We start from the raw sequence: 144,179 nt of genomic DNA, 5'->3' as shown, positions 1-144,179 counted from the left end.
AGTTTTGTTCTAGTAGATTTGGACAGTTTTCTCTTATAGTTATATACATGATGGTTTCCAGGTTCTTTTGTTGGTCCAGGATTTCTGGTAGTCTGATGAGTCGCAGATTGTCTCTTCTAAATCTATTTTCCAGGTTGTTCATTTTTCCTAAAAGGTACTTTACATTTTCTTCAATTTTTTTATCTTTTTTATTTTGTTTGATGGAATCTTGTAGTCTTGTAGATTCATTCATTCTAATTTTTAGAACTTTATTTTCTTCAGTTAGTTTCTGTGTTTCCTTTTCTACTTCATTATTTGTATTGTTAAGGGTGTTGATTTCTTTGGTCAACTTTTCATAATTTTCCTGCATGACTTTCATTTTTTTTTCCATTTTTCTTCTTCCTCTATTCTTTGGTTTTTTAAAATTTTTTAAAGCTCTTCAATGAGCTTTTATATTTGAGTACAATTTACAAGTGTATTTTGGTACTTCCCCTGTGAGTGATTTTTCACTGCTTTCTTCTTCAGACATGGCATTTCTGTCATCTTTGTAAAGTTGTTTTCTATAGTGAGTGCTCTCTTAGCTCTTTTGTTTATCTTTGTTATTTTAGTTATGTTCCTGGGGTATAGGGAGTAAAGATTCAAGTTTTTATTTTGCTTGGGTTGGGGTCTAATTCCTTGCTTGTTGTTGGCCAAGATGTGGCATCTGCTGTCCAGGTCTTGCCTTTGCAGAGGTTTTTTTTTTTTTTTCCTCCTTTATGTCCAGGTTCTGACTCAACATTGGTTTGTTCCTGACCCAGTCCTGTCTTTTGCCCCATTGTTTTCATGGTTCAGACTTTGTTTGGGATTGGGATCTTCCCTGCTGGCTTGCTATTTAGTTGCTGGAATTTCTGCTATTGTTAAACTTTTGGGACCTGGATTGCACCTTCTGGCTTTCCCTCCTCTTCCACACCCTGGAATTTACTTACACTTTCCCCCCAAAGAGACAGACCTTCACTGAAGATCCTCCACAATGTTTCCTGTTTTAAACTTCTTTAAATCTTATCTTTTTTCTTGGTTGTATCTAAAGTGTTAATGTCAGAGTAGAGATTACATTTTTCTTTTTAGTAGGGGAATGCTCTGGGACTATGTTAAATTTGAGCTGTCATCTTGGCTCCACCCCAGAAGTTCATATTTCCCTTCAGAATTGATGAATTAGTTCATACATATACCAACAATTCATTAATGTCCTAATCTTCCCAATCTCTCCAACACTGATCATTTTCCCTTTTTGTCCTTTTAGGCAATATGTTAGGGGTGATGTTTTAATAATCAATAATGATTTGAAACATTTGTCCATGTGATCATTTATAGCTTTAATTCCTTCATTTGAAAACTACTTGTTCATATCTTTTGACCATTTGTTAATTGGGGAATGACTTGTAACCTCATAAATTTCATTAAACTCTCTATATTTTAAAAATGAGACTTTTGACAATACCTACTTGAGAAAATTGTTTTCCAGCTTTCAATTTTCATTCTAATCTTAAGAGCATTGATTTTGGTAGTGCAAAAGCTTTTTATTTTAAAATAGTCAAAAGAATTCATTTTACAATTTTTAATATTCTCTCTTCCTTATTTGTTCATACATTTCTCCTCTTTCCATGGTTCTGACAGAGTATTTCTTGATCTATGATGTTGTCTTTTCTACCTAAATTCAATACCCAGTTTTATCTAATTTTAACATAAGGAATGAGATGAGTGTCTAGTTTATGATCATACTATTTTCTAGTTTTCCCAGCAGTTTTTATCAAATAGTGAGTTCTTTTCCTAAATGGTAATGATTTGGGGTTGTCAAAAATAGATTACTATTGTCATTTACTACTGTTTCTTTTGTACCTATTCTAATTCAATGGTCTATGACTCTATTTCTTAACCAGTACCAGACAGCATATATATATATATATATATGTATGTATATGTATATGTATATACATGTATATATGTATATGTGTATGCATGCATATATAACATGTATGTATGTATGTATGTATGTCAGTACTGTATATGTGTGTGTAGTTTTTTTCAAGGCAATGGAGTTACATGACTTGCCCAAGGTCACACAGCTAGGTAATTCATAAATGGCTGAGTCTGGATTTGAACTCAGGTTCAACTGACTCCAGGGCCAGTGCTCTTTCCACTGTTCCACCTAACTACCCTGGTAATCCTAGAATAATCTTTCTTTTAATATAGATCATAAGTGAAAGATGAAATATTCTGAGGAAGTGGTCTTTCAGTCCTGCTGGTCTTGATTTGTGAAAAGTTAATGACATAGGTCAGTAATTATTCTGAAAGTGGAGGATATGTTTGGATATTTTTGATCACTATTCATTGGCTCAGAGAATGATTCATGAACTGTCTATTGAATGCACCTCATCAATTAAAAGCTTGTACTAGAGACAGAGACATTAAATGAACCACTTAACAAAATCTGAATTTTGTTACATGGCTCAGGGGTAAATAGTCCTCTCTCTCCTTTTTGGTTTCAGAGTTATGTTCCTAAATTTCCTTAGTTTCTTAGAACACATGCCAACATTTGTTTTCTTGAAAGTTTTTATTCATCTTTTTTTTTTTTTGGTGGAATGTGAACAGGAGAATAATACTGTATGGTTAATAAGTACTATTATGGTTGTAATTTCAGTTTTATCAAATTCCCACTATTTTCAAATAGCAAATCTGAGTAATTTCTTGAGTCCAAATAGCCTGAGAACTACTCATGTCAGATGGATATGTAATAGCTTAAGTAATTATAGAGAAATAACCAGAGTTTTTCTTGCCTGAATTGGTATGAGATTGAAAAACTAGTTCACCCTGGCAGAATCAAGGTCTTCCTCATTAGTCAGTGACAATTCTATCAAATATGTGCCAGGTAATGTCTTTAAAAGTTCACCATTTTTTTTCTTTTAAGTCACAAAAATATATTCTAGAATTCAGGTCTTGTATAGGGATAATTTTAGACAAAATATTTCTTTGTTGTATCTACTTCTAGTCAGTTTTCTTCCTATGAATATTGTACTATACTTCTCTGAACACCTTAAGCTGTTTCATCATTTTCAGGTACACCAATTTTGCTTCTTAGTTTAATGATAACTGAATGTTACACAGGTTTAAAAGGAAATCTTCAAATCCCAATAACAGACTTAGGACAACCCACAAATCCTAAGGTGTAAAAAACTTCTTTTTATACCCACTTTGAAAAGTAAATCCTGTTACTTGTAAGTACTGAGAGCAGTCCTTGAAATCTATAAAGAATGTATGCCTAATACATGCCTTATATCATTTAGTTCATTGATAAATATTTCTAAAAATATTATCTAAATCAAACTAGGGGATTTTGTTGTTTAGAGGAATAACAATTATTAAAAATGTAAACTTCAATAATCACACAAACATTAAATGTTGTCCTGCTTACCATTTGACTGTTAGACAATTTTCAGAACTGATTGAGTTTTATGTAAAAGGAGCAGAAGAGTAGGAAATTACAAGCTATGGTTTTAGAAAGATGTTTCTACTAAAGAAAAATGAAAAGCAAAGGAGCAGGAAGTTTTAGAGTTTAAAGGAAAGGTTATTAGTAAGAATTGTGTAAAGTGTTAAACATATTATGATATCTCAAATAATCCAATAATAAAGAAAAATTTAAGTAACAAATCAAAGATAATTTCCCTCTTTTTTTTCTTTAGATTTTTCAAGGCAATGGGGTTAAGTGGCTTGTCCAAGGCCACATGGCTAGGTAATTATTAAACGTCTGAGGCCAGATTTGAACTCAGGTACTCCTGACTTCAAGGCCAGTGCTCTATCCACTGTGCCAACTAGCTGCCCAATTTCCTTCTTTTAAAATAAAAAGTTCCTAAGAAAGAACATAAGTGAGAAAATACCACTCCTGCAACATCTATCCAGCAGTAGAGTTCTTCCTGTTAAAAGTTCACTGGGGAAATTTTCCATTGTCTCTTTTTTGACCATGCCATATAAAACCAATTGGTTCAACACAAAAATTTAAAGGATGAAATTTCCTGATAAGGATTTAAAGTCAAGAGAAAATTATAACTATTGCACTTAAACTTAAATTGAATATATACATATATATATATACATATATATTCTTCAATTGTAATTTTTAAATTTATGATCCTATTATTCTAAATGATTAGTATCAAGAATATTTTACCTTTTTTCCTTGCCCTTTGTTACTCTTGCTATAAACATCTCAAAAAATCATAACAGTGAATAAATGATTGCATTTCCTGAAAGGCATCACAAAGTCTCCTAATTTTTCTATAAATTCTACACAAGACCACTTCTCATACAACATTCCTTGGAGTCAGAAGCAATGTGAATTGTCCCCTAATGATTCTAACTGGGAAATTCCATTATACAGAGAGAGCAACTGTACTAAAATCAAATCCAAAATGCTCTGGAAAAATGGAGAATACATTTAGTAGGTTTAAAAAAACATTGGCTTATCCTATTCTCTTCCCTTCCAAATTTCAAAAGATACCACAAGGATCATTTTGAGAACTGCTTCACTGGAGGCACTTTACAAATGTGGGGGGAAATTTTATTTCATTTCAATAATGGTAAGAAAAATTATCACAACTAAATGGCTCAAGGGTACTGCCAATGATATGCAAATGATTTGCTGACAAAGTAAATTGCTTCCCAAAGGGTCCATGAAGACAAAGTCAGCAAGATTTTATTTTCTTCAAAAAGACTATATTTGTATATTTGCAAACTCTTCCTTTATATTACAAGACATAAATTGGTAAGGGTAATTTGAAAATCATCCAAAAGATAAGTATTTTATAAAACCTTGCCAAAGAGGAAATGAAACTGGCCCAAGTTCTGTTAAATTCACCTAAAATAAACTTATCTTGCTTTGCATCTAGTAGGGCTATTTTTTTGCTGAATTGAAAATTGGACCAAATTGGCGGAAGGGGAGGGGTGGGGAGGGCAGGGGAGGGAAGGAGTTATCATCATAATTCTAGAGGTGAAAGATTATAGATTTAAAGATAAAAAGGTCTTGGGATGTCACCTCCTTCAAATAGCTTATTTTATAGAGACAGAGTTCTCAGATCCCTTGCAATCAAAACTCAAGCTCAGTTATCTCTCCTCTATGCCATCTGTAGAAAGAAGGCAACTAGGAACAAAGAAGGCTTATACTGTATTAAGAGTGTGTGTTGTGTGTGTGTGTGTATGTGTGTGTGTGTGTGTGTGTGTGAGAGAGAGAGGGGGGGGAGACAGAGACAGAGACAGAGAGTCAGAGACAGACACAGAGACAGAAAGATAGAGACAGAGATAGAGAAAGAGAGAGATAGAAACAGAAAGATTTTTTTAAAATTGTGCTGTAAACCGCTAGTCACCTCCTATCAGTGCCCAGATTTTGAGAAAGCAAGGAATTGATATTAATTCATATCAATTTACACATTTGAAGTCATGGAAGAAATTTTCCATGTTAGACATGCAAAACCAAAGCAAACCAAGAAAACCAGAAAAATTAAGAAAGGCAAAAATTGTTGCATGGCATCTTCCATCATAGGTACTTTGGAATTCTCTTCACCAAGAGAGCTAATTCTCTCATATTTTTTTTTTATCCTAACACTGTTGCTATTACTGTGTATGATGTTTTCCCTGCTTCTCATCATTTTAATTTGCATAGATTCCTATAAGTCTTTTCAGATTTTTCTCAAACTATATTACTTATCTTTTCTTATTGTACAATGATATTACTTTACAATAATATACCATAAGTTTTTCTTTACCATTTACCTATGAAGAAAATTCCCTCAATTTGCAATTATTTACAACCAAAACAAGACCTGCTATAAATATTTTTGTACAAATATATTCTTTTCTATTTCTTGCTTCTTTTTGTGATATAAACCTAATGGTGGTATTATTGAGTTTAAGGGTTTACAGAGTTATATATTCCTTTGGGTAAAATTCTGAATCACTGTCCAAAATGGTCAAATCACTTCACAACTCCAACAATTGTGAATTGGTGTCACAATTATTCTGTAACCCCTTCCAATATTTTCCATTCTTCTTTTCTGTTATGTTATCTAATCTGATTGGTACAAACTAATGTCTCAGTTTTATTTTAATTTGTATTTCTTGAATTGGCAGTGATCTGGAACATTTTTTCATGTGACCATGATATCATTGATTTCTTCTTTGGAAAATTGTCATTTTATATTCTTTGATAATATGACATTTTTGAATGTCTTATTTTTTAAAATAAATTAGGATCCATTCCCTACATATTTGGGAAATAAGGCATTTATCAGAATAATTTGATATAACTTTCCCCTTTTTTTCTTATTTTCATTTTAATTTTGGCTGTATGCAAAATAATTAATTTCATACAATTCAGATTATCTATTTTTGCTCTATGAGGCATTCTTTTTCTTATTCAGTAATAAACTCTTCCTTTATGCATAGATCAGACAGGTATATTTTCCATGCTTCCCTGATTTGTTTACAATATTATCTTTTATGTCTAAATCATTTATCTATTTTGAACTTACCTTGCTATATAGTAAGAGATAATGGACTACGTCTCATTTCTTTTGAATTACTTTCCAGTTTTCTGAACAATTGTTCCTAAAGTTGAGTTTTTTTTCATTAAAGCTTTCTGAAAATTAATGTTTGATCCTGATCTTATATTTGCTTTTGCCCTGCAATTGATTTTATTTTGTAACAATGTTTTGATTATTTTTAATGTGTATTGTGTACTAATCTTATTCCTCTGATCCACTACTCTACTGCTTAACTAGTACCAGGCCATTTTACTGATTACCTCTTTCTAATGGAATTTGAATTTAAGAATGACAGGTTGTCTCCTTTACATTTCTATTTTGTTGATACCCTTGCTAATCTTGTCCATTGCTCCTTCTGAATTTTTTTTGATATTTTATCTAGTTCTAAAATGATTCTTGATATTCTGATTAGTATGGCATTAGTGTATTATTGAGATTATTGTCAAACTTATTAGGTTGTCTAATAAATTTCTCCAATTGTTTATATCTTTAATTTTCTGTAATAATTTTTTTCATAGTTGTATTCATATAATCCTTGGTTTGACTAAGTTAGAGACATTCTACCAAGTATTTTATGTTGTGCAAAGTTAATTTAAATTAAATTTAACTTTAAATCTTTTGCTGCTATTTTTACCATAATATATAGGAAATGCTTTTAAATTATGTGTGTTTTTTTTGTCTTCTATAACTTTACAGAAATTAGCTTTTCGATCAGTTTTGTAATTGATTCTTTAGGGTTCTTTTATGAATTCCATCTTATCATCTACAAAATGAAATAGCTTGGTTTCCTTATTGCCTATTTTTTATTCTTTTGACTTATTTTTTTTAATCTTAATAGTATGTCTCGCAATTTTAGCATGCTATTTAATAATATTTATTAAGATGGGCATTCCAGATCTTATTAGCATGAATAAAGTTTATTCCAGTTTTAAATAGTGTTTATATTTGGAACACATATTATTTAACATTTTAAGAAAGGTTTCATTGATTTTTTTAAAAAATTACTTTCTAGTGTTGTTTTTAAAATAAGTATATATATATATATATATACATATATTATCAGTGATTTTTTTTCTCTATCTGCAGAGATAATTATATGATTTGGGGTTAAATTTTTATTGCTAAATGTTCACTGATACTGATAGTTTTCCTAATATTGAATGAGCCCCACATTCCTATTTAAATTCCAACTTGTAACGTTGTATGACCTTTATATTTTACTGAAATCTTCATTCTAATTTTTTTTAATTTTTTATCACTATCCCTTGATGCAATTTAGGTATCAAAAACATAAAATACCATAGAATTAGGATTATTATTTGCTAAAAGTTTGGTAGAATTCACTTCTGAATAATCTATTTCTACAATTTCTTTTTACTGAATTCATTGATGACTTTTCAATTTCTTTTTCTACGTAGTATTATGTAATAATACTATTTTTGATTCACTTCATCTGGGAAGTTTTTTGTAAATATTCATCTATGGCACTTAGATTATCTTTCATATGATTAAGCAAAATAACCTACTAATTACTATAATTTTATCTTCATTGGTCTTACATATCTTTTTAAATTTTTGATACGAGAAATTTGATTTCTTTTTTTCCTAAACAAAATTAATCTGGAACATACCATTTATATATATATATATATATATATATATATATATATATATATATATATATATTTTTATATAAAGTCAGATCCTAATTTAATTTGTTAGATAAGTAGTTTTTTTTTAAATTCAATGTTATTTATATGTCATTTGAGTTTCAGGATTTTCATTTTGTTGTTTAATTGAGACTTTTTAGTTGGTTCTTTTTGTTTTGATTTTTCTATTTTCTTTTTTTATAGGTGCATGACCAAAGTGTGAATCTACTCTTTCTGTCTTTTATATACGTACACATTTGGAGATAAAAAATTTCCCCCACATATTGTTTTGGCTGAATCCTACAAATTTTAGAATGCTTTCTCATGGTCATTTTCTCTCATGAAATTATAAATTATTTCAATGATTTAGTTTTTGATTCACTTAGTTTAGGATTAGATTATTTAATCTCCAATTAACTTTTACTCTATGATTGCACATTCCTTTTTAAAAATTTTTTGATCATATTTTAATCTGAAAGTGATGTATTTGACATATCTGCTTTTCTTCATTTAATTTTTTGGTTTCTATGCCCTAATACATCATCAATTTTAGTAAAGTTGTCATGTATATGTGAGTAAAAAATGTAGATTTATTTCTATTGTTCATTTTTCTCCAAAGTCTATCATATTTATCCTACCATCCCATTCATTTCCTTGTTTGTTTTTCTCATTTATATTCTGGTTACACTTATAAAGATCAAAAATGGTAATGTTGAGGTAACCAATTCAAATAGTTTTATTATCTTCTTATAATTCATTTGTCATTTACTTTAAGATTTTGAATCCTGCACCATTCACTGCATTTATATCTGTATTGATATAAAGTTATTTTCTTGATTCCTTATAGAAATACATAGCATTATTTCCAATTCCTGTTAATTTTATATATTTTTAATTTACTTTATCTGAGATCAGGATTTCTGCCCCAAGAATTTTTACTTCAGCTGAAGCATAATTAATTTTGCTACAGCCCCTTATTCTATATCACTCTCAGCTTAAAGGGTATATCTTAAAAAGATCATTTTGTTCTTGTTTCTTGTCCATTCTACTATCTAAATCCAGTTTCTGGGTCAGTTTATTGTATTCAAATTCATAGGTCTTATTGCAATCTATGTATTTTCTTTCGCAATATTTTCTTCCATTTATCCATCTCACTTTTTATCTTCAAAATTCCTCCCTTAAATTCTGTTTTTCTTCTGATCACTGCTGTCTGTTATCTGAACTCATTTTTATCACTTCCTTTTTTATCTTCTATATTATTCCTCACCTACTTTTCTGTGGGCAATACAAATGTCCAGTTTCAATTTGTTTATTTATTGTGTTTGTGTGTATTTCATGTGTGTATGTGTATATGAGTGTATATATAAATACATGTATGTGTATGTAGATAAAGCTCTAGATATTCTGAACAAGGGTGAATGTGATTTAACCATTGCACTATCCCAACCATCACAATTTTCTCCTCCACTGTTAAAGCTCTTCCCTGTGCATTTCTTTTATGTAAGATGATTTTTTTCATTTTGCCTCTCCCTTCTCCCACAGTATCCCTTTTTCTTACCTATCAATATTTTTAACATAATCCCAATCTAATCAAATCACTGGTGCAAAACCTTTCAATGCAGAATCTTTGTAGCTGCCTTGTTAATGAAAAAATTCCTAGAACATATATGTTCATCTTCTCATGTAAAAATTAAAAGTGTAACCTTATTGAATCCCAAATAATTTCTCTATCCTGAATACCGTTTTAATTCTAATCTTGAATCTTATGATTGAAGATCAAATTTTCTTTTCTTTTCAGCCCTGGTTTTTTATCATTTATTCTGGGTATTTTTTTTTTAGTTTTTTCAAGGCAATGGGGTTAACTGGCTTGCCCAAGGCCACACAGCTAGGTAATTCTTAAGTGTCTGAGGCTGGATTTGAACTCAGGTACTCCTGACTCCAGGGCCGGTGCTCTATCCACTACATCACCTAGCCGCCCCTGGGTATTTTATTTGATTAAATGCTCATTTTTCACAGGAAGGGTTATACCCATTTTTATTTGATAAATCATTGTCATTTGTAATTGCAGCTCTTTAGTCTATCATATTCCAAGCTCTCTGCTTCTTTAGAATGGTAGCTGTTAAATCTTGCATGATACTTTATGGTATTTGCTTTTTTTTTTTTTTGACGTTGACTACTTGAAGTATTTACTTTTTGCCTTGGAAGCTCTTGAATTTGCTGCAATATTTCTCAGTATTTTCATTTGGGGTTCTCATCCATTTGATTATCCGTTCATCATTTTTTCATCCTAATTCTTGATTTGGAACTTAATGTTCATTTTGGTAAGTTTTCCCAGTGTGAGGATTGGAGGGGTACTGTATCAAATTTAAAGTTTTGGGATTTTTTTAAACACTGATATTTTCAGAGTTATTTCCTGGGGTTTGAAAATTTTGAGGGCTTCCAATGTAGTACAATCACATATGGCTTGAAAGTTTACAAAGAGACTGTTCTTTCTGTAATCACCACCTGGTCTCATCACTGCTATTCCCTCCACAAGGGTTTCAGTCTTACATTCGTTCCATTCTCATATGTTATCTTAGTCTGAAAGAATTTTTTATTATGACTGTTTGATGGCTCCTACACTCCAGAATATTACTTGAGGCATTATTTTCCAATTCTGTTTAGAGGAATGGGGGGAGAATTCATTGTACTCTGTTATCTTGGCTTCTTCCTGAGAAGTTTGTCAAGAGCATTCTTGATGAGAAATAATTCAACAGAGATTAAAAGTGATTAAATTATTGCACTGATTTAAGGTTATAATAAATCAGCATCTAGTTATCTTTATCTGATAGTTAAATATATATGAAAGTATGTATGTATATATATATATATATATATATATATATATATATATAATTTTTAATTGTCTAAAATTGTGTGCAGCTAGGTTGCATAGTGGATAGTGCACCAGCCCTGGAGTCAGGAGTACCTGGGTTCAAATCCAGTCTCAGACATTTAAGAATTACCTAGCTGTGTGGCCTTGGGCAAGCCACTTAACCCCGTTTGCCTTACAGAAACCTAAAAAAAATTGTCTAAAATTCCAGCACGTTATCTTGACACAAAGCTAGATACATTAATTTTTTGAAATAAGATGGCTATAACACTTTCAGAAGTTCCTTTCCTCCAAATATTATTATATATACATGCAAGTTGAGCAACATAACTATTCAGAAATCAGAGGGAAAGGAATTTGTAGCATTGACCAAAAGGGAAGAAGGTTTGGTTTCAAGTTATACATTATGTGAAACTGGAATTTAATACTTAATTATTAGCATAAAATTAACTTCTATGTTTGTGCATGAAATAAAAACTCTCCAATAACATGAATGCTTCTTCATGTAAATTAAGCCATTTCAATTAACTAGTTGAGCTAGTTAAGGCAAGATGGACCCATTCACACTTATTGCAAAATAATATTCTTAAATATAAATAGAAAATTATTTTAATATAGCTAACTGATTCAACCTTCCCCAAAAATTATTGACCTACTATTAATATCATTAGGTTAAAAGCAAAACTCAAATTGTTTGCCCAGAATCACAAAACTATTCCCTCAAAGGAGTGTTCCTGCAATTGCAGACATACAATTATCTGCTGAGAGTAATCAAACATTAACCCACTTCCCTTTTAGGAATTAATAGAGAGATGGTTTTAATTTTGTTGATATTCAATTTATAGAAAAATTTATAGAAAAATATAACTTTTAATTGTCTGGGAGTTAGATGACACAGTGGTTAAAGCAGCAGGTCAAGTGTCAATAAAATTTAACTTCCTGAGCTCAAATTTGTCTTAAGATGCATGCTACCTGAATTATACTAGGTATTTTGCAGCACCATTTACCACAGTTTCCTCATTTTTAAAGTGAACAAGAAACTAGAATACCATAGTCTTATCTGAAATTATTAAATAACAACAAATATAATTATATATTCATATATATATTCAAATCCAATTTTATATATATAAAGTGTATAAAGTATATATATGAAGTAGTTGTTTTTGTTAATGAACACATATTTCTCTTCTGATCTATATAGCAATGAATCATCAACAATTTTTTGGCAACATTTATCAGAGTAGTATGCTACATGGCATTTGCTTCTTCTTTCACATTCTATTTTCCCTTTCATTTAGGGATAGGAATTTACCCAATGGTATCCTTTTATTCATCTTTCTGACTCTACTTTTGATTGATTACATATTTTGAGAAGTGTCCTATGCCCATACAAAGCCAGAATAAATAAGTAATGCACATACTCTAACTATTATAGACTTCATAGAAAAAAAGTGATGTAAACTGCTGCTTTGCCGGAACTGAATTGAATGAATAAGTGAGAGAAATTGAATAGATTTTTCAAATGGTAAAGTCACTTCAAATCAATTTGCTACTACACCAAAAGAGCATAGTAACTTAATTTTGTTAAGGATAAAATGAGAGTAAACTAAATAATTTCTAAGTTTTCCTTCAAATAAATTCCCTCTGATCATGATTGCAAAGGTTACCCTTATTCATATTTTGGGTAAAGATATTATTAATGTATTTTCTGAGAAACATAAATAGAAAAAATAATTTTTAATTAAGTAGAGAGATGAATGAGATTAAAGCAGAAAAACTTCAGTCATGACATTCCTTCCTTAAGAATGTGGGTATATCTTCTGCAATTTTCTTTCAGTATGAGATCAGTATGTTCTACCACAGATTGGGCACAAATTGTACAGTGGAACACCTGGGCTGTTTACTCTAAACATGTATTTCATTTTTCCTAGAGCTACATTAATTCTGCTTTTCTCATAACGTTTAGTACTTTCTTTAATGTGGGTACCCTATTCTGATTGGTCCTATGCAATTACATCCCATTCCTTTCAATCAGTTCCCCAGTTCTTAATAAAGACTTTCAGGGTGTCCCATTTCTTAATCTACCTAGAAACTCTCTCCATAATTAAATCCAGAGTTTATTTTTCTAGATACTTAGAGGTTTATAGTATAATAGGGGTAGAGGGTGGAATAGTATCATAGTTGGAATATTACAAGGATAGTGGGAGAGAGTGTACTTCATATGTTAGGGAAAGCTGTAGGGTTATGTTTGGAGAATTAATTAAGAAGAGGATATACTTAGAGGAACTGGACATAAAAACATCATAAAGAGATTTGCATTTCTTGATACTTTGGCTAAAATTGGAGGGAATTGACTTGGTATAAATGGATAATGAATTGATGTGGCTTTGCATGATGCTTTGATTCATGAGGATTGTGTTTCCATGGAGGGCATATGAAAAGGACATAAGAATTAATGTTATTATAATTTGATGAGATTCATGATTTTTGAGAATTGTATTTCTAATGAGATAGAGAAGTGGAGTGTATTTAGTGGCTTTGAGACATTGCTGTGTATCATCAATAAAACAATCAATTAATCATCCTTTGAGAATAGTATTTCTATCTGGTCAGATAAAAGGGGTATATTTTGACAATGAGGATATAAGTACAAAAAAGTGTGAAGAGGCAAAATGACCTACTCTAGTAGAGGGAAAGAAGGGAGCACATAAACCCTAAATCAATCTTGCTTAACAGATTTGGACCAGAGAAGGAAGGAACAGTCTATATTCCAATCCCTACTGTATTATCCTTCAGGGAAGTAGACAGGGAAGGGAAAGAAATGGGAAAAGGGGACTGATTAAAAGGAAGGCACCAGCTCCTAGGTGGCACAGTGGATACAGCACTAGCCCTGGAGTCAGGAGTACCTGAGTTCAAATCCAACCTCAGACACTTAATAATTACTTAGCTGTGTGGGCTTGGGTAAGCCACTTAACCCCATTTGCAAAAAAAGGAAAGCAAAGGTATAAATGAAAGTAAAGTTAAAATATAAAAAGTTAAAGAGGACAGGGAGTAAAACATGGGTGAGGAGGAAGAAGAGGAAAGGAAAGAGAAAAGTACAAATAAGGAAATCATGGAGGGAAATAAAGAATTAATCATCTTAAGTGTAAATGTGAATGGGGTTAACTCTTACCTATAAAGGAAGCAGAAAGGAGAAAGGGTTAAAGACAAAACTCCTACATATATTGCTTAAAGTATGCTATTTGAAGCAGAGAAATATACAAAGGGTAATGCTTCAAGAGAAGTGAAGAAAAATCAGGGATAGCAATCCTGATCTTAAACAAAGCAAAAGAATAAATATTATATTAGAAGGGATAATGAAGGCAATTACATTTTCTTAAAAAGCACCATAAGTAATGAATCTATATCATTATTAAACATATATGCACCTAATGGTATAGCATCTAAATTCCTAGACGAAAAGAAAAATAAATTCCAAGGAGACAGAGACAGCAGACCTATAATAGCAGGGAACTTTAACTTCCCTCTCTCAGAGCTAGATAAATCTAACCACAAAATAAACAAGAAGAAAGTTAAGAAGTTGAATAAAATCTCAGAAAACTTAGATATGGTAGACCTTTGGAGAAAAGTAAACGGGGAAAAAAAGATATAAACCCTTTTCTCAGCAGTACATGCCATCTATACCAAATTTGAACATTTACTAAGGCATAAAATCTTTCCATTAAAATGCAGAAAAGCAGAAATAATCAATGCATACATTTTTTGACCATGGTGCAATAAAAATTACGTGTAATAAAGGGAAATGGAACACTAAATCCAAATTAAATTGGAAAATGAAGTAATTTTAAAGAACACATGGTTCAAATAACAAATAATAGAAATATTCAATAATTTCATCATTCCAAAATTTATGAGGTGCAGCCAACTAGTTTTAGGGGAAATTTCATATCTCTAAAGACTTATATAAATTAAAAAGAGAAAGAGGAGATCAATGAATTGGATATGCAAGTAAAAAATTAGAACATTTTTTAAAACGTAAATTAAAGTTACCAAATTAAATAATCAAATTAGAAATTCTGAAAATCAAAGGAGAAATTAATAAAATTGAAAGTAAGAAAATCATTGCTCTAATAAATAAATCCATCAGTTGGCTTTATGAAAAAAACAGTAAATTAGATTATCCTTCAGTTAATCAGATTCAAAATAAAAGAAATGTCAAATTACCAGTATCAAAAATGGAAAGGGTGAACTCACTACCAATGAAGAAGAAACTAAAGACATAATTCAGTGTTATTTTGCCCAAGTGTATGCCAATAAAAATTTTACAATCTTAGTGAAAATGGATAGTTACAAAAATACAAACTACCCAGATTAACAGACAAGGAAATGAAATACTTAAATGACCCCATTTCAGAGAAAGATATTGAGGAAACAATCAATATACACTCTAAGGAAAAATCTCCAGGTGCAGATGAATTTACAAGCAAATTATACCCAAGTTTAAGAAACAATTAAATCTAATTCAACATAAACATTAAAAAATAGGAGATGAAATAGTTCTGCAAAATACCCTGTATGACAAAATTAAGGTGCTAATACCTAAAGCACGAAGACTTAAAAAATATAAAAATATTATAGATCAATCTCCCTTCATGAATATTAATGTAAAAATCTTGAATAAAATTTTAGAAAAGAGATTTTAGCAAGTTTTCACTATAATATTACACTAAATTCTGATCATATTTATACCATGTAGGCACTGGTGGTACAATATAAGGATAGCACTGTATATAATTTAACGTATCAGTAACAAAATCCACAGAAATCAAATGATTACCTCAATAAATGCTGAAAAGGTCATTGACAAAATACAACACCCATTCCTATTAATAATACTAAATAGCATAGGAATAAATGGAGTTTTCCTTAAAATAATAAGCAGGATCTATCTAAAGGTATCAACAATTATTTTAAATATATATATATATATGTATATATATATATATATATATATATATATATAAAATTATGAGCATTTTCAATATAATCAGTGGTGAAACAAGGATGCCCATTATCAATGTCATTCTTCAACATAGTATTAGAAATGTAAACTTTAATAATAAGAGAAGAAAATAAATTAAAGGAATTAGAACTGAGACTGAGGAAGCAAAACTTTAACTCTTTGCAGATGATATGCTGACATACTTAAAGAACCCTGGAAAATCATTTAGAAAACCACTTGAAGCAATTAACAAGTTCAGTAAAATTGCGGGATATAAAATAAAGCCACAGAAATCATTAGAATTTCTATAAATGAACAACAAAGCCCAAGGACAAAAGAAAGAAAGAGAAATTGCATTTAAAATAAGTTTAACCAACCTAAAAAACTTGTGAATTTACCTCCCAAAACAAACCCAAAAACTGTTTGAACAGAATTACAAAGGCTTTTTTCCTACAAATAAAATCAGATCTCAAAACTGGGAAAACATTAATTGCTCATAATTAGGTAAAGCTGATATAGCAAAAATGAAAGTTTTACCCAAAGTAGATTACATTTTCAGTGCTAGACCAAACAACTACCAAGTAACTATTTTACTGAACTAAAAAAAATATTAACAAAATTCATTGGTGCAACAAAAATCAAGGATATCAAGTTAATTGATGGGAAAAAATGTAAGTGAAGTTGACCTTGCTCTACTTGATCTAAAACTATACAAAAAATTGACAGTCATCAAAACTGCCTGTTATTAAGAAATAGAATAATGGACTAGTGTCTTAGGATAAGATCAAAAGAAGTAGTAGTAAATGACTACAATAATGTACAGTTTGACAAAATCAAAGACATTAGTTTCTGGGATTAAAAACTCACTAATCAACAAAAATTGTTGAGAAAATTGGAAAATAGTATGGCAAAACATACTCAAAGACCCATATCTCACAGCCTATATCAAAAATGGTCATAATAGGAACAGGATTTAGTTGTAAAGGATGATATCCATAGACTAACACCTCATTTTTGATTAGAGAAATGTATGTTAAAATAATTATGAGACACCATCTCATACCTATCAAATTAGCTAAAATTCCAATAATATGAAACTATTAATTTTTTTTTAGTTTTTTTTCAAAACAAATAGGGTTGAGTGGCTTGCCCAAGGCCACACAGCTAGGTAATTATTAAATGTCTGAGGCCAGATTTGAACTCAGGTACTCCTGACTCCAGGGCTGGTGCTCTATCTACTGTGCCACCCAGGTGCCCCCAGAAACTATTAATGTTGAAGAGATTGTTGGAGAATTGAGACATTAATTCTTTGGTAGTAGACTTGTGAACTAATCCAACCATACTGGATTGCAATATGTAACTTTATCTAGAGAGCAATAAAACTGATTAGTCCCTTTGATCCAGTCATACCAATACCAGGTCTATATTCAGAAGAAATTATTAAAAATAAGAAAATCCTACATGTTTCAAAATATTCATAGCAACACTTTTTGTTGTGGAAAAGAATTAGAAATTGAGGGCATTCCCATTAATTGAGGGATGGCTATATAAGTTACAGTTTATGAATTTTATAGAGAACTTTAGTTCTATAAGAAATCATGATAAGTTGAACTCTAGAGAAGTATTGAATGAATTACAAGAACTGATACTGAGTGAAGGTAACAGAACCAAGAGAACTTTATACACATTAAGAACAATTGATCAAGGCTTGATGGATTCAACTCCTCTCAGAAGTTCAGAGAGCTAGGATAGTCCTGGAGAACTTCTATGGACAGCTAGTGCTCTCCACATTCAGAGAAAACAAAATAAAATAAAAAATACCTACATGGGTAGCTAGGTTGTGTAGTGGATAGAGCACCAGCCCTAGAGTCTGGAGGTCATGAGTTCAAATGTGGCTCAGACACTTAATAATTACCTAGGTGTGACCTTTCGCAAGTCACTTAACCCCATTGCCTTGCAAAAAGGAAAAAAAAAACCTTATAAAATCTTAATGAATATTCCACTCATTTCAAATTTTTTTTCCTAAAGCATGATTTTCATTCTTTTCTTTTAGTCCTAATTTATTATACAAAAAAAGATTTATCTGTAAACATGTGGAACACAATTGTATATGTGCAATATTCATCAGACTGTTCACTGCTGAAGGTAGGGGGATGGAAGGGACGATGGAGGGAAAATATGTATCATAAATATTCATATGCTTTTGGATCAATGTTGAAGTTTTCATAATATGTAACTGGAAAAATAAAACAAAATGTCAATTGTATAAAAAAAGAAAAGAAAAGAATTGTCCTGGAAAATAGATCCAAAAGAGATAATTTAAAAATTGTTTGACTACTTGAAAGTCATCATTAAAAAAAATAAGAAAGCCTAGATAAACAGCCTTCAAAAATTATTAAAGAAAACTGCTCTGATATTCTAGAAATAGAGAATAAAATATAAATTGAAAGAATACACAATCACCTCCTGAATAAGATCCCAAAATGAAAATTTCCAAGTCTATTATGGTCAAATTCCAGTGCTCCCAGGTCAAGGAGAAAACTTTGCAAGTAAGCCGAAAGAAACAATTTAAACATCATGGAGCCACAGTCAGAGAAACACCAAATTTAGCAGCTTCATTAAGAATCAGAGGACTTGGGATTTGATAGTTAGAAGGCAAAAGAACTTAAATTACAATCAAGAATCAAATACCTCTCAAAATTGGGCAAACTATATCAAGGAAAAAGACGAATATGCAATGAAATAGAGGATTTCAAACTTTGCTGATGAAAAGACTAGAACTGAATAGGAAATTTTATCTTCAAATTGAAGATTCAATAGACATATAGAAATGTAAACAGAAAAAGGGGAACCCTGAGGGGCTTAATAAGGTTAAACTGCTTGCAATAGAATGACAAATTGTTTCTGGAAAACTCATCAGAACTTCAGAACTCTCATTATTAGAGCAATTAGAAGGAGTATATATACATACATATATACATATATACATATATATATATATATATATATACACACACACACACACACACACACACAGAGAGAGAGAGAGAGAGAGAGAGAGACAAAGGTTACAGATGTGAATTGAATATTAAGGGATGATATCTAAAAGTACACTTATGAGATGAAAGATGAAAGTTCTTGGAGAAAGGGAAAGGGAGAGATAGAATGGAGTAAATTGTCTCACATTAAACAGACAAAAATATAATTTTACAGTGGAAGGGAAGAGGAGGGAAGAGAGGGATCGTGAATGAACCTTACTCTCACCATTACTGGCTAAAGAGAGAATCACATTCACAATAAATTGGATGTAGAAATATATCTTAGCCTACAAGAAAGTAGGAGGACAAGGAGATAAGAGAAGGGAAAGAAGGTGATAGAAAGGAGGGAAGATTGTTTGAAGGAGTAGTCAGAAATAAAACACTTTTGAGGAAAGATTTGGTATAGGTTTATAAAATATAGAATAAACAGGGAGAGAAATTGGATGAAGGGAAATTCAGTTAGCAGTAGTATCTGTGAAAACAAATTTAAAGCATCTTTTTTCTGATAAAAGTATTATTTCACAAATATATAAAGAACTAACTCAAATTTATGAAAAAGAGCCATTCTGTAATTGATAAGTTAACAAAAGATATGAATAGTTTTCAGATGAAATAAACAAATCTGTCTATAATTATATGAAAAATGCTCTAACTGAAAATTTTTAGGAAAAAATGAAAATTAAAATATTTCTTAGCAATTATCTCATACCTATTAGATTGACTAACTTGGCAGAAAAGTTAAAAGGCAAATATTGGAAAGGATGTAGGAAAAATGAAACATTAAAGCATTTCAAGTAGAGTTGTGAAATCTGTAGGACATTTTGGAACTATTGAGGAAGAGCTATGAAACCATGCCTACTCTATCATTTACCAAGCATTTTGACTGAAAGGTCTGTATTCTAAAAGAAATGAAACACACACACACATACATATAACATCAAATTGCTTGCCTTCTCAACAGGGGCAGATAGAAGAAAAATTGAAATTAAAAGCATGACAAATGGATTTTAAAATTATTTTTACATGTAATTGAATAAAATAAAACACTAAGAAAGTTTTAAAAAACTGCTAAATCTTGAGTTTTCTGACTGTGTTTCCACCATATTTAAACCAGTTCTTTCTGGCTATTTACAATATTTTTTTCCCTTGATGTTGGCTATACTCCCTGAATTTCACTGTAATATCAATAGGAGAAATGAAAGTTGTGTCATGATTACTAATGCCCAGTTGGGCAATACAACTTCTTGCCCATTTCCTCCGTCTCCACTTGCCTTCCCTCTCCTCTCATTTTTTCTCCTATCTTCCTGTCTGTTGACATAAGGTATAGCACTCCTTTTTTTTAGGTTTTTGCAAGGCAAATGTGGTTAAGTGGCTCGCCCAAGGCCACACAGCTAGGCAATTATTAAGTGTCTGACACTGGATTTGAGCCTAGGTACTCCTGACTCCAAGACCGGTGCTCTATCCACTACACCACCTAGCCACCCGGTTTAACACTCTTAAATGCTGTTACTCTGCCCAAAGGGATATAAATTTTTATTGGCAAAATATGATCAAAATACCTTGGGGGTTTACAAGCCTCAAATCTCTCTGGCTTTCATGGATTAGTCAAAAATCTGTCTCAGGTCAAGTCCTACATGGATCCTGATTGCCTTTGAGTGGATGAAATATTTCTGTTTTGGTCAAAAATCCTGTGAATCTTCCCCCCAATACTGATTAGCAAGCAAACCTTGGCCTCATTTCTTTCTTTCCTCTCCTTAGTAACTGTAAGGGCATAAATGTAGTTAAAGTAAGTATTGAAAACCCTAGCTTATAAATACAATGCTTTCCTATGCAAACCAGGGTCAACTCCAGGCATTCTGATTCACATCTGGTCACTCCACTCAGATGACTCAAGAGATGAAAAGGGGACTGGTGACTTTTGCACAGTACTCCCTCAATTAAATCCAATTCACTTGCAAGTCATGGCCTCAAACCCCTGAAATTTTGGTGAATGTCAAGAATGAAGGTCAACCAATGACAATATTCCTGGTAACCTTCATTTTAGGATCTCTTTCAGAATCTTTTTTCAGGAGGCAATCAGTGGATTATTTAAATTGTTATTATAATCTCTGGATCCAGAACATCAGTCAGTTTTCCTTGATAATTTCTTGAAATATGAGTCTGGACCATTTTTTTTTTTAATTATAGCTTTCAGGTAGTCCAATAATTCTTAAATTACGTCTACTCATGGTCTGGATGTCCCAAATCTGAAATTATATTATAAAAAATATAGTCATCAAAATTTTTTGATACTGTCTAAGAAATGGAGTAGTAAACCAATGGAATAACTTTTATAATGAACAGTAGCAATTGACTATATTAAGCTACAGTTTGATAATTCCAAAGACTCTAACTTCTGGCATGAGAACTCGTTATTTGAAAAAAGTTGCTAAGGATGCCACAAACTAGGCATAAGCCAATAAATTACACGCTATGTTGAGGTCTAAATTATTTAGACATAAGGGATGATAACATGACCAAATTAGGAGAAAAGTAAGATTTTATTTTTAAATATTTTTTGTTATTTAAAATAAATATTTGATTTAAAATATAATGCAATATAATATAGCACAATATCATTTTATAATAAAAAGTAAAATTTAAACTTGAATGCAACAGTTTCTGAAACTACAGAGGTCACAAGAAGGTTCAACAACCTCCTGAAAGAGTATTTACTTTCGGGATGGTGAACAGTACTAGACAAGAATATTTATCCTACATTTGACTAGAACGCTCTTTCTTATTTTATTTAGGTGATTAATAAATCATTTATTTTCTATGCCCTCTCATTAAGGGAGATAGCATGCATATATTTAAGTATGTACAATTTTAAAATTTACATCTTTTATTCATTCACACATTACTAAAATAATCTTGTTGTAAGATTAAACAGAATCCCCCCTTCCCCCATAAAAATAAAAAAAAAAAAACTAAAGAGAAATAAAATAAAAGAAGGAGAAAAAAATGTGCTTCAGTCTGTTTTCCAATACCATCAGCTCTCTCTCTGGAGTGCATTGCATTTTTTATCATAAATCCATCAGAGAAGTCACTACCTCCATTCCTCCCCAATATCATTTATTGTATTTTCTCTCTCCTTTTGCTCTGTCCCTCTTTAAAAGTGTGCTGTGGGATATCTGAGTGGCACAACAGACAGACCACCAGCCCTGGAGCCAAGGGACCCTGAGCCTACATCCCACCACAGAGACCCAGACATCACCTAGCCACATGGTTCCAGACAGGCCCCTTAATCCCACCACCTTGTAAAAAGTAAAAAAAGAAATTGTGTTATATCTAACTATGCTCTGCCATGATCTACCCTCTCCTCTATCACATACATCCCTCCTCCCCTCCCCGCCCCAGTCGCCTTTCCTCCATCCCTTTTCTCTTCTTTTTCTTCAAGATTTCTATATTCTCTTAAGTATGAATATTTTAATGGAAAGCAAGAATATGAAAAAGAAGAGACAAAGAGGGGTGGCTAGGTGGCCCAGTGGATAAAGCACTGGCCTTGGAGTCAGGAGTACCTGGGTTCAAATCTGGTATCAGACACTTAATAATTACCTAGCTGTGTGGCCTTGGGCAAGCCACTTAACCCTATTTGCCTTGCAAAAACAAAAACAAACAAACAAAAAAAAGAAGAGACAAAGAGGTCTTTATGGCTATTTCTTGTATTGGATTAAAGAATGCAGCATTTAAAAAGATTGGAAACCAGGGGCTAAACTCTACAGAGTTTTTGCATGCCAATCAGAGGAGTTAGTGCCTGTTCCTAATGTTAATAGAGAATCACTAGAATTTACCAAGTAATGGAAATAACATGATGAAATTTGTACTTTAGGGAATCTCTTTAGTGGGTTTGTAGGAGATGGATTTGGAGTGAAGGAAGATTGAGCCTAAGCCATGAAACAGAAAACATTGTAGCAGATCAGGAGATAAGTGATGACTGGAAATGTAGTAGTCCTTTCATTAATCACAGAAGGGTTTGGAAGAAGAAATAATTCTATTTTAAAAATATTGAGATTGCAAAACCAACATGATGTCGATTTTGAAACATCTAAAAGTCAGTTTTGCATAATTAGAAATCATATTAAAGTCCATGTCTGACTAAAAAGAATGATCTGTTAGAAGATATTATGAAAGCTAATTAGATCACCAATGTTGTGAAATGCAAAAAAAAAAAAAAAAATAGATGGACCTGGGCAGAATCTGGAAGGGCTGCTCACATGTAATGTGATGGTACTTGATTGTAAATATGCAAACACATAAGATTAATTTCTTGGGAGTGGGTTTTGCAAGGTAATGGTCACACAGTTAAGAAAGTATTAAATATTTAAGATCAGATTTGAACTCAGGTCCTCCTGACTCCAGATCCAGAGCTCTGTCCATTGTGCCACCTAAAAATGCCCCAGAAATTTATTTTAGTAGCATTATAGTGACATATAGAAATCTCCTGCCACACATATTCAGCTGAAAAGGCATTCATGATAGATTTTTTTTTAGATTCAGTGAATGTTTTAAATAAATGCTTCTGTTTCTTGTCTCCCCTCCAAATTTCTAAAGTAACAAACAATGCATTAATAAAAAATATCTTCGAATAAATTAATTTATGTTTGCATTCTTAAGTCCTCTATAGAATACCAATAATGTATGTTCTGTTCCTGAATTTCATACCTTGCACATCAATATTAAACTTAACAGGATATTCTATGAAAAATGATGCATCCAACAGCATCCCATTGAATTCATCATAAGATGCTAAGTAGAAATTAGTGATTCCTAATAAAATTTTAACTGAAATCCACTTAATTGGTTCTAAAACTTCATGTCTCTAAATGATTCTTGGATAATGGTAACTTGGCAATGCTAACAAAAACTACTCCTGATCACAAAAAAAAGATGATCTCTTGAATTTGTGACATACTACTCCAGTAAATATGTACTTATTTCATGGTGATGATTCTATGAATATTGTTAATGAAATTATAATTGCATGTGACTGTTGTAATTATTTAAGTTGAAAAACCCAAGTTATATTCAAAAATAATATGAATACATATATTAATATCTTAAGGGGGAGAAAAGACCTCTATGTTGTTAATCTTATTTTCCCTAAATGCAGTTCATTATTTGACATTTTTTATGCCCAATAAGTTTAAAAAGGTACCCAAGGTAAAACAATTAAAAGAAATTTAAACCTGAATCCCATAACTTTAAATTCATTTTTCTTTACACTTGATTACACTGGCTCTTTCTCCCTTGACAATTTTGGATGTAGATTCCAAAGTCTATATTACCAACTTCCACTGCTGGATAGTTATTTACATTTAAATTCTATGTCAAGACTTCAAACTTATATACATATATTTATATATATATAAATATATATATATATATATATATACACATATATACGTATATGTATATGAAATTTAGCATGTATAGGACTTCTAGGAAAAGAATATTTTGGTAATCCTGAAAGCAATGAATGGGTGATGACATGAGGTGACATTAGATACTAGGGCAGGTTGCATGCAAGATGTCTCTTAGCTATTTCAATTCATAGGATACAGATCTGTGATTGTAATTATGTGTCAGAATCAAGATATCAGAGTGAGACTAGGAAGCTTACAGACCTTTTTCTGAAACAACTTTAAAGAAAGCCTCTACACAGGCAAAAAAGAGGGATCTCACAAAAAAAAGAGTTCTTAACTAAGTATATTTTGGAGCAATTTCAACAAAAGTCTCACCTGGGTAAAAGGAAAGTATAGCCTAGTGTAGGTGAGAGAATTGGAAAATCATTATGAATTAGTCACAGCACAGCTCAGGTAAAAAGTTCAGCAAGTAAGCATTACAGCAGGTCTGCAATGAAGTTCTCAATGAATAGACAACACTCTATGAAAGTGATAAACCAGAGACAATATTGTAGCCCTAGCACAAAAATCTTGGTAATATACTCCCTGTTTCCCAGGACCAGGGATCAACTATCATAATGAGAAATAAAAGCCATGCAGGAGAACTATGAAAAATTGACTGAATAAATCAATTCCTTTAAAAGTAAAAATTGACCAAATGGAAAAGTAAAACTATTCTTCTAAAAATTAAAAAAATGATTAAATGGAAAAAGAGCTCTTCAAAATGTAAAATTGCCAACTGTAAAAGGAAAACAACTTATGTTGAAGTGAAATTAACCAACCAGAAAAAGAAACAGAAAAGCTAACTGAAGAAAATAAAAACACTAGAAGTTAGGATTAGAGAAATAAACACCAATGATTCTATGAGACACCAAGTTGCCGTCAAATAAAATCAAAAGACCCAAAAAAAAGAAATAAATGATGAAACTGGAAAATGATCCAGGAGATAAAGTATATCAATTATTACTCTATTTTCAAGAAACTAACATGGACAACTGTCTTACTATTTTCGAACAAGATAAAATAATCCTTTACTGAATCCACTGATCACATCCAGAAAGAGATCCCAAAATAAAAATTCCAAAGAATATTGGAGCCAAATTTCAGAATTGTCAGTCAAAGAAAAAATATTGCAAGCAGCCAAAATGAAGCAATTTAAGTACCAAGAAACCAAATTCAGGATTACAAAGGAATTATCAGCTTCAGCATTAATAGAAGGAGGACCTAGAATATGATATTCCAGAGGACAAAGGAGCTTGGATTACAATCAAGGATCAACTACCCTGAAAAATTCAGCATATTTTTTTGAGGGAGAAAAAGATGAATTTTAAACAAAATAGAAGACTTTACAAAATATCTTAATATAAAAAATTTGAAGAGATGCATGAGAAGGAAAATAGAAAGGAGGAAATGTTAGTCAATCTCATTAACCTGTATAAATTCTAGCATGAGAAGACAAGACTTGTAACTCTTGAGAATTGTACATCTCTTAGGATATTGAAAAGGATAGAGAGAGTGTATGGGTATAGATTGATCATGAAAGTGATAACACTTTGACTTAAACTCATGAGGGAATTAGAAGGAGTGTGTTTAGAGGGTGTGAATCATAAAATGATTTTGCTTTCCAGGATACTTTAGGTCCTCAGGATTATATTATGATAGAGGGTACTTGGGAAGAGGGTGTGTTATAAAGTGGTTATAATTTGATAATACTTAAGGCTCTAGAGAATTGTTTCTAATGGTATAGTTAAGAGGAGTATACTTGGAAAGGAGCTGTGGGTATGAAGTGACTATGAGAAAATAATGTTTATTAATCAATCAACCTGTGAGAATTTTACTTCTATCATGATATTTGTGTGAATCTGGATTTTCTTCATGTACTTCAAACAAAATAACAGATTGAAACACATTGAATACAGAAGCAGATGTTAGACAGTAACAGTTCTCCATTAAGTTGAACATTAAAGGAATTTCCAAATATATGTGAAACAATCCTACAATTTTCTCATTGTTTTGTAGATTTATAATTTTAATTTATTATTTTTTCAGTTTTGGTCATCTTCTTTGTTTCCTTTTTTATTAAAGATTTTATTTATTTTGAGTTTTACAATTTTTCCCCTAATCTTACATCCTTCCCCCTACCTCCCAACCCCACAGAAGGCAGTTTGTCAGTCTTTACATTGTTTCCATGGTAAACATTGATCCAAAATGAGTGTGATGAGAGAGAAATGATATCCTTAAGGAAGAAACATATAAGTATAAGAGATACCAAGATCAGACAACAAGATATCAGGGTTTTTTCCTAAATTTAAGGTAATAGTCCTTGGCCTTTTTCAAAATCAGCAGTTCTTTCTCTGGATATAGATGGTATTCTCCATTGCAGACAGCCCCAAATTGTCCCTGATTATTGCACTGATGGAATGAGTGAGTCCTTCAAGGTTGATCATTGCCCCCATGTTGTTGTTTGGGTGTATAGTGTTTTTCTGGTTCTGCTCATCTCACTCAGCATCAGTTAATGCAAATCTCTCTAGGCTGCCCTGAATTCCCATCCCTCCTGGTTTCTAATAGAACAACAGTGTTCCATACATATACCACAATTTCCTAAGCCGTTCCCCAAGTGAAGGACATTTACTTGATTTCCAATTCTTTGCCATCACAAACAGTCCTGCTATGAATATTTTTGTACAAGTGATGTTTTTACCCATTTTCATCATCTCTTCAGGGTATAGACAAAGGAGTGGTATGCTGGATCAAAAGGTATGCACAATTTTTTTGCAAAAAATATTTTTCATACATTAATAAAATATTCTTGTTTAAGAGTAACCAAAATACCCCCTCCCCCCAAAAAATATAGACTCACTTGACTGATAAAGGGGAGAGAAAAAATTTTAAATTAAATAAAAAATAATAGTAATAATTGTAGGTATGGCCAGGTTGCGTGATGGACGGAGCACCAGCCCTGGATCCAAGAGCACCTGAGCCCATATCCGGCCCCATACACCCAACAATCAGCCAGCCATGTGACATGAAAGCCACGCCAACCCCACTGCCCTGTAAAAAAACAAAAAAGAAAAAGAAAAAAAGACCCAAAATAAAATAAAATAGTAATAATAGTAGGGGTGGCTGGGTGGCAGACAGAGCAATGGCCCTTGAGCCAGGAGCACCCGGGTCCAAATCCAGCCTCAGATACCTAATTATCACCCTGCTATGAGGCCCCAGGCAGGCCACAGAGCCCCATTTGCCCTGTACCCCAAAAGAATAATAATAGAAAAATGTGCTTCAGTCTTTGTTCCAACACCAACAACTCTGTCATGGGTGGATCATATTCTTTATGATAAGTCCATCGCAAAAGTTACTTCCATATTTTTCCACCATTGCCATTGCTGATCACAACTCCCTCCTTTCCTATTTCTCCACTACCATGTACTATATTTTCTCTCTCCTTTCACTCTGATTCTGCTGTAGGGTAGCTGAGTGGCTCAGCAGACAGATCCCTGGTCTTGGGGCCAAGAGGCTCCGAGCCGCCCACCCCAACCCCTTAGGCCCAGCATCCACCCGGCCCCATGGTCCCAGACAAGCCATCCAATCTCAGCCCGTTGCAAAAAGCAAAAAAGAAAACGCGTTATATCTGACCACTTTCCCCCCCCATGGTCCATCTTCTCCATCACTCATTTCCCCCTTCCCCCTGTCCCCCCACTTTCTTACTCCACATGCCTATACCCCATTGAGTATATATGCTGTTTCCTCTCCTAGCCACCTCTGATGAGAGCAAAGACTCCCTCATTCTCCCTTCTCTTGCCCCCCTCCATATCACTGCAATAGCCCATTGTAATAAAGAAAAATCTTATTATATGAAATATCTTGGCCTATTCCCCCCTCTCCTTTTTCTTTCTCCCATTACATTTCCCTTTTTTTCTATTGACTCCATTTTTACACCATATTTTATCTTCAAATTCAGCTTTCTCTTGTGCTTCAACTGTCAAAGCTCCTTCTACCTACTCTATTAACTGAGAAGGTTCATATGAGTATTATCAGTGTCATTGTTCTATGCAGGAATACATGCAGTTCATCATCATTAAGCCCCTCACATTTTTCCCTTCTGCAATCTCTATGCTTCACCTGAGTCCTGTGTTTGAAGATCAAACCTTCTGTTCAGCTCTGGCCATCCCAAGAGGAAGATTTGAAATTTCCCTGGTTCATTGAAAATTCATCTTTTTCCCTGGAAGAGGACATTGATTTTTTCTGGGTATTTGATTCTCAGTTGTATTCCAAGCTCTTTTGCCTTCCAGCAGATTCCATCCCAAGTCCTATAAGCTTTCAATGTAGTTGCTGCTAAGTCCTGTGTGATCCCAACTGCAGCTCCACGATATTTGAATTGTGTCCTTCTGGCTACTTGTAATATTTTCTCTTTGACTTGGGAGTTCTGGAACTTGGCTATAATATTCCTAAGCATTGTTTTTTTGGGGTCTCTTTCTTGGGGGGATCGGTGGACTCTCTCCATTTCTATTTTGCCCTCTGCTTCTAGGATATCAGGACAATTTTCCTGTACTAATTCTTTGAAAATGGTGTCAAGGCTCTTTTCCTGATCATGACTTTCAGGTATTCCAATCATCCTTAAATTATCTTTCCTAAGTCTGTTTTCCTTATCAGTTGTTTTTTTTTTAATGAGATGTTTCACATTTTCTTCTAATCTCTCATTTTTTTTTTGGTTTTGAAGTAATGAATCATGATTTCTCATAAATTCATCAATCTCCCTGAGTTCTATTCTTTGTCTGAAGGATTTGTTTTCCTCAGAGAGTCCTCTTATCTCTTTTTCCATCTAGCCAATTTTGCTTTTTAAAGCTTCAATCTCCTCAATAGCTTTTTGAACTCTTTTATCCATCTGACTAAAGCTGGTTTTTAGCATGCTATTTTCTTCAGCATTTTTTTGGATTTCCTTGACTAGGCTGCTGACTTCATTTTCATGTTTTTTCCTGAATCTCTCTCATTTCTTTTCCCAGTTTTCCTTCTAACTCCCAAATTCGATTTTCAAAGTCTTTTTTTGAGGTCTGTCATAGCCTGATCCCAATTTCTGTTTTTCTTGGAGTCCCTAGATGCAGGAGCCTGTTTCCTCATCTTCAGACTCAGTATATTGATCCTTCTTGGGATCATAGATAATGTATTTCTCAATGGTGTTCCTCTTTTTTCTCTGCTTGCTTTTCCCAGCCTAAGCCTGTTTTGGGGGTGCTTCTTGAGCTTTTGGGACACTCCCATAAGGGTCTCAGTGTGTGAGTCTCTGTCTTCCCTCTTGGTCTGTAAATGACCATATGTGCCCCCCTCTGCTACAGGGCTGAGGTGGAGGGGGTCCCTGCTGTTCTTTGGGGGTGCCTAGAGTGCGATCAGGATCTGAATGTGTTCAGAGCCCCAGCATCCTGCTCTAGGGGCAGAAGACAGAGGTCAGCAGTCTCTCTTCACTCCCCTCCCCCAGCTCAATGGGCTCATGCCCTGGGGGCTCCCACCTACTGGCTCCACCTCCTTATGTTTCCTGGATCTGGAATGCAGTGGCCATGCTGCTTGCCATGTGCTCTGAGGGCTGGACCTCATGCGCTCCCTCTGGCAGAGGTTCCCCCCACTCCCCCCAACCCTGCTGCACCCCAACCAGTGCCCAGTGCTCCCCAGGGCGCAACTTAGGAAACTCCCCTACCTCTGTGAGTCGCAGCTCCCAGCACCCGGGGCCACCCCTGGGAGGCCGAAGTTCTCTGGCTCTGGTGGATGACCCTCCAACCCCGGGGAGCAGAACCCCTCTGCTCTCCTCCAGGTCACCTCGAGTAGGAGAACTGCCTCACTGGGTCCCAGCCCTCAAAAACCCAGTCAAAGTCCCTAGTTCCAAAAACTCATGAGAGAGCGCCTAAGACACGATTTGCTCCCAAGACATGATTCACTCCCAAGACATGATTCACTCCCGTTGCCATCTTAGCTCCACCCCTATAATTTTAATTTAATTAATAAATATTTACACATTTAATTAATCTCTCACATAGTAAATATTGATACCTACAGCTCTTCTCATTTCTGTGAAAATATTAAAAGTAATAGATATTAGTAATGTTGAGAACCCTTGCTCTAAATTTGTCTTCCTTCTATGTTTCTCTCTATATTAATGTACATATCATCTCCCCCATTCTTATGTAAGCTCTATGATCTTAAGGATTGTTTGTGTGTTTTTACCTTTCTTTGTATACTAAGCATATACACACATAGTTAAGTACTAATAAATGCTTATTGATTGATTGATTGGCTGAAAATAGGATGTTAAATTTATTGTCCAGTCATTTCAGACTCTCATCAATCTATCTCCAATTTATCATCCCAGGTTTGGGACATAACAGGGCTTTATTCTTTCAGTGTTTCAGTTAAGATAGATTATTTCTTATTCCTATATCTTGTCCTGCCCTTTGCTGCTTCTGTAACTTTACTATTTCACTTATCTAGAATCTCATCATCCCTAACGCATTCCTATATATATATATATATATATATATATATATATATATATATATATGGTTTTTCCTTACCTCTATTATCCTCTTTTTCATTAACTTTTCTGTATAAACTCTTTAACTTATCTCCTACAGTTAACTAGAGGATATCCTGAATATCTTGGGGAATATCCAAAACAACTTCTGTGGATGTTGATCTTCACTTGATTTTTTTAACAAGATCTTTAATTTCATTAGTTTATCTTGTCATCAATTCTTCTAATATAAATAGGCACAATGTGGTCTTAGTGGCTTGAGCCACTGAATGGATCATATAGAGAGTGATGCAGTTCAAACTTTAACCCAAATTTTTGTGACTGAGTAGATAGGTCTCTACCAATTCTATAACATCACTTTTCTAGTATTCATTATTATTATTATTATCTATTTTCAATTTATTCTCCCAGAATAGATTATAAAGTTTTTGAAGACAGGATTTTTATTTTTTTCCAATATAATTAACAATGCCATATACATATATACATTTTAATTTATTTGAAATTAAAACACTTCATGAACAGAAAATATATAAATATGAAATATTTTACTTTTCCTATCTTCTATCCCTCCTCATTGTGTATCCCAAACGATCCTGTATTCTTAAAATCAATGCCAGCAGAGCAGAGCATAAGTTTTAATGGATCCTGAGAATCTGGAAAGGGCCATATGTCTCTCTCTGTAGGGTTAGCTTATTTAAAAATAATGATCAATCACAGTCTTCTAACGTTTAGAGGCTTTGCCTTCTGTATCAGTGGAGGGGACCACAGACAAAATCTTGCATTTTTCAAGAATCAAATCATATGTTAATATATCAGTCCATCCACATAAGATAACCGTAATTTGTGTCAATTCTCTTTTCTATTTGCATCATACTGACTTCTTTTATGTTCTTCAGTTTGTATCACATACAGTTAGAGGTTTGGAGTATAAAAAAATTGCATGTATATAACAAATAGTATGACATTTTGAAATATGTGTTAACTATTGTTATTCATACTATTATTCTTTATCTCATTCATAAAATTAAACCTTTGAATGTAAGAATCATCTCATATCTATGAGCCATGTGATATTTGTTTTTCTGGATCCCTGATTTAATCAGAACAGGGAGTTCCTTGTAAGGAGCTTCACTTTGCTTGTCTCTCACTGCTTTGCCTGCCAAAGAGTCTTAAAGAATTTCTGTGGTGGGGTATACTGAAAGGTTAAATAATGTAACCACACTCACATTCAGAATGTGTGAAAGACCAAACTTGAACTCAAACATCCTGACTTTCATGTTGAAACATTGTTCATTACCCCATGCTCTCATATACTTTATGTTACATACCTGACATACCTGCAATATTTAGAATAATGTGAAGCTCTATACTCATTTACTAAAATGCATGATCACTCTCAGAAAAAAAAAATAGAATAAAGATAAGAAAAACTTTCTCTTCTCTTTATTCCTACTTCTACTTCCCAGTCACAACTATCTTTCACTCTTCCCACTCTTAGTTTGCTTGGAGTGTTCATTTCCTTATCCTCCCATTTCCCTTCTCCTGTGCCTTCAGGTCCTACTTATGAATTGCTCACCCAAAAAATTTCTTGGAAAATTCTAAATGCTGTGTGTCTTTCCTCTTACTTTGAGAAAAGAAAATAGTGTCTGTAAGTATATTAGTCAATATACTAAATATCAAGCTTAAATATAATAATCAGAGCATTTGTTTTATTAAGTAATTAGAAAACTATATGATTCATGTCTACTTGTGTTTAGAATAGTATTTAGCTGAAAGACCTCAAAAATCAAAAAGCACAAGAAGTGAATTAGAGTTTCAGAGACATTTATAAAATGTTGTGAATCAAATTAAGCTATGGTAAATATGAGAAACATTATATGCATATATGTATATATGTATGTATGTTGCTTTATACAATATCTTATACAAAAATAAGTAGCTTGAAAATCTTTTGAGATCTGGGAGGTAAACATTCATTGTGAAGAACTATGTATTTATGTCTGAGATAATTAGCCCAAACTAGATTGAAAGAGTGAAGATTTTTCCCCTCAATTTGGGGTGAAAATGTGTCATTGAAAATATTAATGGAGTATATTCTTCCCTGACCCTCAGGACTCATTTTCAAGAGATCAGTTGTAAACTTTTCTTCTAATTGAGATTTGACTTTGCCCTACCAAATTAGCCTGTTGTGCATGATTTTAAATGCTCCAGTGAACACATTTTCAAATTTTAAATGAGTTCACCTAGTGCATTACAATGAGTATACCTTGCTGCAGCTGAATAGTATAACAAGAGTAGGACTTAGTGATACATTAAAAATAGTTTAGGAAAGAAAATAAAAGTTTTTTTTTTCCCAAACTATCAACTCATTGTAACAAATCACTATTTTTGAAACATTTAATATGTATGATTGTGACTTTATAATGTTAATCTCTATAAAAATTATGAATGCAGATAGTAAGATCACATCTGGCAGAAGTTAGTATTTCAGAAGACATTCTAAGACTTGGACTTAAAATCAGAAATAATTCCACTATTGTCTTATTCCTGACCAACATTGGGTTTGTCCCCCTGGGTATGGACATAACCATTTCTTCTGTGCTCAACTGATAGTCCCTTCCCCAAAAAAGATTACTTACTTTTCTACTCCTTTTTATATGTACCTTCTTACATATATAATTTTTGGCTCAATAAAATGCTACTCCCTAAAGGGCATGACTTATTTTTATCATTCTTCCTCATTGCCCTAGAACAGGAACAGACGCATGTAATAAAATTTTACCTGCCTCTTACTGCCCCCTAGTGTAGAAGTTTCAAAATTTTTTCCATCTTCTTTTGTTAACAGGAAGGTTCTAAGAGCAAAGAACCTGCAGGTATAACTTCATTAAAAAGAAACCTCTAATGGCACAATTGAGCAATTTTAGAATTCACCACTCTCAGTTATTAAGACAGTGTCACCAGCTCATCATTTCATTGAAGAAAGTAATAATATTACATAGTTTTATGTTGTTGATGATAGTGAGGAAACAAATAATGATAATGATAATTCTTACAAATAAATGATTTAAGTTTTCTAAATAATTTACTTCCCAAAAGACTTATTAATTTAAAAGTGTAAGAATTATTATTCCCATTTTGCAGCCATGAAATTTCATTATGAGAGACTATATGAAATCAGTGTCTGGGTATGAGGACAACCGAGGATTGAAATCTAAAGTGTTTGTTGTGCTAGAAAAAGAAATTCTATATAGACAGAAAGGATAACTTATATAATTAGGGACTAAAGGGATGAAAAATGGAACCCTGCATGCATCATACAAATATTACTTTCAATGGATGCCAATGGGTACTACTGCCTTAACAGCAAAATAAATTTGTTTTGGTAGGATTATTCAGTCCCTTGGACAATAAAATATATAGTATTCAAAGGTAATTAAAAATATGCTTGTTAAATATTAATTTATTCATTCATCTAACAAAGATTTATTATCCACAATATGAATTACAATGTGTCAGGGACAGAGTAGGCCAGAAAAGACATATATTACATAGAACTTAATCTCTAGGATCTTTTACTATCCTTAGGGAGGGAGAAATACCTACATATAATAATTAGTAGGAAATAAATACAAATGGACTAAAATTACCCAAATAAATCAGGGATGACTTTGATGTGGATATCAAATTCAGTGATGCAATTCTCATATCAGTAATACTTCCTGTGCATATAGTAGAACTTTTATACATTTCATAGCATAAGTTCACTGAAGGAAACCATTACATCTTCTCAAAAACGCCATTCCTTTGTCTTGTTATCTTATGGATTACACTAGAATTTACAGGTTATCCACCAGTTTTAACTTGTTCTCATAATAAGACGAATTCATCTTGTGTTTTGATCATACATCTCTGGATTTTTTTGTGTGTAAGGCAAATGGGGTTAAGTGGCTTGCCCAAGGCCACACAGCTAGGTAATTATTAAGTGTCTGAGATCAGATTTGAACTCTGGTACTCCTGACTACAGGGCCGGTGCTCTATCCATTGTGCCACCTGGCTGAGCCTTTGGAATTTTTAATCTGGTCCTATATTAGTTCCCTTCTTTCAATATGTTACACATAATTCATGTGTTTTTCCATTGCCTTCTAAATATTTTAAATCCCTCAAAAATTATAATTTCATGAGTGATACAAAGACATAGGCATTAAACTGGTTTTAAATAATTGTGATGGTCTTTTTTTCAGGTAGAAATTTGAATTCATCAACTTTTTTCTAGCTCCTTAATATCTTATGATTATATTCTGTGGTTCTAGGTATATATTCACTTAGAGGTGCTCACAAGGTGAATAGGGGAGTGTGATATTTCATCCCTTAATTATGCAAGATAAACATATTGTTGCAACAAAATTTTCAGTGTAGTATTTTTCTCTCTTAAAGTGAATATTTTATACCTATCATAAAATAATGAGCAGGATTTTATATTTTGTATATTTTAGGTCAATTATTTTTTGGCAAAGTAATGGAAATAAGTGAATTGGCCAAGATCACATAGCTAGATAATTATTAACAGTCCTAGGCCAGACTTGGTTCCTCTTGACTCCAGGGTCAGTAATCTATTTACTGCACCACTCAGTTGGCTTGATTTTAGGTCAATTTTACAATGATAAATTTATCTAACATCACATATAATAGCTGACTTTTTCCAGCTTAATACCCTTATGAATGTTGCTATCCATTTACAGATAAATAATTCCGAAAACAGTAAATCTGGAATATTTCAAGAGCTAAGAGTTATTTTATTCCATAATGGCACTTCAGAGCAGGCAGGTAGGTAACCATAATACAGTCTAAGAGTAGGAAACATGAGCATCTTAATTCAAATCCTATTCCAGACATTTACTACCTTATACTCTCCAATTTACTTATGCTCTCTATACCTCAGATTCCTCATTTATAAAATATGGGGGATTGCATTTCATAACTTTATAATCCTATGACTTTCTTGAATAACATGACATTAAATTGACAAAGAAGAATTTGGCATTAATGGTCAAAATTAATTTTATCTTAATAAATATCAGTTTATCAAATAACTACTATGTTTAGAGTGCTGTGCTAGAAATAAGGGAATTAGCGAACATTATATACAGCGTGATCCCTGTCATTATAAATAAAGGGCTTAACAGTATAGTGAGTATATGTGGTACATACACAAAGACATTAATACAAAATAATATCTAAATACATAAAGAGTGATTTTAAAAGATATTGAAAGCAAAATAACTATGTGTGGATGTTTAGAAAAACTTCATATAGGAGACAATATTTGAGCTACGTTATTAAACAGACATTCTACAGAAAATGATTAGGAAAGTATTTCAAGAATAGGAAAGAGAATGAGTTCAAGAATAGGAAAGAGAGGGAGCAAAGCACAGAAGTCAAAAACATTGTGGGCAAATACAAAAAATTCAGATGATAGTTCTAGATCTGAATTGTAGATGAGTCAACCTCTATTGTAAAGAACATGAAGAATCATATGAAATAGAGACAAAAAGTCTAAATGGTGTCTGATTCTGGGTGACTTTGAATGTCAATTCAATGATTCAATTCAAGAAAAAATATATCAAGTGGGTATAATGTATAAGGCACTCTAACTGTGACGCAAAGATAAAAAATGAATCCATATATAGCTCAAGGAATATTCATTTCTAGGGAGGGGAAACTATAATAAAATAAGTATACAAGTAAGTAAGCACAAAGTAATGTGGAAGAGGGTATACAATTGAATTATTTTATACAGTGAACAGCATTGCCAAGATCTTATCAATAAATAATACAAGGGGCGGCTAGGTGGGCGCAGTGGATAGAGCACCAGCCCTGAAGTCAGGAGTACCTGAGTTCAAATATGGCCTCAGACACTTAATAAGTACCTAGCTGTGTGGCCTTGGGCAAGTCACTTAACCCCATTGCCTTGCAAAAACACTAAATAAATAAATAATACAGACAGTATTCTATAAGGTGCTATAAGGGTCCAGAAAAAAAAGAGATCAATTTGGAATGGAAATATTAGATGTAAACTTTGAACAGAACACGAAAATCAGGCATATATAGAAAGACTGAGAGGAGGAATAATGGTCTTGCAGATGAGGAAATAGCACGAAAAAAGTAAAAATACAGCCATGAGAGCAATGGAATGACTGGGGTTTGGATACATAGGCTAGGATAAAATGTTTAAGCTTTGAATGCCAAGTTGTGGAGTTTGTACTTTACCTTATAAGTAATGACTAACTATTAAAGTTGTAATGACATGATTCAGTATATTCATTGGAAAGATTAAGTCAATTTATATTTAGTTGGGATGGGATGTAAGAAAAATTTGGTTAGAGAGAGAACAAGTCCTTTTGCATAACATTATTTTGCATGGGAATATCCTCATTCTAAATTCTATATGTATAAATAATATCCATATTATAAATCACATTGCCAATTTCACTTTTTATATTAAGCCTACCATGATAGCTTAGTTGGAGGTAATCTTATCCCCATTTGGAACTCCTAAAAATACTTTTATCCATTCATTTTTATTACTGAAATATTTATAGCATTCCATTTTATCTTATGCTTACTTTTAGATCTTAACTCCACTATTTGATTGGATGTTCTATAAAGAAAAGATAATGTTTTTACAAATCACTGAATCTATCACCTAGGAATGCTATGTAGTGGTTGAGCACTTAAAAAATATGTTAGATGAATGAATAATTAAATGAATCAATGGGTGAATTAATGCTTAATGATGTTTTTATCCCCTGGTAAAACCATAGATTTCAAATTTTATCAAATTTCATTGTCTTTAAATTAAACCCTTATTGTTATTAATCCAAAATAATATAATGTTGAGAACTACTCAAGTGAGTTTGTATTAGAAAGTCAGTTATGACTAAATGACCTAAGCTCTGGTGACCCTCAAGCTGAAGGCTTTCCACGGAACTCTGGTTTGATAACACAATTGCTACATTCATGGCCTCATTTGTTGATAACCCTGTTCCCAAACTTGACCTGAGTTACATACTGCTAGATTACATCCTGCACAAGTTGGAGTTACATCATTGTTTTTATCCTATATTCTAATTTTGTGGTTTTCTGCTATAAAAACTGTTTTATATTTACAATAAACAGCTCTGCTAGTTGTCCTACAATCACCCCTGAGTGTACACCTGTGTCTTTTTCTCTCCTGAGGTGAATGAATCCCCTAGTGGACAGGGGATCTCAAAAATATAAAGTTACACATATATGACCCCGGGAAAATTGCTTACCTTCTATAAGCCTCAGGTTTCTCACCTGTAAAATGGAAATGATAATAGATCTACATTGTGGTTCTGAATAAAACATGAGAAAATATTTGTAAAATATCTTGCAAACCTCATAATATCATATAAGTACTTACTCTAATACAAAAATTTTCCTAAACTTATACCTGATTAAAATCTTTTCCACACACAAACATGTTAACCCTTCTTAGAAACAATCTAGTATTCCTTTTTTTCTTTGTTGATGCTGTATGCTCCCCTATTAGAAGTCTAGAGACAGACTTTTCTTGTTTTTAAACTTTTTTTATAGATTCTTGTTTTTGATAATACTGAGTACCATGTATAATTGGTCACACATGATTTCCTTTGATTTTCCTATTTACTTTCTCACTTTTCACACATTGATTATTCCTTTGTTACTTCTCAGTTTCTATTCTACTTTTGTACTCTTCATTCCCTCAAAAATTCATGTTGCCACAGCCTTTTCTTTCTCTTTTGTTACAAGATCATAATAAACAAAGTTCTTTTTCTTTTCCTCAGTTAGAACTCCCTTAAAAATTTAGAAGTAGAAGATATCTAAGAGATTATTCAGTCTAGGTGTCTGACAACAAGAAAGGGGAAAATGTCTAACAGTTGAGTAATATGAATGCTAACCAATCAGAGCTCAGAGTCCAGGAGATTCAAATTTCATTTCCACTTAGGAGGTAGAGGTTGAAAAGCAATTATTATGACTTGGAAAAAGTTTTGTAGTAGTGTTCTTTGATTATTCATGAAACCAGTCTTGAAATTCTAACTCTTCTTTTTGCAAGCTTTGTAATTTGCAGAGAAAGAACAAGCATTAAAAATAGGCATTTCCTTATCTGTAATAGTCAGAGGTTATATTAGTAAGAATGAATCTAGGTATAATTCCTTTGTTTCTATTATATGAAACTTTGTTGATATAACGTAGTGTTGTTGGGTTTTGTTTTCTGTTTGTTAATTTTTTTTATTATACCCAGTGTTCTCCTTTTCCTCTTTCCTTTCCTTAACCATTTTGTGTCCCCTTGTCATTGGAGGCACTTAATCTCATTCTCTTCTAACTTAAAATGATTCAGGATCAATTTAGAGCAATGTGTCCTCTCTTATAAAAATAGTTATCTGCTTTGTATTGGAATGTTCTTGCTGTCACTATATAGAATTCATTTTTATAATCACAAAATTTCCAGAAATTAAAGGGAAGTGACTTTATTACTCACCTAGTCTATCTTGCACCTGAATATGAATTTACTGTCTGCTAATCCCTTCCAGGGGCTATCCAATTTCCATTTAAAGACTATTAGTGAAGAGAAATCTATCCTATATTAAAATATTGCTCTATATTTTAAATAATTATAATTATTAATTAGAAATTATTTTGTTTTATTTATTTTTCACTTTGTATTCCATCTACATATACCCCTCTGCAGCTCTCATTCATCATTCAGAGTTGGTCCTCTGAAGTCAAGAAGAACGTGATTACTTTGTTATCTGTATACTTCAGTCCTTCAAATATTCGAAGATAGTTACAGAACATGAAGCAATCCTAATTTCTGATCTAATTCTATATATTTAACCTTTTATTCCCAGTTGCCTCATTCTCCTGGCTGACGTATGTATGAACTTCAAAAATGATATACCCATAAGCAAGCAATATACACTAGAAATAATTTGACCAGGGCAAATAACTGGAATTTCATTAATGCCTAATTTTAAAAAATTGTTTTTCAATGCAAATATAATTACGTTGGGGTTTTTTTTGTCATGTTGTTAATTAATATTTATTGAGCTTGTAAGTAAATGAAACTTCTTCCCAAATATATTGAATTTTTTTAATTCATGAATTCAAGTCTATAAATATCAAGTGTAAAATGTGACTGATTTCATATACTACATATTTCTATGATGTTAAGATCTTTTTGAGTCCTCTGTCACTTCAAATGCGTTAGTTCAATATTCAAATTATAGAAGCAGTTTTCTTAAAGTTTTTATTCAAGATATTATTTATTTTAAAATATTGAGTCACAAAAGGCAAAGAGCAGTTAATGGTAGTCTCTGAAGGATATATATATATATATATATATATATATATATATATATATATATATATATATACACACATATACTCCTACCCCTTTGGTCTGACCTTAGTTCCATAATCAGGACTTATTGAATTTGTACTCATCTAACTCTCTAACTCTGTAACTTTTGTTTTCCTTATTTTTTCAGAGAATGTTTCTAAACTTAATAATCCTCATCGACATAAATTCTTTATTATTCAATTGAACGCCTAAGCCTGAGAAGTTTTGAGAGGATAGGAGTTCACTGTTAATGCCTTAGAAAGAGAAACCCTCTTGACAGGGACATTTTAAAAATAGAATTTTGTAAAATGAAGATGATGTCTTTGATGAGGATGAGAATGATAATAGTAGAGCAGGATAATGGAACATTATACACAAAGCATATGCCAAGCATGTGCTAAGCAACTTATAAATATTTCATTTAATCCTCATTTATCTGGAAGGTAGGAGCTATTACTATCCTCATTTAATAATTGAAAAAATGGAGATAGGCAGAGCTTATCAATAGCAAAAGCATCACCAACAAGGATTTAACTATTCAGAGTAATTTAAGCATCAAGTTCTAAACATACAACAATACCAAGATTTCAGCTTAAGGGCAAAAGAAAAAGTTACTATTCTTGATAAACACATGAAATGGAACAGGAGAACTGATCTCATGCACACTTATTTTTTTTAAACCCTGGACATTATTTCTGTATCAAATTCCTAAACTCTTCCCCTTTTTAGACATGATCATAAACTCATGGAACTCATTGAAAGTTTTGTAAATAATGGAGAAAAGTTAGAAAGAGAATGTTAAAGAGTAAGTAAACTTGAGTCTGAGAAAAGAGACTGTCGAAACAGTACCATGCTAGTGAAAAACAAAGTTTTTTACCCTCCATCTACTTTGACACAGCTGTAAAAAGCTAGGCATCTACAGTCATTGGAGAAAATGACTCCAGACTTATACTTGATTAGCATCTAAATGACAGAGATATAGTGAAATGTGTGTACCAATACCATGAGCAAAAAGGGAACTGGAGATTCAGATAGAACTACAATTTCCTGAAACAATATCAATGACTGGTACCATTTTCAGAAGAGATTAAGATAGACTCTTGGTTACTTGAAGTAAAACAGTGATAAGCAATGAATGAAAGTTTCTTCCTTGACTTTGATAGATAGGGTCCAACTGGACTTCTGGAATTTTGCACTGCCTTCCACTTAAGTGATTAGTATGGGTTATGTGCAGGGAGCAGACTAGAGAGAATGTTATTAAACTGTTACAATTTATTTCTACCATTACATTTTAAAGTGTTTGTAATGCATCTCCTTGTAATTGACTGTAAATAAAATATTGAGGAACAAATAAAAGTAATCAGTGAAATGGTGACAGAAACCATAAGTACTACTTTTACTTTATAGAGACCCAATACTGAACACAATGTCTGAAAAATAATGAGTATTTCATTAAGTTTAGTGATTCATTTATTCATTTCATTAGATTACACAGAGTTCTAGACTTATATAAGAACACCAATATCCATTATGAAAGAGCAGAGTCAAAGAGAGACCAAACAGGTTCTTATATTTGTCTTCAATGTTTTCACATCAATCTCTCAAAGGGAAGACAGAAAAAGCTCATAGTTTTTAATCCTCACCTAAAATTGGCCAGGGATTTCCTTCAAAATCTGTTATTGTATATTATAAGATTATAGATTTAGAGCTGGAGGGACTTTGGTGACCAGTTAGTAAAGTCCCTTCATTATACAGATTGAGAAACCAAGGAATAAGGAATTTATTTCCCACAATGACACAAAAGTAGCTTATTAGCAGTGCCAGTAATTGAACCAATGTCCTCTGATTCTAAATTCACAATTGAATCCCTTTTTTTGTTTTCCTTTAAAGTGGCACCAAAAACTGACCTCACTTCCAGGCAACTTTTGATTCTTCTCCCAGTCTATGACTATCTTTGTTACTATTAGGTGCAATTATATCACCAATCATTATATGGTTGATTTTTGGAGCTTTTATATTTTAAGCTACATGAAGTCACAAGAAAGATATTTAAGGGGGAATGAGGAGCTGGACTAAATAGGCTACCATTTCCCTAAGCCCTTTATATTTAAATATTTCTTTAAACTCCACCCCCATCCAGTGTTATCTATCACACTTAGTGGGCCCAAATCTATTGATAGAATAATATACCACTACTTATCTGATTTTTATTATCCATGTTCCTTGTAAATTAATCCTGAGGGAGGGGGGAACATGTGATATGCTTGTGTGTATCATTATGAAAGCATAAATGTAGGAGTTGCAATCAAATTACCTAGTGGAAGAATGGAAGTAGATTCATAGAAATCTGGTTTGGCAGATCTTCAAATGTAGGATTTAGAGAAACTTTCTCAGGGACATGAAGAAACAAAACCCTTATATGTACCTTAAACCAAGGTTTAGAGGTTAGTGAAGTTTAGATTTTTTTCCTTGCATCAAAAGAATATTGCTTCTGAAAGCTATGTTTGTCTCTTCTACTTCTATCCTCTCTCTCTCTCTCTCTCTCTCTCTCTCTCTCTCTCTCTCTCTCTCTCTCTCTTGTGTTTTCTCTATCTCTAGCTATCTTACACACACACACACACACACACACACACACACACACACACACACACACAAACCAAACAACCCTATATTTTAGAAACCATACTGGATCTTTAGTGGCACTCTGCACTAACCAAATTCTTATAATCTTTATTAGATGAATAAACTCACAACTCAAAAATGCTTCTCTTTTTGCGTCTGTACTCAGCAAGGAGTTACTCTTGCTTGACACTCTTCTTTGTTTTTTCAGGGTTCCCTACCACCAATAGTAACTAATAATTTGACAAGAATCTCGATCACTTCTGAGATTCAGAGCATTTCCATTCCACTCTTTAAGAAAACACAATTTAAACTTTTATCTAGAGTCTTCTTTTTCCCTTTTTTTTTTTTTGTTCTCACATCCTGAAGGCAAAATACTTGAAGTATAAGACTCGGTATTGTTGGTATAATTTCTAAAGTGCATAAGATTTCACACCTCTGTACACTAACCTGTAGTTAATTTTATTTTCCTGCTTCATTTACAAGGGGAAAAAGCAATATAGTGAAGGTTACATAATCATGTAACCTGTTCTTAATTTTTATCCGCCACTATAAAATCACTCAGGATATAAATGCATCTTGCATGCAATATTTATAATGAGATATAAATGATAATTATTGGTTTATATTCTCTCCAGTTAAAGTGGAATACTGCAGTTTTTTTGGTCATTGCACAATTGTATGAGAGGACTGCATGGATTGAAAACAGGCACATTTACTGCCAAACTTAATGTATAAACTTCAGGAATTTGCTTTGTTGAATTTTGTCAAATATTTGTGAGCTCCTATAACCCTCTGGAACCAAGTAAAATTAAAAGGAATTTAATTAGTGTGCTGGGAATGTAAAGGGATACATGAAATTTTTATTAAGGAAACTATTTCTGAGTCACCATATTATAAGTTGTGAAATTTTCCTTCTGGATAAACACAATATGTATACATGTGTAATGCAGAGAGAGGTAAATGTGAAGGAAAATTGCTGAACTGAAACTTTATTTGAAACATAACAAGTAATGTAGATTATGTATATTTTAATAGAAATGAATAGATTTATTATAGTGTGTGAGATAAAGAGAAAATTTCTTACTTTTCAATTTTCATTTTAGGCTACTGTACAAATGCTTAATTCCATGCCCATTTTAGTCATCAGAATTCAGTGTGGCTATGATTAATTTCAAAGGCACATTGGTCCAGGATTATTATTAGGTTAGTTTGTTAATGCACAATCTGTCATGAAAGCCTTGAAGTGGAAATAGAGCAGGTGCATAGCAAGTGCTAATTGAAAATAGCTTAAATCATAAGGATGGGAATATTTTCATCTTATTTCAGGTAGGGCAACACAAAATTAAAGCATTTCACAAATATGTAAATTAACTTTGTCTAGTTTTCCACAGAGTAGACTTATAAAATAGTGACTTGGCCTCTAACATTTACCCATGACTTTCAAAATAATTGAGGAGCAACAAGCTTAATGAATGAAATTTAAAATTATTTTATACTATTCCAAGTAGTATATATATATATATATATATATATATATATATATATATATGCAGTTTAATAATTGAAAGAGAAATATTCTAATTTTTTATTCCCTCATGTTAATAATAAAAATCTTATTTTCTTGTCATTAGCATGTTTGGCATTTTTTTTTTTTAGGTTTTGCAAGGCAAACAGGATTAAGTGGCTTGCCCAAGGCCGCACAGCTAAGTAATTATTAAGTGTCTGAGATGGGATTTGAACCCAGGTACTCCTGACTCCAGGGCCAGTGCTTTATCCACTACGCCACCTAGCTGACCCTATGTTTGGCAAATTTGTAAATCTTCTTTGACTGTGAAAATGGTTGAAATCAAATAATACAATAGGAAGTGTAAGTGTAGCGGATATAAGTTTACTTTGACCGTAATATGCAGTCCATTCAAATAAAAATTGTGATTTTGGTATTGTATAATTTGGTTAAATATTTATACAATACCAATGGGATTCAAAGGATAAGGCTATGCTCTAGGAAATTAATAAAAGATTTGTTAGACCTTGATCTCAGCTCTCATAATTCAAATGGGAAAGGACAAATATATATATATATATATATATATATATATATATATATATATATATATATATGGTGTATATAAGTATATAGTATATATATGCATTAATTAAAGGTAAAAATAATATATAGTAAGGGCTTTACATGAAATATGTAAAATTAAATGTGTGAGTGATACAGAGTGAAGGGAAAACTATAGTCAATCACAGAAATAAGACCTCCTAGCAACTCTTGCATTTGCGTATGACTTCAGTTTCATAGAAATTCAATCAACAAAGAGAAGGGAAGGCATGACAGGAAGCATGAATACAGAAATATGAAGGCAAAAAAAATTTCATAATACAGAGTTCTTGAAAAATTAAAATGTACAATGGTCAGGAAAATGATATTGAATGAGAAAAGGATTTATAACCATGTTAGGTAAGTATATCCAAAAGAATAGAGGATCAGTGCGGTGGATAGAACATCAGACTTGGAGTCAAAATAACTCATCTTCCTAAGTTCAAAACCAGAATCAGACAGTAACTGTGATGCACTGTGTAAGTCAATTGACCCTGTTTGTCTTTGTTTTCTCAACCATAAAATGAGTTGCAGAAAGAAATGGAAAACCATTCAAGTACATTTGCCAAGAAAATCTCAAATGGAGTCATGAAGAGTTGCCCGCAAATGAAATGACTGAACATCATCAAATGAAAAAAAAAAATCAGAGTTCAATTGTGACCACTATTGTAGATATGTCAGAAAGAATTGTATTTGAAAGTTATGTTTTGGATTTGGTCATTAAAAAACATTGGGACTTTTGAGAAAGAAATATCAATAGAGTGATAAGAATGAAAGCCAATAGAGAAGCTGCAGTGACTATAGTTTTTGAGGAATTGATGGGATCAGGTATGGACAACGTTTTCCAGAAATTTATTAATGGAAAGGAGATGGTATCTGAATAAGATTAGTTGTTTCAAGGTAAATCTTGCTAATTAATTGCCCAAGAAACTGCGGATTTATTACTTGATAATAATTACACAAGCCTTTGTCAGTCCAATATTGTTAGTCACTATGTCACATTTCCATCATTTAGCTAGTCCTCTTATGAAATGATCAAAGATCTTTTATAATCCTGATGATCTGCTTCTGTTCACTTTCCAGATTGATAATATTCTTTCTAAAATGTATTATTAAGTCCTTGATGTGATCACCAGGGCATAGAGAACACTGAACTGAAGACTGCGACTCTTTTATGACTGTCACAGGTAGCATAAGCTTATTTGACTACTTATTTTACAATTGAGTCATATTGAGCTTACTATCCCTAGATATTTTATATTTATACTGTTTATAATGATTCACCCATTATGTATTTGAGATGTTGATTATTTAAACCCAAAAGGAGAATTTTATAGAAGATTACATATATAAGCCCTCTTATCAGTTACAGCACTATCTGGCATCTGTAACATGTTGAATTTTCCCTCCCAGCTCCCCAATTTTTGTAAATGTGATAAATATATTACATGTAGTATATCATTGATAAAACTATTGAACAAAAAACTAAGAAAATATTCCCATGCAAAAACACTAGTTATCACCATCCAATTTACATTGATCAGTCCTCAACTATTCATTCTCTCTAACTATATTTAACCATTTGTCAAGTTTTCTTGATTCTTACTTGTCATTGTCTTTCATATCCATAACATGCTTTATTTCTATATATCAGATTATTATAAAAAGTCTTTGAATTAATGTCACTTCTTCTACATATTCTTGCCTCCATTTCAACGTTCACATAGTTTCCAAGAAATTATTTTCTAAAACATGGGTCTGTCCATATCAGACCCATCACTTAACATAGTCTCTTTTACAGTAAAAATTCTTATTTTCCATTAAGTTTTTGGAACTACAAAGAGAGAATTTAACAATCATTTTTTTCTTGCAATATTTTAAGATTCTTTTATTCTTCCCTCCCTCCCTTGCCACCCCCTTACCTATGAAAGAGAGCTAATATATGTTGCACAATCATAATTATGCTAAACATATTTACTTATTAATCACTTTGTGAAAATGAATCAGAACAAATGCCTCTCAGGTGGTCTTGTAGCCTCCATACAAGTCTATTCTTACAGAGAATAAAAATCATAGCACTTGTTTTGAGTTGCTAATGTCATAAATTAACCTGGAGGGAAAATATTTAAATCATTGTAAAGATTAAAATACTTTGTTTATTTATTTGTTTTTAAGTATCATATAGGTTTCTAGTATTACTCACCCAACTTTTGGTTCCTCAGACTTTGCTTCTGCTTTCCCCTTTAGGTTTCTAAAGGAAAATCTTGAAGAATTTAAATGATTTCTGTATTAATATAGGTCTTGAGCCTTAAACAGTGTCAGCACAATTTTAACCACCAGTCAATATTTCACCAGTATCATCTATCCCCATTTCATTCCTAGTATCATTATCATCATTCTTCCATCATTAGTGATTACTTCCCTGATATCCTTCTGACCAGTAGCCCTCAATATCAATTAACTAACTACTCCTTATTAGTATTTTCCAAAGAATATACAAAGGAAAATGAAAAAAAGAACTGCATTACATATTCATTATTCTGAGTACATATATTCTCCCTACTTCATCTTTCTTCAGTGAGAGCCAACCTAGACAAAGTAATGTCAGGCATCCTTTTCTCCCAGTGTTTTTCACCTTTGGCCAAAAGTAGAAATGATGATGCTATAGACCTTTTTTCCCTTTCAGGATGCAGTGTCTCAGATGCCTTGTTAGTTAATGAGATCAAGCAAGTCACTCCTCAGAGTTGGACCCTCATCAGATTTAACTGTTGGGGTTACCAGAAGATGCTTTTATGGATTCCAGTTGCTGAATTTCTCATAATTCTTATGGTCTTTCAAAGATCACTGTCTCTTAACCTGTAATTTTAGGCTTCGATGTTCACTAATTCAAAACTGGGAAGGAATATAAGTAAAAGAAAAACAGCAGTTCCATATAATCATTACCATCTGACAAATAGGGAGGGGGAGGGAAGAGGGATGAATGACTCTTTCACTGAACATTTCATAGATTTTTCTTCTTAGTGGAAAGTCACCATGGTTATCCCATTCACTTATAGCCCTTATATTTCCAACTCAGCAAATAATTGAATACTCTATTACTATGCAGAAAGACAAAAGGAAATGTGTTTGGTTAAAATAAAGAAAAGTTTTCCTCTGTTACCAATTCAAAAGTATATTCAGCAAGCCTACACATGATTTGGTGTCAGATAGAACATATCATATATGCTCTAAGGACTATTAAGACTACACTCTTGAAAAGGTCAGGTTCTGAATTGCATAACTGAGTGCCATGATTACTCCCAAACACCAAAGTACTAGCTCTTTAAATAGTTTGTACTTGACCCCCCAAAAATGGGAAACTTGATTTCTCTTTATGTTACACTTGGAATCCAATCTGATTGAGTACTCTTGTACTTAATTTCCTTCATTAGAATTTAGAGTGAACCAACTCATAAAGGAGAAACCAAATGGGAGAGAAACTGGTCTAGGTACTCAGATTGTTAGAGGGTACTCAAGATTCCTTCCCATGACATCTTTTTTAGTTGACTTTTCCACTTCAAAGATTTGATCATTGGGAGCTTTAAGTCCACCTTCTCATTAAACAATCAAGTTTGAATTTTCATTTGTCAAGGGAGGTTCTAGGCAGCTATATACGTAATTTAAGATGTTTCAGTCTCCCTTGGGCATCTGTGGTAATGAGCAGAAACCATTAACCATCAACTCACTGATTGCTATTAAATAAATTAATCATTAATATCTGTAAACTTTTTCTCTTAATGTTTTATTCACAATGATTCCTAATATAGTTGTATACTCTTTAATTATTGAGCAACTGACCTACTGGTAAGACCTTAGTGACAAGCTTTGACAATGTCATTCAAAGTCAAGCCCAAGACATTTTGGAGAAATATACAAATATATGAGTCACTAAATTCCTACAAAATTTTGACCACAAAAATCCATGTGACTAGCAAAGAAAGTAAGGAATAAAAAGACAATTAGTTGGTTGCAGCAAGTCTGTGTAATGGAATCATGGATATAGAAAATATTAAAATATTGAAGAACACAGAATGATGTAGAATAAAAAAATGAAACCATAGTTAGAGACATTGAAGCAGAGGGTCCATTAATTATCTTGCAATTTGTCAGAAATGGCTTCTTAATTTTTGTAATTAAAACTCAAAAAAAGAAATAAGGGTCAGTTCTATCTAATTAAAGTTTCTATTCTTCATTTTTTAAATATGTTAACCTTTTTTTAGAGTCATCTTGCTTTCCCATATATAGAAAAAGCCATGGCTTTGTTTTTATGTTTTAAGATCAATTCAACAAGTATTTATTAATTTCCTACCAGTGATTCACAAAATTTCCTCATCATAAAACTGCATGCTTGGTTCTGAAAATGTCCTAATTTTATGAGTTAATATGGTGTGTCTTAGAGACCTAATGTGATTTGCTAAAGGTAATTTACCTATCAAGTAAGGAGATATTAGATACAATGCTAGAATTGGAATAATGAAGACAGACTTCAAGAACGTATAAAGTTAGGTAATTTTAGGCAAATTCTCTATTCTTCCAGGACTTTGGTTTCCTAAATTGAAAAATGAAGGTGTTGGACATAATATTAGTTGTTATAAGACAATGATCATCTCCTTGATTAAACAACAAAGTAATATAAATAACCTATCAATCAAAATATTGATTCAAATGGTCTTAGACATGCTAAATATGCCACCCACCAGTGTCATGTGGCATGACATTGCTGCCATCCAAAACACTCCTGAAAGCAGATGGAATACAATTGCAATTGAGAAACATTTAACAAAATAAATAAAAAATAAAATAGAGCACTGGTCATATTAATGTATGGTTTTTTTCAAAACAAAATATGGTTTACAGGTATCCCTATGTATTTTTTTGTAAACTGTTTTTATTTGAGTTTAACAGCATCACTCTAAGTGACAGGTATGTCTGAGTAAAATACACCATTATTTTCCCTTAATGCTGTGGAAAACTTAGAATACATTTTTTAGGGTTTTTTTTTTAAATTCACTGTATTTGATTGTTAAAAACAGTTGCTGTTTTTCAACCAAATACTGCATGTGTGATCCCAGTTGACATGACTGTATTCAATATATCCATGATATATCAACATTATCTTCTTCTTTGCTATTTTTAGCTGAATTTTTCATTTTTCTTTCCTTTTCAATTAAAATAGATTATTTAAAGATGAGAATCCTAAAATATAAATGTATAATGGAGATCAAATACTTGAAACCCCAAACAGGGTTTATTGATGAAGCTGAGATTCTTTAGACTGGTAAAGAGAAGATATAGGACAGCAAGACATCAGTCATGATATTCAAACATGTTTCCATGTGGTATAAAGAACTAGGAACAAAGGTAACAGTTAAAAAAAATTAGGTTGTTGAAAGGAAAAATTCTTAAACAAAACTGTGAAGATGTAGAATTAGATGACTCCCTAGAAATCTTGAATTAGAAAATAGATGACAATTAAATTGGAATACTATAGTATTAGAGGGTAATGAAATTCTGCTCAAGTATGAAGTGGACTAGATAGCCTTTTTGGTTCTATGATCCAACTTTAAAATCATTTGAAGTAGAATGAAGAAATTCCTGTATTTCTACATAATTCATTTTAATCTATCCTTTCCAATAACTCAGCAAATTTAAAAGAAAAAATCAACACAAATATTCATAGTCCAAACAATCAATAATTTGATGAGGTACAATGTTCTTTTCATTTAAAATCATGATTTTTAAAAATTCAGTCTCTTGAAGGACATTGTTGATAATGATAATTGGACTAACTTTAGTGCATACATTCTATGAAAAGATAGCTCAAGACTGGGGGTGATCTGGTATAGAGGTAACTTTTTGGTTCAAGGGAAACATGGCATCACTCTGAGTCTTTCATTTTAATATAGCCTACCTCCAACTATGTTAATCAACAACATTTATTGCCACTCTTCTTAAAAACAACAACAGCAACATATAAGTCCTGAATCCACCACCATTATAGCTGTTGGTCTAAGAGAGAAAATCAAATGAAAATTCTGTTAGTCATTATGTGTAAACCTCATTAAGAAAATTATTAAATTGACCTGAACCTCTCTCAAAATTATTTTATTCACCACACAACAAAATAAATTGCCACTTTGTCTATGTATTTCTATATATCTTTCATAAACAAGTCACATGTTATGCTACTAACAATCTTCACATGCTTCCCCCCCATAATTTGTGGGTACTACTGCAATATTCATGCTGTTATACTGTATCCTTTTCCAGTCAATCATGGACTTAATGGTATCATTTTTCTATTTTAACATGCAAATAATTATCATGACCACCACTGATTATTACTACAATGTATATATAATGTATTTTTGTCATATATGATCATAAATATTATGAGTTTCTAGGTACAGGAAATACACCTGTTATTTCATTCATGAATGAATTACTTGATGGATACAGGTCAGCATGTTCATTTTAACTTATGACCTCAGAGAATTCTTCAATCATTAAGAGATTTTAAATTAAAAATTTTTAAGAGAAAGTCACAGAACTGTACATGTCATTGGTAGGATAGGAATTTAGAAATTTTTGGTTGCTGATAAAAATATCTTTCTAACCCTATGCCATATTTCCCTGTGGTTCTCTGAGTTTATCATACTAAATAATTCATAGCTCTACAAGATAATCTGAAAACACCAGAAATATTATTTAAGGGAATCTTTTGAAAATATAGCCCAGTTTTATTTAGGTGCTAAATGAGTATATGAAAATCCTGGTTCCATTTTTGCTGTTGAAAATCTTCTGATTTGATCATATATAGTGCATAGATTACATGAGGCTAGAACATTGTATTGTAACATGACAATAATTTACTAAGTATTATATTTTTGAGCTATAAATGTTATAGCGACAATCATCTTATACTTTTTCCACAAATTTGAAATAGATTTAAGATGCTATGCAAAACAAATTTAGATTCAAATTTGTCCAGCTCCTTAAGTTTGAATAAAACTGGTTTCTTTTCAGTATTTTAGAAAACTACAATTTATTTGTCCAGTATGACTCTATGCCTTTGACTTTGTTCTTTTCCTTAGTCACAACAACAGCAGCTGTGTGTCTCCTACACTCAGAGAGCACTGAAATAAATGCAGGTGCTCAAGGTATCAAATGCAAATGATATCAACTCCATCATGTTTTAATTCATTCAATATTTAATTATGTAGCACATTCTTTAGATTTCTATTTGCATTATAGGCAATGACTTTCAAAGCAGATGCAGAGTAAGAGTTAAGTTTTAAGGACAGTTCATGAATAATTCTTTTCATCAACTTTGTCATTATTGGCAGAATTTCATTACATATGTTCATAGCTGTCCATGCTTTGCTTGGAAACATATACTTCAAATATACATTCATAAAAATAGGAGAATGAGATGGAGAATGTTAAAAAATAGCATAAATAGATAGAAAAACAGAAGTCAAAATGATGCATTTCTTTTGTCTTTGCTGTTTTTGCCTATTATTCCCTCTGTCTCTCTGTACCTATCTTTGCCTTTCTCTTTTCTTTCTCTAACTCTGTGTCTTTTTCTCTATCTATCTCTGCCTCTCTGTCCCGCTACCTTTTTGTATCACTCTCTCTCTCCATCTCTATCTTTTCTCTATCTCTTTCTGTGACTTTTTGTATGTCCCCCTTTCAACAGAAATAAGGTTCTCTTTCAAATTAATATTATCAATAATATATATTTTCATCATGATCCTCTGTGGCATGATGGAAACATATCAAGTGGAAGCAATGAAGGAACACTTGTTTTTTTTAAAACATCAATGTCTTTTATTTGGTGCCTTGTGATAAAATGTCAAAAAAGGAAAAGAGAGAAAAAAAAGTAAAAGTAAACCTCAAAATATGAAACATCATTGATAATAACAAATTACCAAACCAAATTTAAAGTTTACCCCTCTCAATTTTACTTTAAACTTTTTTACTTTAAACTTTAAAACTTCTGTTTGTCATTTATAGTCTAATCATAACTTGTACAAGTAAAACAACTTATAGTATATTTTCTCATAGTATAAAATTGGCAGTAGTAGTAGTAGTAGTAGTGGGGATGAATTCACAAGATATTAATTATGTTGAAAGAGTGAAAAGAGAGTTATGGTTTATAAAGTCTTGCCTTTGTATTTTTCTTCAGACACTTTCCACTTTTGGAATAGTAAACAAATTATTTAACCTGATGAGATTAAGTTTCTTAAGCTACAAAATAGGGATAATAATGAAATTCTTGTGAAAATAAGATCATGCATCCTAAGGGCTTTTCAAAATGTTAAAAAGACCAGCTGTAACTATCAGGCAATATTAGTTGCATTTATGTCAAATTACAATTATGTGTGATAAAACAGAATTCATTTTCAGTTCTACCAGTGACATAAAAAAACTAGCAATCTTTCTTCATTGACAGCTTACTTAGGGATCAGATTTTTTATTTTTTTTAATTCTTTCTCTTACAAGGTCAAATGAGAGTTAATGATTGACATTTGCTGAAAGGCAACAATGTATTTCAGGAAAGAAAGCTTCATAATGATTAGAACTACTCAAACTAAAAGACTCTCTCAGGAGTCTATGAATTCTCCTTTTCTAGAAATCTTGAAATGGTTTTACCTTTTGCGGCTATTATGGAGAGGAATCCCATATTGCTATATATGTGGAATGGAGGTCATCTGAAGCTTCTTCTAACCCTGAGATTCTGATAATATGACATTTTTTTCTTTTAAGAAAATTTTTCTCTGAGAATAGGCAAACAATTGTAAGAAGAAAATAAATAGATCAAATCAAAATTTATAACTATGAAATTTTCAGTGATATTTAAATTCAGAGCAATTTAAATTCTTTGAAGGTAAGACCTCAATATTTTGCTCTTCCAATTTTCCCTGCAACCATTAAGTTGCCATCCAACTGATTTATTTTCATATCATTCTATTTCAATGTAGCATCCTAATTAATCTCCTCAATTCTAGACTGCACTCATCCACCCGACAGATCTTCTTAAAATAGAACATGATCATATAGCCTCCTTCTGGAAAAGACCTTTAGGACCAGAAGAGTTGGTTACAATCTCCTCATTGTAGTATTCATAGTCTGACAAAATATTAAACTAACCTAACCTTCTAGTCTTTTTTTCTCACTTTTTCCTACAATTATCCCATACTCTAGCTAAACAGAACTACTCCAAGATGTCCTCTGAATCTTCATCTTTGTGCGAGTATTATGTTTGGCCCTCTGCTTGTAATTTTGCATTCACTATTGCATATTATTAATAATGTTAATAACATTAAAGAGATTTATACATCAGAAAGGAGTTTCTATTTTTGCCTAGAAAATAAAGGAAGTCATTGAATTTTTTTTAGTAGAAGAACATAATCAGATAAGTGTTTTAGGAATATTCCTTGGCAGTTATACAATCAAATCCATAATAGCTTCTGATAAAATAGGTTATAGTACATGGGCAGAAATATTTTCAGGCTTCTCATCTGTCAGTCAGTAAGTCAGTGAATCAACCTTAATTAAGGATTCACTATGATGACAGGCACAAAGCTAAGTACTAGGAATATAGTTAAATCCATAACCCCTTCTCATATGGACTTTATAGTTTAAAGGAGAAGACAATGCAAAAATGTCCTGTATGAGACATGCACAGGATTTTTGAAAAGTATTATCAGAGACAAAGTAATAGTAATTGGGGCCTAGGGTTGGGGAGGGAATAGGAATATTTGGGAACTCCCTCTTTCAAAGTATGTCTTTTTGGCTGATTCTTGACAGTAGCAGGGAAGTTCAGAAGAAAAGTTGAGTTCTGGACCTGCAATAGCACAGAAGCAGTTATTCTGTACCTCTCATCTTCTGTGACTACCGAAGCACCCATGCCTCAACATGTTGAAAGTCCTACTACCCCACTGAGGAAGAATATCCTGATCTCTCCTTGCATGGCTAAGATGCTGAAGCTAGAAATCTATGGAAAAACTCTATGACTTCACATAAATGATGTCATCCAGACTGGTGAGGACAACCCAGGGTATTCATTTTTCATGACTTTGGACTGTGTGGCTGCAGATGAAGAGAGATAAGCTGTATTCAAGGAATTCTTTAGCTGAAGATTGACAATAACCCTGACAAGCTGCAGCATGGAGATAATGTGGATCCCAATTTTGTGCTAAGTTCTAGCGTTTGAACTGGCCAGAAAGTCTGAGGATTTGGTCTCTCCCCACATTGTAGCCAGAGTGAGTGCAAATCATAGAGAAACTCTCAGTGGAAGCTCTTGGCAGCCTGGAAGGTGATCTGAATGGGAATTATTATGCTTTAAAATAACATGACTGAACAATAATATCAGGAGTTGATGGATGGGACTTCCTCTTCCACAACACTATTTTCACACTCTTCTTGCTCTCTGGCATGATCTGAGACTGCCTCAATGGAAGGCACATTTGGCACAATTACAAGATATATCTGACGTGAATCAATGAGTGAGATCTCTTAAATGTCATCTCTATGCAAAAGAAGGGGTAACATGATGGGGATGTTTACAAGCTTCTACATTAAACCATTTTAAGACAAAGAACTACAAATTCATGTGGAATCCCCACCTGGGCTGTATCCTGCCATACCCTCCCTACCTAGGCAAGCATGAGAAATTTGTTGTGGTGGTGAAGAAGCTAAGGCTGTAAAATGGTGAATAGGGAGTGTGAACACAGAAGCTGTGGGTGGTGTCTTTCACATCCCCACTGATGTCTGACTAAACTTCTCAGAGTTGGAGCTGGTGGAGGATGATACGAAGTTGCTCATTGAGATGGAAAAGCATTTGGAGTAGGATCAGTCCACTGATGACATTATGTCAGCCCAGAACTGGGCAGTACCACTACCCTGGGAATCCTGCTCTTCCTAAATTATTGGAAGAATGAATAATCAAAATCCTTTATGCCTGTGGTGTTCTGGGGAGCTCTGGATTCAATCCACTAATCTTGCTATGGAGAAATCTGCCTTCCATCTTTCAGTATAAGAGTCTTATTTTAGATGACTGAGAAGTTGTTGAAATACTAAGCCATTGCTTTAGTCTGGGGAAAAAAAGAAAAGATGTATTCTTTTTTGAACACATGGAGTTTGAAATGCTAATTAAAACTGAGCCAAAAAATTACAGTTTGAGATAGCAAAAATGCTGTTGGTGAAGTGAGACTGGAGTTCAGGATAAAGGTTGATGGAAGCTATGTAAAGATCTGAAAATCTTCTGAGTAGAGATAACATTTGAATCCAGAGGATCTATTGAGATTACCAAGTCAAGTGCTGCTGGTCATTGATAAGAGAAAGAAAAGATTGATGAAGAGGGTCAAACTATGGAGCTATGGAGCTATTTCAGTACTGTTAGTTAGAAGCATATGGGAAGGCAAGTGCTTCTGGTGTGAGAGCTTCCCAAGCCCTCTTTGGTGTACACCTATCACTCAACTCACTTGTGATTCCACCACAAAACAATAACATGCTCAGTGGCCAAACACTCATAAAATTCTCACAGTGGATGGACTAAACAAAGTTGATGATAATCAATAGATATCAACCTATTGATGAGTTAGGGGGTTTGTTACCCCAAGACCTCCCCTGGAAAAAGGGCAGCTAGTTTCCATTTGTTACAACAGATATGAAGGTAGCTTGAAACTGATGCTGTGGAGCTCTTAGAGCTTATTCACACTTTGAAGATTCCAAGGCAATTCCCTGGATCCAAGACCATCAACAACCTTTTGCTTGCCTCTTGACTACTATGACAATGTACACCTAAATTCAATTTATCTTCAAGTCAAGATATCACTCTCTATATATCATTGATACTCTCTGAAAATGAATGACAAAAACCCTGTTGGTAATAGGTACTAAGAGAATGAAGTATGAATAGATTTAAGAGTGAAAATGGGCAGTGATGCAAAGGATGGTATGGAAATAGAATCTCTAAAATTGGATATGGGGAGGAGGAGATTAGGAAATGAAACATTAGATTTAGGCTTGCATTCTGGTTGTAAAATCTACTGGCTATAGGATTCCAGTTACTTAATCTCCTTCAAATTCATTTTCATATTTTATAAAATAGTAATAAAATGATGCTTATGACAAAAATAATGATTATTATGCACCTCCGTTAGTATGAAGAAGATGCTTGTACTCTAGTTTTTTTTGACAAAAACCTTCTGGGAAAACTGGAAAAGAGTATGGTAGAAATTTGGAACAGATCAACATCTTACCAAGATAAGTCCAAAATGGATACCTGATTTAGACATAAAGAGTAATAAGCAAAGTCGAAGAACAAGGAATAGATTCTCTGTCAGATCTATGGAGAAGGGGTGAATTTATAATCAAATGAGATATAGAACATTATAAAATGCAAAATGGACAATCTTGATCACAATAAATTAAAAATGTTTTTGCAAAAACAAAACCAATACAACCAAAAACAGAAAGCTGGGAAACATTTTTTCACAACCACTGTTTCTGATAAAGGCCTTGTTTCTATACTGTATAGAAAACTGTGTCAAATTCATAAGAATATACATCATTCTCCAACTGAAAAATGGTGAAAATATATGAACACACTTTTCTGAGGAAGAAATCGAAGCTTTCTTTGATTTTTGATCTAGAAATAACACTACTAGATCTGAATCTCAAAGAGTTCATAAAGTTCATAAAAGAGGAAAAAGACTCACATATGAATATATAAATATCTGTTTATTTATTTATTTTCCAACTACATAAAAAGATAGTTTTTCAACAATCATTTTTGGTAACATTTAACACTTACCATTTTTCTCCTTCCTTCCTTTCCCTCTATAATATTATTGATTCTCTTTGTAATTGCATTGTAAAAGAAGAATCAGAAAAAAAATGGGGAAATGTCGGGGGGGGGGAATCAAAAGACATCATTCAAACTCCATACTTCCTTCTCTCAATGTGAATGGTATTTTCCTTTATAAGATCTTTAGAATTGTCTTTGATTATTATACTGCTGAGATGAGCAAGTCTATCACAGTTGATAATCATGTAATTTTGCTATTAATGTGTACAATATTCTGATTCTGCTCATTTCACTCAGAATGAATGTGATGGAAAGCTATTGTTCTTTTAGAAATTATGAGCAAGCAGATTTCATAAAAATCTTGAAAGACTTAGATGAAATGGTGCTAAGTGAAGTGAGCAGACCTAGGAGAACATTGTACAAAGCAATACATTGTGAGATGACCAAATATGACCAAAAAATGATGACCAAAAAAAAGAGCCAAAATTAAAACCAATTTTAAGCTGTGGACATCATGGAGAATCTTCAGTAAAGATATGTTTCTTTGTTTGAAAAGGGGAAGTAAAGTGCAGTTAGATGGAAGAGCAGAAAGCCACCATAAGGTTTTTTTGTTACAGAGTAGTACAGGTCCTGGTAGCTAATTAGCAAACCAGCAGGGAAGGTCCCAAACCCAAATAAAGTCTAAAAGTTATAAACACTAAGGGAAAGACAGGACTGGCTTGGGAACAAACTACTGCATAGTCAGAGCTGCGCATAAAGGAAGAAACAAACTTCTGCATAGGTAACTTACAGGCTACATAGACAACATCTTGACTCATGATAAACCAGGTATCAGACCTCAACCCCAGCACAAAAAAACAAAGACAAAATCAAACAAAAAAAAAAATTAACCATATCCCAGGAGCAGAGCTTAAATAATCAAAATGGGCAAAATCCTGAAAGGACACTAAACATAGAAAAGTACTATAAAGATAGGTATGATAAAAATGCCACCTCAGAAGATGAAAGCAGTGAAAAATGTCTTATATGGGAAGTCTCAAAGGAGGCTATGAATTGGACTCAGATTCAAAACCTCATAGAACAGCTTTAAAAAGAATTTCAAAAACCAAAAAAGAGATGAAGAAGAAAAATCGGGGAAAAAAGAAATGAGTGCAATGTAAGAAAATTATGAAAAATTGACCAAAAAATCAATTTCTTTTAAAAGTTAAATAATAAATTGGAAAAAGAATATATCTCCAAAAATAAAGCTGACTAACTGAAATAGGAATCAAACTCTTCTAAAACTCAAACGACCAATTGGAAAGAGAATGCAACATTGCAAATAGTAAAATTCACCAACTGGAAAAGTAATCACAAAAACTAAATGAAGAAAATAAAACCCTAAAAAATTAGAATTGGTCAAATAAAGAGCAATGAATCTATGATACACCAAGATTCTATCAAAGTGAAAAGACTGAAAAATTGAAGAACACATAAACTATATTTTAGGGTAAACAAATGACTTGGAAAATAGATCCAAAAAATGATAATTTATGAATTACTTGTCTACTAGAAAACCTAATTCCAAAAAGAGGCCTGTAAAATTTCAGGAAATTATCAGGGAAAACTTTCCCCTCTGCTAGATCCAGAAGACAAAATAGCCATTACAAGAATATACAGAACTCCTTCAGAAAGGGATCTGAGCATAAAAACTCCAAGAGCTATCATAACCAAATTTTAGAATTCTCAAATAAAAGAGAAAGTACTGCAAGAAACTGAAAAAGAAGCAATTTAAATCCAAAGGATTAAATCCAATTAGATTTACACAGGACTTTTTAACTTCAGCAATGAAGGATCAAAGGGCCTGAAATATTGTATTTTGGTGGTCAAAGGACCTTGAATTACAACCAAGAATTTTTCTACTGAAAAATTCAGCATATTCTGTCATAGGAAAAGATTAATGTTCAACAAAATGAAGGACTTACAAAATATCCTAACCAGGAGACCAGAACAGAGAATTAAATCTTCAAATACAAAAAAAATTGCTTGTGAAATATAAACTAATATTATTTTCTTGCTATGGTAATTAAGAGTCCAAATAGAGAAGTGCTTATTGGGGGGGGGGGGGGGGCAGAGCCATGATGGTGACAGGAGAAGATCCTCTCTTAGCTGCTCTCTCTTTCTAATATTTCAAAACTCATAAAATAAGGCCTCTAACTAAATTTTTAAGAGACAGAACTCACAGAGGGATCCAGTAAGGGCAGCCCAAGGTAACCTGGAAGATAGTGGAAAGGCTCCACTCCATGGGGTTAGAGGGGCTGCTGCCAGAGTAAAGGAACTTCAGCCTCCTGGAGACAGCCTCAGGGCATTCATGGTGGGGGGGGCAGTTTCCTGACTTCCACTCCAGGGAGCACCAGGCACAACTTGTAAGATCAGCAGGGGCGGGGGGAGCCTCTGCCAGAAGGAACACATCAGCCCTCAGGGCACTCATGGGCTTGGAAGCCCAGATCCAGGAACCAGAAGTTGGTGAAGCTGGTAAGCAGAAGCCCCCAGGCAACTCAGCCTTGAATACTTAGTATAGGTAGGGGAGTGGAGAGAGACTTCCCAGGTCTGTCCTCTGTACCTGGAACAGGACTCTGAGGCTTTGACCATATTCAGAATCTGATCACAGTCTAGGACCCCCATAGAACAGCCAGGCTCCCCCCCACCTCAGCTACATGGCAAAGGGGTGCACTTACGGTCATTCACAGATCAAGAGGGAAGATGAGGAAGGTCAAGCTCCTGCATCTAAAGACTGCAAGAAAAATGGAAATTGGGCTCAGGCTATGACAGAGCTCAAAAAAGATTTTGAAAATCAAATGAGGGAGACAGAAGAAAAATAGGAAAATAAATAAGAGAGATGCAGGAAAAACATGAAAAAAGTCAACAGTTTAGTCAAGTAGATCCAAAAAAATACTGAAGAAAATAACACGTTAAAAACCAGCATAGGTCAAGTGGATAAAACAGTTCAAAAAGTTATTGAGAAGAATGCTTTTAAAAAGCAGAATTAGCCAGATGGAAAAAGAAATAAGAAAGCTATCTGAGGAAAACAAATGTTTCAGATATAGAATGTAACCAAGGGAAGCTGCTGACTTTATGAGAAATCAAGACAACTTCAATAACAAAAGAATGAAAAATTAGAAGAAAATGTGAAAGATCTCATTGAAAAACCAACTGATATGGAAAACAGATTCAGGAAAGATAATTCAAAAATTATTGTAATACCTGAAAGTCATGATCAGGAAAAGAGCCTTGACCTCATTTTTAAAGAATTCCTCCAGGAAAATTACCCATATATCCTAGAAGCAGAGGGCAAAATAGAAATGGAGGGATTCGCGAATCTCCCCCAGAAAGAGATCCAAAAAAAAACAACCCCCAAGAATATTATAGCCAAGTTTCCAAACTCCCAAGTAAAGAGAAAATATTACAAGCAGCCAGAAGGACACAATTCAAATGCTGTGGGCTGAAGTCAGGATCACATGGTACTTAGCAGCAACTACATTAAAGGCTCATAGGGCTTGGAATATAATATTCCAGAAGGCAAAACTGAACATGCTCTTCTAGGGAAAAAGATGGACTTTTAATGAACCAGGGGAATTTCAAATGTTCCTGTTGAAATTGCCAGAGCTGAACAGAAAGTCTGATCTTCAAATACAGGACTCAGGTGAAGCATTAGAGACTGGGGGAGAAGGGTAAAATATGAGGAACTTAATGATGATGAACTACATGCATTCCTGCATAGAAAAAATGATACTGATCATACTCATGAGAAACTTCTCAAATTAGTAGAGCCAGTAGAAGGCTTTTATAGACGAAGCACAGGAAAGAGCTAAATTTGAAGATATATTGTAAAAATGGAGCCAATGGCCAAAAGGGAAACGTAATTGGAGTAAGAGAAAGGAGAGGTGGAATAGGCTAAGATATTTCATATAATAAAGTATTTAATTACAATGAGCTATTGCAGTGATATGGAAGGGGTGAAGGTGAGGGGGAATGAGGGAACCTTCACTCTCATAAGAGTGGCTTGGAGACATAACAGCATATCTACTCAATGGGGTAAAGACATCTAGAGTAAGAAGGAGAGAAGGGGAACAGGTAGAAGGGGGAATTGAGTGATGGAGGAGAGGGTAGACCATGGGGAGAGTGGTCTGATATAACACATTTTCTTTTTCACTTCTTGCAAGGGGCTGGGATTGGATGGCCTGGTGGTTGATGGGCATTAGGGGTGGTATGTGGGCTTGGGGTTTCATAGCCCCAGAGTTTGTGATTAGTCTGCTGCATGACTCAGCTACCCTACAATACATTTAAGAAGAGGGGAAAGAGTGAAAGGAGAGAGAAAATATAGTATATGGCAGTGGGGAAGCTGGAGGGAGCTGCAATCAGCAATGGCAATGGTGGAAAAATATGGAAGTAGCTTTTGTGATTGACTTATCATAAAGAATGTGATCCACCCATGACAGAGCTGGAAGTGTTAGAACACATACTGAATCACATTTTTTATTATTATGTGGGGGAGGAAGGTTTGCAGGAAAAATGGGATTGTGTGGCTTACATGGGGCCACACAACTAGCTGATTGTTGGGTGTCTGGGGCCAGACTTGGACCCTCGTGCTCCTGACTGCAGGGCTGATGTTCTGTCCACTGTGCAACCTAGTTGCCCCTACTATTCTTATTCTTATTTTATTTTATTTTCATTTTTTTTTTGTTTTGTGTAGGGCAATGGGGTTGGGGTGACTTGCCCAGGATCACACAGCTGTGTGATTGTTGGGTGTCTGGGGCCAGTTTTGGGCTCGGGTGCTCCTGGTTCCAGAGCTGGTGCTCTGTCTACTGCGTCACCCAGGTGCCCCTATTATTCTTATTTTTTTTTAATTTAAATTTAAATTTTTTTCTCTTAACATTATTGCTCATGAAGGTCTATATTTTTGTGGGGAGGGTATATTATGTTTACTCTTAATCACGAATATTTTAATAATGCATAAAAAACATCATTTGTACAAAAATAAAAATAAATATAAAGCAAAAAAAAAAGAGTCCAAATAGTTTCAATTCAGTTTATAAGCACATCTAATTGATGCCCTAATAAGTCCCTGAAACTGCTATATGTGTGTGTTGTGGGTGGGGTGATGGGGATAGGAAGGTATACTAATTTCAAAAAAAAATACAAATCAGGCAACTCCTCCTTTTCAGGATCTTGAATTCTACTGGTAGGACATAATAAAAGAAAGAATATAAAATATTTAAGAACAAAACTAAAACCAAATAAATTAAATATATTAAATTATTTTACCAATATTGTTCATCTAGATGCAAAGATATTCATGAGAGAAAATATTCTATTGGAATATCCTTATTGTAACCAATATCAAGGGGAAAATGCTATAATGTTAAAAAAATTTTGGTGAAATTATATTACACATCTATACATTATATTAAAAAGTGATTTGCTTTTCCAAGGAAGTTAGAATGATAGCAGAGATAAAATGATTAACTTTTCATTTTCAGAAATCTCCCCTTTTCTTTTCATTGACTTTATAATAACAGATAATTCTCAAGTTTATCAATGTGTGCAGTCTCTCACTGAACTGTAATCTTGAAATACCTGCTGCTTACTTGACTTTTTTCATCTGGGTGTCTCATTATTATTTCAAACCTAATATGTTAAATTTGAAACTCATTATCTTTCCTCCAAAATCCTCCTGTTCTCTGAATTACCTCATTTTTGTAGAAGGTACTGTTAGTCTCCAAACTCAGATTCAAATTAAACTATTCTATCTTTCTTTTACCATTCCCATATTTAATCAGTTACTAAGTCTTTTAACTGTCTCTACATCTTTCCCAAAAATTCCTCAATAAATTCCACAATTTGTGTAAATATCTTCCATAAGCCACCAATATTCAAAAACATGTATTTTCCTTCATTTAAATATATGTTCCCCTAGTTCAAATCATTTCCATCTCTCATGTGGATTATTTTAATATATTAAGTGGCATATAGAATATTCTTGTGCCATTTCTACTCTACACAGCTATCAAAATAATCTCTTTCAGACACAGTTTGGAACATGACATGCCTTTGATCTTATATATTCAGAGGTCCCCTATTGCTTCTAGGATTAAAACATAATGTGTTATATTTTTTTAAATGCTATCAACAGCTTTGGTTTTGTTTTAATAATTTTGATTTAGAAATAGATTACTTTCCTTCTTCTTCTCCAGTAATTTATCTTTTGTAGCAAAGAATAATAGTGAAAGAGGGAAGCAACGTACCAGCTGAATCTGGTTGTCTATGGATTATTCTACACTCTTAATGCCTATCACTATCTGGCTCCCTCTTACATATTCAGATTTATTTCATATTATTCCCCTTCACACAGCATCACTTCAAACCAAATTGACATAATAGGTGTTCAACAAACTAAATATATATGAGTGCATAACCAGAATTCATTTTCTCCTTATCTCTGCTTCTCAGAATACTTGGCTTCCTCAAATTTCCATTCATGTTCAAATTTTTTTCAGCCTTGTCTTTGTCTCCTAGTTGTTAGCTGTCTCTCCTTCCTTACATTAACTTGCAATACTTTATCTACATGTGTAACCTGATTCCTACCCAAGGTAAGGAAAGATAATGCTATACTGTATGTTGCTTTCAGAATATGATTCTGGATTGATGGAGAAAAATGATAACTCAACCCTTCATTATTCTGAAAATCATGCTAGATTGGTGCATTCATCATGTTTTCTAAGACAGGAAAGGATGGTTCCATATTCTCTTGGGACCAATTCCCAGAAAGCAGATAAAATAAAAGACATTAGCAATGGTAAATATGAAGATAAAACCAATGGTTGTACATGTTCCTGACTGCCTACTTGCATGCTTAGAGACTTCAAGGAATTTCTCCATACATGAAAATATACTCTTCTCTCTTGTTTGAAAGAGTTCTGTGTTCTTTCTTTTGAAAAAGAACATTCATATATTTTAAGTCACATTTTGATCCATAGTACTTCTCATATTTCTGCTTTTGGATTTACTCTCAATTCACTATCTGTAATGTCTTTTGTGCAACTTTAATTTCCTAGGAAAGTGTCAAGCATGAGGGCATAAATTTCTGCAGAAAGTATAAGTATTTTATTACCACCACTTTTAAAGGAAGGATCAATTTCATTTTGTCTTTTTAATTTTTAAAGTTCAATTGATATTTTGCTTTTTTTAAAACATACATTTACAGATTACTTCCAAATTTTTGAAAGGTCTCAAATATCAAAGTAAAATAGTTAAAACAAATAATGCAATGATCTTATTTAAAATGACATGCAACATTTCACATCTTAGTCGACTTCTCTATTTAAAAAAAATTTCTAGTACCAAAATTTTTGCCCCATTAGGGAAACTTTTAATAAATATAGCATTTCGTTAATTGAATAGGAAGTTAGTTGTAAGCGTATTGATTTTGCTTGTGATGCATATTATTTACTTCAAGTAATGATTTATTAAGTACTCACTCTGTAGAAGTTACTGGGTTTTCTTTAAAGATACACATATATAGGGGCAGCTAGGTGGCACAGAGGATAGAGCACCTGTTGGGGGAGGGACTAAGGGATGTGGCTAGCTTGGCTGTATGAAGTACCTTATAAGGAGATTTTCAGAAGACTTATGTATTATTGGGTTAGAGGGTGGGAGGAGGTGTGGCCTCAGGTATATAGATTGTGGCACGACCGGGGGAGAGAGAGAGAGATGTGATCACTCTTGAATAAACACCACTTCGATACCTCGGGTGCTCTGTCTGGTTATTCCTCTTTGGAGGCCGGTGACGACCGAAGACTTACCATGGATAAAGGTAAGTGAGAGGGCAGGGATTTACCCAACCAACCTTGGTCGGAGGCCCCCAACAATTTTTGGCGCCCGAACAGGGACCCAGGGCCGACCCCAAGGGAGGTTCGGTGGGACTGCCTGAGTCTGTTACGAGACTCTCCAGACAGCCTCAGTAACAGAGAGTTACTGGGAGGGTGAAATGGGTGCGCAGGGAAGTGTCCCCACGTGTATGCCCGAGGAAAAAGGGGTGGTTGCCGCCCAACTTTATAAACTGTGTGCTAAGAGCAGCCTTAAAGTCCCTCTGAAGACGTGCAGGGTCTTCATTGAGCATATTTGGGATGTTTGCCCTTGGGTTCAGCATAAGGGTATAAAAAACCCGGTAGATGGGAGGTGGTAGGACAACAGATGGTGCCGCTGCTACCGCCCCACCCGTGGATTACCGGAAGAGAACCCGGAACCACTGGGGCGTCAGCGCGCCAAGACAAGCAGACAAGGGAAGTGGCATGGACCTGTTAGAGTAGTTAATAGAAAACAAGGATGCCTCTCCTTTCGTCTTAAAGATGAACAAGGAGTTCCAGAAAAATGGATTCCCCTTCATCGAGTAAGAGAGTTGCCTCATCATGACCCAGCCCCACTAACGGGTTGAGAACCTCTTTCTTTATATTTTTAGGTACCTTGATGGTCGTCGTGGCTGCTACCATCCTGCAGATGGGACAAGGGGTGGATCTTGGAAGCGAAGAACAAGTATGGGGGATACTGCATGCCCTCCCAACGGTGTTACCCGTGTCCAGGAACGCCAGAATCTTTCCCCAGTTCTTAAGTACCAACGCAAGCCAGGGGCTACCCACAGCTTACGTCGATCAGACGGAGTCCCCTCTTAACACCTCCCTGGCTTTCAAATTAATAGACACATTGTGCTTCCATTGGGATTGGCAATACAATCTTACGGGGCAGAATGAGATCTCGTACAACACGAGCGATACTGACCCATGTGTAGGTTTATTTTTACAACAAACAGCATCCCCATCATCACAGAAAGGCCAACAAGTTAGAGGACTCACGGCCTGGCGACCTTTAGTGAATATAACAGCCACTAGAGACTTCTCAATGCCGCGGTGGTCTCCACCTTGTGAGTCCCAGGTTACGCTAGAACCCGCCATTTCCTTGGCGGCAATGCCAAATGGCTGGGGGGTATCCCTCACAAGGAGAAGGGGGAAAAGGACTTGTATTTGCAGGATTGGACTGGACCCTTAATGGCAGTACGACCCTTATTGAAGACCCCTTCAAAGACTGGCTGCTTTGTGGGACAGGGGGGGTTGTACCCTTCTGAATCCACTTGCATTTGTGGCAGAGGGAGAATGGTTGAATTTGGTGAGGTCAATTCCACTGAGAATGCTTCTGCTCACATCATTCCCAGGAGCAATATATCGGTTCCAGCTACCCCAGTGTGTGTATGGCCCCCTTTCTTGTTCATCTTGACCAATACTACTAATGGGACCCTCTTGTGTGCTCAAGAGACTTGTGTGCTTAGCCAATGCTGGAATGGAACGAGGCATAGCAGGGCTATTATTGCCCGTATCCCCACTTCTGTTCCTATCCCAGCTCTGAACAACCCCGTTCCTTGGAGTTATCGACGGCCCAGGGACTTTGGGATTTCTCTTGCCCTTGACACACAGATGGCTCTAAACGCTCAGTTGAGAGGAGGGATTCTGATCCTTAATCAAAGGGTTGATTTATTACAGGATCAGATGGATAATATGTGGGGAGCACTCTCTGTGGGGTGCAGGTACAACTTTCCCGGGCTTTGCGTGACATCCCATCCTTATCTATTGCCATTGCAGCTGCTGCCAGCACTGCTGCGATTGCAACAGCAGTGGTAGCTATGCAAGGGCAGGCCCAGACAGCGGCCGTTTTGGTTAATGTGTCCCGTCAGACCGCGGCTGCTGCTGAATTGTCACGCAACCTGTCTTCCCTCCTGACTGATGAGTGGAATAATGACTTTGATCAGCTGATTTGGGAGCTGCGGCTCGCTGTTAACAGTCTCAATAATACGCAGATTGATTTTGACATTCAACAGGGATTAAGTAATTGGTTTGCGGGAGTCGGTAGGTGGTTCGCTTCATGGGGGGGCCTTGGGGCCTCCTGTGCCGTGACACTTCTGATAATATGCTTCCTTGTATGGTGCCTCTACCGACTTCGCCACCAACAATATGGATATAGGCTCTTGACCCAGAAGGCCATCATGGCCCTAGAGACTGGAGCCGACCCGCAGGTTTGGCTTGCCTCCATGGATGACATGTCACACCCCGGGAATAAGACGGGAGCGTCTGATGACGGGCAACCTCTCCCGCCCGGCTGCCTAAGACAGGGCCCGAGGGTGTCGGGTTCCTAGGATGGGTAAGGTTCAGGGTTGAGGAGATGACCTAAGACAGGATGCTCCCGCTCCTGCGGCCACCTGCGAAAGATTCTAAGCTTGCAACGCAGCGCTTCAAGGCCTACCGTGGGGATTTCCCATTGTTTAAACAAAAAGGGGGAGATGTTGGGGGAGGGACTAAGGGATGTGGCTAGCTTGACTGTATGAAGTACCTTATAAGGAGATTTTTCAGAAGACTTATGTATTATTGGGTTAGAGGGTGGGAGGAGGTGTGGCCTCAGGTATATAGATTGTGGCACGACGGGGGGGGGGGGGGGGGGGGGGGGGGGGGGTGGGGGGGGGGGGGGGGGGGAGAGAGAGATGTGATCACTCTTGAATAAACACCATTTCGATACCTCGGGTGCTCTGTCTGGTTATTCCTCTTTGGAGGCCGGTGACGACCGAAGACTTACCATGGATAAAGGTAAGTGAGAGGGCAGGGATTTACCCAACCAACCTTGGTCGGCGGCCCCCAACAAGCACCAACCCTGGAGTTAGAAGTACCTGAGTTCAAATTCAGTATCAGACATTTAATAGGCCTTGGGCAAGCTACTTAACCCCATTTGCCTTGCAGTGTAAGACCCTGAATGTCAAAACCTATGAACTATCAACTTTTGCCTCCATTCCGCTCCTAAGTTTCTGCCTAGTCAGCTCTCTAAGTTTCTTCCTGGTCAGCTCTCAAACCTTTCAATGGGGGTAGGGGGCTTCCCTGAGGACCCGCATCCAATAAGAACACGCCACACCATCTCAAGACAATCAGCAGGAAGATGCTTGAAACTCCATGACTGAACCTTATATAATGACTCTCCTCATTTTACTCAAGGTTTTAGGATCCTAGCCCTGTCCTAGGATGGAACCCTAGCTTGAGCTAGTTTAATAAACCCTTGCTATTACATCTCCATCATGTCGATTGTCTCTGTTCAAAGATTGGGGATTTTTCTTGGACCCTAACAGCAGAACCCCCCCACCAAAAAAGATGCACATATAAAAAAAAAATACTCTTTAATCTCAAGGAGTTTACAAGGCCATGAAAAAGTAGTAGTGATAAGGGGACAAAGATTTGACAGGTTTTATACAAGGATGATAAAATCAGCATGACAAAAGCTAGCAAAAACAATTAAACTATTTTTTTAAAAGTATGGGATGATAGTTCGACTTACGGCCAAGATGGCGGAGAAGAGACAGGCACAGTTCTAAAGACTCCTGATCTCTTCCCCATCTATCACATGAAACAAACCTCTTAAAAGAAATCCGAACCAGTAAACCCAGAAAGAAAAGCCAGGAGAGGAAAATCTAACTCGGCATTTGTCTCCTGCAGGAGCCCTGGCTGAGTACCGGCAGGTGAGTCTGAGCTCCGAGAGAAGATCAGTCAGATCAACAGCTGAATCGGAAGCGGGAATCTGAGGGCCTGAGAGCTGGACCTGCTGGATCAGAGGTGGGGCTGGACGAAGGGGCCTTGGGTCCACGGGGAAGCGGAGGCACTGGTGTTGGTGCTGTCCCCCTGGAGCTTGGGGAAGGGGCTGCAGGGAGAGGTCTGGTGCAGGAGAGCTGGAGACACCATCCCTGGGCTCCTCAGGTCTGAGAAACACTGAGTCCATGCCTCCATTGCACTGAGGCCTCCTCCCAAACAAATGCAAATTACTTCTGCCTCGGGCCTAGGTGTGTGAGCAAAAGAAGCAGCCCAGCTGAGGAATAACCTCAGACCAGGGTAAAGCCCACCATTGATTGAAGGCAAAAGAATTCAATAGTTCCAATTCCCTCCCTCAAGCAAAGGGAGAAGGTCTCGCAATGAAGGTCACAGACAATCCAGAGAGGGCAACCAGCACCTCCTACTGGCCAGCCAGAGAAACTGCACTCAGTAAAGCCTTTAGAGATCCCAAGCCCCAGTGAACCAGCCCCACCCAACTCAAGGTTTAGCATAATGAAGAAGGGTCAGCAGAAAGGTGGATCCATAGAAAAATTCCTGGAAGGGAAAGACCCCAACCCAGAGAGACCTGGAACATCTGAGGAGAATACAATCTGGTCTCCAGCACTTAAAGACTTCCTTGAAGAAATAAGGAAGGAGTTTCAAAATCAACTGGAAAATTTGGGGGAGACAATTAATACCTTGCAACAAGAAAACAAAACCTTAGAAAGTAGAACTGGACAATTACAAAATGAGAACAATTCTCTCAGATCCTCAAATGAGCAAATGCAAAAAGAAATTAATTCTCTCAAAACTTCAATTGGTCAAATGGAGAGCTCTTTCAAAAGTAGAATTGACCAATTGGAAAAGGTTAATGAAGAAAACTCCTTCCCCCCAAAAATAATGGAGTCTACAGAAACTAATGACTCCATGAGACAGCAAGAGTCAGTTAAACAAAATCAAAAAACAGAAAAAATAGAAGCAAATGTGAAATACCTCATCAACGAAACCACTGACCTCGAGAATAGATCGAGGAGGGGCAACCTGAAAATTATAGGACTTCTGAAAACATTGAAGAGAAAAAAAGTCTGGACTTAATATTACAGGATCTAGTGATGGAAAACTGCCCTGACATCATCGAATCGGAGGGCAAAGTAGTTATTGAAAGAGTACATCGATCCCCACCAGAAAAAGATCCTAAAATGAAAACACCAAGAAATGTTGTGGCCAATCTCCAGAACTATCAGATAAAAGAGAAAATCCTGCAAGCAGCCAGAAAGAAACAATTTAAATATCAAGGAGCCACAGTAAGGATCACGCAGGACCTGGCTGCATCACCTTTAAGGGATCGAAGGGCCTGGAACAAGATATTTCGAAGAGCAAGGGAGCTTGGAATGCAGCCAGGAATCTACTTTCCTGCAAAGCTGAGCCTTGTCTTCCAGGGAAAAAGATGGACATTTAACAAAATGGAAGAATTCCAAAAATTTCTGATGAAAAGACCAGAGCTAAACAGAAAATTTGGATATCAAACAGGAGGTTCAAGAGACACATAAAAAGGTAAAAAAAGGGGGGGGGCAGTAAAAGATAAAAAATGCAATCCAGCAAGTTGGAACTGGCTATATCCCAGCATGGGGGGGGGGGGGGAAGAGACTCTCATAAATCCTGAGAAATGTAACTCTAACAGAGAGAATATACTGAGCCAGAAATGATGGACATCCATGACCTATCCATGAGACTGATATCTAATGGGATGTAACTGACTTTAACTACACTGGGGAGAAAGAGTCTAATAACTCTCAGGAATTTTGACTCTATTCAACAGAATATACTGAACTAGAAGGGACAGACACTCAGAATTTTCTATGACTTAGACAGAATGATCTAAAAAAAATAAACTACCTCCCTAAAAAGGGGGACATGAAAGAGATGGGAGGAGGGAGGGGATTGAATGGGACAAATCTCATTATACTAAGAGGTACAAAAAACCTATGGTAATAGAGGGGAAGAAGGGAGTAGAGGGGAAACACCTGAATCTTCTTCTCATCAGACTTGGCTTAAAGTCAACGTACACATACTCAGTTAACTTATAAAACATCTAACCTTTCAAGAATTAAAAGGGGAAAAGGGGAGGGGGGACAGAGAAAGGGAAGGGGAGTGGAGTGGAGAAAATAAGGGGATATAACAAAAGGAAGGGAAGGGAACAGGGAAAGGGGAAAGAAAGGGGAGGGTGTGATATAGGAGGTCAAACACACTGAAGGGGGTGGTATTCAAAAACAAAATACTGGGGAATATGGATAAAAGGGGGGAAAGGGGGGGAATACAAACAGAGGGAAGATAGCACAGAGGGCAATAAAGAATTAGTAATCATAACCTTGAATGTGAATGGGAGGAACTCTTCCTTAAAACTTAAGCAAATAGCAGAGTGGATTAAAAACCAGAATCCTACAATATGCTGCTTACAAGAAACTCATTTGAAGCAGAGAGATACATATAGAGTAAAGGTAAAAGGTTGGAGCAAAATATATTTTGCTTCAGCTGAAGTAAAAAAAGCAGGGGTAGCAATCCTTATCTCAGACAAAGCAGCAGCAAAAATAGATAGCCTTAAAAGAGATAAGGAAGGAAACTTTATCCTCCCCAAAGGTAGCATAGACAATAAAGACATTTCAATATTGAATATATATGCACCCAGTGGGACAGCACCCAAATAATCAGAGGAGAAGCTGAAAGAATTACAGAAAGACATAGACAGCAAAACTCTACTAGTAGAAGACCTCAACCTCCTGCTATCGGATCTAGCTAAATCAAATCATAAAACAAACAAGAAAGAAATTAGGGAGGTAAATAGATTGTTAGAAAAATTAGATATGGTAGACTTATGGAGGAAACTGAATGGGGATAGGAAGGAATGTACCTTTTTCTCTGCAGTACATGGAACCTATACAAAAATTGACCATGTACTAGGACATAAAAACCTAATGATCAACTACAGAAAGGGAGAAATAGTGAATACATCTTTCTCAGATCACAATGCAATAAAAGTCATATGCAACACTGGGCCAGGGAGATATAAGACGGAGAGCAAATTGGAAACTGAATAACCTCATCTTAAAAAATGAGTGGACCAAAAAACAAATTATAGAAAGAATTAACCATTTTATCCTAGATAATGGTAACAATGAAACAACATACCAAAACCTATGGGATTCATTCAAAGCAACTCTCAGGGGATATATTATAGCTCTAAATGCTTATATGAATAAATTGGAGAAAGAGGAAATCAATGAACTAAACGGGAAACTAAAAAAAAATTAGAGAAAGAACAAATCAAAAATCCCCAATCAAATACCAAATTAGAAATTTTAAAAATCAAAGGAGAAATTAATAAAATTGAAAGCAAAAAACTATTGAATTAATAAGTAAAACCAAAAGTTGGTATTATGAAATAAAACAATAAAATTGTTAAACCTCTCATCAATTAGATTAAAAAAAAGAAAGAAGAAAAACAAATTGCTAGTATTATGAATGAAAAAGATGAACTCACCACCAATGAGGAGGAAATTAAAGTAATAATTCAAAATTATTTTGACCAACTTTATGCAAATAAATTTGATAATCTAAGTGAAATGGATAAATATTTACAAAAATATAAGGTGCCCAGGTTAAATGAAGAAATTAAGTACCTGAGCAACCCTATCTCAGAAAAAAGAAATTCAACAAGCCATTATTGAACTCCCTAAAAAAAAATCTCCAGGGCCTGATGGATTCACAAGTGAATTCTACAAAACATTTAAGGAACAATTGGTTCCAATCCTATATAAACTCTTTGGAAAAATAGGGAAAGATGGAACTCTGCCTAACTCTTTTTATGAAACCAGTATGGTACTGTTACCTAAACCAGGAAGAGTTAAAGCAGAGAAAGACAATTATAGACCTATATCCCTGATGAATATAGATGCAAAAATCCTAAATAAAATCTTAGAAAATCTACTACAACAAGTCATCACTAGGATAATACATTATGATCAACTAGGATTTATTCCAGGAATGCAGGTTGGTTCAAAATTAGGAAAACTCTTAGTATACTCAATTATATCAATAACAAACCTATCAGAAAGCATATGATCATATCAATAGATGCTGAAAAAGCTTTTGACAAAATACAGCATCCATTCCTATTAAAAACACTAGAGACTGTAAGAATGAATGGACTGTTCCTTAAAATAATTAGCAGTATCTATCTGAAACCATCAACAAGCATTATACTCAATGGGGAGAGGCTAGAGGCATTCCCAATAAGATCAGGGGTGAAACAAGGGTGCCCATTATCACCACCACTATTCAATATTGTATTAGAAATGTTAGCATCAGCAATTAGAGAAGAAAAAAAAATTAAAGGAATTAGAATTGGGAAGGAAGAGACAAAACTCTCACTATTCGCAGATGACATGATGGTCTACCTAGAGAATCCCAAGAAATCATCTAAAAAACTACTGGCAACAATTAGCAATTTTACCAAAGTTGCAGGTTATAAAATAAACCCCCATAAATCCTCAACTTTCCTATATATGACTAGCAAGAAACAGCAGGAAGAGCTAGAAAGAGAAATCCCATTCAAAGTAACCTCAAACATTGTAAAATACTTGGGAGTCTATTTGCCAAGACAGACTCAGAATATTTTTGAAAACAATTATAAAACACTTCTCACACAAATTAAATCAGATTTAAATAACTGGGCAAATATCAACTGCTCAAGTATAGGGAGAGCTAATATAATAAAAATGACAATTCGACCAAAACTAAACTATCTGTTTAGTGCCCTACCAATCAAAATTCCAAAAAATTACTTTAATGAGTTAGAAAAAAGTGTAAGTAAATTCATATGGAGAAATAAAAAGTCAAGAATTGCCAGGAACTTAATGAAAAAAAAATGCAAACGAAGGTGGCTTCGCACTACCCGATCTAAAATTATATTATAAAGCATCAATTATCAAAACTGTTTGGTATTGGCTAAGACATAGAGTGGTGGACCAGTGGAATCGACTAGGTGTAAAAGCAGGAGAGGATTATAGTAATCTGCTGTTTGATAAACCCAAAGAGTCAGTCCACCAGGATAAAAACTCCCTCTTTGATAAAAACTGCTGGGATAATTGGAAGTTAGTAAGGAAGAAACTTAGATTAGACCAACACCTCACACCCTTTACCAAGATAAGATCCAAATGGTTACAGGACATAGACATAAAAACCAATACTATAAGCAAATTAGAAGATCAAGGACTAGTCTACCTGTCAGATCTATGGAAAGGGGAACAGTTTATGACTAAGGAAGAGTTGGAGAACATCACTAAAAACCAATTAGATGATTTCGATTACATTAAATTAAAAAATTTTTGCACAGCTAAAACCAATGTAATCAAGATCAAAAGAAAAGTAATAAATTGGGAAACAATCTTTACAACTAATGATTCTGACAAAGGACTCATTTCTAAAATATACAGAGAACTGAGTCATATTTTTAAAACAAAAAGCCATTCCCCAATTGTCAAATGGTCAAAGGATATGCAAAGGCAATTTACAGATGAGGAGATCAAAGCAATCCATAGCCATATGAAAAAATGCTCTAAATCATTAATTATTAGAAAAATGCAAATTAAAGCTTCGCTGAGGTACCACCTCACACCTCTCAGATTGGCCAGTATGACCAGGAAGGATAGTGATCATTGTTGGAGGGGGTGTGGGAAATCTGGGACACTATTACACTGTTGGTGGAGCTGTGAACTCATCCAACCCTTCTGGAGAGCTATTTGGAACTATGCCCAAAGGGCAACAAAAATGTGCACACCCTTTGACCCAGCAATACCACTACTAGGTCTATACCCTGAAGAGATGAGGAAAAAGGGTAAAAAAATTATTTGTACAAAAATATTTATAGCAGCCCTGTTTGTGGTGGCAAAGAATTGGAAATCCAGTAAATGTCCTTCAATTGGGGAATGGTTTAGCAAACTGTGGTATATGTATGACATGGAACACTATTGTTCTATTAGAAACTAGGAGTGATGGGATTTCAGGGAAACCTGGAGGGATTTGCATGAACTGATGCTGAGTGAGATGAGCAGAACCAGAAAAACACTGTACACTCTAACAGCAACATGGGAGTGACGTTCAACCTTGAAGTACTTGCTCATTCCATGAGCGCAACAATTGGGAACAATTTTAGGCAGTCTTCAAAGGAAGAGTACCATCTGTATCCAGATAAGGAGCTGTGGAGTTTGAACAAAGTACAAGGACTATTCCCTTTAATTCGTAAAAAAAAAAAAAACAAAACAGATATCTGATTGTTTGATCTGGTTACCTCTGAGAATTCTGTTCTCTTTAAGGATATGATTTCTCTCTCATTACAGCCAATTTGGATCAAGGTACAACATGGAAACAAAGTAAAGACTGATGGAGTGCTATCTGTGGGGTGGGGGTGGGGCGAGGGAAGCAAGATTGGGGGAAAATTGTAAAACTCAAATAATATCTTTTATAAAAACTAAAAAAAAACAAAAATTATGGGACCAACACTGATTGAGTACACTAATAAAAGCTTCCCCACCTGGTTATCTTTCATGGGCATGAAAAATGGGAAATTTCATAACTTCAAGAGAACAAGGCAAAGGGTTTCTAGAACTAAAACTGAAAGGTATTTTAGAGGTCTTATGAAGCAATTCCTTCATTTTCAACATTAACAACATAAGGCTTAGAGAGGTAAAGGGACTTATCAAAGTTTACACAATTGCTATGATAAAACCATTATTTGAATCTTGTTCCTATGGCTTGAGTGTATTTTAGTTTAGCCACATATATTTTACTATAATGCATGGTAGAAAGAAAGAAATAGTAGACATAAATGCAATTTTTTTCCTAAAAAGAAGCTAAGCATGTCATTTTATATGTGAAAGAAAACAGACGAACAGAACCAAATAAGATTCCTTTGCAAGAAGGGAGACAGTAAGTTTCTCATAATTGATGGTAATAGCAATCACTTTGAGACAAGCCTGAATTCAAATTATAAAATAAATGTCAAACTTGAAAGCAAAGGTTTTTATTTAAGTTTATAATGAATAATACAATAAATAAGGAGAGATCCTAAGAATAAGGAAAGGGGAGACTTGGAGAGAGAGATAGAGACAAAGAGAAAGAAATGAAGAAGGAGGAGGCAGAAGGGAGAAATAGAAAAAAAAGACAGAGCCAGATAATAGAAGCCAAGTAAAAAAAGAAAGTCAGAGGGGGGAAGAGGGAAATAAAAGGATTAAAATGAAAACCTTGAAGATCTGACGACACCTTTTCAGAATTAGAAGGTGCATATGTTTTTGTGCATTGCATACATTTTCAGAATTTTTCAATAGAACTATCAGATATGTATATATTTAAACCTTTTCTTTTTATCTTAAAAATGCTATTTATTATTGAGAAAGTCTCTGAGAAAAAAGGTGGAAGAAGGATACTAGTGGAAAATATCAACATAAAATAAATAAAAAGCATCAATAAAATATTTTTGAAAGAGTAAATTTACTAACTTCGAGGGCCAAAATAGATACCACCAGTAAAAAAAAAAAATAGTCCTTAGAATCTTTTTTTTTTAAAACTTTTTTTCAACTACACTAAGAGTGTTCTTTTAAAATATGAGAAAATTGAATGGTGATAAGAAGATATTCTGAATATTGTTGTTTTTTTTTCTTTCCAGGCAAGTTTACAATATTATAAAAATGCCTAAAGCAATTAGAGGTCAAGTAGGTTCCAGAAGTCACAAACCCTCCATCTATGTCAGAAGCAGGTCTTAGAACTTTGGATTTTCACGCATTAATACCAGATCATATCCTTATCACCAGCTGCCAACTGATGTTTGTATAGGGCTTTAAAATTTGCAAAGGTTAAAAATGAAAAGAGAATTTTACACCAATGAAGGATAAAATTAAAGTAATTAATAGATGATATTTTGTCTAGGTATGTGCCAATATAACTAACAACTTTAGTGAAAAAGATGAATATTAACAAAAATATAAATTGCCCAGATTAACTGGAGGAAATATAATATTTAAATAAACCTACCTTATAAAAAGAAATTGAACAACTCATAAATGTGGTTCATAAGAAAAACTCTCCAAGACCAGATGAATTCACAAGTTAATTCTACTTAACTTTTAAAGAACAAGTAATATGTGTGTGTGTGTGTGTGTGTGTGTGTGTGTGTGTGTGTATATATATACACACTATTGGAAAAAAATAGCCAAAAAATGGTACTAAATTCTACCTATGACACAAACGTCTGGGTAAAACCAAAACCAGGAAGAGCAAAAACAGAAAGAATACTATATACCAATTTCTCTAAAGAATCCATAATAATATTGAAACAAAATTTTAAATAAAATTCAAGTAAAGAGACATCACAAAAAGTTATCACAGGGGCAGCTAGGTGGCGCAGTGGCTAGAGAACTGGCCCTGGAGTCAGGAGTGCCTGAATTCAAATCCGGCCTCAGGCACTTAATAATTATTTAGCTGGGTGGCTTTGGGCATGCCACTTAACCCCATTTGCCTTGCAACAACAAAAAAAATTTTAAAAAGTTATCACAAATATCATGGACTCTGAATAGGTGGAATTCATACCAGGATTGTAGACCTGGTTCATATTAGGAAAAAAATTAATGCAATCAACTATATCAATAGCAGCAAAATTCATATGATTTGATTGTATAAATATAATCTATATTAGATTGTTTACCATCCCAGGTAGGGGAGAGTAGTGAGAAAGGGAAAGAATTTGGAACTCAAATTAGAAAAAAAAATTGTTAAATTGTTTGTACATGTATTTGGGGGAAAATATTTTTATATCATATGATTATATCAATTACTGAAAATACTTCTGATAAAAACAATTCTCCTTCCTATTGAAAACTTTTTTTCTACTATCTAAATCTAGTACCTATCCAAACCATTAGTAATCATTATCTGTAATAGGGATAAGCTAGAAGATTTCACAATAAGATCTTGGGTAAATCAAGGATATCCATTATCACTATTATTATGCAGTTTCATGCTGGAAATACTGATTATAGCAACAAAAGAAAAAATAAATAGAGAAAACTAAAATAGACAAAGTAGATGAAATGGTGTTATACAAAAAAATTATAGTAAATCAATGCAAAGAAAGCTAGTTGAAATAATAAAAAAGTAAAGTTACAGAATTTAAATTAAAACCACTAAAATAATCAACATTTCTATGCATCACTTATAATGTCCAGTTGAAAAAGAGGTAAATAGAGAAATTCTATTTTAAATAATTATAGACAATATTAAATATTTAAAAGAGCCAAGACAAACCCAGGAATTTTATGAACAAAATTACAAAAGACTTTTCACACAAATAAAGTCAGATCTAGACAAATAAAAACTATTAATTGCCCAAAGGCTAAGCCAATATAATAAATTACCAAATTTACTGAAATTAATTTCTTTATTCAATGATAAACTACCAACAATATTTTAGAGTTAAAAAGTATAATAACACAATACATCTGAAAGACTAAAATTTTAAGAATATCAAGGGAATCAATAAAAAAAAGTCAAGAAAGCTGACGTAGCAATAGCAGATCGGAAAAATTTATAGACTGTATAATATGCAGTAAATTACCATAGTAATATCATATTTGTTAAATTCAAAGACACAAGTTTTTGGGAAAACTGAAAAGCACTTTGGTAGATAATAGACTCAAAACCAAAATTTTCAAGATTTAGAAGTAAAAGATGATACCTTAAATAAATTAGGGTAGCATGTAATGCACTACCTCTCAGATGTATGGATAAATGAAGAATTTTTGGACAAGAAATGAAGAATATTAGGAAATATAAAATAGGTAAGCTTGATTACATGAAATTAAAAAAAGTTTTTTACATAAATAAACCAACACATTCAAGATTAAAAACAAAGCAGATATTGATAAAGGTGTCATTTCTTGAATATATAGAGAATGAAGTAAAATTTATGAAAATATAAATCAGGATAGAGCCAAGATGGCAGCATGAAGGCAGGAATTCCCAGATGCTCTTCCTTGGAAAATCCCCAAAAGCCACAAAATTATATCTCTGACCAAATTCTAGAGTGGCAGAAACCATGGAAAGACTGAGTGAAACAATTTTCCAGTCCAAGACAACCTGGTAGATTCACAGGAAAGGTCTTTCCAACTGGTACCAGTTGGAAAAAGCTGCAGCACAGCCCAGGCAGTAGCTGTGCCACATCTGAGCAAACAAGCGCCAACCTTCCAGGAACAGCCTGGTAGTTGCAGAGAGTTTGTAGTAGCAAAGTGTTTTCCAGACCTCTCAGCCCAGGGATCACCAAATACAACTAGGAAGGTAAGTGAGTTCATCCAGTGCAGCTTAGATCTTTTTTTTTAAAGTTTTGACAAGGTAATGGGGTTAAGTGGCGTGCCCAAGGCCACACAGCTAGGTGCTCTATTTACTGTGCCACCTAGTCTCCCCTGAAGTAGTTTAATCATCCTTTTTTATTTTTAGGTACAACTTAGATCTTAACACAGACTTGGCCCAGAAATGGATGCAGGCCTGTAAAGTCACCTAGCAGGACATCACCAGCTGATTCCACAGTGCTCAGTGCATATACAGTAAGGGGGTGAAGGTAGACTGTCAAGGTCTCTCTACCTGGGAAAAGATTCTGTTGCTTGGTCCATATTCAAACCTTGGTCACAGTCTGGTGCCCCCTATTACCATAGGTACAGGTACCCTCCAGGGCAAAGGGGAGTGCTTGTGGTCATCTACAGATCAAGAGAGCTGTCGCAGTCTTTCATATCTCATTGAAGGAATTGAAGTCTTTGGGGAGGGGGTGTCCCAAAAATACTCAAAAGCTTGGGAAGAACATCAAAACCAGATGATAGACTGGGGAAATGGATAAACAGGGAAAAAAAAGAATCAGGCAATAGAAAATTGCTTTTTTCCCATGGAGGATCTAAACATACACTTAGTAGAAGACAAAGTCAAAGCTTCTATATCCAAAGCTTTCAAGAAATTTAGGAATTGGACTCAAGCTAAGGAAGAGTTTAAAAAAATTGAAACTCAAGTAATTGAGGTAGAAGAAAAATTGGGAAGAGAAATGAGAGCAATGCAGGAAAATCATGAAAATCAAATCAACAGATTGGTGAAGGAGATTCAAAAAATGCCAAAGAAAACAGCCTGCTAAAATCCAGTTTAGAACTGAACAGAGAATACACTTGCCAAATACACGACTCAAGAATTTCATAAAAAAATCTAAATGAAAAAGGGACTGAAAATGCAAAACTTGTTTAAGCAAATGTTGGTTCTTATAAGGGAAGATACAACAATTTTAACTCATTAGAACTTTACTTCTCTAAGGATAATTAAGAGAGTAGAATATAATTAAAGAGAATGAACCTAAGGGATACAGGTTTAATTGGGTCTTGTCCCTTAATTGAAGAGGTCCAAAATCAAATGAGTATGTTTGAGATTAAAACCCCTGAAAAAAGCAGGAGCATCAACTTTAACTTAAGTATCTCATTACACTCTGACTGGCTTTAATCACAAGGTGCTAAGCACCTTGTCTAATGAGGGTATCATAAACTGCAAGGACCTGAGACAGTATCTCTATTACTTTACATCATTTGTAAAGTTCTCAGTGAGACCTCCAAAGCCTCCCAGTACTTAGAGATCTTCAAGATACTTTCAGTAAATTAGATCAGATACTTCACTTAACAAGGAGTTAAGTACCCTGTTTGGGAAGGGGTGTAAAGTGGGAGAGATAGAGGACCTAGTTTCATATAACAAGGTGTTAAGTACCTTGGTGGGGAGGGGAGGAGGTAAACTGGAAAAGGAAATAGGCCTGGAGGGAGGGACACAAATAGTTCAAGAAAATATGCAGCTTTGGAGGATATTTTGGCTTGAGAAGAAGATTTTGTGTACTTAGAGATACTTGAAAAGGAGTAAGGGAAAAAAAAATTATAATTATAATTTGATGCAATTTGAGTCAAAGGTGCTTATCAAACAATCAAGTAAACAATCTGTGATATCTTGATAACAATAGGAGTTGATGAAGCATATTAGAACACCAAGGGAGGAGACATAAAGATTTATAATTTTAGACGGAAAAGAAGGGAGAATATGAATGCTATGTAAATTCTATTTAATAGATTTAGCCCAGTGAGGAAAAAAAGATACATTCCCACTTGGGTTTAAAAATCTAGCTTAATCTAGATGAAAGTTTTTTTTTTTTGGCGGGGGGGGGGCTGGGAAAGAGGAAGATAAGGGAAGAAGGGACTGATAAAAGGGAAGGGAAGGTATAAGTGAAAATAAACTGAAATTTAAATTTTTAAAAAGATAAATCAAAGAGAAAAGGCAGTAAAATTTTGTAGAGGAGGAACAAAAGAAAAGGAAAAAAGATAAATATAAATGGAGAAAGATAGCATAGAAGGAAATATAGAATTAGTAAACTTACATATAAATGTGAATGGGATGAACTATCCCATAAAAGGGAAACATAGAGCAGAATGGATTAACAACCAGAATCCTGCAATATGTTGTTTACAAGAAACACATTTGAAACAGAGAGATACACACAGGGCAAAGGTAAACGACTGGAACAAAATATATTATACCTCAGCTGAAATTAAAACAAATCTGGGGTAGTGATTCTATTCTCAGACAAAGTAAAAGCAAAAATCAATTTCATTCAAGAGGATAAGGAAGGAAACTGTATATTTGTAAAAGGCACCATTGAAAATGAAGCTATATCATTACTAAACATGTATGCACCTAGCAAGATAGCTTCCAGATTCCTAGAAGAAAAGTTGAGTTACTTATGAGTGGAATATTCCCTTTTAAAAGTTAATATTCCTAGTGAAGTCCTCTCATGGTTAAAATTCATTAAAAACAAAGACAGATTATTACCCTTAGACTATTCTTAGAAGAAAAGAGGGAGAGGCCTTGCATTCTCAGACACTCTCCTGATTCTGTTAGAAGGAAATAGTAGAATACTTCCAGAGAAGAGTGACCTTGCATTCTTAGCTATTCACCTATTTGATGATGGACTGGGAGAATGGTAGACTGCCTTATCTTGTTTGATGATAAGTACTAAACTAAGAAGATAGTAGAGATAAATAATATAAAAAGCAAAAACACCATTGTTCTCATAAATAAAACTGAGTTGGTTGTATGAAAAGTCAATGAAATAGACAAACCTCTAGTTAATCTGCTTTAAAAAGAGAGAGAAAAAACCAAATAACCAGTATCAAAAATGAAAAGGGTGAACTAACCAACAATGAGGAGGAAATTAAAGAGATAATTAGGAGCTCTTTGGCAAACTCTGTATCAATAAATTGGACAACTTGAGTGAAATGGATGAATATTTACAAAAGTACTAACTGCCCAGATTAATAGAAGAGGAAATGAAATACTTAAATAACCCAATTTTAGAAAAAGCAATTGAAGAAACCATCAATAAACTCCCAGGAGAAAAAAATCTCCAGGTCCAGATGGATTTACAAATGAATTTTACCAAAAATTTAAGGAACAATTAATTTCTATTTAACAAAAACTATTTTAAAAAAAATAAGAGAAGGAATTCTACCAAACTCTTTTTATGACACCAACATGGTGCTGATACCTAAACTTTTCAGTTCTTCTCAGAACCAAAACATACAAAGAAAATTATGGACCAGTCTCTCTAATGAATATTGATGTAAAAACCTTAAATAATTTTTTTTTGTCCTGTAACTGTGAGGAATGTACCTACTTCCCTACAGCAACAATCTCTGGTGTGCTACTGCTCCTCTTCTCCCTGGAACTGGGAAGCAGGACTGGGACAAAGATCTGAGTATAGACAAAACCTGAGGATCTTTACTTAGTTCTAGGAAAGCGACCTCTGCAGTCTCCTGACCATTTGCTCGACACATTTATAGTCTGTGAGTTGAGACCTCTGAATGTAATTTGTGATGCTCCTGATTATTCAAGACCTGTTACTTGTTTGCTGGATATATGTAATGTGGTCTGTACTAGACTATGCTCCCCTCTCACCTCAGTTCAATAAACCTTTGCTGCTGAACTTCTAAGTTATCTTTGGTGTCTTTGGGCTGAGATGTCTCAAAACTGCCACTGATGACTAGGATTCAGTCAACAAGCTGATAGTTCCCAGGGAGTTTAGAGCTGGTCTGCACTGGCAGGTCTTGCACTGCATTGTGTTCTACTCTCATTGTGGTGCAACAAACCTTTCCTGCTTATTTTCAAAGTTTTCTTGAACTTGAAAATTCTTTCACTCCATTTTTTTTGTGAATTCTGCTGTTCTTGAATCTGTTAACAGTCATTATTTAAAAGTATTTGGAAGGAGTTGGGGGAGAATTCAGATGAGTTATTGCCTTCATTCCACCATCTAGAAGGGAAATTAGATCTCTGAGGTTCTACTACATAACATATCTGTTGTAATATTACAGAAAAGTATGAATGCAAATGTTGGAAGGAATATGTTATAATGTAGACACTAATGCATTTTTGATGGAGTTATGAATTGATTTAACTATTTTGGAGAGCAATTTGTAATTTTGCCCAAAAGACTTTTAAACTATAAATACCTTTTGACCTAACAATATCATTACTAGTCTGTATTCCCAAGAGATCAAAGCAAATTGAAAAAAATGCCCATCAAATGGGGAATGGTTGAATAAGATATGGGACATCTTTGTGATAGAATACTATCATTCTATAAGAAATAATGAGCAAGATGGTTTCTGGGATCATTTATATAATCAGATACAAAGAGAAGACTCAAGAAATCATTGTTCAGAATAATAGCAATATTGTGTGATGATCAACTGTGATCAGCAATAACATGATACAAGATAATCTCTAAGACTTATAATGAAAAATGTTAACCACTTCCAGAAAAAGAATTAATAAAGTCTGAATATACATAATATAGCATATTATTTTTTTACAGAAAAATGTTTATTTTTCTTTTTTCTTGTTTGATTTTTCTTTTTTTAGTTTTGTTCTCTTTTGCAATATGGATAATATGGAAAGATGTTTTCATAGTTGCATACATATAATCTATAACAAATTGCTTATCTTCTCAAGAAGAAGGAAGGGGATTTAGAATTTAAAAAATATTTCCAAAAAAATGAGAGAAATTTCATTATAAATAATCGAGAAAAATAAAATTTTTCTTTACAAATAAGCTTTTCAAAAATGTTGCATCAATTTGACAATCAGATCATCATAAAACCCTGTATAAAACATACATTATTCATATTCCCACATTATTTTTCCTTGTTTCCAAGAATTATGTGTTAGTATTAGGGAGCTATAATGAATAATTAATCTTAGAGAAGGAAGAACTATTTACAGTCACTTGTTTGAATATCCAACTCTATAAATGATAGAGGAATAACTTTTGCTAATTCAGACTCTCTTGAACAATTGATAACAGAAAACTCACTACTCAGCACTTCTTGCATCATTTTTTTAGCAAGGCAAGGTGCTATCAAGTGCTGTTAAGTAGCTGAGGAAAATGGAAAGTACGATGAACTTGGTATTAGAAGAGGCATCTAGGTTCCATTCCTTCATGGCTCTGGTATTTACTGTGTTTGTGATTTTGGAAAAGTAATTTAATGTTTTTAAGCATGAGTTTCTTCATTTACCGACTAATAGCAGTTGTTCTTTCTTACCCATCTCATGGGGCTATAGGGAGAAACAAATAAAAGAATATATATAAAGTTCCATATAAATAATTATTACATAATTTACCTCATATTATTGCATCATTTATACAGTGGGGAGAATGCTGGGCTTGGAGTCAGAAAGATCTGAATTCTAATTCTGCTTTGGCCAATTTCCTGATTATGTGAATGTGTTTGACTGATTTAATAATATTACAGAAAAATTTGAATGCAAATGTTGGAAAGGAAATGGAATAATGTAGACACTAATGCTCTTTTGGTGGAGTTGTGAACTGATTTAACCATTTTGGAGAGCATTCATAATTTTGTCCAAAAGACTATAAAACTATATACCCTTTGGCCCAATAATACCATTACTAGGTCTGTATTCCCAAGAAATCAAAGATAGTATTGGGGAGCCATAGAGTTTCCTTAACAGTAAAATGAAGGCTATAATAGCATCTTCCTCACAAAGTTATTACAGAGTTCATATGAGACACTATTCAAAAAGTTATATAAATATTTACCATTAGTAAATATTTAGCTATTATTATTATTGTCATTATTATAAAGAAAAAATGATGAAATATGTTTTCATGTGAGTTTTTCCAGTCTTATAAAATAGAATAATTCATCCCCCTCCCTCATATGCAAAGGATGATGTTAGAACTTAAATAATAAAATAAACAAAAGAATGAATATGTGTTAGTAAAAGAGCAAAAGTTTGAGTCATGTGCTAGAGGAAAGGTTTATTTTCAAATTAAGGAATAATCCTCCAATGTTAATTTTCATTCAGAGAGCTAATTGCTTATTTAGTTAAGACATTATGTCTTGATTATAAGTTACTTATTGCCAATAAATAAATGAGAGTATATTTGAATTTCATAACTAATGTTTTTCACATCGGGGATTTCTTAACTCTTGTTTTTCACATCAGTAAGTACTATCATATAATAACACCTCTAATCAAAACATGGAGATCTCATGAAATAACTAACAATTAACTTCTAAATGGAAAGCTAACAGAAGGATAATTCTCAAATTTGTTCATTTCCCCCCATAAAATAAATGGATTTAAGCTTTATTAACACACCACCAGGGATGACATGAGAGAAATAGGAGAAAGGAGGAAAGATGGAAAAGGAAGATTCAGAAGGACCTAAGTTCAAATTTCACCTAACACTTGTTAGTTGCGTGACTCTAAGGAAATCACTAAACCCTGTTTGTTTCAGTTCCCTCATCTATAAAATGAGTTGGAAAAGATAATAGAAAATCATTCTGGTATTTTTGCCAAGAAAATTCCAAATAGGATCGTGAGGAATCAGATACAATTGAACAACAAGCATAGTGATAAAGAGAGAATTATTAGGAATAAATTTTATAGACGAGATTATCCTTTCCCTTCACAACATTTCAGTATGTTCCAAGTAGACTACTGAATCCTCATAGACTGAATTTTAAAGAAACTCACTTTGTAGTAAGATCTTATTTAGACCAGGTTTTAGATTAATCTATCATTCAAGGAGCAAATTCTTATTACACATTAGTCAAGATCAAAGAATTAGTCAAGATATTTCAAAAATTTTTAATAATTTCTTTTTCTTCAATATTCTTCCTGTTCTTATAATCCAAAAATAGTTTAATATTTTCCTTCTATATACCAAAGATTTGAGTAAACAAACTACATATCAGGGTGATTAATAAAATTTCATGGTTCCAATTTTAGTTCCTAACTTTTTCCTTTCCTTTTCTCTATGTCAAATAAATTGTGCTGTCAGAGTGTGTTAAGTATCTCAGTCTTATGTAAATTTAGGGATCAAGACCATAAAGGCAAGAATATGACTAGAAAGTGGAGCATATGGATAAATAAAAGAAAAGAGCCCTCAAAATGGAATAAGGTTGTTGATCATAGATTTAATATTTTTGAAACATTTTGAGGAGAGCTGTAGGAGGAGGAGGAGGAGGAGACTGCACTGTTCGCACCCCTCCCCCCACACACACACCTCCATTCATCTCTAGATTCTCCAGATCCCTTCAGGAAGAGTTGCAGGTAAATGATATTGACATAAGTTGTAAGAATCCTTGCCCCAAAAGCATGACCAGAGACAGGGACTAAGCATTGCTGGGAGAAGGAGGAGGGGGGAAATAAGGTTGAGTAGGAGGGGGCTGCCTTAGGGCATAACTTGTATGGGAAAAGTACCACTTTTGGACTCAGACTTCTAGGGTTATTTACCTTGTGATTCAATTTATTGAACTCTGCAGGGCCGTGTGAGATAGGATAGAGATCCTGGGTCTGGGACATGGGTGGTATAGCTTCCCCATGTGCTTATCTTCTGTGTTTTGTGGACTCCATGATTTAAGGATGGGAAAAGGCTGTATTGTACTGAGTAAGAACCAGACACTTGGGTGGAGCAAAAAGTCACACACATCATGGGGGTAGGTAGTGTAGGGCAGTCTGGGAACTGTATCACAAAGATGAGATGTGATACTTAAATATTCATTCAACTCTAGACTTTAACTTGACTTTCCCACATTTGTACCATAGAGAAATCAAGAAGTTTAAGGGGTATTGTCATCTGTTGGGCAACTCAAATATTACCCTGTCTGTTAAACAGTTTATTTAGTAACATGTAGCTATCTTATAGACTTAAGGAACAAGGCGAATGAGATGATAACTGCTTTTAATGTAGACACGAGATGTCACATACAAGTTTAAAAAATATTACACAAAATTAAATGATGATTTCAGTTCCAATTCCTGAAATTTTCTTAGGATGTCTTATTTTGATCTGAAAAGAATCAACTGTTTTCTTCAAAGCTATACTAATAATATTAATCTTGGCACATCCTAAATACTGACAAAACTTCATGATCAAATCAGGTGACAGAATATTGTGTATCACTCTGAAAGCCTGCTTAAGTTCAAAAAGTTTTATCAGCAACATATTATCCACTTAGTAGATAACTATTTTTAGCTGCAGACTAAAAGGTTACTACTGTAGGAAGGGTTTGTATTTTTTTGATAGAGAGGATACTTATATTAATACATTTGTAAGCTTTTTAGGGGAAAATTGTATATAAAAAGGGAATGTCCTAAGATAAATAGATGATTAAGCAATAACCATTTTGAGTAAAGAATATGTGATATTTTAAATTAGAATCATCTGTAAAGATATCAAGGAAAATATGAAACATAAGCTATGTTTTGAGAGACAAGAAAAATTTTAATAAGAGAAGAGTGAAAAGAACATTAAAAAGGGCAATTACTTGAGGATAAAGCCCCTACTAGGTAATTATTAACTTTGTGAGGTAAGATATGAACAGGGCCTCCTGACTACTGCTCTATCCACTGCACCACCTAGTTGCCCAAGAGTTCATTCCTTCATGTGTAACCTTCAGTAAACTACAATGTATATAAGATTTCAATTTGCTATATCCTTGAAAAGATGAATTTGTTTGCTATTTACTATTTGTGATGGTCTTTTGTGTAAACAGCATTTGTTGGGAACAAATCAAACTAGTTAGTAAACGCACAAATTTGAATGTAAAAAATCTGGTTTATCTAACTAGGAAGTAGGAATGGAAGGGGATAAGAAAACAATTTAAGAAGGATAAGAGGAAGAGTGAATTAAAGGAAAGTAATCTAAAGTAAAATAGTTTTGAGAAGGAACAGGGTAAAAAAAGTAAATAATAAGCATAAAAAATTGAGGGAAATTCACAGTTTAGTTATTGTAACTGTAAATGTGAATTGTATGAATTCACACATAAAACAGAAGCAGATAGCGGTATGAATTAGAAACCAGAATAAAACAATACATTATTTACAAGATGTGCTACACTGATGAAGACGATTGAAGACAATTCCATTGCAAAATAAAAATTCTATCTAATTCCAGAGAAAGAAGTGATTTACATTGAGAAATATATTTCCAGGAATGCATTTAAAAAACATAAAGGGCTAAAATAAAGGACTAAAACAGAATCTGTTGTGCTTCACCTGAAGAAAAAAAAGACAGGGGTAGCAACTATGATCTCAGGTAAAGCAAAACAATAACTAATTAAGAGATAAGCAGAGAAACTTCATTTTGCTAAGAGGTTTCACAGACCATAAAATATTATCAAAAAATATATATAGCAAGTGCCTCTGAGAGAAGACTCATTTCTCAAATACAAAGGAAATTGAGATAAATTTGCAAAAAAAAAAAGTCATTCACCAACTCATGAATGGATAAAGCTATGAATGTTAAGGTCAGAGAAAAGTCCCCAATTACAGAACAGAGGCATTCGACGCGATGGAAATGCAATTGCAAGGGTTTATTAAACTAGCTCGAGCTAGGGTTCCATCCTAGGACAGGGCTATGATCCTGGAACCCCGAGTAAAGTGAGGAGAGATGCTATATATGGTTCAGTGGAGGATTTCCAAGCATCTTCCTGCTGATTGTCTTGAGATGGTGCGGCGTGTTCTTATTGGATGCAGGTCCTAGGAGAAGCCCCCCTGCTGCATGGTCTGAGAGCTGACCAGGCAGAATCTCCAGAAGTTGATCAGGCAGAAACTCAGCAAGCTGACCAAGCAGATACATAGGGGCAGAATTTAGGCAAAAGTTCATAGGTTTCTACATTCAGGGTCTTAGAGGCATTCAGGCTAAAGTTCACAGGTTTCCACATTCAGGGTCTTACATAAACAGAAGAAATCAAGACTATCTATAGTCATATGAAAAACTGCTCTATATCAATATTGATTAGAGGAATGCAAATTAAAACGACTCTGAAGCACTCCTCATACATATCAGAAATGACAGATGCTGGAAGGGGTGTGGGTAAATAAGTAAAATGATGAGCCCATGATGAAATGGTGAACTTATCCAATCATTTTGGAGATTTATTTATAACTATCTCCCAAGGGTTTTAAAACTGTGCATTCCTGTTGTCCCAGACACTATTAGGTTTGTGACCCAAAAAGTTTTTTTAAATAAATATACACATATACATAAATGCATACATATGTATGTATTATGTTTGTACAAATATATAGGTATATGTGTAAATTATTTGTACACATACATGTATTTAGAATAACTTTCTGGTGGCTAAAAACCTGGAAATTGGGGATAGATCAATTAAATGGAGAACAAATAAAAGAGCTGTGGAATATAATTGTGATGAAATAGAACCGTGATATAAGAAATGATTTTCAGTGAGTTTACATGCATGATCTATGTAGGATTGTTTTCAGTCAAGGGGATGAGAGAGGGAAGAAAGGAGGGGGAAAATGTAAACCTCAAAACCTTGCAAAAATGATTGTTGAAAACTACCATTCCATGTTGTTGAAAAATAAATAAATATTTAATTGCAAAAAAATTTAAATGACTTGCAGGATATTTTCAGGAAAATCATGAAGACATATGAATTGATGCAAGGTGAAGTACTACTAACTTCATTAGTAGAGCATTGTATACAACAACAGTAATATTGTAAAAATGATAACTATGATATACATGCTACTCTGATAAAGACAAATAATTCAACAAAATTCCAAATGTCACCCAATAGAAATTCCATCTACTTTGAGTGAAAATGAAAGTATAATTTTTATCATTTGCCTTACTTTTTGCAATAGTACTAATATGAAGATTTTTCTATGATTTAATATGCATCATTGATATATTGTTTGATTTCTCAATAGAGTAGGTACTTCAGGGAGAATGAGAATTTGGAGCTCAACATTTTTAAAACTGTTAAGAATAAATAATAAATTATCAAAATGTTACCAGTTATAGGAGATGGTTGTATAGGAACGTAAGGAAGTAGGGTACTGGGGAAAATTATGGCAATGCAAAAAAATGTAATCAATAAAAATTTATTAAATGTACCCTTTTGACATAAACTATTGGTCATTGAAATTTTAAATGAACTGCTAATGGTCACATAATCCTTAGTTATATTTTTTATTTGTTTTTCATTTGGCAAGGAATAAGTGTAGTTTACACTTCTTTTTAATGTTTTATTTTTTAACTATGTTAAATTTTTAACATGTTCTTCTAAATTTTGCACACCAAATTCTCCCTCATTGAAAAGAAGGAAATTTAATATGTTATATAATGGCAGTCATTCAAAATATATTACCTTATTTTTTATGATGTGAAAAAGTATATAGACAAAAATTTAAGAAAAAGAAAGTTGTTGATTTGCTTTTATAAATATGCTTTGATCTGTATTCAAACTCTATCAGTACATTCTGTGGAAGTAGGTAACATTTTTCATAAGTTTTGCAGAATTGTCTTATATCATTGTATTGCTGAGAAACTAAGCTATTATTTTCAGTGTCCACCCATATGCTGACCTTTGTACTGAAGTCACTGACAATTTATGCTAATACTTGTGAATTTACACATTAACTTTCTAGTATGGGGCACAAAGCTTCATAAAGAAATTAGTTCTTTTATATTCTAGTAAACCAAGTGAGATTTTAGACCTAGATAATAAAACAAATTAAGTTCTGAGAATAATAAGCATGCTGAATTCTTTTCAATACAAATGCAGGTGACAGATTAGATATAATATTGGAATATCAGTATATGAAACAAAGAAAATATGCTCTTATTTACCCAAGACTCCCAAGAATGTTGCAACCTCAATTCCTACCTAAATTATCTCACTCATTATAGTAGACATTTGGGAAAAGAGAATCCCACAATAATAAGGTCCTCAGGGAAACTTTATTTATTTGAACTTTCTGCTTACTTACTGTTGTACTGAATTTTCAAAATCTAAATTCATCTTAAAACAGAATATTTGCAAATCAAATAATTGAGAGCAGTGGCCTGTGATTTATGTTAGAAAATAATATAATTTCAGTACTATCTTCAGCTTAAAATATATCCTTTGGTCCCCTGGGATGTTTTACCCTTGAAATGCATTAATTAAAAAAAAAAGCTTAAGTTGATTGAGTTATCATTTCATGATTGTTATCCTGGTATTTAATTATAGATTTTTTCTTTTTAAATTTCAAAATTAAAGGAATGGGGATTTCATGATGTATAATGTTAGTTTTTGGCTGTTTTCTTAGCTGACCTCTCTACAAATTACAAAACCTTATAATTTGATAACAATAGTTATCTATTAAATAAGTTTATTCTCTAACTGAGTTCCTGCAAAAGTGAACCAAAGTTATATCCTTCTATTAAAAAATATAAATAGTATCCCTTTAGCTAAAAGCCTCTTTTTATGGATTGGAAGAAGAAAATTGTCCAAATGAATATTAATTTATAGTCTGGCGATTTTACTGCTTCATGGTGAAAATATTGATCAAGTAAACATTTTTAATTTCACTTATTGATTTTTCTCTTGAAATTTTAGGTTTGTTAATAATTGAATGATATATTTATTTGACTTTATATATTTACAAAGTTCTTTCTTCCGGTGAAAAAAGTGAAACAATTCATTTATCCCTATTTCATAGATGAAAATCTCATTTGAAGAGGTCAAGAAATTTGCTAATATGGTGTTAATGATTTTGTTATTTTAGTTTTTGAATTTTAGAAATTCTATGGAGCGGTATGAAAGGATGAATTGATGAAGAATTAGTTGTTCTTATTGTAAAGTTTAACTTCTTAATTTTTAAATTTGAAATCAAAAAGTAAGAAAAATAGGTAAAAATCATTGCAGATGCTGACTTTTGTCATATTTTTCTTTGATTACTTTTGGGAAGGTATTTCTGTACAAATGGACCATAGATTAGACAGCAAATTTATTGTCTGTAAATTATCTTGACCTTTCAACCTCACCTATCCAGTGTAGAAAGTGGATCAAGTCATTTTGAATATGTCTTAAAATCACAATACCTTCATAATCAATACCTTTGGCTTATTTATTTCTTTATTTTCACATTGTAATGTGACATTTATGACCATGTGGCATAGAAAACTAAGCATATTTGTTACATTTTAATTGCTGCATCTAAAATAATTTTATCTGTATTGAAAAGGGATTTTATTTGAAACTTGTTTTACTGATATACTCTAATGGGGGGAAAGTGCCTCCTTAATGTTTTTGCTCATGTAAAACAAGGGTCAGTGTCCCTGGAAATTATTTCATATGCATAGTAATTGATGAATTTTATTTTATCTCTCTGACTTAAATGTTTAAACCCTTCGATGGTTTTACTATGCTGAATTGATGTGCTCCAGTGGAGTTAGCTTATCACTGTGAGCCACACTCTATTGCCAAACCTAACTCAAAGAAAATGTAAAATGACTTCACACCCTTTGATATTTCAAAAGTGATTTTATAACATATATTAAAGAATGAAAATGCACTGGATCACTCTGATTTTTTCCCTTAAAGTCTATCATATCTGATAACCATTGAATGCATCTAGCAAAACCTGAGAATGGAAATAATGAGGAAGAATCTGATAAAAAAAAAGTTAGTAAAATTATTTGAAAAAAACAGTATTATACAAGGAATTAGAATATAAATAATTTTTGCAAATAACCTTTTGTAAAAATCTTTTGCTCAATATTAAAACATATATACCCCATATTTTATCACAAATGATTTTTTGCCCTTGTAACCCTTTTTTCAAATACTTTCCAGAAATCAAAGATGCAGATATTTTTCTAGAAACTTTTTAATTTATTTTAATTCAGAGACCTGGGGCAAGAAAGTTTTCGTTAGTCAGGATAAGGGCATGAAATCCTCACTTGCAAGTATGCAGTTCTTAACATAAAGGAAGAAGGTTTGTGTTGTTGTTCTTGTACTGTTACTCTTGAAAGAGTAAGGGAAGCATTATAGTATTTTAATTAGACAACCATATGTTCCAAAGAGCCAAAAATGTAATTTTCTGGTTCTTTACAATAGGAAACATCAGTGTCTCTCTTGTTAATTCCTTCCACAAGGATTTTCCTCCCCTTTTTATTCTCTCAAAATGAATATAGGCAAACACTGAGATTTTGTTCTCCACAAAAGACAACACAAATGTCAGTTTCTCTTTTTGTTTTAATTCTATGTGTGCATTTATTTTTTTACAAATATATACATACACATTATATATATACATACATACAAAACATACATATATATATATATATATATATATATATATATATATATATATATATATATATATATATATAAAATCAAGGCAGAATTTGTGCTAGGAAAGTGGAAGACAATAGTTGTGCCTTACTCCTTTAGCTGTTGAATTTTCTCAGACTCATTGAAATGTCAAACCATAAAACAATACTAGAAATCAAAAAAGTTTTTCAGTCTAAGACTCCCAGGTCCTGTGAAGTTTATTTGGCTAACAATCCACAAAAATCATCCAATCCTTCACATAGTAATCCTTTAATATTTCCCTAAAGACAACACCCAAAGTGTTGTTTGTCCCTTGGTCCAATATGTACCAACAAGATGAGGGAAAGACAAGAGGAAAAAATAAGCATGGTGCCTTCTCTGAGTCAAACACACGAGCTAAGTGCTTTTGACAAGAGAGAGTTTTTTAAAAAATGCCTAGATGTTCTCCATTTCAGATCAAGGATAAATTTCATTTTTAAGAAGCTATTCCCTTGTCACTGTTCCTATTATTCTCTATAGCATTTTGTTGTAAGGCTTACAAAGTGATTCACATATATTGTCTAATATGAAACTCATAATAATGCTGTGAAGTAAATATTACAGCTTTTTTATCCCAGTTTTATAGATGAAGAACCTGAAGGTTTGAAGAGACTAATTGATTTTCCCAGAATATGCACAGTACATTCAAGAAAGGTCCTGGGGTCTCTCTAGACTATAAGTCAAGTATTCTAACCATTAGACAACAAGATTACTTGCTCTGGTACTCCATTGTATTAATGATCTCATCTTCATAGTTTCATGTTCATATATTCCTATTAACCTCTCATGTGGAGTCATACCAACCTGATCATAGCTTTCTTCTAGTAATCTCAGTTATATGAGCACCAACACAACATTAAGGCTAAGTTATCCCTTGTTCTTTCCATTGAAATTATCTATTTTCAGTTTGAATCATACATCATTTTAAATGGATATTTTATACTACTTTATATACAATTCTTCTAGATAATATATTGCTCATTACTAACACCAGTTTCTTTATTATACTTTACTAATATTTTTATTATGCAATTGTGGTTTCCTAAGATTCATATATCTATAAAAATAGTAGTGTTTAAAAGTTAAATTTTTATTTCATGGGGATGTTAAAAGTCATTAAAATCCAATATCACAAGGAGCAGCTAAGTGGCACAATGGATAGGCACAGACTCTGGAGTCAGGAGGACCTTAGTTCAAACCCAGCCACAGTCACTTAATAATTATCTATGGCACTTTGGACAAGTGACTTAACCCCACTGCCATGTAATCCTCTCAAAAAATGTAAAGGTATCCTAGAAAAAGTACTTTCTACCACATTGCTGAAGAAATGAATTCCCTAATATTTAGAAGAAAATAGATTTAGTTAAATAAGGCCTATATTGTATAATGTTATCTTTTCTTTTCTAATGTCAATACAATGAATTTGGATAATTGTGCAAATATTTACTCTCTCTATGAAAGCCTTCTATCTCACCAGTCCAATAATCTTTAGAAAGCCTATAATGGAGTCATAAAAGAGGTGAAATTTGTCCTGCCCACTGTGGACGTAGCAAAAGATGAAAATGTAAATTTTTATCAAGAGATTGAAGAAAATGTGTTAGATGATTTCCTGTTGGAAATGATAGGAGCATCGTTATAACTCATAACTCCTGATATTCAAATGATTGCTTAGAGTGAATCTGATAGTGTAATCAGCCCAATAAATCCTACTCTGGATGACATGTTTTCTGCTTGCATAATGTTAAACATGGGAAATTAGGGGATCTCCCTTATATTCTAGATGATTAAATATCCTACAGATTTGACTGTTCACAGGTCCTTTCCCATAGATCTTGGCACTCTGAATTTGAAGAGAGAAACATGCAAATAGAACTTTTGGTGAGTGACTTTAATTTCACTTTGCTGACATGACACAATAACTCTTGATTTGTCCATATGTGTCAACAGAACTTATGCTTATATTAAAAAAGGAATAGATATTTAAGCATCATGAAGAGTTTGGGTGGAAAAGAGCTACTCAGTGGGCTATAAGAGTTATAGAATGGGGGGCGGCTGGGTGGTGTAATGGATAAAGCACCGGCCTTGGAGTCAGGAGTACCTGGGTTCAAATCCAGTCTCAGACACTTAATAATTACCTAGCTGTGTAGCCTTGGGCAAGCCACTTAACCCCGTTTGCCTTGCAAAAATAAAAGAAAGAGTTATAGAATGACTATAGCTCATTCTTTTTGGTAACAGAAAGAAGTATCAGTCTCCTTTGGACTTTCAGTAAAGAAATTAAGGATTTTCTTTTTTCCTTCTCTCAAATTCATGCCTAGTATTTTGCCTATAATCCTAGGACATAGAAGCAATAATATGTGTTCTTTTTAGGTTGAGAGTGAGCCTCAGGTCACTATATGGCACTTCTACCTGTTTTGCATTGTTTTTTTCTTTTTACTTTCTCTAAACTTTGTATAACAAAAAAAGGTTATGAGATATAGAAATTCCCTTTGGCAACTATTTTGTGAGTTCAAATTCTAAGGTCCCTGAATGGATTTTGACTGCTCTACGTGAGGGTATTCATGCATACATGGAGGATGAATGCACCATTAAAAAGATCATTCTTAACTCGAAAAGGATGAAAAGTTTATGATTGGCCAGAAGTATTGAGATTTGAAAGATTTAAGATGACTGAAATATCTGTTTAACAATCCAACTTATCCTGACTTCCAGGAAGAGTATTCTTAGGGTGAGGTATTGATTTATGAATTAATTGCTTGAGTATTTCTTTGATGATAGTGAAAATAAATGATTATTTTCTACCTGAACTGTAATTTATATATTAAAATCTTTTCTAGAAAGGGCCCTGGCAATAATCCCTTCTTTAGGGAGTTCTGGGACATCATCCATATGGAGTTTGTTCTATAAATTGTGTCAAAAATTTGGAAATGGAGGAAGGAAAATAATGAAAGATGAGAAAAAGACCAACATCTTTATTTGAGATCATACTAACCCCTTCCTCTGAGGATAAAGTCAGACTTTGTGGAGTTCAAAACTAAAGCATGTCTTCTGAGAGATGACAAATTCAGTCATCAATAGCATATTAGGGGTTCATTCAAGTTTTGTGGAGCTGTTTTCATTAAACCTCAAGTACTTAACCCCCTTTACAGTACCCCAAACATGTTGAAGTTTCTTTTGTCTTTGATACAAGATAATTATTAATGATTATTTTCATATCATATACACTTAATAAATTAGAGAAAAATTTTTCAGTGAGCCTTCTAAAATATTAGTTTAGTCTTCATGTGAATAGCTTAATCAAATAACACCAAGGTTAACAAAGAATATAATACATATAAAGAATATGTTTGAAAATGTAGACCTAGATAAATATCATATGATAAACTGAAGAAAGATAGTTATGTACATTGAGTGAGCAAAGTGTTCCATAATAATAACTACAACCAGAAGAATGCTTTAATGATTACCTAGTATAACACAATTTCAATAGATAAGACAACTGAGGCTTAAAAGGCTTTTTCAAAGTCACATAATAAGTATCAGAGTCAAAATTTAAACTCATCAATCTGACTCCAAATTCAGTGTCTATTATTTTATATGATTCTATTTACATACACATATAGGAATATATGCATTAATATAAGATACATATGTATATAAATATATATTCATGTGTATACATATATTACATATGTAAATACACTGCATTTATGGTCATTATCAGAATATATGGGAAACTAGGCAAACTCATTTTAGTATGCTTAGAAACTACAAATGACAAAACCTTCTGATAAATACTATCTTCCCATGTGACAAGATAGCTCACTTTGTCTGAAGCAGATGGAATGAAGCTAAGATTAGAAGCTGGAGCTACAAACCTTATCAGGCCTAATAGTAAGTCCCTGGATAACATTTATTTTATATAATGAGTGTGACAGAAGATACAAGTCACAATTTGACATATTTAGCATTATCTATATGTGGGAAGAAAAACTGTGTCTAAATTTGACCACTCAATGGTTTCTTTTATTTATTTTTCTATTTTTCATAGAACTTTGCACATAGAAGTGACATAATAAGTTTTTGTTGATTGCACAAAAGAATAATTAATTGCCATATGCCAGTATTCAAATTTGTAATTCACTGGAAACTTGCCCTTTCCTATATGGCCATATTTTGTCTTTTCAGTGTACTTACTCAATTGCAAGACACACACTGGTCTTTTTTACTCTTTTTACCCTTTTTTCCTGACTCTATTTTAATTGGTTTTCTCCCACATCTAGAATGTTTTTCTATCTTACTTACCTTCTTTAATTTCTTTTAAAACCCATATCAATTTACACCTTTGACAAGAGGCCAATGGCACCCTTTCTCTTTTCCTCCCTATCCAAGAGCTTTTGTTCTGAGAATACTTTCATTAACTTTGTACATATTTTATATGCTTACTGTCATTTCTCTATTGTCTCTCCCATTATGAAGTGAGGTTTTGGAAGACAAAATAATGTTTTTGCCTTTCCATGCATTCTCAGTGCTTAGATTCATAGTTTACAGATAATAAAGGTTTATTAATTGCTTTTTTACTAAGTGATTTATATAATAATATATCTAATGAAAGTATCCCCTAATTGTTTTTTGTTTTCCCTTTCTTTCATCACTTTATGTCATTAAACATTCTTTAGAAAAGCTATGCAATTGTATATGGAGTTATGGATTGGGTCTAAGGAAAAATAAATCTTAATTCCAGACATGCTACTTTACATTTTTGTGCATCCTTTCACTCTTCTGAAAAAATGCAGATAATAACATCCTACCTACCTCTTACACAAAGCTGCTATGAAAATCAAAATAGAATACGTAAGTGAAAATTACAATCAAATAGTAAAAAGCTCAAAGAATATAGTTCATTATTAACCTCTCTCTCATCTCCACTACCCTCCATGCTATGTTTTGTTTTAGCATTGTTCATTTTAATCAAGGAATTTTGCATGTAATTAGAAAACAGGTGAATCAACTGTCATTTATCTTGAAGTATCTGCTGGTAGCATAATGCCCTAAAACAGACAACTGATGTCTTTTCTCATGAGTAGGAAGCAGAGGGTGGGGTTGGGAGCTAGATGTGTGTTGGGGAGATTTATGCTGCAAAAGCACTGTTGCATCTACTCTAACTCTAGTTCAAACAAAGTAAAATAAGCTTTGTATTTTGACTGTAGAGTTTGTCATATACATGAAATAAGAGAAACAAATCTTTTTCCTTTTGTATCATTCATGAAGAAAAGTAGAAACTCCAAAAATGTTAATTCTTAGAAGATAATTTTTGACTTTTTGTCACTTCAACCCTTAATGATGACTATAAGGATTTCTATGCTTCTGATTTAGAGGAATTATTTCAACTGCAAAAAAGTCACAAATTTATATCAGAAAAATTACATAACAATATTTCTAAATGAGGAAAAATGACAATCAACATGAAGCAAATGTTTTTTCTGAAAGTGAAGTCATTTTCCGGTGATAACACCTTAATGATGAGATTATACTCACTCTTTTATGATCCATTTTTCAGGTAGAAGTCATAAATGTATTCAGTGCCTAGAGAAGTGGGGGCTGACTCAGTAGATTGAAATCAAAACAAGTTAGGATTAAAACTAAGAAACAGCATAAGAGTTGTAGCTAAATGACATAGTTAAGGATCTCCAGTGTCCAATTTAGTTATGGGAATGTCAAAGACTTCTTAAAGCCCCATGAGAAGTACTGAAATACAAGGACCTGAACTGTGGTTATTAGAATTATTACATTTGAGGCTGCTATTCTAAAAAGCTAGACAAAAAAGATTTGAGAAGTACTTAGTCAAATCGCCAGAAAGAGATTACTTTGTAGAAGTTACTATGATGCATTTAATTTTATACATTTCATATTTTACTTAAAGAATCAGATAAATCATGGTTTTTAAAAATTATTTTTATTGGTATCATAGCCTGGGAAGAGAAGAAGAGAAGAAACAGGAAATAAGTGAATGGATAAATACACACACACACACACACACACACACACACACACACACACACACAAACACACATCCTTAGACAAATATAGCCATTCACAGAAGTCAGTGAGGTCACCAGTCCTAAGAATAATAAGGAATGTGATATTTGCCCTTGGAGAGGTCCTTGTTACTGAACACCAGTGCCCTGTCATGAATAAAATATATCTGGATGTCTCTCTGTCTCTCTCCCTCTCCCTCTCTCTGACGCTCTTTGACTCATTCTGTCAGTCTCTGTTTTTTTTTTTTTTTTGTTTTGTTTGGACAAAAAGAGTTACTAAATTTAAATAATATCTAAATAATATCTTGAGAATGCTTTGGAATTTCTTTACTTAGCTAATGCTGGTAGTTTAGAATGAGGTTAGGAGTAATTAAAAAACTTTGCTAACATTAGTTTTATTCATCTTATAATTTTGGTCTGTTTTCTTTTGTTTTTACTGATAACCTAGATACCTTTTAAGCAGTAGAGAAGAACTTTTAAATAGGAAGTGGAAATTCACTATTAAATATTATTGAAATTCATCAAAAGATCAGTGATTTCACCAGCATGGATGAAATATGAGTCTTAATTTCTTCCATTGTACTTGTCCTTTTCATTTCTAGCAGAGGATCTCTAGATAATTTCTGTGGTCAAAAATGAGTCATCACATTTTTTATTGGTCAAACTTTCTGTAAGGACCCTTTATTTAGTTGAGATGACCATTAGATGAGTGATATACAATAAATTATGAAACCCATTTTGAAAACCTTTCAAGATTAGTAGGACCTACAGTATCATACCAAAAGAACACTGTCTTATATAATTCAAAGCTACTCCTTTACCATTTGAGACTTCTGAGTGTTGATAGCTAAAATTTGAGCATAGATAAGAATTATAAATGTGCTATTTGGGATTCATGCACTTCATGTTTTATATTCTATCTCTAGGTAGAATCACTATGTACTTTTATTACTGGATTTTGTCACCCAAATGCATTGTGCTCTTAGTCACTTAAGACTAAAACAAACACAAACTTGTAAGATTATTGATAACAAAAGTTCCAACAACACCTGTCATTGTTCAGTGATATAAATTTCATTAAAAGAATCAATAGCTTATGAAGGCATCTCTGTTCCTATTTCAGAGTTCTGTCATCTGTCTCAACACTGTGATGTTTGAAAATTTTGGATTATATGTTTTAGAACTGTCTGTTATATAGTGCTAGAGACCTTATAATTAAAGATTTGATGTTTGTAATGATCCCAATATCAAAGCTCTATTTTACTAAAATCATCTTGAGTAGTTGTTTTTTCCATGTAGAAGCAACTCAATTTCCATATTTGTCTAGGACAGATATTTCCATAAACAATGTGTTAGATGGCAAAAAAGGAAGATGGAGGTTGGTATGAATAATATTTGTGAAACTTCATGATATCAGTAGGATTCCAAGATACTACTACTACTACTACTACTACTACTACTACTAATACTACTACTACAGAGGTCCAGTATTTTGATACCAGCATTTTTCTATTGAAAAACAACTACATTTTACATTGTTCTCTGAAGTAGCAGAACCACAGTTGACTTAAGAACAAATTTGTGGTTGTAAGGATGTAGCAAATTATAAATGCCTATAGGAATGATTTGTGGTCAGTTAGCAGAGTTCAGGGCCTCATCCAGAGTTATATATATAACTAGAAAACAGATGGACTGATCACATGGTAAGAGTAAGACAACAGATATTCTTGAGGACCAAATTTGTACCTAGAGAATGTTAAAAGAGTGAGAGAAAGACTTCAAACACATTTGAAAAGCTTCTGAGGTGAATTAATGAAAGGAATGTTCTAGTCACATGGGCTTAAAAGATTATGAGGTGGCAATGTTCCCTAACAATGGAGGTACTAATGGTTACTTACTTTGAGTTTTAGAGGCACTCTAATATATGGGAGGTTATGCTTTAGTCTATATAACTTCCTTAAAATTTCTAATAGAAAAGAATAAAGAAAAGAAGTCATAAAAAAAATAATTTTCCAAATAAATTAAATGTTTTATTTCTTGAAAAAATGGCATGGAGAGGTAAATAAACAAAGTCTATCCCATCTTAACATAGTAATTCTAAGTAAATACAAAAGGGAATTGAAATATATTGAACTGAAAAGCAGCATTTCCATAAGAGGTAACATATACAATAAATTTAATAACATGATGTTATTGAGCTAAAAATACTCCAGACTTTGATAGATAAATATTATTGAGACTTAGTAAAATTCATGACATACATACCTTGAGAAGAAAGGCACAACAGAATATCAATAAAATATTTTTGCAAGTAATCAACCTTTAAAGTAGAAAGAAATGGTTCTAGTTACTGCTGCTTTACAAATCATTTATCCTTTCAGCCTCTTTCTCTTGGCCTTTAAAATGGAAGGGAATAAAACTTTCACATTGTTACCCTAAAGAATTATTGTAAGAACCAAAATTCATTTTTCTCCTAATGTCACAGAGGCCAGGGGTTCTAAATTGGATTTGTATAAAGATACTCTCTGTCTCTTTCTCCTTCCCTCTCTGTCTCCGTCGGTCTGTCTGTCTGTCTGTCTGTCTCTCCATATGTGTGTGTGTGTGTCTTTTCCAATTACAAGCATTTGAAGTTTCTACTAACCATTTTTTATAAGGTTACCAGTTTTCCAATGTTTCTCCCTCCCTTCCCTCCTCCCTCCCCCCCAACAGAAGACATTCTGATACAGACTTTACATTTGTATCCATAATAAGCATAGAATGAAATTCAGCTTGTTGTGAGAGAAAAATAGGATTCAAAAGGAAGAAAGAAAACATTAGAAATCGCAAAATTACATAGACTTGAGACAACTTTTAAAAACTGAAGGAAATAAGCTTTGATCTTTGTTTAAACTCTACAGCTTCTTCTCTGAGTGCAGATGGTATTCTCCAACAAAAGTCAGCTAAAATTGTCCCTGAATAAGTCTATCATGGTTGACCATTATACCATGTTGTTATTAGTGTGTGTAATGTTCTTCTGGATCTGCTCATCCCACTCAGCATCAATTCATGCAAGTCTTCCCACGTTTTTCTGAAATTCCATCCCTCATGATTTCTGAGAGAACAATAGTGTTCCATCACATACATATACCAGAAATTGTTCATCCATCCACCAACTGATGGACATTCCCTCAATTTCCAATTCTTTGCCACTAAAAACAGAGATACTATGAATATTTTTGTACAACAGGATTTTGACTCTTTTCCGGGATCACTTCAGATATAGAACCATTACTGGTATGCATAGTTTGATGCTCTCTGGGCATAATTCTAAATGGATTTCAAGAAATATTGAATTAGTTTACAATTGCACCAACAATGAACTAGTGTCCCAGATTTCCCACATCCTCTCTGAACCTGATCATTATCCTTTCTGGTTCTACTGGCCAATCTGACAGGTGTGAGGTGTTATCTCAGAGATGTTTTAAGTTTTATTACTCTAATCAACAATGATTTAGAGTAATTTTTCATAGGACTATAGATAGCTTTGACTTCATTTTTCAAGAACTGCTTTTGCATATCCTTTGACCACTTGCCAATTGAGGAATGAATTGTATTTTTGTAAATTTGACTCCTTTTCTATATATTATAGACACGAGTCTTTTGTCAGAAGCAGTAGTTGTAAAAATTGTTTCCCACTTTACTATATTCCTTTTGCTCTTGGTTAAAGTTGTTTTGTTTGTGTAAAATATTTTTAATTTAATGTAATCAAAATTATCCAGTTTGTTTTCATGATGTTCTCTATCTCCTCTTTGGTTATAAGCTGCTCCTCTTCACATAGATCTGACAGAAAAACTATTTCTTCTCCTAATTGACTCATAAAAATTGATTTTTACATATATATCCTGCAGCCATTTTGACCTTATCTTGATCCTAGTTTATGGCATACTATCTTTCAGTTTTCCCAGCAGTTTTTATCAAAGACTGAGTTCTCAACCTAGAAGTTGGATTCTTTGGTTTTATCAAAAAGGAGATTACTATAGACATTACCTACTATCTCTTTTGTACCTAATTTATTCCACTGATACACCATTTTATTATTTAGACAGTACCAGTCAGTTTTGATAGCTGATGTTTTTTAATATAATTTTACAAATTATGACTAGGGCAATATTTTCAATATTTAATCTTTAATTCCCTTATGATTCTTGATGTTTTTGTCCTTCAATATGAATTTAATTACTATTTTTTTCTAGCTCAGTAAACCTTTTTTTTGGAATTTGATTTCTATGGCACTAAAAAAGTAGTTTAATTTTGGTAGAACTGTCATTTTTATTATATTATTAGCTCAGCCTACTCCTGAGCAATTGATATTTGCCCAGTTATTTAGATGTTATTTTATTTCTGTGAAAAATGTTTTATGCTTATTTTCATAAAGTTCCTCAGTCTGCCCTGGCAGGTAGATGCCAAAGTATTTTATGTTGTCTGAAGCTATTTTAAATGTAATTTATCTTTCTATCTCTTGTTGCTGTATCTTGTTAAAAATATATATAGAAATACTGAGATTTATGAGGGTTTATTTTATATCCTGTGAATTTCTAAAATTGCTAATTGTTTCTAGTAGTTTTTTAGATGATTTTCTAGGGTTCTCTAGGTATAACATCATATCATCTGCAAAAAGTTATTGTTTTGTTTCTTCATTACCAATTTCAATTCCTTCAATTTATTTTCCTCCTCATAACTAAAGCAAACTTTTGTTTTGTAATATTGAATAATAGTGAAGATAATGGGTTTCCTTGTTTCACCCCTTATTTTATTGAGAATGCTTCTACTTATCCCCATTGCATATAATGATTGTTGATGACTTCAGATAGCTGCTACTTTTTGATGTGATGGAAGCTATTAGGCAGAATTCCATCTTCACCTAATTTTTTCAAGTTGTTTATATAGAATTGGAGCCCACTTTTCCTTCAATGCTTATGAATCTATCCAGTCTTGTACACTTTTTCTTAGGGAGTTCATTGATGGTTTTTTGAATTTCTTTTTCTGATATAGGATTATTTAAATACTTAATTTTCACTTCTTTTAACATGGAAAAAATTATATCTTTTGTAAATATTCATCCATTTCATTGAGAATATCAAATTTATTGCCTTACAGTTAGGCAAAATAGCTATGAATAATTATTTGATTTCCACCCTCATTGGTGGTGAATTTACCTTTTTCATATTTGATACTAGTATTTGGCTTTCTTCTTTTGCTTTTTTTAATCAAATTAATTAGAGTTTTATGTATTTTACTGATTTTTTAATGAAACCATCTCTTGGCTTTATTTATAAGATCAAGAATCTTTTCCCATCTAAAGATCTTATGACTGAAGATGATGGCATCAAGCTAACATGCTCTCAGAGCCTTTCCCTACCAAAGATAAATAATACCTCTATTCAGACATTCAAACTCCACCAAGACAAAGAGAAGATTCAAAGAAGTTTTCAGTTGCAGACACAGTTTAGGATCTTCAGTGAAAGTGTGTTTCTTTATAGGAAAAGGGGAAGTAAAGTCCAGGAGACCAGAAAGAAGGAAAGCCAGCAGAAGGGTTTTAGCCACAGTGTAATCCAGTTGCCTATAGTTTAAAAACAGCAAATGCCCCAGTAGCTAGATAACAAGTCAGCAGGGAGGACTCCAGCCCCAAAGTCTGAACTCTGAGAAAACAGGTGAGAGATAGAAACAGGTCAGGAATAAACCACTGTGAAGTCAGAACTTGGACATAAAGGAGGGAAAAAAAACAAACCTCTGCAAAGGCAATGCCTGGACTGCATAGGTAGCATCTTGGACAAGATAGGGTCAGATCCCAGTGCCCCCAGGCCCACAAAAAAAGAAGTGCAGAATTATACTTTCTGTACCTGAGGAACAGAGCTAAAACCAGAAAGATGATGACAAAAGAGCTAAAAGAGCACTCACTAAAGAAAGCTACTTTACAGACAAAGATGACAGCAATGCCATATCTGAAGAAGAAAGCAATGAAAGATCACTCACAGGGAAAGTATCAAAACAGTTCATAAATTGGACTAAAATATAAAAGCTCATCATAGAGCTTAAAAATGAAATTGAAAACCAAAGAAGAAAGAAGAGAAATGGAAAAAAAGAAATGAAAGTCATGTAGGAAAATTATGAAAAACTGAACCAAGAAATCAACTTCATTAAAAGTAAGAATAACCAACTGGAAAAGGAAACACAGAAACTAATTGAAGAAAATTAAACCTTAAAAATTAGAATTGAAAGATGAAACTATTGAAAACAATGAACCTACAGAAACCAATGAATTGACAAGAGAACAAGATTCCATCAGAAAAATAAAAAGGCTGAAAAAAATTGAGGAATATGTAAACTACATTTAGGGAAAATAAATAACTTGGAAAATAGATCCAGTTGAGACAAGCTATGAATCATCAAACTATCAGAAAGCCTGGTTCAAGAAGGGAACCCAGAAAATATCATGCAAGAAATTATAAGGGAAACCTGTACAAATCTGCTAGAATAATATAAAAATATAATCATTGAAAGAATCAATGAACCTCTCCAGAAGAGACCCCAGGATAAAAACTACAAGGACTGTTATAGCTTAGAACTTTGTCTAATGAGGGCATCATAAACTGTGAGGACCTGAGTCAGCATCTCTAAGTTAGAATCAATTGTAAAGTTCTAGGGTGAGACCTCCAGAGCCTCCAGTACTTAGAGATCTTTAAGTTTTTTTGCATTTTAGATCAGGGTTTGACTTAATCCTACTTCACTTAAAAAGGGGTTAAATATTCTGGGTGGGGAATGGGGCTAAAGTAAGAGAGAGAATAGGTTTTGCTTCACTTAACAAGGTATTAAGTACCCTGGCTTGGGGGTGGGCGGAGGGAAGTAAATTGTGAAAAAAATAGGCCTGGGGGAGCCACACAAATAGTTCAAGGAATGATATGACTTCAGATAATACTTTGGCCCCTGAGGAAGACTGTGTGTACTTGAAAGATACTTGAAAAAGGGGTAAGGTAAAAATGGTTATAATTATAATTTAATGCAATTTAAATAAATGCTGCTTATCAAGCAATCAAATAAACAATCTGTCATATCTTGATGTCTTATCAAGCAATCAAATAATCAAAGCATGATTGATGATACTTGATTAATAGATTTAGAGTTGTAAATAACACCAAGGGACAAAAAATTTTATAATTTTATAGGGAAAGAAGGGAGAATGGGAATGCTGAGTAAATTCTATTTAATAGATTTAGTCCAGAAAGGGAATAAGATACATTCACACTTGGGTTTAAAATCTAACCTAATATTTAGGGAAGAGGGAACAAGGAAAAGGAAAGCTATGGGAAGAAGGGACTGATAAAAGGGAAGGCAAGAGTCTAATTGAAAATAAATTGAAAGTTAAATTTTTAAAACAAAACTCAAAGGGGAAAAATGATAAAATTTTGGTGAGAAAGAATAAGAGAAAAAGAAAGAGAAAAATATAAATGGAGAAAGATAGCATAGAGGGGAAATATAGAATTAGTAATCTTGACTATAAATGTGAATGGGATGAACTGTCCCACAAAAGGGAAACAGCAGAATAGGTTAAAAACCAGAATCCTATAATATGGTGTTTATAAGAAACACATTTGAAGCAAAGAGATTTACACAAGTTAAAGCTAGAAGGTTGGAGCAAAATATATTATGCTTCCACTGAAGTAAAAAAAAAAATGGGGGTAGCGATCTTAATCTCAGACAAAGTAAAAGCAAAAATCAATCTCATTAAAAGGGATAAGGAAAAAACCTACAGCTTTTTAAAAGGCACCACTGGTAATGAAGCTACATTATTACTAAACATGTATGCATCTAGTAGGATAGCATCCAAATTCCTAGAGAAAAAGCTGAATGAATTACAAGGCGACTTAGCAAAACTTTAATAATGTGAGACCTCACCCTCCCTCTCTTGGAACTAAGTAGACGAACAAGAATAGGAAGTTAAAAATGTGAATGAATTCTTAGAAAACTTAATTTTGATAGACCTGTGGAGAAAAGTTAATGGGGATAGAAAAGAATATCACTTTTTCTTAGCAGTACATGGCACCTACAGCACAACTGACCTTGTACTAGGGTACAATAAACCCATATAATCAAATGCAGAAAGGCAGAAACAGAAAATACATACTTCTCAGACCATGATGCAATAAAAATCACATGTAATAAAGGGTCAAGGAAAGAAAAGCCAAGAACTAATTGGAAATTAAATAACTTTATCTTATATATTGGGTGGATCAAACAGCAAATAATAAAGATAATAATTATATCCAAGGAAATGATAATAATGAGATATCATACAAAAATTTAAGGAATGCAGACAAGACAGTTTTGAGGTGGGAACTTTATATCTCTAAATGCCTATGTGAATAAAATAGAGAAAGAGAACATCAATTAATTGGGTATGCAACCAAAAAGGGTAGAAAAAACAAATTAAATGTCCCCAGTTAAAGACCAAATTAGAAATTCTGAAAATCAAAGGAGACAATAGTAAAATTGAAAGCAAAAAAGAAAAAAAGACAATTGATCTCATAAATAAAACTAAGAGTTGGTATTATGAAAAAGCCAGTAAAATTAACAAACTTTTGGTTTATCTGATTTTAAAAATGAAAAAAGATAACCAATTTAGCAGTATCAAAAATGAAAAGGATGATCTAACAATAATGAGGAGGAAAATAAAGAGATAATTCAGAGCTAATGTCCCAAATGTATACCAATAAATTGGATAATCTGAGTGAAATGGATGAAGATTTACAAAATACACACTGCCCAGATTAACCGAAGAGGAAATAAATTACTTAAATGACCTCATTTCAGAAAAAGAAATTGAAGAAACCATCAATTAACTCCCTACAAAAAGACTTAAGATTCAGATGTAAAATTGAATTCTACTAAACATTTAATGAACCATTAATTACTACTCTACATAAACTATTAAAAAAAAATAAGAAAGGAATTCTGCCAAACTCCTTTTTTTGACACTATACCTAATCCAGAAAGAACAAAAACAAAGAAAATTGTAGGCCAATCTCCCTAATGAATATTGATGTAAAATATTAAATAAAATTTTATCAATAAGACTATGGCAAGTTATCCAAAAGTTAATACAACATGATCAGTTTGGATTTATACCAGGCAGGCAGGAAAACACTCAAAATTATTAAACGCATCAATAGCACAATGAATAGAAATTATATGATTGTCTCAATAGATGCTGAAAAAGCCTTTAATAAAATACAACATCCATTCCTAATGTTTTTAATAGACATGAGAAAGTTTAAGAATAAATGTAGTTTGGGGCAGCTAGGTAGCCCAGAGCACTGGGCCTGGAATCAGGAGGACTTGAGTTCAAATCCTATCTCAGACACATTATAATTAACTGGCTGTGTAACCTGGAGCAAGTCACTTGACCCCATGATCTTGCAAAACCTGAAAAAAAGAGAATAACTTAAGTTTTCCTTAAAATAACAAATAGGATCTATCTAAAAGCATCAACAAACATTATATGTAATGGGAATAAACTCAAAGCATTTTCAATAAAATCAGGAGTGAGACAAGGATATCCATTACTATTACTATTCAATATAGTACTAGAACTGCTAGCAGTAGCAATAAGAGGAAAAAAAAATTGAAGGCATCAGAATGGGCAATGAGGGAGCAAAGCTTTCACTCTTTGCAGAAGATATGACGTTATACCTAGAGAATCTGAGAAAATCATCTAAAAATCTCCTTGAAACAATTAACATATTCATAAAAGTAGCAGAATATAAAATAAACCCATATAAATCATCAGTATTTCTATATATATGAACAACAAAGGCCAAGAACAAGAGATAGAAATAGAAATTCCATTTAAAATAACTGTAGATAATATTAAATATTTGGGAATCTACCTCTCAAGACAAGCCCAGAAACTGTATGACCACAATTATAAAGGACACCTCACCCAAATAAAGTCAGATCTAAATAATTTGAAAAGTGTCAAATACTCATGGTTGGGTCAACATAATATAATACAAATGACAATTCTACCCAAATTAAATTACTTATGTGCCATACCAATTAAACTACCAAATAACTACACTATTGAGCTAGAAAAAATAGTAACAAAATATATCTGAAGCACCAAAAGGAAAAGAATAGCAAGGGAACTGATGAAAAAAAATTTTAAGGAAGGTAGCCTAGCTCTACCAGATCTAAAATTCTACTATAAAGTAGCAGTCATCAAAACTACTTGGTACTGATTAAGAAATAGAATAATGGACCAGTGGATTAGGATGGGTTCAAAAGAAACTGCAATAAATGACTACACTAATCTACTATTTGACAAACCCAAAGACATCAGCTTCTGGTATAAGAACTCACTATTGACAAAAATTGTAGGGATAAGAGGAAAATAGTGTGGTAAAAACTAGCCATGGATCCAAATCTCACACCCTATACCAAAATACGGTCAAAAATGCGTACAGGATTTAGATATAAAGAATGATACCATATTCAAATTAATAGAGAAACAAATATTTATATATCAGATCTATGGAAAGGGCATAAATTTATGATTTATAAATTAGAGCAGATTATAACCTACAAAATGAATGATTTTTACTATATTAAATTAAAAAGTTTTTGCAATAATAAAATCAATGCTGCCAAAATGAGAAGGAAATCAGGAAGGTGGAAAACAATCTTCACAACTAGGAGTTCTGGTAAAATTATTATTTTCTAAAATATATAGAGAATTGCATCAAATTTATAAGATCACAAGGCATTCCTCAATTGATAAATGGTCAAAGGATATGACAGATTTTCAAATGAAGAAATTAAAGCTATATATAAAAACATGTGAAAAAATGTTCCAAATCATTAGAGAAATGCAAATTAAAACAACAATGAGGTATCATCTCGGAGCTATTAGATTAGCCAAAGTGAGAAAAAGGGAAGATAATCAATGTTGGAGAGGTTGTGGGAGGATTGGGACATTGATGCACTGTTGGTAGAGTTGTGAATGGATTCAACCCTTCTGGAGAGCAATATAGGAACTATTCCCAAATGACATTGAAACTTTCAAACCTTTTCACCAAGCAATTATAATTTTAGGCCCATATACAGAAGAAATTATAAAAAATTGGAAAAGACCTACATGTTCCAAAAAATCCCTTTTTTTCCATCACTATTTTATAGTGACAAAGTATTGGAAATTGAGGGGAATGCCCATCAAATGGGAAATGGCTAAACAAGTTATGGTACATGAATACTATGGAGTACTATTGTTCTATTAAAAAAAAAACATAACATAAATGATTGAACTCTAGAGAAGCATGGATTGACTTACAGGATCTGATACTGAGCAAAGGGAGTAGAACCAAGAAAGCAATGTATACATCAACAATAACATTATGAGATGAACAACCTTGATGGAAGCACCAATTCTTGGCAGTCCAGAGAGCTAGGACAATTTTATTTGATTGGCTATGGATTATATTATCCCCATCCAGAGGAAGAAAAGCAAAACAACAACAATACACACACACACACATACAAACACACAAACAAACACATATATCCCTTCTGAATCTGATGAAGGTTATAAAACTTATCTTTTATTTATCTCTTTCCCTTTATCCTAATTCCTCCTGCTAAAAATTTCTAATTTGTAAATATATTTATCAAAATATGTATGTAAAATGCTACCCTGACTGTTCCCTGATGAAGGGTGGGAGGATGGGAAAAGAAGGTAGAAGGAAATTTTGTAACTTGGAAATTGGTATGTGCTTATGGGTTAAAATAAATAAATACATATATATATATATACATATATGCACACATACATACATGAGATTTTTAAAAGAGCAATAGTTTTTTTTGTTTTCAATTTAATTAATTTCACCTTTCATTTTCAGAATTTCTAATTTCCTATTTAATTGGGATTTTTAATTTGTTCTTTCTATACCTTTTTTAGTTGTATGCTCAGTTTATTGATTTACTCTTTCTCTAATTTCTTCAGGTCAGGATTTAGATATATAATATATCCCATAATAATTGACTTGGCTATATTCTGTAAGTTTTGGTATTTTTTCTCAGTATTTTCATTGTCTTAGGGTGAAGTTATTGATTCTTTGTATGATTTGTTGTTTGTTCCAGTCATTCTTTAAAATTAAATTATTGCCAAATAAATCATTTAACTGGCAAATCTAATAGTCTTTTATCAGTCTTCATGTTTCTTACTTCTCTATATAGTCTATAGTGTTTTCAATCATCTTCATCAGTACTCTCTTTGCTCTGGGTTTTTGGGATATTATAATCCTTCAGTTCTTTTTTCTACTTTTCTTAGCATTATTCAGTCCCCTTTGTTGAAACTTTATCCAGTACATGCCTGCTAAACATTGATGTCTTCCATGTCTCTATCTTAAGACCTCTTCTCTTCTCCCTCTGCACTTTTTTTTCTTCACACTCTCATAAAATTATCTATATACAATGATCATCCATAGACAGATAATTCTTAGATGACCTGTTTTTCTAATAATAATATGCTCCTGAGTCCAGCTTTTTTTCCAACTAATTTTTGTATATCTATCTAGACAGTTTAGAAAATCTACAAAACTGAACTCCTATCTTTCCTTCAAAATTATCCTTCTTTTTAAACTTAGCTACCATCATCCTAATCATGATGGCTCCAGCTTAAGCATCATAATCAACACTTCACTCTCATACTCTCATTTCCCACATTTCCAAATCCTGTTGATTACACTCTTGCAATATCTCTTATATACCCCCTTTCTCCCATGTAACACTCCCTGTTATAGGTATTATTGCCTAATTTCTAAGTTATTGAAATAATCCCCTGGATAGTATCTATGCCTGTTATAATAGTCCATTGTCCACACATAGTTGTATAATAGATCTTCTCAAAGCCCTGGCACCCATTCATTCAATAAACTCAGTGTCTCCCTATTACTTCCTGATTCATGTGTGTATGTGTGTATAGAGATATTTTAAACATATATATATACCTGCATATATTCATATTTATATTTGTACATGCTTTTAAAACCCTTCAAAATTTTACCACTTTATACCTTTTCAATAATCTTATATTTTTCCACACTCCATAGATACTGGCCTTGATATTCTTATCACCTGAGCATTTTCAATAACTATCCCTTATGCCTGGAATGCTCTCCTTCATCTTCTCTATGTCCTGATTTCCTTGTTTTTCTCAAGTCTCAGATAAAATCTTACCTTTTTTCAAGTTTTCACCCTATGCAGAAGTACATATATTTCATATATGTGCATGGTTGTTTGCTTGCTATTTCTTTTTCCCCTATATCACTAGATTAATGAATCCTGGAACAGAGAATTTTTTTCCTTTTTTATTAATATTTAATATTAGCATGATACTTAACTTGATTTCAAGTTGGAATAAAAGCAGTAGAAGCTATATAATCATAATATAACCACGTTTAGAATAAATTAGATTAATAGAATAAATTTAGGATTAGAAGGAACCTAAAATCTTTACAATCCAACCCCCTCATTTTACAGCCATCTAAGCCTTGAATTAAATTCAGATTTTCCTGATTTCAGGCTTAGCACTCCATATAATTTAACATAAAAATATTTGGCTAGGTCATTCATAAATAGCTAAAGATAGAATTTAAGAAAAATAAACATCAATGCATCCATCATATTAACTGTATTAGAAACCTTCTAATTCTGTCATTCTTGCCTATGTACTTAGAAAAATCCTCTAGAATTCTAGGTCATTGAACCTTTTTTGGGTAATAGTGAAGTCATATCCTCTTAAAATCCCTTGTTCTTTGATATAATCAACATATTTATTTTTCTATTAAACATTGCTTAAATGATAATTCTTATGCTAATAATTGTAAATTGTATTTGATATTATATAATGGACTACTTAGACCTATCATGTTTTTCTGTTGTCCTTTGGGCCATTTTCAAATATGATAATTGTCTTTGATCTTTCACTTTAGTCTTTTCATATTTTTTAAAGTCATTAAAAACTAAGTTTGAAATACAATGCATTATGTAGTTTCTTTTGTTCTTCATTTTCCTAAATTATCTAGATTGTTCACTTGCTCTTAGGAAAAACATTTGGGACGTTTTACTGGATTTTCTCTGATAGTCATGAAAATCTGTCTTTACAAATCATCTAAATGAGTTATTCTGCCTTAAGATCTAATTTTTAACATTTTGTTAATATCATAAAGAAAATAATTTCTGAAGATTTGAGAAGATAAATATTTAATGAAATATATGATAGATGGTCCTTTATTTTGCAAGATTGTGCATCTCAGATTTGGAAGACAGGACAGAGGGTAACTAGACCAACCAATGAATAAAATTTACTTCTAAACATCCTAGTCAAATGACTATACAACCTTTATTTGAATACTTCTGATGATGAGGAATTTGTTCATCTTAAGGCAGGTCATTCCCATTTTGGATGATTCAAATTGTTCTAAATTTTTTTTCATATCTAAGCAAAATTTATTTCTTGGAAATTTATTACCACTCTCCTTTTAGGACAAAACTGAATAAAGTTGGGTTTTTTTAAATATGACTATCATACTCTATTAAGACAGATAATGACTCCCTTTCCCTCATCCTCATATATCTTCTCCAGACAAAATGTTGACCAACACTGTGAACTCTACTGATTATTCTGCAATTTTTTAACATCTTAATACTTGTTATTTTGAAATGAATTCAGTACTCTTGATGCTGTGTGATCAGGGGAAAATTTCACAGGAATATCAGGTTTTCATAATGAAACCTAAGTTTGAATTGACATTCTTTTTATTATATCAACTTGTTGATGTTAAATTGATTCTGTGTTCCATGAAATACTCATATCTATTTAGTTTCACCTAGCCCACCTTGTCCTTGTGACCTGGTTTGTTTGTTTGTTTTTTAACTCAAGCATAAGATTTTACTTATCTCTCTCACAATTCATCCTATTTTCTTTGGATGTGGGTCTTGTTATCTGGATAATTTCATCTACTATGCTAATCACCTATATCAGATTTGTGCCATCTGCAGATTTGACAAGCATGCCATGTAAACATTTGTCCAAGGCAATGAACAAAGAATAAACAGTACAAAGTCAATCCCAGATTCCTATGAAATTCTGCCTGAGAACTTTTCCCAAGGCTATATAACTTTAATACACACACTTTGAAGCCAGCCATTTAAGAAAGATTTTGTTAAATGTTTCACTTAATTCCTGCTGAACTATATCTAATGAATATATCAGATAAATGTATTGGTGTCAAAAAAAAGATGAAGTAGAGCTAATATGTTTTTTGGTGAAACCATACTATGGCTTTCTAATCACTGCTCCCTTTTTCACTAAACATCACTAATAATGATTGAGAATTTTGTCAGAAATTGAAGCAAAACTCACCAGCATATAATATTCATACTTATCTTTCTTGACTTTCTTGACTGGGCATTTTCCTTTGCCCAGTCTTGCAGCAGAAGATACATTCTCCATAATCTTTCAGACTCTGTAATGGATTCAGGTACAAAAATGTAATTCATACCAGCTCTAATAACTCAATGAATTTCATCTTTTCTCACAATTTCTACTCATCAGAGGAAGTTAGGTGCTTTCTTATTATTTTCTTACTTATTTAGCAACTCCCTAATACTCATAATCATTCTGTTCTTCCTTGTACAAAGAGCATTATTATTGGCACAGAAAGCAAATAAAATGTGTTCTCCTTTTTTCAGTCTTCAATTATTATCATCTCCCTCCTCTGTTATACAGTCTCCCTAGTAACCCCTTGTGTGATGTCCTCTACTTTTCAAGTCTCAACTCTTTCTTAGCTTGAGAATTTCTGGCAATATTCTAAAAATGCCTTGCCAAACTTTTACATCCATCCTCGAATAGCTGCTATTACTACCATGTCATTTGTATATTCTGTGTACCCATTTTAAATTCTTTTCCTCCTCAGTGGAATGAATTTGCTTTATATCTTTCTGAATTTCTTTCATGATAGTTTCACATCTCTGATAGAATCTTTTGTGAAGCAAAGAAACCTACCTATGTTTTTTCTTAAGCCTTTGAAAAATGTCATCCTAAATTGACAGATGCATATCAAATTCATGTACCTTTCTTGTCATTTGATTTTACCATTTCTAAATTGAAACAGTCAGCTTTTCCCAACAGTCACATAATGAATTCCTCCTTATTAGTAAAAATCAGATTTGTTATAATAGTTTCTCTCAATATCTCTTTTGACTGTAGAGAAGATATCCCTATAACTACTACCATCTGCTTGACCAAAATCGTGGAAGTTAATATCCCTGACAAAATCAGTGCTACTCAGATCACAAATACTGTTAACAGTCTATTCCTCACCAGCATTGTACATAGAACATCTTTTTTTATATAGGTGTAATCTTTCAAATGATTACATCAGTGCCATTGACACAGCCCCTGTACATAGCATAGTTGTGCTAAGCAGTCATAGATACTGAAGAAAAGAAAAATCTTTCCACTTTTTCAAAGTATTTATCACTATCAAATGATTCCATATCTGAAATAGATGCACTTTCTATTTATTAGAGAAAGAAAAATTAAATCAATTCTGTGGTGCCATCATAAAAATAAGGAAAATGATTAATATTGGAGGAGATATGGGAAAAATTGGAGTACTAATGCACTGATGGTGGCATTGTTCACTGATCTAACCATCCTGAAGAGCAATTTGGAACTATACCAAAAAGGGCATTAAAAATGTGCATACCATTTGTAATCCATCAGTATCATTTCTTTTTCTCATCCTAAAGAATTGTTGTTGTTAATGGTGGAAAATAACTATTTGTACTAAAACATTTATAGCAGGTTGTCTGCCCTGGGAGCTAAGAAATGGAAATTGAAGGGATGCCCATCAATTGGGGAATGGATGAACAAGTTGTGGTAAATGAGTGTGATAGAATAGTAATGTTCTGCAAGAAATTAGAAACCAGATGATTTCAGAAAAAAACTTGAAAGACATTTGAACTGATACAAAATGAAGTGAGCACAACTAGGAAAACATGATACACACCAAAAGAAATATTGTATGATGAAAAAACTGTGAATGACTTAGCTATTCTCAGAAATACATTGATCCAAGATAATCTCAAATGTCTCATTGAAAAAGATATTATTGGCTTCCAGAGAAAGAACTGATGCTTTTTTTACATACATACTGAAGCATACTATACAACTTATACTGGATTGGTTGCCATTTTAGGGAGTGGGGAATAGGAGGGAGGGGGGGAAGGGAGGGGAGGGAAGAAAGATTGAAATTGGGAACTTAAAACATTTTTAAAAATATAAAAATAGGGGTGGCTAGGTGGCATAGCAGATAGAGCACCAGTCCTGGAATCAAGAATACCTTAGTTCAAATCTGGCCTCAGTCACTTCATAATTACCTAGCTGTGTGGCCTCAGGCAAGCCACTTAACCCTTAACACTTAAGCCTTACAAAAACCTAATATGTACATATATATATATATATATATATATATATATATATATATATATATATATATATTAAACATGAAATTAGGGGAAAATATTTTTAAAAGAAATGTGTTCTTGTGTTCCTATCTTTAGAAATGACATTAAAGCAGATTTATTTTCTTTTATTTGTCATTTCCACACAAAACACCATTAAGCTTTTCCTTCTGTCTTCTTTTTTTTCTTTTCATTTCTATCTAGGTATCTATGACATGTTATAAAATGGCTTGCTTTTGTGGCTCTTTCAAAATTCATTTAAGTACATTCTACTATGTTTCCTCTCTCTGGTTTCTGGATTATTTCTCATTAGTATTTCTTCTTAATATATGATGCCTATAAACTCCTTCAGTTTTTCACTGCTCTTATTCATCTATTGAATAAGGAGAATTCTGCACTGGTCAAGGATTCCATCTCACAAAGTTTTGACTGTACTGATGATGCCAAATATGTTTCTTTGCATTAAGTTGTCATTCATATCTTATGTATTAGTCATAGTCATATTCTGTGCATTTATACCCTAACATTTGATGTCATGTATTTTAAAACTGTTTTTTTCTTAGATTTTGTCTTTTGTAAACTTCAGTGAGGGCTATTCTTCCTATTTGATATCTTAGTGACAAATACTGTTATATTTAACCAAAACACAGATAAGTATTTTTCTCACCCAGTACCCTTTCTTTTCTAAATTGAAAAACACTTTTGATTATATTTGCAATACTTACCAGTTCTTGTTAGGATTAAACTACAAAATGTGTTCCAAGGAGAAAACTGGGATTATTCTATAAATTTCTAAGAGTTTAGCATTTCAACATTTTAAACCATAGTTCATAAAATGAAATGTTATTCTTGTGCCTCATCTTCTTAACTAACTCTTTACCTACAAAATGTTTCTTTTCTGAAAATCTTGCCTCTGGTCACCATAGGTTAAAAAAAATCACCTATCACCCTAATTACTTCAGATTCTGACATATGTTTATGATCACTGGAAATACTTTCTAAAATGTTTTTCATTTGTGCTTTTGCAAATCATCAGGATTGCTGATTTTCTTATCATCTCTATGCCTGATTCTCTAATTTCTAATGCTCTAATTTCACTTTTTGGCTTCCAATTTCCCGTCCTTTCTACCTTTCACATATATGTGTATATGTGTGTGTGTGTGTATGTGTGTGTGTATCCAAATGGATATTCAGTCTAGATATCAAAGTACATCCAAAACAGAATTTATTATTTTTTCTCTTTATTCTTTTCATCTCCTACTACCTTCCCTAATATTGAAGAAGGTAACACCAAACTCCTTTGTCTCTCATTCTTGAAGCCTGGTGAATCCACCTCTTTCAAGTCTCTGTCCTCACCAATTCATTATACATTCAACCACTAAAGTATTTTTCTTATAATGCAGGAATGATGTTCTATCCCCAATAAACAACCTCAAGGCTGCTTATGGCTTCTGTGAGCAAATACAAAACATATTTTTTGGCATTCAAGGTCCGTCATAACCTAGGCTCCTTCTAATTTCCCAGTCTCCTTATATGCATCTCCCCACACATACACTTTGATTCATTGACGGTGGCCTCATGATTATTCCATGAATAAGACTCTATATCTCATAGATCTGAGACTTTTTTGTAGTTGTCTCCTAAACCCAGAGTTCAATTCTTCTCCTCTATAATTCATCCAATACCTGGCTTCCTTTAAATTACAATTAAAATCTCACTTTCACTTGGTAAACTTCCCTAAATTCTCAATAAAGTGCCTCCATTCTTTTTTAATTATCTCTTATCTATCCTGTATGTAACTTGCTTTATAAATATTAGTTTGCTTGTTGTCTCCAACATTAGACTGCAAGCTCATTGAAATCAGGGACTGTGTTTTCATTTACATATTTATGATATCATTCATTGTATATATCATAAAATTGATTCTTCCAATTTCAATCTTTATCAGTTTATACATGTGCCATTTTCCTATTTTTATACTCACTTCTCAATAAGTGTTCACACAATTGTCCCCAGTCTATTACCATACTATTAGTTTTTTTGTTTGTATGTTTTTAGTAATTCCCTTTTCTTTGCCTTTGAAAATGTATTCTTGCTTTTGGATGAAATGGGGGATTAAGATTGTTATTTCAATACTTCAAAATATTGTTGCATTTAATGTAAGTGATTTAGCTGTTTACCTTTGATCATACTTCTGTAAGATGAATTAATTTTCATAGTTGTCTTGAGAGGATTCATGCTAAAGCTTTTTTGAATATCTTTCATAAATGCAAATATTTAGAGAGTAGGTAGGAAGAGAGACCTTCTACTCCAATGTATTCATTTTCTTTAAAAGAACATGCTATTTGCTAGAACTTAACTATTATATATTTTCTAATGTTTTAGGCTAGTTTTTCTGTTTTAATGCTATATTTCTACACATTTAGGTTCAGTAAGTATTGTCCTTTAGTTTATTCATCAATCTTCTCAACCATCCAGAAATTCAATGCAATTTGTACTATATCATAATCTCTCCCGAAATATATAGTTTACTTCTTTATTGCTGAACTTCTTTATTTTGTATTATGTCAGCCCAAACCTCCAAACTTTTACCCATTTCTTGCTCCTTCTAGATTTTTCTTCATTAAATGGAGAAATCATCTTGTTTCTTATGAAACAAAGTCTATCTACAAACTATTGTAATCTAATACTATACTGAACTACCAATTAATGTATAGAATTATTAGTTGATTTATTGCAACCCAGGAAAAAAAGGGAAAAATCTACTGAAAAGTGAGGTGGAGAAGAAACAAAGCAACGACAGCAGAGACAAGTCAAGAACTTCTATGAGCTTTCCCAAATTTCCCTCAGGAAAAACTTTAATCTAGTCTGTGAAGTTTCTGGAACAAAAGAACCTATGAAAAGACTTAAGATGTCTTTGAAGGACTTAAGGAAAATTCTGTCTCATTGGGTTATACCCAGACCATGTAGAAAAGGGCAGGCAGTGAAAGGCTCTAAGTCACAATGCAGAATAGCAACTGGAGTCAGAGTTGGTACCACAGGCCAGGGGCTCAGTGGATGTGAATATCATTGTTTATATCAGGTCTTTCAGGGTTGACTAGATCTTTGACTGCTGAAAGGAGGAATATCCATCACAGTTCATCAGCTCACAATCTTGTTATTAATATGGTCAATGTTCTCTTAATTTAGTTTCCTTTGTTCAGGATCAGTTCCTGTAATTCCTTCCATACTTCTCTATAGTCTGAACATTCATCATTTTTTAGTACTCCATAGCATTCTGAAAGACTTCTAGACCCAGTGAAGAAAACAAATTGTCAGCCCCAGAACACCAGCATAATGGACACCACTAGGACCTACAATATGACCAAAAAGAGGAAGACCCTAACACCTTCAAGGCTAGCAAGGCAGAAAATTAGCTAGCATGCATTGGACCTTCAATCCAAGAAGTATGGGACATTGTCCCACTGTGGCTGAAGAGCAGAGGATTTTCATCTCGGCATTCCTTTCATTAAGTGATCAGTGGATTCTTTTTTTTAACCTTGGGTCACCATTTCAGCTTCATTTTATTTATTTATTTTTAGATTGAGATATCATTTTTTTCCAATTATATGATATGAATTTCTTCAGCATTCATCTACTTGTATAATTATATTACACATTTTTTTCTACCACCCTGTCTTTCCATCTCACTTCACACAGCAGCAGACTGGTAGAAGTTGTATATGTACATTTGTGAAAAATGTTTACATACTAGTCAATTTGTATATGAGGAATTAAGACTAGGGGCCCTAAAGAGAAAGAAAGTCATGAGATAGGAAGGAAAATATAAGAGAAATTTTCAAAATGTGACCATAGTATTTATTCAGATTCTTTCTGGTTTTATTACTTTTTTTTTATCCTCCACCCCCCCCCACTGGATGTGAATATTGTTGTTTAATCAGGTCTCCCAGGGTTGTGTAGATCTCTTAACTGCTGAAAGGAGCCACATCTATCATGGTTCATCAGCTCAAAATCTTGTTATTAATATATTCTCTGTTCTCTTGGTTCAGCACCCTTTATTCTGCATCAATTTCTGTAATTCCTTCCACGCTTCTCTAGAGTCTGATCATTCATCAACTCTTATAGAACAATAGTACTTCATAACATTCATGTACCACAACTTGTTCAGTCATTCCCCAAATTATGGGCATCCCCTTAATTTCCAATTCTTTGTCACTACAAAAAGAACTGCTATGAATATTTTGGAACATGTAGGACTTTTCCCAGTTTTTATAATTTCTTCTGGATATAGACCTAGAATTTGAATTACTGGGTCAAAGGTTATGATCAGTTTTATTGCTCTTTAGGCATAGTTCTTTATTGCTCCCCAGAATAGTTGGATTGGTTCACAACCCCACCACCTATGCATTAATGTTCCAATCTTCACACAATCTCTCCAGCACTGATCATTTTTCCTTTTTGTTCTTTTAACCAATCTGATAGGAGTGAAGTGGTGCCTCATAGTTGTTTTAATTTGCATTTCTCTAATCAATAATGATTTGGAAAATTTATTGATATAATCATAAATCACTTCAATATTTTTGTCTGAAAACTTTCTGTACATAAGCCTTGATCATTTATCATTTGAAGGATGACTTGTAACCTTATACATTGGATTCAATTCTCTCTATATATTTTAGAAATGAGACAATTATCAGAACATTTACCTGCGAAAAATGTTTCCCAAATTTCCATTTTCCTTCTAATATTGGCTACATTGGTTTTATTAGTGCAAACATTTAATTTTAATAGTCAAAATCATTTATTTTGCTTTTTATAATATACTCTATTTCTTTTTTTGGTCATAAATTTCTCCCCTTTTCATAGTTTCAACAGAGAGAATATTTTCTGTTAATTCATCTATGATACTGCCCTTTATTTCTAAATTCATACCAATTTTGACCTTATTTTAGTATATAGTATGATAAGTGGGTCTATGCCTAGTTTTTGGCTTACTATTTTCCAGTTTTCTCCGCAATTATTGTCAAAACCTTAGTTCTAATAACAGAAGCTATTATCTTTGTATTTATCAAACAGTAGATTACTATAGTCATTTGGGGCAGTATATTTTGCACCTATTCTAAATCACTGGTCCACTGCACTATTTCTTAACTAGTAACAGGAATTTTTGATGCCCTTGATAATCTTCACTTTTTGCTGCACCTGATGAATTTTATTTCTATCTTTTCTAGCTCTATAAAATAGTTATTTGGTTGGTATGGTACTGAATACATAATTCAATTTGGGTAAAATTGTCATTAGTGTTATTATATTAACTTGACCTAAACTAGAGCAATTGATGTTTTTTCCAGTTGTTTAGATCTGACTTTATTTATGTGAAAAGTTTTTTTTGTAATTGTGTTCATTCAGTTTCTGGGTGTGTCTTAGGAGATAGATTTCCAAGCATTTTTTTTTTGTTTTATCTAGTTACTTTAAATTGGAATTTCTCTTTCTATCTAATGCCCTTGGGATTTGTTGTTCATATATAGAAATGCTGATGATTTATGTGAGTTTGTTTTATTTCCTACTACTTTACTGTTCATTGTTTCAAATAGTTTTTTTAGTTAATTTTAAAAGATTCTCTAACTATGCCATCATATCATCTGCAAAGAAAGTTTTGCTTCCTCATTGTAATTCTAATTCCTCAAATTACTTTTAGTTCTCTTATAACCAAAGTTAAAATTTCTAATCCTATAATGAATAGAAATGATGATAATGGGCATTTTTGTTTCACCTCTGCTCTTATTGGAAATGTTCATAGCTTATTTCCATTACATATAATGTCAATTGGTGGTTTTAGATACATACAGCTTATTATTTTCAGAAAAACTCCATTGATTCATATACTCTCTAGTATTTTTAATAGGAATGGATGCTGTACTTTGTCAAAGGCTTTTAAATCATCTATTGAGATAATCTTATGATTTCTGCTGGTTTTGTTATTGCTATGTTCAATTATATGTCTATTATCCTTTTTTGATGCAATCTGTTTGCTAAAATTTAAGTAAAGATTTTTGCATCCTTTTCCATTTGGTTAATTTTAGTTTTTGATAAGAAACATTCCTTTTCAAGTTGATCATTTTTACTATTTTAAATTTTTTATTTCTTTAAGGCAATGGGATTAAGTGACTTGCCCAAGGTCACACAGTTATGCAAGAATTCAGTTCTTCCTGACTCAAGGGCCTGTGCTCTATCCACTGTACCACCTAACTTTCCCCAGTCATTTTTACTTTTAAAGGAATTTATCACTTCATTCAATTTTTCATATTTCTCCTGTATGACTCTGATTTCTTTTTTCCATTTTACTTCTTCTCTTCTTTGGTTTTTAAATTCTTTTTCAAACTCTTCTAGAACATTTTGGATTTCAGTCTAATTCATAAACTACTTTGAGACTTCCCTTCTATGTAATTTGTTATTGCTTTCTTCTTCTGAGATGGTATTTTTATCATCTCTATCTGAACAGTATCTTTCTATGCTTAGTGATCTTTTGGGGTTTTTTGCTCATTTTGATAATTGAGCTCTACTCCTAAAATAAAGGGAATAAAGTCCTGAGCTTTTTGTGCTGGCCCTGGGGGCATTGTCTTTATAGAGGTTTATTTCATCTTTTATGCCCAGTTTTAACCTATGCAGTGGTATATTCTGTACCCACTGTCTATTGCCCCAGAGTTCCCAAGGTTCAGACTTTGTCTGGGATTGAGACCAAGATTGTTGGACTGCTATCCAAGGGCCAAAACCTGGGCTGCACCATAGCTAGATGCCTTCTGTTTGATTTTCTACTCTCCTGATCAGCTAGCTTCTATTTCCCTCTTTCCCCTTAACAGATAGACCTTTACAGAAGATCCTCCATGATGAGATATTGTTTTTCTCTTTTTTTTGGTAGGATCTGTAACTTTAATGTTTGTATAGAGTTTTCATTTAATATTGTGTAGGGTAAAGCTCAAGGAGCATATTAGCTTCCCACTGCCAAATTGACTCTGCCCCAAAAGTTTTGGTGGATTTTTTTTTTTTTTAGTTTTTTTTCAAGTCAAATGGGGTTAAGTGCCTTGCCCAAGGCCACACAGCTAGGTAATTATTAAGTGTCTGAGCCTGGATTTGAACCCAGGTACTCCTGCCTCCAAGCCCAGTGCTTTTTCCACTATGCCACCTGGCCGCCCCCATCTGGTGGATTCTTTCAATGACTTTTATTCTCTGGTTCTAGGAAAATGCTGAATTGTACCAAATTCCAAAATTATCAGGTTAGGGAGAAAATACTGCAGTCAACCAGAAAGAAAAATATCAAATACCAAGGAGCCATTCAAGATTACACAGGACTTGGCATCTTCACAATTAAATGATCATAGCACCAGAAAGCAAATGAGATTGGAATACAATCAAGAATCAAATACTCTGCTAAGTTAAGCATATTCTTTCAGTGAAAAAGATGGATATACATCAAAGTAGCATAAAAGAAATTTGATTTTCAAATATAAGACTCAGGAGATACCAAAAAAAGGTAAAATGCTTTGAGTTTTTTTGGGGGGTGACACCCCACTGGGACCTTTATTCTTCCATGGTCTCATGCTGTCTTGCCTGTACTTTGATATGTAGATGGCCTCAGTACTTCTCTCTGCCCTGGGGCTATAAGAAGGGATCCTGCTATCTTAGTATGGAAGCCCAAACTGCAACCTGGAGCTGAGTGTAGCCAAACAGCAGAGTCCTACCCCAGGGGGAGCAGAGAAATCTCTGCAGATTTCCCTTATGGTCTCTGGGCATGCAGGCTGCTTTCTCCAGATTCTTGCTGCAAATTCTGTGGCTGGCTGGTGCTCCTCACTCTACACTCATTCTGGTGTAACAGAGTTCCCTCCCCACCCCTTCAAGCTGCTGCAGGTGATCTCTGGGTTGCACTGGGATGGGATGAGCTGTGCTGAGACTGTGGCTTTTTTCCAACCCCCGTCCTGTTGAAACACACTTTTCCTGTGGAAATTCTAAGTTCTCTTGGACTGGGAGATTGTATCACTCAACCTTTCTGTGGGTTCTGCCCCTCTAAATTTTGACTAGAATCATTTATTGTTTTTTTGGGAGTTTGGGGAGGAAGTAGTTCCTGGGAATTGCTGCCTTCATGCTGCTACCTTGGCTCCGCCCCCTCCCCCCCAAATGGAAGGAAAAATAATTACACAATAAAATTAAATTTTTTGTATCTGTACACAAGATAATGATATGTGCAGCTCCTTCTAATCATGTTTCTATTAGAAGGAATATTACTTAGAGGTTGTAGGTATAACTTTATATTGATATTAAGGTCTGAAAACAAGGATTATACTAGACAAAAAGGAAAGAAGGAGGCAGAATAAAGTAAATTATAATTCAGGAAGATACACAAAAGGCCTATTACAGTAGAGGGGTGAGAATTATTTAAATTTATTTGAATTTTGCTTTCATTGCATTTGGTTCAAAGTGAGAATAACATATATATTCAGTTAAGTTTTGAAAATTGTCTTATCCCACAGGGAATTAGGAGTGTAAAGAAAAAAAATGGAAGGAGAGGGCTGATAGAAGGGAGGATAGAAAGAGTAAAGAAGTAGGAGGGAAAGGAGAAAGAGATGAGAGATCCACTGATTGAGAGGAGGGTAGATTGAGGGAAGTGGTGGAGGTGGTTGCTGAAAAGGGATGGGTTGATAAGGACACAGAAAAGTACAAATTGGGGGTGGGGAGTGATAGGATGGACATAATACAGAGTTAGTAATCAAAACTATAAATAAGAATTGGGTAAACTCCTATAAAGTTGAAGTAGTGGTTTTTGAACTTCTAGGGAGGGGTCAAGATGGCAGCATGAAGTTGCCTAAACAATGTCAAATGTCAAATGAATTTTCAGTACAGTCATTAAAACTGCAGATCCCAACAAAAAAAAAATAAAAAAGATTGGAACAAATTTTCAACTGTACACATTATGGAGGTTCTTCAGTGAAGGTCTGTCTCTTACGGGAGAAAGAGAAGTAAAGACCAGCTACGCTGGAGAGAAGGAAAGTCAGAAGAATGTTTGTAGCCACAGTACATATCTGTTCCTGGGCATATGTACAGGAGCACAGGGACTGACAATTAGACAGCAAATCAACAAGGAAGTTCCCAAACGTCGGCAAAGTCTGAACCTTAGGAGCACTGGGGCAAAAGACAGAACTGCGTTAGGAACAAAGCACTATATAGGAAGAGACTGAATAGAAAGGAGAAAACAAACCTCTATATAAGCAGCACCTGGGCTGCATAGACAACATCTTGGCCAGCAATAAGCCAGGGATCAGATCCCAACCCCTGTACAAAAAGCTAAGGAACGCATTCCCTTTCACCCAGGATCAGAGCTCAATAATCAAAATGAGTGAAAATTTAAAGAGTACTGACAATAGAAAATTACAATGCAGTTAGAACTGATAAAAAAATGCCACTTCAGAAGAAAATAGGAGTGTCAAATTACCTACATGGGAAGTCTCAGAGTAGTCTATGAATTGGATTTAAAATTCAGAACTCCATATAAGAGTTTTATAAAGAATTTACAAACCAAATTGGAGAGGAAGAAGAAAAATGGAAAAAAAAAGAAATGAGAGTCATGGAGTAAAATTTTGATAAGTTAACCCGAGAAATCAACTCCTTTAAAAGTAAAAATAATGAACTGAAAAAGAATGTAACTGTGCAAAAAAAAAAAAAATCAGCCAAATGGAAAAGGAATGCAACTAATCTAAAACTTAAATCAACCAAATGAGAAGGGAATGCAACTCAACAACAAGTATAATTAATGCAGTGAAAAAGAAAAACAAAAGTTAACTGAGGAAAATGAAAACCTAAAAGTTAGAATTGGACAAATAGGAACTAATATATCCAACAGAACTAATATATCTAAGAGAAAACAAGATCCTATCAAACAAAAAAAAATAGATACAGGAAAGGTAATTTGTGAATTATTTGTCTACCAGAAATGCTAGATTGAAAAAAAAGCCTGAAAAATATCTTTCAGAAAATTATCAAGAAAATTATCCCAATATACTAGATCTGGAAGAGAAAATTTTCCTTAAAAGAATATACATAATTACCTAGCTGTGTGGCCTTGGGCAAGCCACTTAACCCCATTTGCCTTGCAAAAACCTAAAAAAAAAAAAAAGAATATACAGAATACCTCCAGAAAGGGATAAAACTCCAGGATAAAACTCCAAGGACTATCATAGCTAAATTCCAAAAATATCAAATATAGGAGAAAATACTGCTAGCAGCCAAAAAGAAGCAATTGAAATTTAAAGGAAGCATAATCAGAATTAAAGTACTTAACAGCTTCATCATTAAAGAATCAGAGAAGATGGAATATGATATTTCAGAGAGCAAAGAATCTTAGATTATAACCAAGAATTTCCTAACCTGAAAAATTCAGCATATTCTGTCAGGGGAAAAATGGACATTCAGTGAAACAGAGGACTACCAAAATGTCCTTATAAAAGGACCAGAATTGGTCAGAGAATTCGATCTTCAAATACAAGATTTAAAAGATGGATAAAAAGATAAATGAAAAGGAGGAAAAAATATTAGTCAAGGACATTAAATTTTATTCAGTCTTTCAAGGGAAGATAACACTTAGAACTCTTAACAATTGTATTGCTCTTAGAATAGTTGAAGAGATTGTTCTTTGAGGATATGGTTCTTGTCCTTCATTATTGAATATTGCCAAACTGATATCACAGTGTCTGAAACAATTTCAGTGAGCCCAACTGTGATTGATCAGACTGATCAGATTGATCAGATCGATCAGATCAGAATGTTTTACCAGAGGTTAGGCACAAATAGCCCAGGTATACAATTGAGGTGTTTATTCTAAACTTATATAGTTCACATTTCCTTGGAGTTATTTTATTTTATCTTTCTTGTAAAGTTCAGCACTTTCTGTAAAGAGGATACTTTGAGCGGGGTGGTCCTGTGCCAGTGTCTCCCATAATTTACTATCAATTCTAAAGATCTTGAGAGAGATCTTCTTTGTGTCCCAGTACTTAGACTATTTGGAAGCTCTAGACATAATTAAATCAGAAGTGATTTTATTTTACTGGACACCTAGAGGTTTTCAGTACAATAGAAACAAAGGGTGGGTTGGACAGAAAGTGAATAGGAAGTAATCTTATCTTAATCCATACTTTAGTTACTAGAGTTTAGCAACTTGATTGGGAAAAGGGACACTGGAATAGAATATATCCAGTAATATGGTGGGAGAGGTCTGTTGGGCTATTGTTAGAGTACTGTAGAGATAGAGGGAAAAAGTATACTTAGAGGTACTGGACATGAAAACATCATGAAGAGATTTTGCTTTGTGTGGCAATTTTATGACAATTGGAGGAAGTATCTTGGGCAGGAGGGGATGTTTATTTAAATATTTCATGAACTGATTTGTCATTGCATGATGGTTTTGGCTCATAATGATTGTATAACCATGGTGGGGGGTAGTTCTTGAAAAGAGGAAAAGGTTTAAAATTATTATAATTTGATGTGATTTATGACACTTGAGTAGCATAAAGAGTCACAAATCCCATCAAATGAGATAGAAGACATGAAGATACTTAGTGACTATGAGGAAAAAATGATTTTTAATCAATCAAAGTGTGAGTGAGGCTATCAGGTCACATACAAGGAATATATCTTGACAAAGGGTATGTAAGTACAAGACAGGGTCAAAGCAATAAAAACATAAAAACATGGATAATAGTAGGAAAAGGCAAGGCATTAATGGATAAATAAAACTAGGTAAACAAGCACAAAGATCTACTATAATAGAGTTAAAGAAAGAAGAGTCTGAACATGGCATAGATCCTATTCAATAGATTAGGCATAGAAAGGAATAACATATGTACCCAAATGAGTTTAAAAATATATCCTGTCCTATTGGGAAGTGTGGTATAGGGGAAAAATGGGGAAGATAAGATTGATAAAGGGAAGAAGAAGGTAAAAGGGAATTAAAATTAAAATTTAAAAGAAAAGTTAAAGGAGAAAGGGAACAAAACTTTGGTGAGGAGGAATAAGAGTAAAGGAAAGTGAGTAAAGGAAGATTGCATTCAGAGAAATACAGAATTATTAATCCAAATAGTATGTGGAAATGGAATGAAATCTGTCAAATGGAAGTGGATAGCAGAATGTATTAAAAACCAGAATCCAGTAATATGTTGCTTGCAGAAACACATTTGAAACAGAGAGATACATACAGGGCAAAGATAAATGACTGGAGCAAAATATATTATTTTTCAGCACAAGGAAAATAATGTTCATTTTTATTTAAATTTATCTTGTTTTTCCTTCCTATTCTATGTTTTTCTTTCTTTTCCCTTAGTCCTTATTCCTCATCTCAAATAAAACAAAAGCAAAAATAGATCTCATTAAAAGAGATAAGAGGGAAGCTACATTTTGTTAAAAGGCATCATCAGAGGCAATGAGGTTATATCATTATTGAACATATATGATCCTACTAGTATTGCATTCAAATTCTTAGAGGAGAAGCTGAATGAATTACAAGGAGACATAGAAATCAAAACTATATAGCGGGGGCCCTCAACTTCCTTCTCTCAGAACTAGATAAATCCAACAACAAAGTAAACAAGAAGGAAGTTAGAAAACGTACCCAAGTATAGACCTCTGGAGAAAACTGAATTGGGACAGAAAAGATTATTCCTTTTTCTTGGCAGTACAAGGCACCTACACATAAATTGACCATGTAGTAGGACTTTAATACTTTTCTGGTCATGATGCATGAAAAAGTACATGTAATAAAGGGCAATGGAAAGATATACCAATAATTAAATGGAAACTAAATAACTTAATTTTAAAGAATGAGTGGATCATACAACAAATCATAGAAATAATCAATCATTTCATCCATGAAAATGTAACAAAGAGACATTGTAGCAAAATGTATGAGGTGCTATCAAAGTAGTTTTTAGGGGAAATTTTATATCTCCAAATGTTTACATGGATAAAATAGAGAAAGAAGAGATCAGCAAACTTAGCATGCAACTAAAAAAGCTAGAAAAAGAACGAATTGCATACTAATTAGAAATTCTGAAAATCAAAAGGGATTAATAAAATGGAAAGCAAGAAAATCAATTGATCTAATAAATAAAACTAAGATTTGGTTTCATGAAAATTATAAAATAGATAAACATTTGGTTAATCTGGTTAAAAAGAAAAGAATAAAGAATAGCATATAACCAATATCAAGAAAAAAATGAGTGAACTCACAAAAAATGAGGAGGAAATTAAAGAGATATAGACCTATTTTGCCAAAGTATATGCCAATAAATTTGATAATGTGAATGGAAATGAATGAATATTTAGAAAATTACTAATGACCCAGATTAAAAGAAGAGTAAATAAACTGCTTAAATAACCCCATTTCAGAAAATAGAAATTGAACAAATCATCAATTATCTCCTTAAGAAAAAGTCTCAGCGGGCGGCTGCGCCTCACTGCCCTGGGCGCGCTGTGGCTGATCCTGGCCTCCGCCTTCCTCCTGGCGCTGCTGCTGCACACCGCGGCGCCCAGCCTCTCCCACCCTGTCCTCCAAGATCTGATCCGCTACGGGAAAACCTGGGGCGCGGGGCGGCGCCCGGCCTTCTTAGAGGTCTTCGACGTCCCCAAGAGGTGGTTTTGCCATTTCTATGTCATTTCAGTGGTGTGGAATGGCTTCTTGCTTCTGTGTCTTATCCAAGCCCTGTTCCTAGGAACACCATTTCCAGTGTGGCTTCAGGAACTGCTCAGAAAAATTGGGGCCTCACAAGTGCAAGGGGATGAGCTTGCGCTGTCAGCCTTCTTGGTTCTGGTGTTTATGTGGCTCCATAGTATCCGAAGACTCATCGAGTGCCTCCTCATCAGGGTCTTCTCCAAGAGTGTGATTCACTTGCTTCATTACTGCTTTGGAATCTGTTATTATGTTATTATTGGCCTAACTGTTTTGAGTCAAGTGCCAATTGACGGGAAGAATGTTGTAGGGAAAAGTCTGTTGATGCAAGCACGCTGATTCCATATCTTGGGAATGTTGATGTATATCTGGTCATCCGTCCATCAACACAGGTGCCATGTCATCCTGGCCAATATGAGGAAAGATGATTCAAGAAAGGTCATTCATTCTAACTATAGAGTTTATTTTGGAGACTGGTTTGAATATGTTTCTGGCCCAAATTATTTTGCAGAACTCATGATCTATGTGTCCTTGGCAGTCACCTTTGGATTCTACAATGTTATCTGGTGGCTTGTGGTATCATATGTCCTCTTCAGCCAGGCCTTGTCTGCTGTTTTGAGCCACAAATTTTACCTGAGCAAATTCGACTCCTATCCAAAGCATAGGAAGGCTTATGTGCCATTTTTGTTTTGATTATCTAAACAAAACAAAAAAAATTCTCAGGTTCTGAGCAAGAGAATTTACATTCTCAACAGCAAAAATGATGGGATAATTGGTGTGGAAAGGGAATTAATTTATTCTGAGAGTTGGTGTGCTGGACAAACTGTTCAAAAATCTTGCTTCCATTTCTATATGAAAATCAGAATAGATAAATTAGCCTTGTGAGCAGAGAGAAAGAAATGTCAAGAAATAGTGTTCTAGTGTTCTGTCCTAAGCAGAGCTTAGAAAACAAGCCAAGTGAAGCAGATGAGACTATTCTTGGCCACTTCCAAAGCACACCAGTGAAGAAATGTTAAGGTGTTTCAGAAGAAAAAAGAAGAAATAAGATGGACTGTGGCTGTGGGTGGTTTGTCCAGTCAGTCTGATGCTTCCTAACTGGGCTCTGCCACAAAGGCCCAGCAGTGGTTTCAAGGAAAACAAGTTTTTTGAGCTAGCTTCTGCTTTGACAAGCCATCTCAGAAAGCTCCAAGAACAAGCTTTACTTGGCTCACAATCCAATTTGAAATTCCTATCTTTGAGTTGCATGTCATGGGGCCACTTTATAGTCATAAACTTTTTTAAATCACAACTTTTTAATAATTTTTGGAGCAACTTGAACTTGCTTGATCCTGTGGACTTTATGCTATGATGAGGTTTTCATTGTCATTGTCCAACTGACTCATGTTTGCCTGGGTTGCTTTCTATTATGTAAAGAGCCTTCAAATTCTTAGTCTATTGGATTGAGTCATTTAAGCAGCACTCTATAAACAAATGCTGACGTGTTGACTGGTCTCCCTACAAAGGAGTTATTGATACTTAGATTTGAAAGACCAAAAATATTTTTGTTAGAAAAGTTCACATTAATATAGGAGAAAAGAAACTTGCCCTCAACATGTAAAATCTCTGCTTTTGCCATCAAGCTTATAACAAATGAGGTTATAGCTTAAAGATGGGATCTTTTTCAGTTGCCAAATTTTCTAATAATAAATCTAAAAGAAGTATTATCTTTGATTAATGAAATAAGTGAAAGAAGAGAAAATGATTCCTAAAAAAAGAAAAAATAGTCCAGTCTCCCCCCTTCCCCTTTGGAATTCAGTGCAATATTAAGAATACAGCACTAGGCTTTCTGTTTTGTAGGTTAAGATATTACTTCTAAGTCAAATTTCTTTTATCTCGCTCCCTTATGATAATCTTGAGTTTATTTTAAAAGCACAAAGATGTGACGATTGTTTGCTTCCTCTTGTATTGACTGGGAAAAACACTGCCCTTGGTTATTATATGTATTTCAGACATAGGAGGTAGTCATGTGTTTACTTCAGCCAAGTCAAATATGTTTTCTGGAATGTGTATGCCGTGTCATTATATGATTAGAAACAATTGTATAGATGGCAGAAACAGAGAGAGCAAAGGGATGTGAGCCATGGTTTCTTTTGAGTTTATGCAAAAGCCATTTAGATTCATAAAATTGCAGCTGACCTATCATCTCCCTTATAGGTAAAATATTTGCAACATAAAATCATTATCCTTTACTAATGGGTATCTGCCTTCTTACATGTTCCTGCAAAATCCTCTTCAGAGCAGAAACCTGAACCAGCCATTGGGCAGTGACTTGTTACCTTTGGCTGAAGAATCCTTAAAAAATCAGAGTCAACATTGTACTCTGGGGATCGTTGTGAACAGTGAAAACTGTTGTGTTCTTAGAAGGTTCTATAAATATCCTTTGTCCATGTAGAGATGTTTTAGTGGCAAGAAGTCTTGAATTCTCCAATTGGCTTCTCCGCAATACTAAGGATTAACTTGATCTTTCTGACTTCCTCTGCACAATACAAAAGACAAGCATGGGCACTGGCCCTGGAGTCAGGAGGACCTGAGTTCAAATATGGCCTCAGACACTTAATCACCTAGCTGTGTGACCTTGGGCAAGTCACTTAACCCATTGCCTTACAAAAACAAACAAAAGACAAGCATCTACTACCTCATCATAATATTGCGTAACTTATCTAGTGACCAAAAATGTACTGAGAAGTCACATGTAGTCTCCACAATTTAGCTAACAGTTTTCAATAAACAATTTGGTTAGCCCTATTTAATTATGCTCTGTACTTTAAGGATCCAAAAATTCATTTGGGGGGGCCGGTCTTGATGCAGATTACAAACCAACCCCTATGCAAGCCTTGGTAGATGGTTTCATAAATTCTTTTCTCCCTCTCAAGAATGCATACATTGGTCAACCTTCTAGCATTTTGTCCCTCGGATAGGCTCATCTCTTAGCAACAGAGACACTGTCTCCAGATCCATTCCTGGAACCTTTTTAGCTTGTTATGACTAGAGCTTGGACTCTGTTGGCATGGCATTTGGGGGTCTACATTCTTCATCAAGTCACAATAAAACATTAAAGCAAGCTCTTAGGGAAGCAGTTTTATTGTGTATTACATATTTAATTCAGTTTACTGATGCTCATAAATATCCTGCAATAAAGTGATTTTTTCCATAAAAAAAAAAAGAAAAATCTCCAGGTGCAGATGGATGGGGAAATGAATTCTTTTTTTAGGTTTTTGCAAGGCAAATGGGATTACATGGCTTGCCCAAGGCCACACAGCTAGGTAATTATTAAGTGTCTGAGACCAGATTTGAACCCAGGTACTCCTGACTCCAAGGCCAGTGCTTTATCCACTATGCCACCTAGCTGCCCCCAGGAAATGAATTCTATCAAACATTTAAGGAACATTTACTTCCAATTCTACATAAACTACTTTAAAAAATAGTTCTGCCAAATTCCATTAATAGCACCAATATGATTCTGATACCTAAACCAGAAAGAATCAAAACAAATTATAAACCAATTGTGTTCATATAGTTTATGTGTTTGTCTTGGGAGACAGATTCCCCAGTATTTTATATTGTCTGTAGTTACTTTAAATGGAATTTCTCTTTCTCTCTCTTCCCCTTGGACTTTGTTGTTCATATATAGAAATGTTGATGATTTATGCATGTTTATTTTATATCATGTTCCTTTGATGAATTTGTTAATTGTTTCAAGAAATTTTTAAGATGTTTGTACATCATCATATCATCTGCAGAGACTGAAAATTTTGCCTCCTCAGTGCTCATTCTAATTCCTTCGATTTCTTTTTCATCTCTTATTCCTAAAGCTAACATTTCTAATACTATATTGAATAGCAATGGAGATAATAGTCATTCTTGTTTTACCCCTGATGTTATTGGAAATGCTCCTATTTTAATTACTATTTATTTACTTTATTTTATTACATAATAGATATAATATAATAGATATAATGTATTCCCATATAATATAAATATATAATATATGCCATATAATTACATAAAATATTTGTTGATGGTTTTAAATAAATAGTTTATAACTTTAAGGAAAACTCAAGTGACAACTAGGTGGTGTGGTGCATAGAGCACTGACTTTGGAGTCAGGAGAACTTGAGCTCACATCCAGCCTCAGACACTTAATAATTATCTGTGTGACCTTAGGCAAGTCACTTAACCCCGATTTTGTTACAAGTTTTTCTAGCTCAGTAAAATAGTAATTTAGTGGTTTGATTGGTTTGGAACTTAAAAAATAAATCCAATTTGGGAAGAATTTTGACTTAATAAAAAAATGAAAATTCTTCCCTAATTGGATTGCTTTTTTTAGTTCCAAACCAATCAAACCACTAAATTAATTTTTACTGAGCTAGGAAAAACTTGTAACAAAATTAATCTGGAGCAACAAAAGGACAAGAATATCAAGGGAACTATTGAAAGAAATGCAAAGGAAGGCAGCCTTACTCTACCATATCTAAAACTATACTACAGAGCAACAATAATCAAAATGGCCTGTTAGTAGTTAAGAAATAGTTATAGAAAAGTGGACTAGGATAAGGAAAAAAAAACAATAGTGAATAGTAATTTACTGTTTGACAAACTATACTGTGTTAATGCAGTGTCTGGGTTTGGCTTGGGAGATAGATTCCCAAGTATTTTATGTTGTCTGTAGGTACTCTAAATGGAATTTCTCTTTCTGTCTCTTGCCCTTGTACTTGCTGTTCACACATAGAAATGCTGTTGGTTCATGTGGGTTTATTTTATAGCATTCTCCTTCTATGAAATTTTTAATTGTTTCAAGAAGTTTTTAAGACAATTTTCTTGGAAAAATAAAATCAAATGTCAATGTAAACATAAAAATATCTTTGGAGATTTTTTTAAAAATCCCCAAAAGAAAACATAGAAACTAAAAGAAGTAGTTGAGTGGATTAAAAACCAGAATCCTTCAATATATTGCTTACAAGGAATACATTTGAAGACTAAAGGCTGGAGAAGAATATATTGTGTTTCAGCTGAAGTTAAAAAAAAAGAAAAGAAAAAAGCAAGGGTAGCAATCCTGATCACAGAATAAGCAAAAGCAAAAATAAATCTAATTAAAAGGGATAAAAGACATCTTAAAAGATATCACTGTAAATAATATATTCAGTATATGTTCTTCAAGTGATGTAGCATCTATATTCTTAGAGGAAAAATTAAATATTTACAGAAAGACTGAGACAGACAATTTATAATAGTATGAGACCTCAATCTCCTTTTCAGAAAATTTTGAAGAACCCAAAATAAGCAAAAATGAAGTTGAGGAGGTAAAAAAGAATTTCAGAAATTAGAAGTGATAGACTATGGGAAAAAATAAAATGAGCATAAAAAGGAGCAGATATTTTTTTAGTCATACAGAGAATCAAAGGAAAATTTGATGATTTATTAGGGCATAAAAACCTCACAATCAAATGCAGAAAATAGAAAAATTAAAAAATCATTTTCAGATCACAATCCAAAAAAACCTGCAAGTGATAAAAGACCAGTGAAAAATAAACTTAAAATTAACCACAAACTAAATAACCTAATTATAAAGAGTGGGTTAAATAGCAAATCATGGAAAGAATCAATAATTTCATCCAAGACAATGACAATAATGACAAAACATTTGAAAAACTGTGGGATTAAGAGAAACAGACATTAGGGGCAATGTTATATCTCTAGATGTTTATATAAACAAAATAACTTACACATATTAAAATTTGCACAGTCATTGCCCAATTGATGGGCATCCTCTCAATTTCCACTTCTTTGCCACTGCTAAAAGAGCTGCTGTGAACAGTTTGTAATATGTGGAATTTTCCTATTTTTTATTATTTCTTTTTAATATAGGCATAGTATTGGTATTACTGGGTGAGAGTACCATCGGGTTTTTTTTGCTCTTTGGGCATTGTTCCATACTGGTCTCCAGAATGACTTGATTAGTTCACAACTCCAGCAATGCTGCATTAATGTTCCAGTTTTCCCACAGAATCTCCAACATTAATCATTTTTTTTCCTTTTTTGTCATCTTAGCCAATGTAATAGGTGTCTTGTTCAAATTTATATTTCTGTAATCAATAATGACTTGGAGCATTTTTTCATATGACTCTAACTTTAATTTCTTCATTATCCTTTGGCCATTTAGCAATTGGAGAATGAATTGCAGCCTTAATTGAATTCTCTATATATTTTAGAAAAGAACCATTAGCTATGATAATTTTTCCCAGCTTTCTATTTTCTTCTAATTTTGGTTACATTGCTTTTAGTGCAAAATGTTTTAAATTTTAATTTAATATTGTCATATTTAGCCATTTTGCAATTTATAATGTTCTCAATTTATTGTTTCTACATAAACTCTCTCTTTGCTATAGATCTAGTAGTTAGAGTATCTCTTGATCTGTCATTGATCAATGGTATCACCATTCATGTCTAAATGCTGTATTCATTGGATATGTTTTTTTTGTATTTTTCCATACTATTCAAAATAAAGAAACTGAAGAAGTCATCAATTAAGTCTCTAAGAAAAAGTCTCCAAGGCTAGATGGATTCACCAATCAAATGATCAAAAACTTCTTTTATAGAGCTAAAAATAGTAGGAAAATTCTTTTGGAGAAAAAAAGATCAAGAATATCAAGGGAATTAATGAAAAAGTACATTCAACTCAACATTTAAAGAATAACAAATTCCTATTCTATATAAACTATTTGGAAAAATACATAAGGAAACATTCTCTCAAATTCTTTGAATAAAACCACTATGCAGTTGATTTGTAAACCAGAAATTACTAAAAAAAGAGAGAGCAAATTATAAATAAATTTCCCTAATAAATATTGATGCAAAAATTTTAAATAAAATATTAACAAAGAGATAATATCAAATTCTCACAAGGATAATACTCTGTCAGGTAGAATTTATACCAGGAATGCAAGGTTGATTCAATATTAGGAATACATTATTATGTATATAATTGACTATATTAATAATTAACAAAAATCATATGATTATCACAATAGATGCTCAAAAAGCAATTATTTTCTGCCTGTCCTTGGAGCACAGGAATTTGGTCATAATATTTCTGGAAGTTTTCATTTTGGGATCTTTCAGGAGGTGATCGGTAAGTTATTTCTATTTTTTTTTTTTTTTTGGTGCTAGCTCTAAATATCAGGGCAGTTTTCCTTCCTGATTTCATGAAAGATGATGCCTAATCTCTTTTTTTTTTTAAATCACGGCTTTCAAGTAGTTCAAGAATTTTTAAATTATCTCTACTGTATGCTATATACATGCTATATACTGTATGTATCAAGTCAGTTGCTTTTTCCAATAAGGTATTTCACACCTTCTTCTAGTTTTTCATTCTTTTGGGTTTTTTTTTTCTTGATTTCTCACAGAGTCATTAGCTTCCCTTTGATGCTATCTATATTTTAAGAAATTATCTTCAGTGAGCAGCTGTATCTGCTTTTCCATTTTACCTAGTCTGCTTTTAAGATGTTATTTTATTTAGTATTTTTTTAGTATTTTGTATCTCCACTAAAATGCTAAATTGGTTTTCATAGTTTTCCTGCATCATTCTCATTTCTTTTCCCAAGTTTTCTTCTACCTCTCTTAATTGACCTTCAGAATCCTTTTTGAAATATTCCAGTTCTTGAGACCAATTCATATTTTTTTCTCCATATTTTGGATGTAGGATTTTTGACTTTCTTATCTTCTGAATATGTTTTTGATCATTTTATTGTCATAGCAACTTTCTATGATTTTATGTTTCCTTCTATTGTTACTCTTTTTCCCAACCTATGACTTGATATTAACTTTTTGTTGAATTAAGGCTCTGCTTCCAGACTTGAGGATACACAATCCCAAGCTTCAGGGATTTCTGCAGCTATTATTAGAGGTACTTCTTGGAAACTGTATATTTTCAGCTTTTCCAAGGTAGCATGAGCCAAAGAGAATTTTTTACTAGTCTCTTGGTATGTGCTCTTGTTTGTTCAATACCATAAGCATTCCATTCTACCCTGTAACTGTGAGTACAGTCCCCCACTCCCCTTTTGGCAGCAAGATCTGTTGTACTCCTCCTCCTCCTCATCTTCCTGGGACTACAACCTGGGACCATGATGCAGATAGAGAATGGGCAAAGCAACAGAGTCCTGTCTCAGTTATAGAAAAAAGACCCCTGAAATCTCCTTATGATCCCATCACTGTGGTCTACTGGGGTCAGATCTGTACCTCTAAGGTCTGTAGTGGACTATGCTTTAGTCTCATTCAAGTGTGGCAGACTTTTACCACTGAACTTCCAAGATGTCTTTGTCCAACTCTAGAATGAGAGGTCTGGAAACCACTAACATTGCCATTGACCCAGTCATCTTGCTTCATGTTCTTGGAATGTTGGGAGTGGTCCACCTGGCATGATATGCATTGAACTTTACTCCTCCCTCACCCCAGTGCAATATACCTTTCCACCAATCTTGCACTTTTATTGGGTTGGAGAATTGTTTCACTCAATGTTTGTGTGAGTTCTCCCACTATAGAATTTGTTTAGTGTTCTTATTTAAAGGAATTTGGAATGGCTGGGGGAGAACTCCAGTGAATCATTGCCTTTACTGCTCCATCTCAGCTCCACCATTGTTCTGATTCTTTATAGAATACTGAGGATCTATAACTTCTCTCTGACTTTATTAAAAGGAGACAGAATTTCCCCCCTGAATTCAATTCAACAATGCACTTGAAATAACAATACCTGAGCTCAAATGTTCATAATTTTATATATTGCCTTTATTCATCTTTGCAAGCCACTTAACTTTTTGTGACCTTAGCTACCTTACCTTATTGATAAGGATATAGATGTTAGACTATATGAATATGAATGATAAAATCCATTCAAGTTCTAGATTTGTGATCTTACTGTATAATATTCTGTATATACTGTATATACTGTATAATTCTGCAATTTTGAAAGGCAAACTCCATGAGCTTACCAGGCAGAGATTCATTTTTCTTGAAGCAAGAAAAGAGAACTTAAAAGTATACTTTAAAGTAAATGACAAGAACAATTGTAAAGGGAAAAGGGGAGCCAAAGAGTATGAATACCTTATTGATTAAGCTTGCTTAGATAAGAAATGAAATGCATTCTCAACAAACTACATGCTTTCTATATTTTCTTTTTTATACAGATTTTTTAATTCATGTAAATTATCAAATGGCAACTACTTAAACAAATAATATGATAATCACTTAAATTATCATTCACTCATATTGAATTCAATGTTGAAATTTTCGATTTTCATTGACAAGGTAAAGAACCTGATGTTCTGTTTTATTCATAAAAGAGATTGAAATAAACATTGATCATATCTGATTTTTTGGACTTTCCAAATAGAGCAAATGAACAAAGAATTAGAAATTGATGAATATTCCAAATATCTACTCTTTTTTATGAATAATCAATGAGAAAGAAAGTCCCCTTGAATGCACAGAGGTTTCTCTCCCTTATCAGGATTTCCAGACTATATTTAATCTTTAAATTTGGACACATTGAGAATATAAAGGACTAAAACATTCCTTATTGCCCCAATCAGGTTTGCAACTTCCTGTATCTTTTAAATGTAATGGTTCAATATCCCAAGTAGTCTAGTAGTAACTGCATGCTCGTTGTTTAAAAAGTCTTTTGTTAGGGGCGGCTAGGTGGCATAGTCCGGTCTCAGACACTTAATAATTACCTAGCTGTGTGGCCTTGGGCAAGCCACTTAAACACCATTTGCCTTGAAAAAAAACCTAAAAAAAAGTTTTTTTATTCTTTCTTGCAGAATAAGAAAAATTGGAATTTTTCCAATATTGAAATAAACTTTTTAAAGAACAAGTACTGAATTTAATACTAAAGTACAAAATTTCAGTATATTATGAATTATTTTTATTATTGTTATTGTTATTATATCCAATTCCAGAAAACTCTAGTCAATTTACTGAGACAAATTTGCCTATACTCTTGACTTGTATTGAGCTTGAGTTCTTATATGACCTGTTATTGATGATGGGTGAAAACACTGACTGATGTTGAACTTTTTATAAAAGAGGTTAAGGAGGCTGGGACTCTGTATGAAGAGAGAAAATATAAGAGTTACTTATGTAATATGGCAACCTTTTATTTCCTGGTCTAATGTCAGGTTTGCCTTTTCTTAAGAAAAAACAAAAAATTAAAGAGATTTTTTTAAAAGTAAGATGTATTAGCTGATTTTGCTTGCTTTAATTGCTACAAGTTTTTTTTTTTTTTTTTAATTCAGAGAAAACTTTAGCAGCAAAATAAATGCAGCACTTATTTGGGAGTCAAGAATACCTAAGTTCAAATCTGGAAATGCATATGACCCTATATGACTCAACTAACCTCATTGTGCCTCATTTACCTCATCTGTAAAATGAGAATAACAATAACATCTATTTTTCTGGATTGTTGTAAGGATCAGTTGAAATAATAATAGTAAAGCACTTAGTGCCTGGCAAAAAGTAAGCTCGATAGAAATATTAGCTCTTATTATCAGTAATAGTCAACAAAATGAGCACTAGTGATAATTTTTCAGTCAAAGTCAGTGAAAATATACACAAGCTTTCACACAGAGTATGAATGATGTGAGTATGAAAATTATTTTGAGAAATCTAAAATTAACTTTTTAGAGAATACATCTTTTTTCCTCCTCTTCTCTTTGTTCTAGTTTTCCCATGACTGGGAATAGTACTATTATCTTTCATGTCACCTATATTTCATGTCCTACAAGTCATTCTTGCCTCCTCATTCTCTCTCTTACCCTCTCTATTCAAATATTGTCAATGTCAATTCTATCTTTATAACATCATATATATATATATATATATATATATATATATATATATATATATATATATTCCTTCTTTGCTTTGACACTTCCATCACCCTGATACAGACCCTAATCACCTCACACGTACATTACTAGCTAATGGGTGGTCTCCCTGTATCTATCCACTCCAGTATCTTCTTCACTCAATTTTCTAAAGTCAACATCAAAGAATGTCACTCAATTCCTATTCAGTCAGTTCTAAGATCAAGTATAAAATCCTTTGGTGTTCAGTGCCCTTAATAAATTGACCATATCCAAATTTTCCAGTCTTCCTATGCCTTATTCATGATCTTTATATTCTATGATTCAATGACACTAGCCACTCTGCAAAGAATACCATTTTCACTGGTTACCCCCCATGCCTGGAATTCTCTCCTTCCTCAGTTTCATCCTAGGCCCTCCTCCCTGAGCTCCTTCATCTCTAACCAACTAATACAACTTTTTTGTGTAGTGTGTATATATTGCTAAACTGACTTATTTCTTGATTCACTATAGTAAAGGGGGTAGGAGAATGTACATAAAAATTAAAAGATCTTCACATTAATTAGAGAGAAGTCACTATGCTAAACATAAACTGTTCAAAACATGTGGTCAGATGAAAACAGGTTGACAAGTGGTAGAATGGAGAAATTTCCATTCTGAGTATACCCAGCATTTAAGTTGACCACAATTCAAAGGAAGCTTTAAAAATCTGAAATGACCAATCCTTACATCATAATAGACATTAGTGTATTTCTTCTGTGGTTACTCATTTACAAAGGTGTATTATGTTACAAAATTTATTAAAGTGGTTGCTTCTGATCCCTATTAATAACTATACCTTTCCTCTGTTGTTTATTTCCAATTTATCTTGTATATAACTTGTTTGTAGATAGTTGTTTATATGTTGTCTCTTCCAATAGAATGGAAGCTCCTTGATATCAGGGATTCATTTTCTTTTTTCTTGTTTTGCCATTCTTTGTATTTCTAACACTTGTCATAATGTCAGTCATAATGTAATTGCTCAATGAATGTTTACTGACCTTACTGATTTTAATGCCCTTTGATATATGACCTTGTTTGTCAATAAGTGCAAAATTCTTCTAAAGTGCTTTTATAAATGGCAGAATAAGGGGATACTATCATATATTCAATCCTCATTATTCCCTAAGAAGATTGGAAATTCATTAAAGGTAGGTAGTATATATTTTCTTGAATTTCCTATCATCTAAATCCAGTTGAATACAGTAGCATTATTCAGCACCTCAGATGTGGTATTGTGTACTTGCACAACCATTCTGGCAAAAAAATTTGAAAGCATGCCCAAAGGAACAGTAAATATGCATAATATTTTATCCAGAAATATCAGTAGTATAAACATGTATATGTATATATGATATATATATATATATACAGACATAGATATAGATATGAAAAATATCTATTACAGCTCTTTTT

General features: G+C 33.4%; 1 protein-coding gene across 1 annotated transcript; it reads left to right on the top strand.

Annotated features, from left to right (window-relative positions):
- The first annotated feature begins 68,321 nt into the window (after positions 1–68,321).
- Positions 68,322–132,522, top strand: LOC141492249 (polyprenal reductase-like). Its single transcript, XM_074192767.1, is given in 3 exon segments — positions 68,322–68,388; positions 128,858–128,945; positions 131,589–132,522. Coding segments are annotated over 3 exon segments (1,089 nt in total).
- Positions 132,523–144,179: the final 11,657 nt, after the last annotated feature.

Source organism: Macrotis lagotis, chromosome 6 (assembly GCF_037893015.1).
Source record: "Macrotis lagotis isolate mMagLag1 chromosome 6, bilby.v1.9.chrom.fasta, whole genome shotgun sequence".
Classification (NCBI taxonomy): Eukaryota; Metazoa; Chordata; class Mammalia; order Peramelemorphia; family Peramelidae; genus Macrotis; species Macrotis lagotis.
This window is presented reverse-complemented; position numbering and strand designations above follow the sequence as displayed.